Source organism: Apus apus, chromosome 2 (genome assembly GCF_020740795.1).
Source record: "Apus apus isolate bApuApu2 chromosome 2, bApuApu2.pri.cur, whole genome shotgun sequence".
NCBI classification, from domain to species: domain Eukaryota; kingdom Metazoa; phylum Chordata; class Aves; order Apodiformes; family Apodidae; genus Apus; species Apus apus.
In genome coordinates, this window is record NC_067283.1 from 127,459,692 (window position 1) to 127,603,870 (window position 144,179).

The following is a 144,179-nucleotide window of genomic DNA, read 5'->3' on the forward strand; positions in this document are numbered from 1 at the left end:
TACTTTGCTGCTGAAAATAAGCTGCAGGAAAAAGAGGAGAAAGACCTCTGCTAGGATGAGTGCTCACCTTTGAGTATCTGCTGGAGAAGGCTTGGTTCTCTGCTGTTTGACTTGAGGTGCAAGTGCAGCCTTAGAAAGTTCTGGTGCAGGGTTTTTTTTTGCAGTCTCCCATCATTTCCCACAAAACATTACAGAAGAAAAACAAGAACTTGTAGGATAATTTGGCTTTTTAACTTGTCCAAACCCATACACAATTTCATGGGACAAAGGAAAAAGCAAAGTGCTGGCCTTTGAGTTTTGTCCTTGTCAGACTACAGCTTGTATGTGCTTCTCAAAACAGGTCACAAACAACTTTTACATAGTAGAAATTGTCCAACAGTCTGAATACAGATTGCTACCAGATCTTCTTTAACGTTTCTTCATCTGTGGCAAACTGTAATCCTTAATAATATCAATCCTTGTTATTATATTGTCCTAATAATCCTTAATTACATTAGCTGATGAGGGGATTTACATTCCGTTTGTCACATCTGTAAACATACAGATCTTGACTACTTTGATCAATAAGCACTTTAGCAGGGGCTATTTCAGAAGTATCTGTTGTAGTTCTAATATACTTTCTAGCAATATGGCTCATTTGGAATCCCTGATTTCTGCCTGAACAGACAGTTCTGTGTTCTTGCCTATCAGTTGTTCCACAGAGGCTGCACGGAAATTCCAGTTGTGTGAGTTATACGAAGGGTCAATCTCATTTGTGTAATAACCAGCTGAGAAGAAGTAGTGATAAAGTATCTCGTCAGCTCGAGTGCGAGGAAGAACAGCCGTTCATGAAAGATCATGTCACTGCAATTTTGGGCTTTTGAAACTAATCTGTGAGATAGATTTTCTACCAAGTGGTGTCAAGCCACTCTGTAGCTCCAACACTTTTTAGTTCAATATAATGTGATGCTCTGTGAACGCAGGGTGAGCAGTGAGTCTTTGAGTGAATATGTACCCAATTAAAAATAAATTGACAGTCACACTTCGCAGGGAGTAATTCTATTTTAAACACCAGGTGTCACTGCAGTGTGTTCCTGATTGCATACCAAGCTCCCGTTAGCTTAAAGCTTTGCTTCTAAGCCATGCCAAAGATCAGTGGAGAACAAAGATGCTCGTACTTTCTATTCCCAAGTGTGTGCATGCAGCTACATGATTAGACAGAATCTGTGCAAATTGTTCAGTATTTCAGCCAGCCACATTGATAATGCTATGTAGTTGGCCTGAAACCTGAAGCTAGACATTGCAATAGAACTATTTTATGGCTGATAGCAACTGTTTAGAATGAAGAATAATAAAAAGGTATCTGTGATAGAGTTCTCTTGATAATAATAATGTATACATTTTTCAGAAGAACAGCCTGTATTGAGTAGTATTCAGTAAGTTATTTTATTTTAAAAATGTCTCAAATTAGGTATTTTGCAGCTTCTTGGTCCATGAACAAATGTTCAGTAAAACCCGTTTTTTTAAACTATCAGATCCTGATTTATTTTTCACATGCAATTTTCATTGTTTTTACAGTGCCCTATTTGAGCTAAAATCTTGTATCTCTGTGTATTAAAATATACTTCCAAAATTAAACATTAAGGAGCCATTACCTTGACAGTGAACAGATACTATCTGTCTGCCTCAGTCTAATTTTTCAGCCTCTCAGCTCAGCACAGTCCATGGCTGCACTGTGAATTTTCCAGGAACCCATTAATCAGTAACTACTTGATATTAAATGGGTAAAGCTGCTCTACTCTTATCTGTAATTAAAGATAATGAGGGGGAAGGTGCAACTCATGGAGAATGCAAGTCCCAGCAGGCAAGGTATCATTCAGCCTCACACTCTAGTGTACAAAGAAGCCTTTCTCCAGTGGCATGCTTAAACATTTCCTTCTGTTAGACTTACATACAGAATCTGTGTTATATATTCACCTGTGGTCTTGCTTCAGCTGCCTCTGCAATGTTTCAGGATGTTCTCAAAGTGTTTCTACAGACATTAGTCTTGCCGTTGACAGGGCAGTGCAGCAAATGGCTGGGGAACATTGCCTGGATAGCATCTTTTGCAAGGGAAAAGGAATCAAATGCCGTGGCTATTTCAGAAGATAATCCATAAGGCTGGTAATTGCACCCTTTAAAAATGCTGCAAGCAGCAAAACTTTCAAAGGCTCAAGTCTAATATTCTTACTTGCATTGAAGAGAATAGTGCTACTGTATTCATGAGAGTTTCTGCTTTAGTCTAGAGACCATTTTAAATTGGTGCTATTGTGTGTATGCTTGAATCGTGACAGGATTGTGGCTCTGGGAGGAGTAAGGTGCTATATAACACAAAGAAGACTTAATAGTACTTGTCAGATAATGAAATCAGCACAAAATGCCCAGAACAAACAAATTTCTATCAAATAATGCAGATTTTAGGACCTGCAGGAGGAAGTGACTACAAGGACTGAATAAAATATTTGTTAAGAAAACAACAAAAAGAGACAAAATTAAAACCAAAACAAAAGACAAAATTTATTTATTGTGTTTTATTCTGTCTGGCTATTGAATTTATATATAGATTTCAATCCAATTAATTTTGCCAGGCTTTTTAAAAATTAAACTAATTTCATTGCAATGTGACATTTCCATTTGACATAATTTACATGGATTTCCAATAGATTCAAAAGTTATTTGCAAATATATTAACCAAAGAAAATGGCAGAGCCTCTTTTAAAAGCTTTCAGAGAATACAGTACAGAATCTTAAGATTTTCTTTCTGCATATAAACAAGTAAATATTAGGATACTACTGTACATAAATAAAACCTGTATTTTATATTATTGACCTATGTTCTTACTTTCAGACAATTGCCTCATATGTTTATGTAGCATTTTTTTCCCCTGAAATATTTTCCATAAAACTTGTCTGTATTTACAGTAAATAACCATAATTACCTACTGTGCTTTCAGCAGCCAAAAGCTGAATTGGCTAGAAACATCAGATGAAGATTCTTGGAATAATGGTATGACTAAATGACATCAACTTGTGTATACTACTTCAAAATAGTGAGAGGAATTTAATGGCATTTATCAATTTACAAAATGCAACTTAGTGTTGGGTCTGAACTGCTCTAAGAGTTGGATAAGCCCTGCAATTACAGCCAAGCCATGAGTTATGGAACATACATTCTGCAAAACTACAGTACTTCAGTGTCTGCAGTGGTGTTAATAAAACTATATTGATTTCAAATGGGTAGCAAGCCAAATAACTCTTCATGTAGCAAACAAGCCTCAGCTAGTGCCATCTCAAAAGCCTGCATGCACTGACTCCAGGTTTATACACTACAGTAATTTCTTCCAGCTTCTCTCACTCCCTACAGATCCGAAACACATAGTATATTTAACTGTCTGCACACTAGACACAGACAGCTCTAATCCTCTTTTTTCAGAAGCTCATACTAGTTTGAGGATGTTTTGCAGTTCTGCATCAGTGACCAAAGAATCAAATGGTTGTCCATAAAACACAGTTTGTTGCTAGAACACTATGTAAAGACAACATTGCTGGAAAACCATTCCAGTAATATTTTTCCATTATAAAACAATGGATAAAATAAGTGTCTTTAATTACATATATTGATCCACTATGTTCTAAGTATGCAATGTTCCATATATATAGCAATTTTATGCTGAAGCTCCTATAGCACCCAATTCAAAGTCACTCCTACTGAGGCATGATTTTAGTAATAGCTATTAGAGATAATTATCCATATACCAGACTGTTTTTGTTGTTCCTACAGAAGTCATATCAATTCACTAACATAAAAGGAAAAAATATATTTCACTGAAATACAAACAAAAATACCTAGCACCAAACTTTTAAGCTCTGTCTTAGGGTCCAATCCTGCACCCTTGTCTCATGCAAATACTTCTATTTAAATAAAGTAATCCAGCTTTTTGGGGGGTTTTGTTTGTTTGTTTTTGCTAAAGACCATCTGTGCAAGTCCAGATCTGCACACAGTACTTACATTAGAGCATCTACATTTGTCTGTTTTGGGTCTATGATAGAAGAAAACCTGTGTATTTAGAATTTATTTATTAATTTCATTCCTGTTAATATGGAGGCTTAATAAAAGATCAGCAAACTGCATCATGCTGGGGCAGAAAGGACTTTCCCCTGCCTCTCTGAGTATAGAAAATAATGAGAATAATAAGCTATTCCATCCAGCTCCTGTGAGATTCTTGGCAACTTGTCCCTTAACTGTAACCTCTTTTACTGTAAAAACATTTCTGAACAGGTAGTCTGTGACATGGGTGAAATGCAAATGAAATTTAGCTATTTTACCTTTTACCTCTCTCTTCCTAGCTGCTGCAGTAGGCTATATCTGTCTTGCTCTGACAGTAAATGCTCTTTTCTGGGTTTGCAGGTGGATGCTTAGCACACTCGCATCTAGAAAGGCTGGTGAGATTACTGGAGAACCAGCTCACATCCCCCTTTCTTAAGCTAAAGAGGTTAGGACTGGGAAGCAAAGGGCCATTCCTAAGTAGTCATGACCACAGAACAGAGACAGGCCCTGCTAGAAATCATGAAGGTGGTACGTGTGGAAACTCGGGAACCGCCAGAGTGATCCACATCTCATTCATGACTTGTCTGCTGGTAGGATGTTCTGAGGAGACTTGTTATGATCATTCTCAAGTAGCCTCAGAGATCAAGACCAAATTCCAGCATCCTCAGACATGAGATAGAAGGTTCTTGTGCTTTTAAGTGTTTTTTACTAATATATTTAAACATTGCACCAGTTCACCTCTTACAATGCATCAGTTGAGTGCTTGCAAGCTACAGAACTTGCCTGAAGGAAAGTGAAGACCTCTGCAGAAGTCTGCAGGACAGGATGTGATTTCCTGAAAACATCTGACTTAGTCCACGCACTTAAATCTCATGGACACATTTAAAAAGTTCCATTCACAAGTGTTAGATGATGCAGCTTCTGTGCCCTCTGGACAGCTGCCATATTTAATCAAGGACAAGAGAGATACTCAGATGGTGACAGGTGAACATGGCAGGGAGGAGCAGTTCCATAAATAAGAGGGTAGCCCAAATCCAACCTTTGCTGAAAGTTGAAATACGAGAATCTCTTTGTAGACATTAGGAAGTCAAAACATCATCACTTTTTTTTTTTTTTTTAAGTGATAAGATGTGTAAAGTTTAAAATCTCTTACTTGATATTACAAAATTAAAATGACAACAGTTGGTAACATTGTCTTGTGGTGAAGGGGAGGCATTCTGACATCTCACATGAAGCCTTCTGAAGTCAAGTAATATATACTTTGTAAATACTCTTAACAAATTGTTGCATTATCATAAAGTATGAGAAATAACATAGCTGCCCTCTAAACTGAACAAAGAATCTCAATTTATCTTCTCTGTAACAAACATATGCTAATTAAAATTAGACAGTGAATTTGCAGAGACCTTGTCAGATTGTGCTGTTGTAACAATAAATGAACATTGCAAATGAAAACCAATATTTAGGAATGTGTATGGCAAGAGAGTCCCACTTACAGAAGACAAGTCACTGTGCAGTATCAGTGAGCATCCTTACCTTTACAGAAACATCTTTATTTTTTAGGCACTTTGCTATCATATTTGTAGTGACTGTCCTTCTGGCCAACTTGAAACTGAAGAGCTCCAGAACCAAAACCTCACAGTTTGAAAACGCAGAACTGTAAGTTTTATCTATAAACTGGGCACAGCAATGGGTATGTAATACAAAGAATATCCATGCATTTGCTACAGAAATTGGGATGCTGGAGTTAGCTATGGGAGCAGGTCAGACCAAATAGAGCATTAACTTGTTCTAGTTATTCTGCTTACAACACTTGAGCTGGATCATTTAGAGTCAGCTTAAATATATGTCAACATTGTGGAGACACTCTTGCTGACCTTTGGCTTACATGTAAAGTAAGTTTTGTCAATTAATCAATGGGAACCTTGTATTACAAATAAGCTTTCATCTTTCTGTTGTCTGCAGGAAACAAACAGTGACTTGTGTATGTGATACCCTAATGCACTCCTGGAAAATTATGACATAGGCAATTAATTTGTTTAATACTTTTGTTGTTTAATACTTTTTGTAAGCCCAGGATCTTTCACGCTGACCCAACCAAATGGGGTTCTCTCTCCTTCAAGAATGGGAAACCTGTGTTTTTATCTCTGTGATGTTCCATCCATAGCATTTATGTTTAGCATAATCCTCAACCTATGTTGCTAGCTCACAAGGAATTTTTTTTTTTTAAGGCTGAGATCTGCTCTGGCAATGTCTTCAGCCATGACAATCCCAAAAGAGATGCTACAAATCAACTTTGTCACCAGGGTATGAAGTCATATTATCAGCAGTTATGCTCCCTGCTTCCAGGAAGAGACCTGCCTTTGGAAGTCTTCAGCACACCACCATAGGAGCACCTTTTGGGCTGATCATCTTTGTGCTTACTCCTGTTTTGCAGTAGATTTCACACACCAAGTTACTTGTGAGGCACATAACAGCCTTATGCAGGCATGTTTCAACCAAAATAAATAATATTAGTATAAAATAACTGGTCATATGCCTAAGAGCAGAAGTCCTTCATTTGACCGTGGCCGAAATTAACGTTTGTTGCAGAAACAGATTTCTTACAGTCATATTGCAAACAAATGCATATGCACAATAGGAGAGAAATAAGTCCTTGAGGTGGGCTCTGTGATGTCTCCAATCCCGCATTGCACAGGTAAGAGTCATGTCTGTAATTGCATTCAAGCCAAGGCACTTGGCCCAAATGGCTGCATCTAACCACCTGTGGCCCAACCTAGGCTTGTTATGTGTGACGACTCCATTCTGGTTGTGTGGGATAAACACAAGACAGGGCAGCACTGCCAGCCTTTTGTAGCCAGAGTGACACAACTAATGCAAAGTTCTGGGAAGGAGACAATACTAGAGAGAGCACTCCATGTCACAGCTTTACACGTCAGCTTTCAGAAAGCACACTGAAAACATATATCCAGCATCTTATAAAAGCACCATTGAAAGGTTGAACAGAGAGCACCGCATACACAGAATTGTGATCAAGACAGCAGACAGGAGCTGTTCAAGGAGCCATGGAGAAGCACACAGCCCAGAAGAATCCCCGCAGGATGGATTCCCTGAAGGCACGATAGACAAGGGCTTAGAGCACAAGGTCCTCAGCCAGTGTTACGGTGGGGATAGTCCAGTTCCGGGTGACTCATGAGTATGAATCCCTGCACTTACTCATCCCTCACCTCTTGTATCCTGCTATATATAAGCAAGCCTGCAATTTATAATAGTAGAAAAATGGAAGCAACTAGTTTTTCACTGTTGACATGGATAAAGACCACCACCTCCCTGAATGCTCATTGTCAGAAAAGTTCAGTTCTTGAAAAGAAGCCTAATAAATCTTATTGCAAAGCTTAGTCATTGTAGCTACATTACTGGGCTTTTTAGAGGATGTTTGTGGGAGACTATTGCTATTGTAGGACTGATTGAAGTGCAGTACATTTTAATGTGTCTCCATAAAGCTGTTTCCAACTTAGACAAGTAGATGTTGGGGTTGTCCCTTTGAACTTTTGAGTTAAACAAACATGGTATGGAAAAGAGTATGGAAGTACAAGCTACTCAGTAAAAAAGGCACTGTAACTGATCTAACCATGGTAAGTAGGTACATGCTTGTGCTACAAGTATCTGTGAAGAATCTATTTCCCTCTGTGACTGGGAAAGCAATTTTGCATTTACCATGGTAGAAAGAGGTGACTGGTTTAGGTATGTAGTGAGAACTGGTTTAGCTCTGTGGTGAGGATAACTCCCATAGGAGACACAGATTCATGGAAGAGACAACCAAACTCCATTTCTGATTTCTACCAGTTACCAGAAGGAAATGAAACCAGATCTTTTCACTAGTGTACACACATTATACACACATTAAAGCTTGTCTTGGCCTTATTGGGGCTATTTGATGTGAGATCTTATTACATAGTTGGCCAGAAAATGGAGGCAAAGATATAGACTGTGAAGCTTCCCCAGAAAAGATCACCAGGTAACAAATACATCATTTTGGATGCTGATATTTTACTGATGAATATGGTGAAAGGGGAAAAACTAGAAATGAAGAAACAAGTGGAAGAGACTCCCTTTACAGTCAGATTAATCTATTTGGGGATTATGTTGGAAAAGAATTTCTATCCAATGTATTACTGAAAAGGAAGCATTGGCAACAGCCATAAAGGAACAGATCTGACTTCTGGGAAGATGGAACAAGAACAGAAGCTTGAGCCTTTGTCAAGAGATGTAATTATGTACTTAGGAACCTTGGAGTGAATTCTGAAACATTCTTCTTTAGCGAGATTGTAGGGGAGTTACTGATTCCCCTGTGTCCTTGTCTGAGAGGGTAATTCCTTTTTGCAGCATTTAAGAGTCCAATGTACAGGGGTCTCAACGGCAGGCAGACATCCTGCAAGCAGCACTCCAAAATCTGAGCTCCCAGTGTGAGGCTGTATAAGGAAGGTTAAAAATAGAAACAAACAAAAAAAAAAGAGAGGGGGAGGGATTTTACTGTGGAAAACAAAAGTCTGGGGGTCTCAAGGAGCAGCTGTCAGAACAGGGGAAAGAATGAAGAAAGGACCTGAGTCTTGGGTCCCTTATTCTGAACTCACAATCTTGATCCTGCTCTGAAAAACTGCAAAGAGAAATTTGACACCCCCCCTTCATCCTCTGCCTTGCTGATCTTGATGGGGGCACTTCTAGAGTTATGTTTGATTTCTTCTTGTGCACCTGAAAATTTTACCATCAAGAGTTCGGTGTTATTCTGGCTTTACCTCTTATCCATAAGCTGGTATTGAAATTGAATCTAGTGAACCTGACAAAACCTCACATTATTACTGTTTCTCCAAAAGACTGCAGTCATCATGTAATGAGTAAGACAATCCTTAGAGGATAACTACATCTTGAGATGTATTTGGGAACTTCAGGAGATGAATGGTATGCCTGCCACTGAGTTGCTGGAGTCAGACTGAGTACGACATATACAAACCTGCACCCCTGAGCAAGGAACAGACAGCAAGCACATAGTTAAAAACTGCAGAAATTCTCCAGACTTAGCACAACAGATCTTCTGAAACATGGTGCATCTTATCTTTGGCCTTAGAGAGTCTGATGTAGAAGAAGAAAAGAGTCAAAGGTGAACTTCATGAATTCACATTCAAGGGAACAGAAATAGAAATTCTTTTTGAGGGAAAAGCTCCAGAAAGGAAGACTGATACAAGCTTTATAAAGCACTGCAATAAAGTGGAAGCAAAGGGTTTGCTGCAGCTGTGGAAGCATGGCAGGATAGTCAAGAACAAGATGGATGTATGACTGGTCTCAAAGGAAGAGAGTTATAGATCAGTTGCGCTGCACTGTCACATGAGGTCAGGATCCATGAAGTTTGAATCACCCTGCAGGCAGAGTTTGACTACACACTTGCACTGCTCCTCAGAGCTGTACCACTTAAAGGCGAAGCCCATAAATCAGTACACTTCTTTCAGTCATGAGTTTATTTCTAATAAACCTCTGTAACCAGATCTGTTTTGCTCTTTGCAGTACCAAGTGATGTTGAATGCTGGCCAGTGATCTGAGAAGGACTGACTCCATCTGGTATAAAAAATCTCAGTACCAACTGAGCTGAAACGAAACCTATTTCAGCTACTATGGAATAAACCAACCGCAGTTTATGTACTTTTTATTTTGAATTAAAAATAGACTATTCTTCAAGCACATGCCAGATTATTATGTATGTGCATGTATTTGACTGGTACCAAGTTTGAACTGTAATATATACTTGTGTCCAAGTTATATGTGTATGTTTATATACATGGGGATATATGCACACATGTACACATAACTGTGTACAAAGGCATTTCACACAATGCCAGTTCTCTGCTATTGGATTATTCTTGGACTACTCTTGAAGAAAAGAGAAGTATCAACTCAGTACCTACTTATTTCATCCAAGCACTGTACTTTTTCTTTAATAGTAACAGAGTTATTTGGCATCTTTAAAAAGCCAGTGGCTTTCAAACTCCTTGTCAGAGCCCCAAGAAGTTCTCGGTTGCCCTCTTGCTCCTTTTACCAGAGGAACAAGGAGGACCCAGGCTAAATCCCATCATCTCTTCTGCCTCTTTTTGCCCTTTGGCAGTGTTCTTTTACAGAGACTCCATTATTTTGATTGTAAAACCAGCAAGGCATGTTCCATATCCTTGCTCAAGAAGACAAAAAAAAAGGCAATTGTTCATATACATGGAAAAAAAATTAAAGGAAAATATTTAAAGGAAAACTAAATAAAGCCCAAACAAAAATGGGATTCATCCACTCAACACAGTACATAATTTTTCTTATATAAGTCTTTAAAAAAAGATTCAACACTATTAAAGTTAGACTGAACATTACGCCAGTGCATTCATTTGCATAACTTTTTGCAACATGACAATTGCCTGGTGTGTGTTTGTGTAGGTGTATGTGTGCACGTGAGGCAGCAAAGCAAGAAGGCTAAGGGTGTCACGTGCCACTTTAAAGCCGTATTTCACAAACAATTAAGCAAAACCCCTACAAATACCAATACACGTCTCAAATATTGCAAGTCATATTCTACAGCCCTTGACGTAAAAAAAGAGAAAAAGCCAACATAATTAATTCAAGTACATTTGAAGTAGGTCCCTTGTGAAGTACTGCTGCTGGCGCTTCAGCTGCAATGGATGTGGACAGAGCTCCCCAAAAGACACAGAAGTGGGCACACCTTCCCCAGCCCTGCAAAGTAAGTCTGAGTTGAGGTACAGTGATCCATGATTTGCTCAACTTTGTGGATGCCCAAACTTGAATGATGCTTGAAAAACATTCTGAAGCAAATGACAGATAATAATATCTTCAGAAGAAAAGCTAGTTTTGAGTAAAGGCAGTCTTTTTGGTATGTAATCCTATCAGGATGACAGGCATGGCACTCCTTCCCAAATTCTGGTTGTCTGGGAGCTAACAATAAAGAAGCCTTCACGTTGTCCTGGTTGTCATTCAGACCTGACGTACCCTTTCCCATGAGCCTCCAACCACCACCCAGAATAACATGGCAGGCAGCACACCCTGGCTGAAACTTATGCTGCTTCTCCACAACTTTTGTCCTCTACTTCACTTAGTTACTCAAAAGGAGAAGCCCTTCCCTCTCCATGTTTCACGTGTTCCTTGGAAAATACTAGCGGATAAATCTGCCTGCTGGAATAGTTAAAGTCTGGTGAAATCCCTGTGGTGCTGCAAATCCCCTATGCTCTCATAGTCATTCTCTCCTGAAAGAGCAGTGTGGTTGGTGTTAGGCACAGACAAGGTCCTGTCATCTTCTTGGCTCACTGACTGGATAGCTTCATAGTCAGGCTCCAGCTCCCCGTTTGGTCTGTCTGCTGATTGAGGCACAGTGGTCGTATTTAGGGTGTTTTCAAAGTCCTTCACACTTGCATAGAGGCCACTGCAAATCGACGGGGACCTCTGAGATGCAATTTCTTGAATACAGGTGTAAGTAGAATCCACTGCCTTGATGGCCTGTCCCGGCTTACTCACCGACGAGTACATGGCTGAGATCTAGGAAGAGGAGACACACACTAAGTATTTAAGCATGGCGTAAAGCTTGTGTGCCAGTTTGTACCCCTTCTACCACAAGGATGCCTGCTGCTTATAAAAAGACAGGATCTTCTTATAAAAACCCATCCTTTCTTACAAAAAACCCACCACATTTCTTACCAAAAAACTCCCACATTTCTTACAAATAATTTATGTTCTGGCATGCATTTATAAATTGATTTTCTTTCAAAAAAGAATGCTTTATACAAGAGGTTTATAAATGTAGAAATTCTTTGAACATAAATCCCCTGCAGGCAAACTGGACATGGGACAAAAGGGAATGGCTTTGTGAGCAGGGGCTCTTGAAAGATTTGCTATGGTCCTGGAGCCAGCTTGGGCTCTGTGGGGAGACAGGGGTCAAAGGGATGATCACGTTTGGCTGCTGTAATGTAGGTGGATGCTGTCTGATCCTTGAGCTTTTAAAAATTATTATTTTTATGCTCAAGCAAGTGCACAAAGGTGACCCCTAATGAAGAAGGGAAGGAGAAGTCCATGTCCACACACAGCCCTCTGCTGAGGGCTTGCTGGGTTGGTGCCACTCGTGACTCCCTCTCCCCGTCCAAGTGTATACTACCCCTTGCACAGGGGTTCACTCTTCTCTGGTACCTAGTAACACAATTGCAACATAGCTCTTCTGTTACATTTAAAGTCCTTCCCAAACATGCAAGGACACTCTGGATTTGTATCAATCCACTTAAAACAGTAGATTGGTATAATAATGTCCATTACCATTAATTAACAGTGACTGATGCAAATGAACCACATCCCTTTATCAATTCTGTATTTTTAATTTTTTTTATTTTTTATAAAGAGAGACATCCAATTGCAGATGGCAGTACTTCTTACTTCGTAATTATTTTAGCCAACCAAACAAAAATGGTTTTTCCACTTATCCATACTTCAACCCTTTCCAGCATTAAATTACATGAACCCAGTTCAAGGATCAATTTATTCATTAATGTCTGGGTGCATTTCTCCCAGCAGAAAGCATTAGCTCACCCAGCTAAATGCCAGGCCTGTGTTTACTTTTGTGTCTGGAGAACATATTTATAAATTGGATGGGTGTATTGGAGATGATCACAAGCAACCTTATTTCTTTTTAACTTTCCTGTCTTTGTTTCAATCTTCACAATTTATTTGACTCACAGACTTTTTAAGAACAGTTTATGCTTCAGTGCTTCTATTGTGCTTCAGTTTATTTCCCAGAGCCCCAAACACTTTGCATGGACAACATGGAGCATGTTTCAAAAGGCTGCTAGTTATTATTATTCTTCAGTAGAGCTTGCCATCCAAATCAAGAAGCCACCCTAAGCCACTTTTGGCCTCCCATTATTTTCTTTCACCATTTTAACCTATTGACCTGATAGAGCCATATGCTGGAATGTATCTGATTTCAGGGATGTGGCAGTGCCAACTCTGCAGAGAAACCTCAGCTTTCATTTTCCCTGCAGACAATTTTCACCTTTCTTGGGTCCTGCTTGGTCATGCAGAGCTTATGCTAATCTCTGCCTGAAAAATGTCTCTCGTTAGTTATTGAATTTCATGCAAGAAACCTACCTCATCTTCTGTAAGAGATGGATCTTCCTCTCGAGACTTGTAAGATATCGAACTAAGCCTCTGTAAAAATGGAAGAAAAGAAGACAAAAAAAAGGCTCATTACCTCAGTGTGAAGCCTATAATAAAACCCTCCCGTTTACAATCAATACATTATATTTTATTGTCATTAGCTCACTAGTTCCATTTTACATAGCTAATATCCCTAATATCCAAAGTACATCTCTGGAGGTAACAGCCCTGAGGTTATTAGAGTTTTTTATTGTATCGGCTCTTATCCTGACCTGAAAAGGGTAAAAATTATGTAACAAAACAAACTCTGCTCTGCTGTATCCCTGCCTTTACACTTCTAATGAAGCAAGAGTCTGCAAAGGCTTTTGAACAACTAAAAGTCAGCTGCTGTGACACACTAGTTGGCCTTCCATGTGATTTTCAGATATGCTTTTAGATAACAAAAGAACAATCCTCACTGGCACCCTCCTGACGATTATTACCCATCATGCAGGGGCTCCTGGAAGTGCTGCAAGGGAGGCACCACATCCTCCTGCGCCATGAAATGCAGCAGCTGTGAGGAGGTGCACAGCTGCACTGCTGGTCAGACCAGGCATGGTGAACAGCTGCTGCAACCCACCCCTGAGACTGGGAGCTCCACCCTCAAAGCATCTGCCTGGATCCAGCTCCCACAGTAAAGTTACTAAAGGATGGAGGGCTTGGTTTGGTATCAAGTCTAACTTCAAGCATGTGAAGTGACATGTAAAAATCCAGTCACAAAATACTGAGTGAGCAGCATTTTGCTCTTATGAAAAATGTCTTAGGACCTGTATGGCAATGAAGACTCTGGCTACTTCACAGTGGCCATCCTTCCCTCTGGGGTGAGTAGGTTTTGCTGGAGTCCTGCTCCACAGGGATCCAGAAGGAGCCTTACAGCACTGTTTGAAATGGGCCTCGTTCTGGAGCTTCATGCAAACGCTCTGCCTAAAATACTTCAGACTTCTTCCAGTGCAGACCAAGGTGAAGTAGAGCTATTTTTAGCACAGTCAATCAAATAATCCAGGCACATACTAGACAAACGAGGCAATCAAAAATCCAGGCACATACTACACACAAGATTTTTTTTTTCCACAGAGGCTCATTACAACAGATTCTTTCCTACTTCCATTTTTCTTGGTATTTTTACTTCTGGTAAATACCAGGCTTCAAACCCCTGGGGCACTTCTGCTGAAGACCCTGGCCTAGAGAGCACTGCAGTCTGCCTGATTCTCTCCAGGGACCTTCCCCCACAACTAAGAACTTCCTTGTTTCTTTCTCATCTTCTGGAGAATGTGCTCTTTAACCAGTGGTTTGTTTACTCACAAAAAAACCCCACAAAAAAAACAAAACAAAAAAAAAAGGAAGAAAATGGAGAAGTTCAAATGTAGCTTAGCCCTTTATTAGATCTGTTTCACTACAGCAGCTCAGTTCAGTCTTTCTTACTTGCAGGATATTTTTTTGTGTTGAAGAATAAATTAGTATTTTCATCCTCACACACTAAAACAAGTATGTGTTTGCAAAATTCATTAGTGAATTTGCTTCCTCTCATCAGTGTATCTATAACCACTATGTATCAGGACCCCTTCTACAGATTCCTACTTGGGTACTGACAAGCACCCAGGGTGCTGGCAGTCCTGTTCTTGTTTCCCTGTGACCAAGCATTCCTTCTAAATGTGAAACCTGTGACGTGTCAATTTTGACGTCAGAATTGTCATCTTGGAAACTAAAAAAATACTTGCTCCTAAACATTTTTTACCTAGCAATATTACAAATCATGCTTGAAACCTCAACAGCAGCAACACAAACAGCATGTATCCTTATTTGCCTTCCACTTTCCTTCTGTCCTTTGACAGCACTTGACTTTTTGCTCTTTGGCTCAGATGTTGCTCCTGAGTTGGGCACCAGAACAAGATGACCATTCTCTTCTAGCACATTTTTAAGAGATGTTTTGCTCATCCTCAGGCTGCACAAGTCTGAAATCAGATGGCAGCAGGCAGATTTACACATGGAGAGCATATCTACCAGTGCTCATTCTGGAAAGACCCGGGTGAAAAAGGAGATCTGTACTTCATTTTTTTTTAATTAAAAAGGAAGAATTAAAGAAAAATCTATTCTGCCTCTCCAGTTTTATTAGAAGAGCTACACCCAAGTTTTTCCAAGTGATACTGATATTAAAGGCATCTTTTTTCCAAAAGGTTCTTTCCAAAACCTTCCAAAGGATTTGGCTGTGTCACAGCAAATAACCAATCTAGATAATTACTCTTCACCCATTTACTGCATGTCTGGCACTTTAAAGGATCCTTTATCTTTTTCATGCTGTTATATACTGCTTTCTGGCTTGATCAACCCAGTTGTCTCCCAAATGAGTGTGCATCAGGAACCAGCATGGGCTGGGGATCATCCTGGCTGCCCTCTTTCACAAGGTGAGGCTGAAAGAACCTGGACGTGGTCTGTTTTCTGTCTGTGAGCAGGGAGAAGTCTTGGTCACACAAGCAGCCTCCCTGCTTGTCCCTTCTTGATGCCCTATTACACCAAAGCTTAATTGTAGTGAGACTCACATGACTTATACCCAACCTCTTTCTTCATCAGAGTCAGAGCAGAAGGTTGAAAAGTTCGGGATATGGATGTCATGTTAAGCAGGGCAGCTAAGCAGCCTCACAAGAGAAGAAGCAAAAAGAAATATCTACAGAGTATGTCTAACTACGAGAGTTATCAATATCACATACATTTCCATAAACATCTTGGTTTTGGTTGCCACATCGGAGAAAACGAGGCATTGCTCTGCATTGTTTGAAGGAGCAAAATAGAGGGAAAAATTATCATCATCACAACAGAAGAACAATCCCACAACCCCCTCCCCACAGAACGCCAACAATAATGACATTTATATATTCCATCAATTATCATTTCCAACTCTGCTGCAGCTGTAGCTCTCAAGGACAGGACAGGCACACGCTTCGATGCATAATGCATGTACCGAGCAGCCCAGACGGGAAGGATCGGATGTTGCCGAAGCTTTAACTCAGGGTGGCTTTAGCTCTGAATAAATTTTAATTAGACAAACTCCTTTTTTCTGGCACTTAGGGGACTGCATGTGTCACTTCTTGATTAATCCTTCAAAACCTGAACCACTTTAATCAATTCCCACTCCTTGCAGTTACTGACACTGTATACACAGCGTGCTGGGGAGCTACACACCGGCAAATGCTTCTCCTTTGTATCGGTGCCTGGGAAACACAATGATTTTCTGCAAGTCTTTTCACACCTGGTAGGAAAAATGTGGCTGTTATGGAAAGCTGTTCCTCTAAAAGTTTAATTAGAAAGTACATATGGCCTGAATTTGGGAGGGGGGGTGTTGGTAAATTATTGTTGACAATCACATCTTAATTTTTTACTTAGCAAGCTCATTATTTGTAAGGTTGTGCCCTGAAGAGTCCAGATAAACAATTTTTACATTATGAGTAGTCTCCAGTTTACTAATTTTGACTCAGTTGTCCTTTCTAAGTTACATGGTTATTTAACAAGGTATTTTTCTGCCCTCTGCCTGGATTATTGAAATACCTCAAATAAGAGAACAACCAGAAACAAGTAACAATACCTCAGCTCTGCCATAATTTTCCAGGTAAACATTTACATTAAAATGTCACATTGCATATTAAGGATTTTTTTCAAATTTTCATCAATACCTAGTATTTGAGGACTCAGACACCAAAATTATATTAATCTCCTAAAACCACACTTCTTTCATTCACAATTAATAATAGGTTATCTAACCTAGTTATGAAAAATGCAAACTCAACAGTTTATGAAAACTCTGTGCAATGATCTGAAAGCATCCTTAAAATTAACTCTGGTGAAAAACTAAAAATGGGAAAATAACTTGTTGAAGATGTCATCATTCTGTTTTTCAAGGAGTTCACCACTGACCTGTCTGTAGGCTGGGAGCCAGAATAAGCTGCTGAGAAAACACAACTTTTTGCTGCGATTTCAGCAGATAGAAATTACTTTGTTTGCGTGTGACATACAGAATTTGACAATACAAAAGCCTACAGTTGCAATCTCTCTTTCTGTCCCTCTCTCCTGCAGAGAGAAAGCAGATGAGTGGCTTTAAGCAGATGCCTAACACTTGCACAGCTAAGTCAAGGTGGTGCAACAAAGGAGGCACATCTGAAGTTAGGGCACCCACCAAGAATGTCTCCCTCTCCTTTTTGCAGATTGAGGTTTCCAAAAAAAAAAGAAAAAAAAAAAAAGAGAGGATGCTGAACAAGATACAGATGCTGACAGAGATACTGGATACCTATTCTAATAGCTCCCACAAGTATGATACCATTAAGCAAAGAAGCAGAAGCCTCCTATGCAATTTCTGGATAATATTTGGGAAAAGCCTTATGAAGTGGATACTGCAAGAATCCAAAATATAGGCTCCAACAGAATGAGTACATGCCTACAATGCAAAGACTACACTGTACATTTTCATATTTCCGTATTTTACAGTCTTACATCAGTTGGAGTGTTGTTTTGTTTTGTTTTTCCCCTGGTATTTTTTTGTTATTTTACAAAAAAATAAAATCCTCTCCCACCCGTATGTTCTGTATCATTATTTGGCTGTTTGACAAGTACAAGGATTTGCAGTATTTACCTTCTCTGGTTTACTTGCTCCTTCTGTCACTTCTTCTTCTTGTGCTTCTTTTTCTTGCACATTCTCATTTTCATCAAGAAGTTTCATGGGTACTGGAGGGGGAAGCTCATCCTCTACATCAGGTGTGTTGTCAAGAGGGCTTTCTGAATTAGCACTTTGGCGACTTTTTTTATTCCGGTCAACAGATGCATATTCTGCTGATTCAATTCTGCACTCAGGAATCTGATTCTGACCTTCAGAAACAGCCAGTGATGCCTTTGATTTGCTGTTACAGCTCCCTTCCATGCTGGCTACTGCTCCAACATCTTTTATTTCCTTCACAGTTTCATACAAGCAGTCTTCAACTATGTTCTCCTGAGAGGAGCTGTCTTTCAAGACTTCGTAAGGCCCTTCCATTCCAAGACCTTGATAATTTTCTGCATTTCTGGCTGAGATGATGGTTTCCATGGTGGTATTAGGGGGAATACTGGGTAGTTCCCGGCTCTGGTGACATTTTACAGACTTCCCAAGACTATCCTGTTGATCTAGCAGATCAGAGACAGACGTCTGTACTTCTTCATAAGGTTGGATGCAGGCAGTTGTACTGTCCTCTGAGAGTACTAGAGAAAATTACAAGGAAGTATTTAAAACAAATGTGTAACTGTAAGGTGAATTCATACTCTGTTCATCACTTTGGTTTTGTGTCTCACTGGAAAGGATAAATGATCCTAATGCTCAGAAATCTCTAGTCGTCATCATGCTTTTTGTATAAGGTTTCAGTTACAGAAATTTCTGCACTCTAGTGTTAAAATATCTTTCTTACAACATCTTAAACACTCTGTGCATCACCAAGTTACATTATATAGCACTGGCAACCACAGGAGAGCAGGGGATAGGTGGGTAGGTGCAGGTGTGTATGGATGTTCAGCTGTACTTGGTTGTATTGAATGCTTACAGACTGCTCAGCAGTCTCAGATGGGCAATGCTGGTGGGAGGCCTCAAACAAAGAGCCTTTTAAAAAAGCCTTGTTTGATTTTCCTCTTTTCATTTCCCTGTCCTTTGGAATCAAAAAAAGAAAGTGCCTTCTTGCCTTCTCCCTAACCAACCCTCACCTTGTTTAACATGCTGGCCAAATTCTCATCAGCATCACACCTCGCTCAGCCCCGCCATGCTCAGCCTCCCTGCACACTAGACCAGAAGCTCCCCACTGGAAGGCTATGCCATGCTTCTCTTAGTCTCACAGCACATCATGTAGGCTGACAACCTACTAATGAGCCAGCCACATGCACGAAAGTGAAGACCAGGCTTCAGAAAGTAGTGTTAGGCAGAACATGTTATTTAAGTCCCAGAAGCGGGTCACCTGTCCCTGGAGGGTATTAGGCACTGAAATCTATGGGACTTCTCATTTTACAGTGCACGTTTGGTATTTGCCTGCATTCTGGGATGTATACATGGGCACAAACAAGCATGTTTCAGGTGTAACCTCATGTGACACCCTTTCTTTGACTAGCTTTCTTTTCTTAGAACAGTTCTTGTGGTACTCCCTCAGCCAAGTCAACCTATTCTTCCATTTCCTTTAGTGTGTTTGACATGATGACATAAAGTGTTGCTGAAGTAGTCAGTACGCTTGATTTGGTGGTTCCCATGGACATTGCTTTCTCTTGTGCTCAGGGTATGCAGACTCATGCAGTCAGCACCAGCAGGGAGCTGTATGCTGACAGCAAAACTCAGGATGGAACTGGAAGGATGAGATGGTCTGAATGGGAGATAGGAGGAGAAGAAAATAAAAACATCATTCTCCATTCACTTGGCTCCTACATACAAAGGGAGGGGAACAGGTGGAACAGGAAGAATTGTCCTGTTGCATCCTGACTAGGCCTCAAGGTGTCCTAGTTACTACCCAGAATGCCTGCAGACTTCCTGAGGAACATCAGGAACTGGCCTGGAGAAGCTGGAACACAGTTTCCCGTTCTGGTGCATGCTCTCAGGGATTTCTGTGCTATGCAGAGCACTGCCACAGGCCCCATAAAGCACTCACCCCAGCCAGCCTGGGGTGTATAATCAGAATTAATGAGAGCTCACATTTCCATGCTCCTGTGGTTATGGGTAGTGGCACAGAAGGGGCAAGCATAGATGAGGGGTTTGCATAAACACAAAGCTGGCAGGTTGGGTAAACGAAAAGAAACCAATGTTTGATAGTGTTCCTTCCATAGACCTGTCCCTGCTCAAAAGGCAAGCAGAAACAGCAAAATAAAGAACAATAAACAAGAAGAATGCCTAAAGTATAAATAAGAAATTGAAGCACACTGGTTCCTGTTATTCAGAAGGGTTGTTATGCAGAGTATAAACTGAGTAATATCAGATAGTCTGAAAACTGCACGACTTTTAGTAGCAGCTTTTACAGCTGCATGTGTGGTGACTCATGGCAAAGAGAATGCTTCCCTGCTGCAGGGCTTTGTGCATGAGTCCTTGGTGAGCCACACACCTACATATGCAACAAGCCCATGGACGGGAACAGTAATTAGCTGCAAAACCAAAGATGAAAATGCCTTTAGGTACTTGTCTCTCTGCACAGTGTGATGAGGAGGCAGGAGATGAGGAGCGCAGCCCATGGTGTCAGTGCCTAGTGTGGAGACAACAGTTGGCTCCCAGCAGCTCTGAGCTTAGACTGAGTTTATTTTTAGGAGCAGCCAAGTAAAATATTTTCCAGTAGTACTTCACTGTGAATCGTTTTCAGTGTTCAGCAAAGCAAAGACTAAGGAAAAAAAGAGAAAGCCTATTTATGTTGTGTGATTTCTAGAATGCAAAAATAAAAGTGACAGCCTTGCACAGCATGGGTGTACGATCCAAAGTTGTAGTCCCTGGAGGAGGACCTGAAATATTTCCACAGCCTCCAGGAATGAAGTTCCAAAGTACAACTGCATCTTCTGGTCACATGACAGATCCTGACTCCACAGCTGGCTAAGACTAGGGAATGCTGCAGTCTTTGCCTGATAGTCTGGTCATTCTGCAGATGTAGTTTGGTGGCCCAGAGGAGGATCTTAGCAGCTCCCCAGTGCTGGCTGGCAGGGAGGACTGGGAGACAGGGTGTAGGGCTCTACCAGAGCACCCCTGGCAGGGAGGTGGAGATGCAGCCTGAAATGCCAGCATCTCCATGGGATGGGCTACTGACTTTGCAGCATGGCAAACGTGCTTGCTGCATTTTTTAACTTGTTGGTAAGTTTTGTGTGAATTATGTCCTATGGGGAGAGGACTGACTGCCCTCCAGAGAGCTGCATGCCCAGCCACTCCAGAAGTGAAGAGAGGGAAACGCAGAATATTGGGGCAAATGGCATGACTGTGTGCTTGGAAAGCTGACAGCTAGAAACCTAAGACTTGAGGGGTCACAAAAGAGCAGCTGAGGTGGGAGCAAGGGGATGGTGCTGCTGGGGCTTCACTACTCACCCTCGCCATTGCTGAGGGCCCCGTTCTGCTCACTGCTTGGAGGGGGCTCTGTAGCTGAACTTGTGAGGGAGTGGCTGAACACCTCCTTGTCGGAAGGCTGCAAGACAAATTAGCGAAATATAACCACCACTGGATCAGAATAAAAGTTTGCATAAATAGATATGTGACGGATTTCATTCTGCTCTCGGAAGCTCTGACTCACAGGTATTGTTGGCAGGAGAGTCAAACCATGCTGACTGTACTCAAAGCTTTAGGTGCCTGTGTTTACAGATGTTAAAACAAATAAATGCAAGTATGTCCAGAGTGATCTCCTGTCCAACCTTTACAGCAAAGGACACTACCATGGCTTTAACCTATGGGAAGACAGCAGCTGACAAAGGGCATATTGTCCTTGTGCTGCAGAGTGAAAGAAAGGCAGGAGATCCGGAGTACAGTGGTGGCAGAAAAAGCACTGAGAAAATGCAGATTATTGGGGTCTACACAAGTTCTTCTCTTCTTCCTGTTCTGCCACTTTTAAAGCTTCCCTTGCTCAGTCTTCTCCAAGTTCCTGAGCTATTTTCCAATCTGTGTTTTTTTTTTTTTGCAAGGAGCATGGTACAAACCAACCACAAGACAGATGTAAGCTGCTAGAAATAAATACTTACCACATTCATCAGATTTTCATGATCTCCATTCTGATGTTTGGCCTTCTTCTCCCTTAATGAAAAAGATGTATGAACTGTTTCTACAGATTATGCCAATATACAAATGCCAATCATTAACAGACCTTACACACCTGCAGGGAACAAAACTGTGACTCACAATAAATGAAAATAGAAAAACTGAAAATTATTACAGGGTAATTATTACCGGCATGACCTCTGTGTAAGGTCACCACTGAAGTAGGGTGACAGTAAACATATTTGAAGAGGTACAAAAAATGCACACAACCCTTTTTCTCATTCAGTTTAAGATCACAATAAGGATGATAATAAAAATATTATCCTCAATTTAATAATATCTGAAATCCTCAGAGATACGCAAGATACATGTTTTGGGGACAGATTACCTAGGGAGTTCCCTACACCGTGTCAGTGAAAAGTGTTTTCCTATGAAGAATTAGCAAAGGCCAACAAAATCCAGCCTACTCCCACTCAGAATGCTAGTTATAATTAATAGTCACAGAATCAAAGAACCACATGATAATAAACATGAGCAGTTCAAGAAGGCCTACAAACTTCATCATTTTAAAATGAATCCTGCTTCACTGGGCACTTCACAGGACTCAAAGTATGGATCATGTTTCCAGTTTTTACCATTTTGGAAATACAGCTCTTATTGTGAAATACTGTAACAGACTATGAGCTTAAAAAATAATAATCCTTCTCCAAGATGAAATGGAAAAAAGGTGAGAAAAAATTGACAATATGAAATCTGTTCTTCTTCTGAAGTCTGCAATGCACCTTACTTCCAACATTAGCAATTGTTAAAATTCTACCTAACTGGGAAATAAGAAAACAGAGCTAGCAAGGCTTGACCAATGCAGAGCAGAGTTCAAGTTTATAAATACTTAATTTTCTCTCTGACCAGTCTGCCCTGGTGGAAAGCCCCTGTGGGTTGAGCTGCCCAGCTCCCCAGTGCCATCAGCACGGCTCAGCCTTGAAATGTGAAAAAACAAACTCAGTAGAAGTGCCTGTATTGGTGAATTCAAACCCTTTACAGAAAAGAAAATAAGGATAAGGTACAAGATATTCATTATTTTCACTGATTCTTACTCATTTTGGCTTGAATGGCAGGATCAATTCTCTATTCTTCAGGAATGGCCAAAGCAAAGCTGAAATACATAGCAACTGTTTGCCTCTCCTTTTTACCTATACTTTTTTGGTCCTATTATGGCCACCTAATTTTCTCAGTTTCAGGCCAGCAGTGTGATCTGCTAACAGTCAGCATCCTGCACTCCAGGGTCCAGCTGAGGAGAAAGCACCTAGCAAACAGAACAGTAGTTTTCCTTCACAGCAAAAGAGAAAAATTAATTTTAGATTTTAGAAATAACAGAACTATTCAAATTCAGGTTTCTCTGAAAACAGATTTTGTACTGTGTTTTTTTTACTTCTACACCTAAGCCCTCAGTATGTCTTGCTCAGTCGTTATTAGAGAAGCTAATCCTGCACTATTTTAATCCCTGCACTATTTGACTCAAGAACTGCTACTGCCTGCTAAGCTCCTACACCTTACCTGTTGCAGCTGGAGCAGAGGAAGATGAGGAAGGTGAGGAACAAGAGTGTTGTCACGGCTGCCAAACTTCCCCACAGGATGATGTGGACCTGTCCACTGCCTAAGAAACCACCCTCTGGCCCCATGGTACTAGCAGGAGCTGGTGTCACTTGGGGATGAAGAGGTTATTCCTTGGAGAAGGCTGGCATCTGTGCTGCATGCACCTTCTGTTTCTGCAGAAAGAAAAACACCATTAGAGGTGAGTATAAATTTTGAAGATAATGAATCTGACAGCTAAAAATCTTGCAGGAGAGATTTTCAAATCCAGATCTTACAGAAAAACAGTATCAAATACAAGCCAGCCAGCCAAGGAGATTTTCAGCTACATTTTTGGTGGTGACATAGAACAAACCTTGTCAAGTATTAATGCCAGCTGTTACCTATCTCCAATGTCAACACAAACAAAAGGAAGTACAGTATCTCTGTACTTGTATTTTGAAGAACAAGTTGCTAAATCCACTCCAAGGGACAGAGTAGTTTCTTTTGCAGTGATATTAGTTAACTTCAGTGGAAAGTGAGCTTTCAAAACCAACTACAGCTTCTGCAAAGTAAGCAAACCAAAAGGAGAGCTGCAGCAGGCGTTCACCTCCTTCCCTCTTAACATCTCCTGCCCACACATGATTCGGTGCTTAAAGTTCAGGGACAAATAAGCTGGGTCTTTCAAAGGAATACCACAAAAATGGTTCTTACAGTAGATCAGATCTAATCTTATATCTGTGTGAAACGGTTATTCTCTTAATAGTATGTCTGGAGAGTAACGGCACTGAACTTTATGTTTTTGCTTCTCTCTAGCCCAGTCTATGAAAACAACTGATGAGAAAAGTAGACAGAGCAGTTTTAAGAATTTGTATAAACACAACTTCTGCTACAGCACAGCAGCCCCTAGGGAAACATCCTGGGCAAACACTATTTACAATACTTAAGTTTTGGTATACAATATATTCTAAAATTTTCTAGCTATTTTTAATGTAATACATTGTTGACGTGACAAAAATAAAAATAAGTCTTTCATTCTGCACTGCTGAATATATCAGTTTCTCTCTAATTTAGGAAGAAGTTGTGCAAAGTCTATTTACAGGCTTTCAGCCAGATTTCAAGATTGATAAACACCAAAATTGAATACAATGGCTACGAAATGAGCAGTTACATTCTGGAAACGAAAAAGTGTCACAAACATAAGACTGAACAATGTCTAAAGCCACTAAGACTTTCTTTAATTTTATGCATATATAGCAAATTCAACTAGGTACCAATATCATATCTGTAAAAAAACACAGCATGTCAACATTTTGTTACTGAAATCTTACAAGAAAAAAGATTAATTTCCAGAAAAACGTCACTCACATCAAAGGAAATCTGGAGCATCAGCATAAGAAACTTAACTGGGTAACTCCTAAAAGTAACATTTCTGTTCCTACATAAAATGGTCACATTGGTTTCTACAATGCAGAATCAGACTTCTGGACACCTTCCACGAAACCCCATTTCTTACTGTTTTATCCACGGGGGATAAAAGTTAGTGTTTTTTGTTTGGGTATATTTTTTTTGCTGGTTAGTTTTTGGGTTTTGTTTGTTTGTTGTTGGTTTTTTTGCTTTTCAATATTAATGACATTGCAATAACTTGACATGGGAAGAACCAAACAAAAAATGGAAAGAGTTGCCAATCCTGCAAAGACAAACTTCAAAGAGTAGTTAAATATTTCTAGTTTGGTGAAGTTATAAGCCACCCAAATAATCAGTAACTTATCTAAACCCATAAATACACAGGATGGGAAGAGCAGATGTAGTACACCTTGCAAAAACACAGGTATGTCTTACTGGTGGCCTTGAGCACAAACAACAAGGAGCCACTGCCCGCAGGGGACAACCACTGTCAAGCAGTGTTGCCTCTGTGGTTATCTTGGTAGTGCTTGAAAAACTAACATTTAAAAGCAGTGGTAGACCACTCTAAAAATCAGGTACATTGCAGATATGAATCTGATACAGCCCTGCCTCATCCTTGTTTAAAAGCAAAACTGAAGTTATTTTTACACTGAGTCACAGTCACATCACTGTGAAATGGAGAGACCTTAAAAGAAGCTACATCAGATTTAGTTGGGAGAAAACTTGGTGTAATGCCCACAAAGAACTCCCTGATAAGGTGCAAGGGCACTGTGCACTGGGATGGATTCCTGTAGAGGTGATGGACTGCCAACATTTAGAAAACATTACAAAGCACATGGCACTGGCTGCCTTAACTAGCTCCAAACTTTGTTAAGTGTTTAGAATAGAAAGTATTTTTCTTTTCAACTTCATGAATTTTCAAATACATTTTCTGCCCTGTTAAAGCTTTTAAAAATTATTATTAAATGACCCTTTACCTTCTTTTTTTCCCCCACTTTTTTGCCTTTAGAAAATACTAATTTTCTTCCTTCCTTGGAAAAAAAAAAAAAAAAGATGACATGAAAACACAATGTGAAAAAAAAGAAAACTGAATAAAATCTTTTTTCAGCATTTTTTTTTATTTTCTCCCTTAGTTTTCCCAAGAAATAAAAAGATATAAGGTACATGAAAAAGAAACCTATTTTCTTTTTTTACAAATAGTGGGCAAAGCAAAATATAAGAAATAGAACAGAGATTTAAGCATATTTTTCTTTTTTCTTAAAACAGAATCACGTGTTTGTTTTTTTTTAAGCAGACACAAAGTTGTCTTGAAAGATAGAATTTAAATTATTTCTACTACTAAGTTAATGATTTTAAACTTACCCTGAAGAACAATACTATACTCCTCTCAGAAGACTAAGTAATGTACCAAAAGCTAATATAGTAGTAAAAGTTATTATTTTATTCTGCATGTATACTCTTAAAGCTGCTGGCCTTTAAATAAAGATAATATTTGAGCTAAGGAAAGCTAATGATGCATGGGGAGCATCTTTGAAGACTTCAGTACAGAGTTAGTATGTGTTAGGATGAGAAGGAGCAGATGGAGTTGAGACTGAACTTAAAAAGGAGTGAGAAGAGAGGGAGAGAGTTGTGGAAGACCTACATGTGAATCTCAGGAGCAAAGTGCAAGATTGAAGCTGGACATGAGGCATCCCACCTACCAGGCAGAAGCCAAATAAATGGAGCACAGAGAATGACCAAGGACAGAGATGTAGTCAGTCTACAGCAAAAGAGCAAGAATTCAGATACCAAAGCTTTGACTGTAAGTTCAGAGAAAGAGGTCAGAAAAGGTCAGAAAAATGCAGTGGTACTTGAACCAGGGGAGGCAGCTGCTGGAGACACCAGTTAATTGTGCAAGCAAAATACAGTCATAAACTGGAACAGACTGACGACGGATGGAGCCCTTCATGAGGGAAGCTGAGCAGGCAAGATGTGATCAGTGACCCCTCTCAGCTCCTTGACTGGCAAGAGTTTGGTGTAAGTGCCAGAGGACCTGGAAGCTGCTCAGCACATAGGACAACTGGAAGTAAATAGATAATAATAAATAAATAAATAAATAAATAAATAAAAGCATCCCTGCATTCACCTGCTGTGAACCCTTTCTTGTTAAGTGCCATCAGAGGGGCTTAATCCTACTGTTTAATGCCTCCCAAACAAGAAGGCTGAAATAGGACTCACTTGGGCTGGTGCCTTTAACACAGGAAAGCTGCTGAAATACTTGAAACTGGACAAGTGCCCACCAGCTGCCCTGCCCAGCCCTGGACAGAGACCTGGCAGAGAGACATAAAAAATACAACAGTCTGCACTGCCTCTGCTTCCACTTGATGAATGCCTGGACACTAGAACGTTAATGTGTGCTTAATATAATGGATTTTGGAGCTACTTCAGAGGATGGTTTTCAAGAGAAACTTATTTGCAATCGTAAGTGGAACAACAAGCAGCTCATTTCAAAAAGCTCTTAAGAGAGCTGACATGGTGAACTCCTGCTTTTACCACAAAAAGTTATATTGTACTGCCCTCTGGTGAATCTCCGTTCAGGGACAGGGATTTGTGGCTCTTGAGAGGGTGCTTCAGAGCTGGACACAAACCCTCCTGCTAAAGGTGAAGCTTACACGGGGTCTTTCTGCTGGGCTTGAAAAGAAGTCCTACCACCACCCCTGAAAGGCTGCCAGACTTGAATGGTTTAACCTTGCAGAGAGGCATTGCTGAGACAGAACAACAGCCAATTGCACTGTTTTGTTTGGGTTTTTGTTGGTTGTTTTTGTTTGGTTGGTTTGGTGTCTTTTTGTTTTGCTTTCTTGTGGGTTTTTTGGGGGTTTTGGTGGGGTTTTTTTTGCATGTGAAGATCACTTAAGATGAAGATTCTTTTCACTGTACCCTTTCCACAGAAATGTCCACATAATTTGCTGAAGTCTAAGAAAGGGTAATAGAGACAGGCTTGGAACACCTGGATAAGAACACTGGTTATTCCACCTCAGGCAAAATGTAAACACCAGCTTGTGTTCACATTTCAAAGCCACTGTCAGCTCAGAAAACTAATCCTTACAATATATTGAATAAAATGGCTCCTTCTTGTGGGAACTTTTTCTTGCTTTTTAGACATCAATATTTGCAATTAGTGGAACCTATATGACAAATAGCACCCACAGCCATTTCCTCAAAATTGCACTTAAATGCCCAATTATGTTTGTGGTTTCAGAAAGACAGATATTTCAATGCATGACTCGCACTTCCACGGTGAATAATGTGTTCTTTTTCCTTGCAGCTGCTGCAGGGAGAAAGTAGAACTGAGCTGGTGCAGTCTGAGTCAGTGGTGAAAGGACTGTAGGACCTGCAAGTACAAATTTGTTGTCAAACTGAAGAAAGAAACAGGTACCTGGGGTGAAGCAGTTTTGAGCATAAGATACAGGCTGCAACTGCAGGGAACACGTGCAGTGACAATTCCAACTGGTAAGGAAAAGCTTGGATTGAGACCTGAACTTCTTTGAAGCCTGGGAATGGGTAGATCCAGTACGCTTCAGGTCCAGGATCTGGCCTGGATTTTCAAAGCAAAGCTCTGCCCAATTTATGCTGAAATGTGTACAGGACCTGCTTGGCAAAGGAGCAGATGCCATGCCCCAGGGGCCTGGGAGGCCTGGGAGGAGGTGGCAGCGTGTCCTTCTACCACCACCTTCCCATGGGCTGCTGGGGTTTACAAACCACTCATTCAGGTCCTGCTGCATGCTCAGCCCATGCTTTCCACAGGGAAAAGACTGGGAAACGCCAACAGCTTCACCTCTCCACTTTTCTTAATGAATTATAGATGGAGCGTAGGCAAGGGAAGAAATTGTTTTGACAACCGAGCGACTTTGAATGTGAGAAGCCAAACACAACAGGACAGGAGCTGCTCGGGGAGGGCTGCGGGATCATGACTGGCAGTCCTGCACTGTCAGGCTGGACTCAGCTAACAGCGGCACTTCTCAGGAGCTTCATGTGCACACCTCTGTGCTCAGCTTCAGTTACAGAGCTCGTTCTAGGCCTGCTCAGTCTCATCCTGCTCCCTTCTCTACCCCTTCTGCTCCCAGTGCCTTCAGTTATCTGTTGCTAAAGTGCAAAACAGATGGGTCGGATCATCGTTTGGAAGATCCCCAACAGCGCAGCCCTGGGAGGAGAGGGGGGAGTGGGGAAGAAGGACATCATTCTTACAGGAGATTTTTATTGCTCTGGCAGCAAGCCATAGAGCTGCATTAAACCAGAAGATGGTGAAGTACAAGATACGTGGAATCACAACCTAAGACGGAGGCTGAGAAATATGAAACTGATGTTCTTTTGTCTACATCCAGCTGCAAACTCTGCCTTCCAAACACAAAACCAGAACAGAAACCTGGGCTACAGCAAACAGACAGCGGCAAAAAGTCCCGCAGGTGCGCGTAAAACCCCTGGACGTAGATCCTCTTATTTTTTGTTCCTTCAAAGCCCGAAAACAGACTTTCTCTATGAAGCTAGCACCCTACAGGAGACCTTACGAGGTCCTCTTTCCTTACTCCCTCTCCAGAAAACTCCCTCTGCAACTTCAGACCCAGCTCAGGCATCAGTGAGTACTGTGTACCTCCAAAAGCCCAAAGACTAAGCATGCCCCTTGAATGTGACATCCCCATACCACCCTAAAGAAAACACTTCAAGGAAGGTAACATATTAGCACAGCTTCTGCACCAACAAGAGCTCACACCAAACTGCACTTGATTTAGAGAAGAGGGAAGACATGGCAGATGCCCTTTACTAAATCCAGAACTGTTTCCATGTCAGGACTGTTCCCTGAGTGCATGAACACCACACTGCTGGCAGGGAAATGCCATTTGTGCTCCTGGCAGGAGCTTAAGTGTAGCATTACAGTGCACTGGGTTAAAACAAACTTAAAGCACCTTCCTTCACCCAAAGATCCCTTCTCTAAACCTCCTGATTTTAAACTGAAATTGTTTTCTGACCTTCACCATATGGTGTCATCATGCTTTAGCAGCAGAGCAACTGGAGGCACCTCCCGAGCATCACCCTTCTGTAGCTTGCCACAGCTGGAGTGTTCCTGACAGCATAACCTGATACAGGGCTACAGCCAAATTTTGCAACACCATCGGTGCTACATTTGTCCCTGTGTTGGCAAAGTAATTGGGCCAAACTTTTCACATGTATCTTCTACTGCAAGTCCTGGTTTGTAGCCTGCCTGCAGAAGTTGATGGGAGTTGTGCTCTGAACATTAGGATTACACCCATAGCAGTAAATTAAGCATGTTGGGGATAATTGTCTTGTCCTGCATCCTGCTGGCATGGCACTGCCTGAGCCCATACTGTTAAATTTTCTCATTCTCCACAGAATGGTTGTTGCACCTAAATTGTCTTGCAGGAGTGCTCCCTATTCAGAGCTAACTCCTGAGCTGTGCTCAGGATTAACTGGGGGAAAAGCAATTTGACTGCAGTCAAAATTATGCTTCAGGCTGTTCTAACCTGGTATAACCAGATCCTTCATATCTCAGACTGAGAATCTGATAACACTAAGTCCTTTTGATCTTGATTCTCCTGTGCTAGAGCTCCTTCTTTCAATGTTCAGGCACCACAGGGTGTGCACAGCTTCCTACACACTCAGCTCCTCTGACCAGCTCCTGCCTCTCTCCAGCTCTGTTTGCTGCCTGGGGCAATCACTTTCATTACATGTGACAAAAACTTTATTAAGATATCAAACCAGCAATAAGCATGTATGAGTACACAATAAAGTAGAAAGATGTTGAAATTGTATAAAAAAGAGAAAATTCAGATAATTTGCAAGCATTGCTACTTTAAAATAGATGATACTGTGGAACAGCCTGAATACACAGACATTATCCTTGCTTTACATTGGTGCTAGGTGCATAAATGTTTCTGGAAATAACAGGCAACACGTCTCCTGTCTGGTCTGATGCCCTGCTTGGCAAAACCTCTCCTAACACCACAATGCCATCAGAAGCAATCAAGATAGTGAAGTTTCTTCAAACGCACTGTAAAAAAGTTTTAAGACCAACTTATGTTACTGCTTCTGCGTCTGTGTTTCCTTGTTTCAGCTTCTAGCTGTTTATACACAGATCCAGTACTGAACTCTGCAAACTTTAGGACCAAGATCACCTTTTTCATACAGCACCTACTGCATTTTGCTTTCGGGGGTCTGGTGCACTATATCAGGACAAATCCCTTCCTGTGACAGATTAAAGCTCGTCTCGTGCAGTTGTGTTTTGAGCAGCTTGGCTTGGCAGCAACCATTTAACAAGAACAGCTGAAGACAGACATGTCTTATTCCAAGCAGTGAGGAACCGCTGCAGGAGACCAGATGTGCACATAATTAAGGCCTGGTCCTGAAAGCCTGATGCTAGAAGGAATTACTGACACGGACTACACTGCTGTTGCCAGCTGTCAGACAAGCCTTGCAGAGACTGTGCATGCCATAAGCCTTCAAAATAGTTCATGTTTCTGCTTTGTGAAGCATCAGAATAAAGAGTTTCTGATTTAATTCCCAACTGTATCTCCTTTTACAGAAGCCACAGCTGGTTTATCAAAGGATGTGTGTGCTCTATAATGCAAAAACAGATCTAGGACAAAACCAAACAGTCCCACTTTTAACCCCTTCTAAGTCTTAACATTGGCTAAAGAGAAAGCAAGTTTCTCTGAAACCATCTATCTGTGGCATTGCAGAAAAAAATTAAAAAGGCCTTTGCAGCAGTAAATGCTGATCCACAACACAATCTGCATTCACATTCCAATCCACATGAATGATCATGCCTTGTCAGATCAAGGTCAAAATATTGAAAGTTGACTTGACTTACCCTTCCATGCTTTCCTCTCTATTCTTGCCAGCGTCCCAGCAATTTCACACAAGTCTGCATTGCAGGCTGCTTCTCCTCCTCAGAAAGACATTTGGGAAATTGGGAAGGATCTGGACAGTAGTATGAGCAATTGAGTGTGAGAGTTCAAGAGCTTGCTTCAAGACAGTAGAATAGTTTTTATTAAAATGGTGGAGGACTGTAGCAAATGAACAATGTCACCAGAGAGGTTTCCTTAGCAGACCACAAAACTGGATTTTCCAAGGAAAGAGAGCAAAACTGCACGTGAAGATGATTATGTCCCAGTGAAACAGTTTGCATCCCAGGGTTAATACATATGCAGACTTACACACCTAACTTGTCACGTAGCCGGTGCATTTATTTGCCAGAATCACAAGCTCTTTCTGTGTATAAACCACACGCTTACAAATCTCTACCAAAGGCAACTTCCATTACGAATCAAGTCTTGAGCAAACAGGTTTTTAAACCAGTAACTTAAAGCTCACAAATTCACTCCACGGTGGGTAATAATGTTACTCCTGTTTCCCTACCAGCAGTACAAAACCCTACAACACCAGGAGGGAAAAGCAGAAGGCTGCAGCCACAGCTTGTGAACGCAGAGCATCGGCTGGGCTTGGAAGAAAGTGATAACGAAGCCTCTGTGAAACAGCTCCCAGGAACATCACTACATATTTTCCCCAGGCTCTAGCAGCCAAATAATGACTGTCTCAAATGCTGACGAGTGACCATGCCAAAGATTACGGCTTAATTGTAGCATATTATTCTCTTTCCCACACCCCCACAATATCCCGTCTTGCTTTCTGGCTGCAATGAGGTAATTAGGCCCTGATTACTACATACTTTGGAGCATATAGAAATGAAAGCTGTCTTTGTGTTTTTCCAGCTCTGACACAACTATTCCTGATAGCTTTGCTTTCCCTGCAACTAGATGCCATTTCATGTTAAACACAGCCTGTTTATAATTGCACTTTGCTGTTTATATATTCCTCCCATGCCAAATCCCCTCTCAGTCTTTGCAGTGCAACATTTTGAGAAACCCTTTTACAAACTCAGGTAATAATAATGAAAACAGAGAAATCCTACCAGACCCAGGAAGTGGGCACACAGGGAGGTTGCCTCTGTCATTTGACCTAAAAGACCTCTAAAATTCATGGTAATCATAGTTCTTCTTAAAGTGGTGTTTGAATCAGGCCCATGAAACACGATAGACAGTACTTTTCCAGAGGGCTATTCCAACTTCCCAAGGACCCTGAACTTATTACAAATACATAAGATTGAAAAATATGCAGCAGCAAAACACAATGCTCTGATTGTCCCCAGTGGAATGCTGCTGAGGAAGAAGCAGGACTTTTTTTTTTTTTAAAAAAAAACCAAGACTTAGAGTGGGATTCAACTTCCATATGTTTATATCTCTAAAACCAGGTTTCTATTCACTTGGACACTGTCTACAGGATTCCACCTGAGAGATGTCACCTCTGCTTTCATCAGAGGAGAAAGACAAGTGACTTCCACTGATACTTAACTTTTAGATTGCTAGAATTTTAGTACTTACAGTGAGATTAACTCCATCTAAACTGAGAAAGGTGAAGAGCTATTTCAGGCTCAAATTTTGCATTATGCACTCTAATTGAGTCGACGTGTTTTTAAATTTTCTAGCATTCGTATTTCATTAAGAATGAAATATTTGGTGCTTATATGCCAAGCCTTCTTTGTTGTATTTTACCTAGATAAGACCAAGGAAGCACATGAGAGAATCCGTGCATAAGTAACTACCTTTTAATGAAAAAGATGTCCAAGATAAAGAAGGATTCAGCAGTTTTTGAAGAGCACTTTGGCAGAGATGAAAACTGATCCCAGACATCTGGTATACTCAACCAGTGCTGCATCTATGTGATCTTCCTTTTCTCCTTCAATCTGGAAACACAACCATGTGGTCCTTGAGGGAAGGTGCTGCCTTAACTTCAGTCATCTAAAACAAAACTTAATCTGGCTGCCTGCATCCTTGCGTGGTCAGTAAAGACTGACTTCTGCCTGTGGAGAGAGGAGTACCTTCAGAGGAAAAGGAGATTAGGTATGACCTTCAAAGATGGTCATACTGAGTCTCTTACAGACCAGTGCACTGTCAGACACCTAAAATTAGGAAAGGAGATATCCATAAATCATGGACAAAAGCAGGTGAGGTTAATCTGAGGTGACCTGCTGGGAAAAGGTCTTCGGACACACTCCTTCTGAGTTGACTTCTTTGGTTGACAGATCAGAACAGAAAATGTGGCCTTCACAGGGTGGCAGCAGCACTGACAGACCAGGTCTTTTTATGGCCTCACCTTGTTGCCACCATTTCATTGCAAGTTCTCACCAAGGCTAGCGTTACCATGTTATTCTGTCCTTTCAATGGGAAGCAGAGGTGGGGCAAAGGAACACTACCTCTTGCCTGTGACAGTCCAGCACATCCTGCAGCTTCACCTCCTCACTGAGTTGCAGGCACGGCCCTGTTTGCCAGCTGGAGCAGCATGGGTTAGCGAGGCAAAATAAACCCCTTTCCTGCCCCCCACCCACACCAACGTCCTGTCACACAGTGCATTTTTACCTGCCTGCCGTCCTGCTGTGGAGAGGGAAATACAAAGCTCTGGCCTTGGTCCCTAAGGACTGAGGCAGTAGAAGCTAATCATGAGTCCTGTGGGAATGATCTATAAGCTGGGTTCCCCCCCATGCACACCCAAACCCCTCATTCCCTCCTCATGACACACAGCAAATACAATTATAAGATCTAATGAGCTGCAACTAATGTAATTCTGAAAGTCTTCAAGCTAATGAAAACCAGTTCTTCCCCTTCTCAATTTAATTGAGATGTTTGGTTCATACACTGTGGAAAAAAAACCCTCCATAAAGCTATATACGGATATTGCATTTACATATCCAGGAAATGCAGTTGCCTGTCATAGTTTTGGGCTCTTTCTCCTGACTGCTGGATATTTAATGGTAGGAAAATATCTGTGAAGAGAAACTGACTTTAGAAAATAAATACTTTCTCCTGTTGTTTCAAGGGAAATCTCCAGTCTGATCGTCACCTACTAATGACCGCTTTGCAATCTGAACTTGGTATAAACATCACATTTCCTTAACATGAATAAAACATGATGCCTAATAAAAATACACTCCTCTTGCACCTAAGCAAGCATCAGAAGACAGCATTTGGCTGGTAGCTTGCAAACTTGAATTTGTTGAATAACAAATGACTAGAAAAATATCCTCTTTTCCTCCCCTTCTTCCAGTCTGTTCTTTTTGCTGCCTGTTGGCATCAGTTTTTCAGCAATTTAAGCACGACTAATGCTACGAGACTTCTCCTGCCTCTGCCTTCCCTTGTTACTATCATTAGCAGCATTTTAGCAGGAAGTGCCACAATATGGGTAGCGCTGCAGAGGGAAGGCTAAATGTATCGTGACTCCTGCAAAAAGTATTGCTACTACTTCTGAGTTAAGAGCTGCCAAAGCATGATAGAGAAGCAATTGCTGGTAGGCAGGAGAAGTAGAGCATTGCATCCCTTCATGAAATCGATAACCAGCCTGGCTTTTCTTCTTCCAAGTTTCAGTTTTGTGCTGACCTAAATAATTACTTTTTTTCCCCAGAGAACCAGGTCCTGTTAAGGTTTTGAAGGAGAAGGAGAAGAGTAAGACTGGAATTTGATGAAAACCAATGCTGGATACAGGATAATGGCTCTTGAGGGACTGGAGAGGCAGTAAAGGCAGACCAGGTAAGAACAGTCTTACACTAGTGATGTATGATGGCAGCAAGCTCAAAACCTTTGTACGGCTGGTCAGTAGTAAACATATCTCATTCACAGAGGAAACCAGAGCATAGCCACACACATCCACCAGTCCTGAGTCCATGTCCAAGTGTACAGACACCACAAAAGCAGCTACTGCCCCCACTCTGCATGACCAGAAGGCCTCCACATCTGTTGTCTCACCTCCTTTTGGTACCTTCATCCACATTCAGAGCCTCATTCCTCCCTCCACAGCTGCCTCCTCCTTTCTGGAGGCCACGCCGGTGTTGCTGGAGCTCATCTCCATGAACTGCCAGTTCTCCACCCACCCCGAGGCTTGGTCCTTCCAGCAGAGCACTGCCACTGTTGCCACTAGCTGAGTATTTCTCACCCTGGACATTTTTGCTTTAGCACTTCTTCCCACCCTGAACTATTTTCCTATAATAATAAATCAATGAAACATAATCACACAAACTCCTTATAAAATTACCAGTACTGGTATCTACATCTATTGACTACTTTGGTTACGGTCTATTGAGATTAGAATGCCCAAGTAATGAGAAAAGGCAGGGCATGTCAGAAATACAAAGGACAGACAACAAGAAATACATGAAAACACTCTCTCAGAAAGAAACTTAAAGGATAGGAATGAAGTAATAGGACCACTTGCCTAAAATCTGATAAGTAACATTAAGTGACATACAAGACACAAACATATAGGCGATAATGAAACATCAGCTCAAGAACATACACAGCTACAACACACCCTTCTTCACCCCTGCAATTTCAACAGCTAGTCTTCTTTTACAACTTACTATTCCATCACTGCTAGAATACCCTGTTCGTATCTGATTTTAGTTCACCAAGCAGTACAGGTTTTATCTGCTTTATCTTTATTCTTTGAGAAATCTGCCATGCTCACACCTGCTGCAATACCCTCCTGAAAATGGCTCATTTTAAAGGATCACCTAACACTATATACCTCTTTGCATCCTTTTCCATCACTTAGGGAGACAGTTTTATTGTAAAGCAATCAGATTCTGCAGAAGGAAACAGTTTTTGAAGAAACCATTCACAAATCAGGCAGGTGACCATCAGGTATTGAAAGCTGAAACACTAACCAGTGAATGTGATGGTAGCAACAGTGGATTATTTTTTCCTTTTGTTGAAAGATTTTCTCGACTACGATGAACAGCTGCCTAACTGCCTGGAAAGCAGAGCTCATCCAGCTCTGAATTTACATCAAATGGATGTGCTACCTTCAGAAAAACAACCATGCCATCCTCTTAGAGAAACCTTTTGCAATTTTCAGCTGACTTGTAACACATAACCACAGACCTTAGTTCGAGGCAGCTACTAAACTACTCGCTTTGCTACGTATTTCTGTGAGTTATTCAACCAAGATGAGAAATGCCAAGACTGAGTTCAGCTGGAAGAAAGCAAAACCAACAAAGACTCATCATTCTTTTTACCCCAGTTTCACAGTCTAAGAATAGCAGAAGGGAGCTAATAGATAGTATGTGGGCAAGAATGAGAACCCAGACTGGTGAGGGAGAATTTATTCTTAGAAAATCCCTCATTTTGGAATGGTCATACAAAGGCACACATTGACCCAAATAGATCATGGTTCCAATCATTTCCTAGTGCCTGCAAACATATAAAATGCTGATGTGCACCAAAAAGGTTTGGGGCAAAGAAGCAAGCAAAATCTGCACGCAAACTGCCAAAAAAGAAAAATTACAGCAGCTGGTACACAACTGCTAATAGGCAAAGGCAGCACTGCTGGCAAGTGCGAGTGAAGGCAGGGAAAAGGGAAAAGGCAAAATGAAGATGGAAATTTCAAAAGTCATTCCAAATGGATGGAGAAAACAAGCCAGTTACCTACTGCTGTCTCAGAAATACAGCAGTTTGATTCATTTCAGGACACCCAATTTATTCTGAAGTGCCTCTGAAAGTGCCTCTACACTAATGCACACAGCATGGCCAACAAACAGGAGGAGTTGGAAGCTACTGTGCTGCAGGAAAGCTATGACATAGTGGCAATTATGAGAGCAGCCCTGTGGAAAAACATCCTGGGGTACTAGTGAATAAAAAGCTGGACATGAGCCACCAATGTGCAATTGCAGCCAGGAGGGCCAACCACATCCTGGGCTGCATCAAAAGAAGACAGGTTGAGGGCATTGAGGCTGTTCAGCCTGAAGAAGAGAAGGCTCCAGGGTGACCTCGCAATACCTGAAAGGGGCCTATAAGAAGGCTGAGGAAGACCTGTTCACAAGGGCATGTAATGATAGGACAAGGGGTGATGATTTCAAGCTAGAGAAGGCTAGACTTAGGTTGGACATTAGGAAAAAGTTCTTCAATATGGGGGTGGTGGATCACTGGAACAGGTTGCCTAGAGAGGTGGTGAAGGCCCCATCCCTGGAGACATTCAAAGTCAGGCTTGATGGGGCTCTGAGCAATCTGTTCTAGTGTGAGATGCTTCTTGTAGGAGGATTGGACTAGATGACCTTCAGAGGTCCTTTCCAACCCAAGACATTCTATGATTCTATTCCACTGTGCTGGTGCTGCCAAGTGATCAGGCCTCAGGGACACTGATTTCTCCCTGGTGTAGCTTTCTGACTTGGCTTGATTGCTCACACTGCTGTTCTGTGGCTCTGCAGATGACACTGCCATAGGAGACTATGGGTCAAAAGCGCTGCGTGTGCCACTGCCTGAGTTACAGAGCACAGCAGAGCAATAATACAGGCAGCAATTAGCATTTTCTCTTCTTTCTTCTTCTCAGCCCTTCCATAGATTCTTAGTCTTCCATCAACAAAGTCCCAGGCAGCAGTGCAGGCTCAGTGAAATGTCACATGTGTGACATGATTGGTGGGAGTCTACCATCCATCATGAGGTGCATGAGACGCCTAATTGTGTCTATATGTGAATGTGTCTGAGCCTCCTGCATTCCCAGGGGCTACCAGGCAATGGAGCCTGGCAAGGGATTCAGCTGACCACCCCAAAGGAATGCCATTTAATTGTCTAAACACTAGCAGCTAGGACCACTTGAGTTGCCAGAGGACATCCAAGCTGTCTGGGTGTCTATGCAGATGATGCAGGAACTGCAGGACATTTATGCACTTCTGTGGAGGCAGTTGGAGGCCAAGCAGCACAGCCTATAGCACTTATAACAGCATTCAATGCCCTCTTTTTAAGGAGATGAAACCTACATCTGGGTGTGGTTGGTGGACATAGCACAGGACCTATAGAAAACTCTCATGCTTCTCACAGGAAGAAATTCTGTAGTGTGAGGGTGGTGAGACGCTGGAACAGGCTGCCCCAAGAAGTTGTAGATGCCTCATCCCTGGAAGTGTTCAAGGCCAGACTGGACAGGGCTTAGAGCAACCTGGTTGAGTGGGAGGTGTCCCTGCCCAAGGAAGGTCATTGAAACTAGATGATCTTCAGGGACCCTTCCAACCCAAACCATTCTATGATTCTGTGATTCTATGAAATAGCAATTAGAGCCCAAGAACAATGTCCCAGGGAATCTCAAATTGCGTGAGCTGCTTCTAGGTGGGCAAATGAAAGGGGCCCTGATCACCACTGACTATACGAGGGCCTGGAGGTGCATTTCAGGAAACTTGCTTAGATTTAGGAGTTTTCATTTGCACTTTTACCTTGTATCAGTAATGTTGTGCTTAATCATTACACAGATCTGAGCATCATTCTCCAATCATTTCCTACACAAAGCTGAATGCTTTTAGCATTAAATCCTTCTCAGAAAGCCATAAGGATTTACGCAGGGATGAAACATTTTAGTCCAGTATCAGAAATATTGCTTCTCCAAGTAGAACAACACCAAGCATCACACTCCTTCCACCTGGCAGGACAAAAATAGAATGTCCAGATTTTCAGAAACGTTTACTACCACAGACCCTATAATGTTTTATTATCTGATGGCGCTTAGGACTCCAGGCAGGGAAGAAAATAAGCAAATAAAATCGCATGAATCCAGTCATCAGATGAATATTTAAGACCCCTCTGCTGGAGCACCAGTGTGTGGGCTCATGTGAACATTACATTAAAAGTCCCTATGCAGCTACAGAATGCATGTGTAAGCATAAGATTAACAACCAAGCATCATATTCAGGAAAAAAAAAAAAGGAACGTTCTTCTCTCTTCACAAACATTTTTTAACAAAGTGTTCATTTCCCTGTAATTTTTCCCCATTAAAATTGTATGTTACTGCAAAGAGATAAGTATGCAGGGAACTTCTGGGCCAATTCTGTTCTCAGTCTCCCTTGTATAATGACTGCAGGCAGAATGGTGTCCCCTCTGTGGAATGATGTGCAACTCTAGGTTTCTTTTCATTTAATCTAACATTAACATACACATCTACACAGTAAAATATTAAACCTGCATTACAGATAACTATTTGCCCAACTAATTTACATAAAAGAATAAATAATAAAGCCTTTTATTATCCATTTAGAGACCAGCAACATTAATAAAGCTACAAGAAAAGGCAGAAACCTTAAGAAAAATATAGAAGTATTCTTGCTGCAACAGAAAGTTTCCAGGCATTTAAAAAATTTCAAGTGAAGTCATGGACTTCTTTTATGGCAATTCTCACTTAGTCTGTAATACTGGTGTGACGCTGTGAAAATATAGCTGAAGTGGCCTGCAGTTAGTGCTAAGCATTAGTTACTATTTTGTGAAAGTAAGATGAGACTTAAATGTCACCCTCCAGCGTAGATTTGCTGAGATTGAGTCTTCCAAGAGTAAATCTATTGTATTTCAGCAAATAGATGGGATATGAATAAAGTAGGAGTTCTGCAGAGTTTAAAACAGGAACTGCCACTGTATTAACAGGCTTATGGCAATGTTACTTAGAATTATTTGTTTTGAAGTCTCAGCAGGCTTGTTCTGATGCCTATTGTGTAAAACCATCTGCCAAACAGACAGAATTGATCCCTGAGTGTGTCCTGCTTGGTTTGCAAATTTTCCTACTGTGACTAAGCACATAACTCATTACTAAAAACAGTCAGACCTGGTCTTTCCTAAGGGTAAACTAGTGTTTCTCATAATCCTTAAAAAAACCTCACACAAGAGATAAGGAATAGGTAAGGTATTTAAACAAGAGCCATTATTTGAAATGCTAACTCCCATGGTCTGAATGAACATGCAAACGTGGACTGCCAACCATCTTCACAAGATAATTATAATTCATAATTGGCACTTCTGAAGCATTTTCATAGATGTGCAAATATTGATTAATTAGCCACACCAGAAGCCTGTGGGGTAGTGAGCAAGTATACTAACCCCCTTTCACATCAGAGCAAATTGCTGGAAGGAGAAACCCTGACCCTCACCCATCGAAGGGGCTGAGAAGGTGGGGAGGTTTCCAGCCCCTGCCCCTTGCCCAGCTTGTGTTGCTCCAACTGCCAGCATGGTACCTGCTCCTCTCTTCCAGACAGCAGAGGAGCTAAGCTCTGTTTTAGCAGAGGTCTGGAACAGTGACCATGACCAAACCACAGCTCATTATCCAAAGTTCAGTTAAACAAAAGGTCTAGATATTCAAATGTCAAAATAGAGCCTGAGGATTTGATTCAAGTACATGCAGTATTTACATGAGGATGTAAGCCTCTCCTGCTGAGGAACACTCAAACAATGATGTAACGAACAAGTATGGCTTATTCCCAGAAAAAAAAAAACCTACTACAAAGGTACTTGTAAATAGTAGAAAAAGAGCCCTACTTGTATAGAGTAAGATATGGAAAATTCAGAAAAATATTATGCACTCTGTACCCACAATGAAGGGTGAGGGAAGTGCAGAAGTCCCATTTGAGCCTTCAAGAGGCTCTACCCTCATCAGGTAATAAAACACAGAAGGCAAGCGATGTCATTAGTCAAGAAGAAGGGCCTAAACTCAGAGTGAAAATCCTTGGAAGCCACAGCATCTGGAAAGTAAAATATGCCACTGCACATTTCAGTTCAGTTGCTGTGAATACCTTCAAATACTGTCTCCATTAAATCCAGCTCTTCAATTAAATCGCCCTTAGGAAAGCAATGATCGGTCATTAATGTCTCAGGTTTTCTGGTTTAAACCTGCAAACGCTAATGATGGCTTTATTCCAGAGCTTTGTTATTTATCACCACATTCAGGGGTGACAAACGGGTCTTTTCTAAATAATTGTATTATCACAAGCTTACAACATATACAATATACATACACAGTATTATTAATTTTTCTTGGGTGTAATCCTGCTTTGTCTATTGAAGCCATTTGCTATATTTTGTGTTTAATTTCAGCAACAATCTCTTTAGGGCAAAGTTTGTGTCCCTGTGGTTTTTTAAAGCCCCATTCACAGTTATAATGGCATATAAATTAAACAAATAAGGAACTGTGGGAATTTATTCTGCACTTATCAGGAATTCACAAGTGAGGATTTACATATTTTAATGGATTTCATTAAGATAATATCTTCCAGAGATCTGGTTTGCTTCTGTTTTTTAGAAATTGGGAAATGGCTTTTAATTTAACTGCAGCAACTATCTAGGTTAAAATATTGACAGGCCAAATCAAGTTAGAGTGGCAACTGGTTGAATCCAGTGTTGCTCCACTCTGAAGTTAATTTTTCGGCCTGGTTGATGTGTAACAAGCAGGTTTCCATCCCTGGTATAGAGTACTAACTTGATGGTATTTTAACTGCTGCATTAGTTATCTACTCTGAGCAAGGCTAGACAAAACAAATAGTAGGAACAGAGCAGAGCTGGATGCTCTAGTGAGCAAAACTCATCAAAAAAAGCCCAAACTAAAGGAATACAGATTAGGTAGCTCAGGCTGCAATACAATAAAGGAGCCAAAAGGGCTTCTGTGCTCAAAAGCTTTGCAATGGTAGAAGTGATGGAGAAAGTAAAAAAAAATAGATTACTAACATTTTCTAAATTGGGTACTTCTGGCCACTTGTCTCCCAAACACTGGAGCAGGGGCTGAGGGATCATGGCCACAGCCAGAAACACACTGTTGGTAGTTATAAAGGAGAGTCATAAGCCAAAGCAAGTCTATGATAAGGCTCCATATGCTACATTTTTTTTGTGCACACATTTTTTTCCTCTTCAGGAGGAATAGAGAAGAAAACCGAAAACAACAGCAATTTTTATCTCTAGATAGAGATACGTTCATGAAAACAAGTGTTCAGCCTGCCCTGAGGTTCTGAGGAGCAGCTCAAAGGACCTCAGGTGACCACAGGGCTCTAGCATGTGGAGCTGGCAAGTTAGAGAAAGCACATGGTGACTTTGGTCTGTTAAGAATAAAAGATGAGGACAGAGCAATACCGGTAAAATGTGTCTGTTACTGGAAATGCTAATTGTCCTGGCTAGCCTTCTGTCCTTAGAGCTGAGCAACTTCACAATGCCTGTAAGGTGAGGGGTCTGGTCCCTATGGCCAGAGGGTGTAATTACAGATGGACATTTCCCATCCTTCAAGATCCCAAGCCCAAGTCACCGAACTAATAATTTTTCTCATTTTCCTTTTTTGTTGTCAAAATTAAAACCTGTAAAGGGAACAGCATGGGAGGTCAAGTCTGTACACTAGGATGGAAAACGGACACATTTGCACAGAATTAATAACTTGTTCTAAAATGTCCATTCACTCTCAAAAGACATTAGCATCTAATAGCAGCTGCTCATCCTCTGATTGCAGATGAGTGTTGGAAAGAGGTACTGAAAGGCTTTATCCTAGAATTACATGTCACTGTTTTAAATGTGATGTGAGGAAATTATTTTAATTGCCCTTATCAGTCTGGAACTGAAATGGTCCTGTACTGGGTGCTGTCTTGGTAGGAGTGGTGCAAACGTCTTTCATTGCTCTGGGTGTTCTTTGAGAAGAACGTGTAAATACTTGAATGTTCAGAAAGCTTCACCACTTAATACAATGAAAGAAAATGGCTCCAATAAAATACTTTTGCAAAACATGAGCTAGTAATTATAGTTTTTGACCTCAAGATTGATATACAAATATCTGATTTCTTGCAAGTATGAGCACTACAAAAACACAAACTGTTATTTTTAGATAAATGTTACAGTTCAAATGTCATAAACTGCATTAAACACATTCACAATTGGCTCTGGAATTTAAAGGGAATAAAAGACACTGTCACAGGAAGGTTGGTGGTGATCACAGTGCTAACGACCATGTGAGAAATAAGAGATTTCTTTTTAAGCATCATTATCTTGTGGCCTTGAGTGCTAATCAAAACAATGACTATAATGCCTGCTTTAATGGGGTTTGTCTCAGTAATGCTCCTAAATGGAATAAACTACATTAAGCCCAGACAAGCTACGAAGAGAGGTAAATGGCAAAACAATACACTGAAAAGCTAAAGATTCTTTTACTCTACTATTAACTGAGTTACCACCCATGGCATCCACAGTTAACTGTGGTTTTGTACAACTGAATTGTACAACTAAAATAGAAATGTTGCTGTCCTTCTGTTTAAAACAAGAGATTAAATAAGGCCCAAATTAACCTCCAGAATGGCTGGTTTGGCAAATACTGTGCTAGAACAGCCTGCATATTTATTTTGGCCTTTAAAAAACAAAAAAGCAGCTCCCATGGAGTTTTTTCTTTAACAGAGGGAATCTGACCCTGCTGAGGTAGCTGAGCTTCCACACATCACAAGAAGGATGCCCTGGGCAGACCACAGGCCTCACACACTCCCTTACCAACCACTGCCATTTCCTACGACTCTGGTGCTGCAGGGACAGAGGCAAACTGATCTCTGTAGGCTTTGGATTGTCCTCTTAATGTTTGTGGGAACAGGCACTGAATTCAGCCCTATCATCCTCCTTGTTCCTTTGGCCTCACTCATTTTCTGATGGATCTACCTTGCTGTACCTTTCACACTGACGTGGGAGGATCCTCAGCAGCTGAGGAGGAATGCAGACTATAGGATTTTTGGCAGATCCTGCAGGAAGAGGTGCCAATTTACAGATAAAATTACAACCAATGTATAGAGGTGGTGATACTTCTATGTTCATTTAGAGGCAAGAGTGAAATGTTTCCAGGGGTTCAGTCTTTGAACAATGGATTAGGTCTTTGTTAATGTACAGAGAATGTAGGATCATGCACCTTATCTTAAGGAAATTTTCAATGAAAGTCTTTTAAAACTGAAGCTGTAGCTTAGAGAACATATAATTCATTCTGCAATTACCTGGTTCCCCCCAGTACGTTAGAGAAAAAATCCCTGTGGTTTGTATTGCTTTTGTAAAATGGTTGCTCTCCTGCTGTCAAGGGACTGTGAAAGGTCAATGGTGCTGAATATACATGATTTATAAAGTACTCCGGGATGACAGGTGCTGTGTAAAGGTAAAATATTAGAGCATACTCTCCTTAATTGGTTCACACTGAAATGGAACTGGTTGTGCCACAAGAGCAGAGGTAAGAAGCCAAGTTACTCTGATGACAGCAGATTGTCTCAGGCTACCGGCAGCCTACAACAGCGCAAGCGTAAATTCATCTCATGGACAGATTCACCCAATGCTGAAAGTTACTGTTGTTCATCTGAAATAGGTGGCATGTAGATATAAATTCAAAGACTGTGTTATATTGACTACTACGTAGGCAGAGATTACAGATTACTCTGTACCAGGATGAAAAAGTGGCTGCTGAAGCAGCTGCAGGCATGAGAGCTCCTGTCCAGCCCAGGCACCTTCTGCAGAAACTCGGCCTTACACAGGTTGGTTCTCAAGCATATGCCAGAGATGCCTGGGATGCCATGGTCCTCACGTGCTTTGCAAAGCCACCCTCAGATGGCACTTCTAAACTCAAAATAATTCATCCTGTTTTATCCCTGGCTTTGATGCCCCTGTCTACCAAGTTCCCCTTGCAGATTTGAATGTTAAGATTTGTTCACTTATAGCTATACCCAAAGAGTCTTCATAAAAAGCAGTCTCTTACTGAACTGAGCGAGAATGAGCCCAACTGGACTAAAGGTCCCATCTCCTCTCAGGGAAGCATGAATTATGCATTCACCTCACTTTTTGGGACAGATTCCAGTTTCCCTCTTTCTTCTGACTGCAACTGTCTATACTTTAACAGTGCAATGAGTACTCAGTTTGAAGTAGATTTTAAAATATTTTAACAGCTGGGGCAATGACATTGCTACTCCACTTTACCCTAAATGGAAAAAGTCCCATTTCCCCTTCCAAAGAAAGACTGAGATTGCAGATCATATTCTGAATTCTTTTCAAAACCTAGGCCAAAAGATCTCACCAGCACAGTCTGTTCCCCTTCACATTATTATTCCCACTCTCACAGATTCTTTTATCTAATTCCCTTTCTCCCTGAAGTTTACACTGTCATTCCAAACATTTTTCAACTGCACTTCTCTTCCCTACTCTTAAATTCCCTGTGTCTCACCAGCCATCTAAAATCCTTCTTCAAATGATGCTATTTTCTTTTAGAAAAACAACACTATGAATTCAGTTCTACAAAGTAATCTGTTCCTGCCTTTTCTCCTGTGCTAAATGAAGCCATTTTAGATCCTTCTTTTTTTTTTTTAATACAATACAGCAATTTAGAAGAAGTATATGAGCTTCCTTCTCACAAAGGGAAGAAAGGAAGTTCTTGCTTTTGAATGTATTTATGCATTCCCATTAAACCTGATACATCTCTCTGAGAGGTAAAGAAGAGTTGGGATATCTGCATTTGAGACAATACTTACATGAAGTTATTGCATAAAATGATTGATTTTCTAGCAGTAGTTTTATTCAAGGATAACACTGTTATTCGCATCTATACAAAACACTTTTCATCCACACAAAAAAAGGCTCTTAATTTCCTCTATACTGAAAAAAATGCTACTGGATTTTTCTTTTCACTGATCACCGACGTATTTGGCTTCTTCTGCTTTCTTAGGAAGATTTTTACTTTTAATAGATTTGCTCATGTGGCTACAACTAAATTGCTGTAGTAATGGCAGACAATGACACTCTTGGGCTATGCTATATACGATTAATCTGTACTCCAACTGAAAGCATTCATCATCTGGGAGTTACCTTTCCCGTTTGTCTCTTCCTTGTGTTTTCAGTTGTCCTTTCCTAACAAGGAGAATGTAACAAGGAGAAAGACAAAAATCAGTATGGGTTTTTAACCTAGGAAATTACATTTTTAGCTCTGAGGCCTATGTGTAGATGTAAATTTCCAGCTGTTAGAACAAAGAAATAGCAAATGCGAGGCAGATGATAATATATTACTCATTGTTGGTATACAAGTAAAAATCAACTCTAAAAAAAATCCCCCAACTGTTCCAAGTAATGAAAGCTTACTTGCTCGGGCATTTACATAGACCTATGCCTACAGAAATAAGATCTAACTAGTTTCTTGCAATCCATGGAGTCTTGTCCAATCCTCCATGTTGTTTCTTCCTCTTCTGATATTAATAATCCACAAGCTAGAACATATATCCCATGCAATAATCTCGAGATGTTTCTTCTGCTTAGCAATGCGATGAATGCCCGAAGACCATTGAGGGGCTTTACTTCTTAGCATCTACTGCACACTAAAGTCATGTGCTATCTGGAGGCATCTGGATCTTATGCTATAGCACTAATCTTCAGGACCATATTCAGCACCAAAATGAAATCCCGTATCTGGTTTCTCTGAAGTACCACTTGACCATAAGTCTTCAAGCCCTTATGAAGCCAGTGTTGGCAGAGCTAATAAGCAACCGCTCTGAGCTCTGTAAGAAATCTGCTTTCCTTTGAATCCACCAAAAACCTGAAAACCCCATGGCACATCTGCAACTGAAATCAGGTGCTTCTTGCTGTATCTATCTTTGTTGCTTCTACCATCTTCTAAGTCTTGGGAAGTTCTGAATTAACTGTCTTGGCATGGTGAACACGAGACAGGGCCAGAGGCATGGAGGAGCATGGATATTCAGAGGACACCTACAGTTCAGATTCTCCTCCAGGGTCTCCAGCCTCTCTCTAGGTTTTACCATATCATGTCTCTCCTCATCTTCTCTCTCTCATCTCACATCATCCCTCCTATGGACCTCAGATCCCCATGAATCCTGAAAGTCCTTCTTTCTAATGTTAATACAGCAGCAACTCCCAATCGCCTTGTGTCAGTCATTTGTGTTTGTAATTCCTTTCATACTAGGCAATTCATTAAGGGCTCTGTTTTGATTACCAAAATGTGTGAACACAATTTTGTACCTCATCTATACAGGGTCACTCTTATGTCAGCTCGTTTTTGACTGTGACAGTCTTTTCCCATCCTAAAGACAAAACAGTGTTTACATTTGGTTAGTTAAAATATTTACATTGCACATTCAAATGATGCTCTTTCCCAGTGACAGGGCTCTCTGTGGTATTTCCTCCTGTACCTACTATGCAGCGGAAACAGATGATTAAGATGAATATTGTGTCTCTAAACAAGCAGATTAAGGAAATAAGCAGCACAGCTATACTACACTAACACTGCTGGACTCTGTTATAGCCATGTGGGTTGTGTAATCTGCCCAGCATTGCATGGAAGCCTGTCGTTTAGACCCCCAAATAAGAAGAGCTGCACAATATCTGGTATTTCAAATAGATTCTTCATTTATTGACCATTTATGAGCTTGCTCAGTGTGTGAGGTAGACTAAAGCACGACAAGATGTAAGTCCTGGGAGAGGAGGTAAGAATGATGGTGTTTGCTGATCGTCAGTCTGCCTGCGGATAAAAGCCTTGAGCACCCCATGTCTGGAAGGGTGCAGAGACAATGGGGGCTGCTACCCAGCAGGACAAGAGGGAAGTGAAGTTAAGAAGGAAATGTGACACTAAAGCTGGCAGGGCAAGGCCACAAAGTGATAGCACTTGTGGGAACAAGAAAACACACTGGACTCTCCTGATTTAACACTTCAGAGTTGAATAAAATATTGCAAGTGATGCTGCACAGGGACCTGCTGCACCAAGAGGTACACCAGACACACAGCATGATCCTTTCCCCAAACATACTGTTTGAGGCTCGTGAGAGAGAAAGAATAAGCCTATAAAACTTCACACAACAGCCCAATTCAACATGCTTTAAGATGTATTTTCATCTTCATAGTAAACAGCTAATTTTGCTCACGTACTTGTTGCTACTGAACAACGAAGGACCACCATATGCAAATCCTTCTGAGAAGCAATCAGATGTAGAGTGAAGCCAATTCTCACACGGAAACTCCGTAGCAATGCAAAATCAGGAAGAACCTAAAAACCCTGTTTCTCAGTGGGGGCGTTCCTTACCTTACAGCTCCATCCACACAGGTCTTCATGCAGGCTCTCCCAGTGAGGAAGTGAAAACTTCTGCGCTGAAAAACACAAAGTGCAGGTTAAGAAGTCACTGCAAAGGCACTGCCTGTGCTTACATCCATCACTAACTCTGCTGCATCTTTTTGTTTACAGAAACATATACAATAGATGAAAGTTTACTGTGTAAGCAAAAGCTATCTATTTTAAATTGACCTTGCTCACTTAGTGTCATACACTCCCGGAGGAAATGGGTTGTAAAAGACACTGTATAAATGAGATGTGCAGCATTTAGCAAACAAACTTGAAGCAGGGTAATTTTATGTGTGGGAGACATATTTGCTCCACTTTATTAAATGAACAGTAAAAGAAACTTCGCATTTGTCAGTTAAAACACAGCAGTAAACATAAAGTAACAGACTCTACACCAGTGTACCCCAGTGTACTCAGAACAATAAATGACCAATTTTGATTTAAGGCAAAACTACATTCATTCACACATATTTTATTCCCTGGTAAGAGTGCCTATAGTAAAGCATCCACTGGAAAATGGTTGTGAATTGCAACTTCTTTAACTATTCTGGTTCTATTGTTTATGCTTGTGCAGACAAGCTCTGATTTGTGATTTCCACCCTTGCTGGTCCCTGGTAAGCACAAGAAAATAATTCAGATGCACAGAATCTAATCTAGGGTCTCACTTCTCTCTCTCCTGGGGGTAATGACAATAAATATCTCTAATTTGACAGATACAAAAAAAACCAACTTCACAGGTCTACATATGTTCATTACTACTCTAAAGCGTCCTTCTTTACTGTAGCCGGTGTTGTCCAAAAAGTGCCTCCCTGATGAGAAGGGCACCATTAAGATGCTGATGTCCCACTGGCAAGACATGTGGTCCAGCCTCTCCCTCCCAGCCCAGCTGCCTGGCCACAGAGCCCTCTCCTCTCTGTAGGCAAGGAGAGGCACATGGGAAAAGGCTCCGTGGAGGGAAGGAACAGGCTCATCGCCTGCCTGCGCGGTGCCCGATGTGGCCCCGAAACCCGGCGGGGCTGGCACAGTGGCACGAAGGAGATGCCACAACCCCTGGCCAGGATAAACCCAGGTCCTACATTTTGAGCAAGCAATTAGCAGCCTCAGGGGTTCCCATGGATAATGTTACTTGCTCTGGCCACCCTGGCTTGCTGGCCCTCTGTGACAGTCACCTCACAGCTACACAGCTGGCAGCTCCTGGCCCCCAGCTGGGCGGTTAGCAAAGCCCTGCCGGTTTTGGCAGAGGGATGTTCAGCATGATGGGCAGCGGCTGCCACTGTCACCAGCAGGATGTTTTCCAGAGTTTCTCCTACAAGGCAATGTGTTTATTCTTTGAAACAGTTGCTCCCTAAAGATTAAAACCCAACAGGAGCACAAAGGCAGTGTTGTGTGCTCCAGGGCTGCTACGTGCCGTCGGGCTAAACAGGAGGTATGAGCTGTGTTCTCCCGAATTACGCACAGTGCTGCTACATCAGCAGACTGGCAGAAGAGAATAAGGCCCTTCAGCGCACAAATGGCACACTCCTCTTTTTTATGTCCCCTTAGAAAAAAATCACGCCCCCTCCCCAATATCTTTCAAATGGCACTTGTGACATTAAGCACTCAAATCTGGAGTTGTGCTGGGGGGTCCCAACCACAACCCTGAAAGAGCATCAGCCTGGGCACACAACATGAATCCACAGCTCCAAGGAATGCACTTTTAAGTTCATTATCAACCCCAAACAGCAGTACAAACTCTCAAAAATACAGTTAACCACTACAACGGACAGACAGACAAGAACAGCAAAGAAACCTGAAGACATGCTCAGAAAAAATACACCTTTACAAGTGGAAAAATAATAGCAACTTAAAAACTACTAAAAATACTGAAATAGCAAGAACACAGGAAAATATCAGTGCAACAACGTAACATCTGCCTAGCACAGTCTATGCAATCTTAGTTATTACAAAGAGGCTGAAAAAATAAACGCAAGGACAATTTTTCTTTCTGCTGAGGTATGTGAAACAAATGTTAATTTTTTACCACTGTACAGGATGTTTTCTATCCAGGGAGTACCTGCAGGGGGGAGGAACTGTCTCTGGTAATAGGAAGAAGTATTTACCTTGCCTAATGGCTACATGTTAATGTATTTCTATCAGCAAAATCCATTTAATGTTGCATATACATAGTCTCTTCTGGCTGGAAAAGTAAGAAGCTGGAGAAGCAGGCTAAATGGTCTTTTCTTCTGATGGGAACACATACAGATTTTCTCATTACTGGCAACACGAACTAAGCCTACATAATGGGGAACGGACAAACTTCAATAAACCTCTGCCACAGCACAATGCCACCGTGAGGCTTTATTCTCCTGAGAAGTACAGCAGACTCACAACTTGTCCTCTGGTCGTATCACCTACATTTTAATTAGTAACTGAACAGCAGCAGTCGCTACCGTTTAAAGATAAAAACCTTACCTTTGATTAAGAAGCCCCTGTTTGCATTGTGCAGAAGACACCAAGAGAAGCTGCCAGTGTGGTCTCAGACTCCCTCCTATTTATGTAGCTCTAGGAGTTTCTTGCCCCCTGCCCTGGGCCAATTCCGTATGCACGGCGCAGATCCCCACCTTCTCCGGCTGCCAAGCCGGCCACAGCCTGGGAACAAAGCCGCCTCTGTCAGCCCGCCCAAGGAACGCTGGCACAAAGGCACATGCGGGTACAGCCCTACACTTTCTTTTTTTCCTTCTTCTTCCTCTTCTTCTTATTATTCTTGAAGTACAGGTTGATGAGAGCAGATGGGAGAAAAACACTGATGTATTTGTGATTAGGCAAAGCTCTGTTACATTCAGGAGGGGTAAGACGACGTTGGCACAGGACGGGCACCCCAGTACCTAGAGAAGAGACAAAATCCGCGCTGGTGCGAGCGCTCCCTGCCTTGCTTCGCACATTTTTGTTTCAGATCTGTGGGTGGCTGTGTGAGCAAGCAGCCGAAACAGGGGAGGAGTTACACAAAATGCAATTCATGACTTGAAGCCCTGTCTGCCTTTTTGAGAGCAGGATGGAGAGGCAAAATCACCATGCAGTGACACAGCAGTGTGCCTCACCCATCCCACCTGCCACCGCCCGCCCACCTGCACCGCTGGGGAAAGCTCCCCTCCCTGCCAAGGCTTATCCCTGGCCTGGAGCATGGACACCGTGGCTGCTCTTGCACTGCTCAGAAACCACACTCCGGAGAGCCTCTGAGCACACAGGCTGTTCGCTTCCTCCCCATAGCATTACCAGCTTAATTTTCAAGAAGGCACGATGCTTCACAATCTTAACGAGTGACTGTATGATGAGACAAGGAATGACATCCCCAGCAGACATTTACAGCTGTCACTAGGAAGGCAACAAGTCGGCAGCATCTTAAATCCCAGTTTTCTGCAAAACTCCCCTTGAAAATCTGAGAGGCAAAGCAGAAAGCCCTTTTAAAATCACATCCCTGTATTTTTCTTCTTTTGAAAGGACTATTTGATGCAACTTCAGGTTTGTTTTACTTCCTATCAGAAAACAAGTAGCCATCTGGCCTGGTTCCAGAGAAGCTGATGATTCTCCCTGCCGAAACCAGTTGGAATTTTCAGTTTAACTCAAACATTCCCAAGCTGAGCTCCGTGATAGATGGTAGCTGTTTCAGATTCCTCCACATTAATTATAATTGAGATCTTAAAACACTGCAACTGAACAGACCAGCAAGCAATGATGCATTTTCTTCTAGAAGCAAACACGAAGGGACAGGCAGCCCTGGGGTGCAACACAGTTCATTCCTGGTCCCTGATGAACCATCACAGCGTTACAGTAATTTCCCATGCAATTAGCATTAATTGGTGACTTGCTGACAATCCCCTAGGGGCCCCCTCTCACCCTTTTAAAGCAGGTCCTACCAGGTCAGGTTTGAGGATCATCAGTAGGGCCAGGCAAGCATCACTGGTGCTCCAGCCTACAGGGCCCATTTTTGCTGTGAAATCCTTGGGGAACTGGCAAGGGTCACCTCAAGTAACAATTATAGATATAGAACTTCCAGTGTAACGCATAGGAGTTTGTAACATGAGACAGCAACATAAGAAGGATATTTCTGGAGGGAATTTATAACCGATTTCAGAAAGCAACTTGTTTCAAAGCATTTCACTGCTCCAACATTATTTTCAGGAAAACTGAGAGGCAGTGTCAGTGGAGCGTAACAGTGCTGTAAGACTCTGAATCTCATACACAAAATTCATCTGTAAATTAGCAACCACCTCTTCTAATTTTTTCTTTAAAAACAGTTCTTAAGGAAACTTCTTCCTTTTATCTATTAAAATGATCAAGATATTTGCCTTAAGCATCTTGCCAAATAGACTTAAGCAGGATCAGGATTGCTTTATGCAAGCAGAGCCAGAACACTCCATGGCAACAAACAAAATCAGATGTTCCTTGACAGAACATCATAAATATCTGAAACATATTTCAGAGTAGCTTCCAGGGTCAGTGTCACAGCTGACGGATCTCAAACATGTTCTCTTTTTGCTCTGCAGAATTACATAAGTAATCTCGAAAATCCATATACTTCTGTCCTTTAAAAAATGAAGTGCTGAGGCAGTTACTTAGAGTCAAAAGGATGCCCTGCATGAGAACTGCAGGGAGATCAGCCTACATGCATCATTCAATAACTAGTAAAGGATGCAACATCTAATGATAAAATACATTAGGAAATGCTTGTTGCCAGAGGCTAGCAGAATTACTTCAACTAAAACAGGTCAAGTATAATCAAGAGCAATGTCCTACAAGCTAGCTCTATTCCTCCTCCCTTTTCTGCTTCTCCTAAGTTTTTCTTCTTTATGAATCCGTGGCCCTCATAGCATTTTCTTCCTTCACTGTGCAGCGTTTGGGAACTGCAACATAGCATCAACAGGTTGTTTAATGCAAAATGTCTAGTACATAGTATACTTTGGCTTGCAGGTAGTCAAGAACATTAAGGATGGTTACTTCTCTTGGGAATATTGGGTCTGAAGCAGAGTGCTACAGCCTGCCTGTGCCACCTAAACTCAAATGTGAAAACTAGAGTTCATAGTATTTAAATTGTTCAGCAGATGTATAGAGATTTATTTACATATATAGGGTCTATGACAGTTTATAATTTTTTTCCTTGGAGATCCTTCTCTCTCTGGATCTTTGCAATCCTACTTGATTTTTTTAAGGCTTTATTGCCTTTTTTCCCCCACATCTATGGCATGTAATGATCCAGCCATTATAATTTAGTCTCACATGAAAAATTAATACTTTCAGATTATTTTCACAATTATTTTATAAGTACAGAAGATAACCTCATTTTCACTGATGTAACTTCCAGTAATTCCATTAACTTCCAGTATCTTTGGTTGTACACCATCCATCTGAGATGTCCTTCACCCCTATCTCACACATCCCTAGCTCAGAGTATAAAACCACAAAGATACTGCTCAGTGCAGTTTAGGTGGCAAGAGAGTTTTGTCATTCAGTACAGAGATGGATTAGGAATGACAGAACAGAAAGTTTTCGAGATCTCTTTCCATAAAAACAAGCAAGAGAAAGTAGCACAGTGCAAACTCTTGCAGAGGCAATAAGGTGCAGAATATGTCTTCTGAGTTGCAGAAGATTATTAGATTTCATAGGATGCTGCTACTCTGAAAACTTACTAATTCTTTTACAACACACACACGTTCACACTCCTACTTTTCATCCACAACTAAGAGACCCAGGGATATAACATGCAGTTTGCAGAAAACACAAGGCCAAGAGTTTCTTTCTCTAGTGAAGAATGCCTAGACTTAGTCACTGACACTCTATTACCCTGATAGAAAATTAATTCTTCACAAATACAAAACAAACATCTTTAAGCAAATTATGAACATCTATGTCCGTACTGATAAGAGCTACTCTTGTAAATGATTTCTCTAAATAGGTGTTCCATCAACTATTCAAAGATAGATGTGTTCAGCCTGCATCAGGTGATAATGAAGCCTTAACCCTTGAGATCTTAGTTAAATTTGGATTAGCTGCTGATGAAAACCAATTTGATAACTATTTATTCTAGACCTCCTTTAGTTACACTTTCTCCATACAAACCTGTCACTACTATTCCTTCCTGCATTAATTTTTAAGAGTTACTTCCATGCACAGTTTTATTTGTAGCACTGCAGAGCATCAGTATGTGCACATCCTCATGTCCTTCCACCTGCCTGAGCCCAATGCTGGGCAGCACCATGTTCTGTCTACAGGAGATTGAGGGACTAACACATAATTACACTTAATGAAGCATCACTTTTTGCTCTGGTTGGGAGCTTGTCAGTTCTGGGAAGGACATGCATACTTCCTACACATGACAAAGACATGCACCCACTTGTGCACACAGATCATTTGGGCTTATGGTCTGTTCCTTGCTAAAAGCTCTTAGCTGGCTCAGGTGAAGACGTCATCTATATAAGCTACAGATGACTTACAGCCATGTGTACTTCAATTTGGCATATCTATCATGTGTCTAAAGACCTTTCTTAGACAAGTCAAAAGCCTTAAAAAGATTTAAAGTGTACCAATACAATCTAAGACTAATATATTACAAGAAAGCAAATTATTTTCTTAAATATTTTTAATGGAAGATGATTTGCAGTATTATAGTAATTATAAACTACTATAAATTCAGCAAAGTATAGTAATAAGAATACCTGAAGTAATTTGCAATTTTCTTTCTTCTCTTTCCACTTGTTAGATTAGCACTGATAATGGAACTGAAACTTTTGTCTCATCTGTTTCCAGCACTTGAACATGGCTTTTTGGTTTCCATTTGTAGTAACCAGAATGTCCAACTGTTTTTTTACCCAAACACTTGATAGATTTGGGCTTGCTTAGTGCAGACAATCTGCTATAGTCAAGACTAAATACATATGGTTTCCTAATGCTACTCATTAGGACATGGGTGGCTATAAATGTGCTTCCTTTGACTTCAGCTTGTCTTTTTGTTTTTCCCTGCAGTGCGTGCTTTTTTATTAAAAAAAGAAGAAACAAATCACTAAGTCTTCATTTTCCTCTCTTCCTAATTGTCAAATTTATCCTAAATTTATCCTATTTATAAGACCCAACTATTCTAGTCAAGAGCTAGAAGAGCTCTTTAGACCATTTAACAGAAGCAAAATCTTGTGAATGACCAGGGGTTTTCTTATTTTTTCATCTTCTCCTACATCCTCCCACTTTTCCTACTTTCCACTCCTTAACTAAATTTCAGGTCAAAGCACTTTCTTACTCATGACTTTCAAACGCTTTCAGATTTGGTAAAAAAATTGTACTAATCCATTATTCTATATTGTCATAGCTAACCAGGAGAAACTCTCCTGAACTATTTGGATATTTGGACAAGATCTGATTATCTAAATCAAATTGCTAATCCATAAATGTATAAGGGAATATAATAAAAATTTTAAAAGTCAAATCTGATTAAAGTGTGCTCAAAATAATTGGCCAGACTATAGGATACTAGTGAACAGAGGCTCTGGAAATGAAGGTGACACCATCCTAATTAGCAAAACAGCCACCGGAAGATACAAATCTATTTACGAGTCGAGGATTTCATTTTGAGATTATAAATCCAAGAGACAAAGAATGACATCCTCCTGTCATTGTTGACAAGGTGTGATAGAGCAGCTGAGAAGAAAGATACTTGTGTCACCACTTCATCACCAGTCATGGCTGCTTTGCATCCTTCCTCTGACAGATGACTTGTTTCTGCGTCCTGATCCTGTCAGACCTGTCTGAATTATCCCAGTTTTGCTGCCAGGAGTGGTGGTCCCATACTCAGCAAAAGCATAGGAGATAAAACTGTTTGTACTCAGTAAATTGCATGAGACGAAAAGTAATTATTAAGATGTAAATTCCTTTGTAGAAGCATGTATTTGCACAAATTATACAAGTCCTCTCACCAGAGCTACTGCTCCGTGGAAACTGTTAGATGCACATTTAAGTATTGAGTAAGTGATAGAGATACTGGTAGCACTTACGTATTCACAAACTATGGGATATTAAAAAAAAAAAAAAAAAAGAGAGAGAGAGGAAAAAAAACAACCCTAGAAATTTTGGTTAAGCACAGTGAATTGAGATAGCTTTTATTACTCAAAGATTCACTTCAGGAAAAATGGGATGGGATGTAGACTGTCAGCTAACAGTTCTTGGTCTCTTTGATGATCACCACTACATCCTCCACAGTGAAAACTGATTTAAAAAGCAGGAAAAACAAGGTGAACAACCTTAATTCCCTTCAAAACATAAATTTGGCTAATTATGTCAGATATTTTTAATGCAACCACGGCCGTTTGTTCTGTTCTCCTAAGTGCCCACAGGACAAAGCACAGAGCTGGCTGCCCATGCACGTGCCTGAAATTTAGCAATACTGCCCAAAGTTTTACCTACGTTACTGGTATAAAAAGGAAAAAAAAAAACAAAAAACCAACAAAAAGCCTAAAGAAGCTGCTGGCACCTCAAATTCATAGAAGCAGATGAACTACAGATCAGTAAGAGAAGGTCCTTCCAGCTTTTTTCTGCTACTGTTGTGTTGGGATTTTATGCTTTTTGCCTGGACTGCACACTACCTGTAAGAAATCAGACCTAGTTGTATATCTAATATTATTTTGTCCTTAAATATTTTGGTCTCCCTGGGCCATACTGACCATGGATGGATTAGCATATATCTGGAAGTCTCTCCCAAACTTGGTTCATCAGGCTGGACTGAAATAATTTAGGCAGTAATAATAAAAAAAATAAATCTCACAAGTGTCTGATAAAGTCAGGCTTACACGAGGGTGCTGAGAATCTGGGCCCTGCCCTGATTTTCAAGTGTACTTTCAACTCCATGGCACATCTGAAGCAAACACTTCTCAGGGTGAAGTGGCCCAGTAAGCCCAAGGTGCCCGAACACCATGGGAGCTCTCTGAAAACTTTTGTTTGTTTGTTTGTTTGTTTGTTGTTAAATTCAGCAGCTAGAAATACACCTGAACTATTTAGAGAAGTTGCAGTCCAGAAAAGCTCATCTGCACTGCAAAAAGCCACTGAAGCAGAATATTCAACCCCTTTTCCACTTGCTCCCAGCAGCAGTAACTACCGTTGGAAGTGCAAAAATTAAACCAAATAAAAATTACCAATTCCTCCCTTCTTATCTGTTCATGAAGGTTTTTCCGTGTTCACAGAGTACAGCTGTGACAGAAGCTAGTTCTAGGTTTTTTTTGCTGATGACACTAAGCTGGGAGGAGTGGCTGACACACCAGAAGGCTGTGCTGCCATTCAGAGGGACTTAGACAGGCTGGAGAGTTGGGCGGGGAGAAACATGATGAAGTTCAACAAGGGCAAGTGTAGAGTTCTGCATTTGGGGAAGAAAAACACCATGCACCAGTACAGGTTGGGGGCTGACCTGCTGGAGAGCAGTGTAGGAGAAAGGGACCTGGGAATCCTGGTAGACAGGAGGATGACCATGAGCCAGCAATGTGCCCTTGTGGCCAAGAAGGCCAACGGCATCCTGGGGTGCATTAGAAAGGGTGTGGTTAGTAGGTCAAGAGAGGTTCTCCTACCTCTTTATTCTGCATTGGTGAGGCCGCATCTGGAGTATTGTGTCCAGTTCTGGGCCCCTCAGTTCAAGAAGGACAGGGATCTGCTTGAGAGAGTCCAGCGCAGAGCTACAAAGATGATTAAGGGAGTGGAACATCTCCCTTATGAGGAGAGGCTGAGGGAGCTGGGTCTCTTTAGCTTGGAGAAGAGGAGGCTGAGGGGTGACCTCATCAGTGTTTACAAATATGTAAGGGGTGAGTGTCAGGGAGATGGAGTTAGGCTCTTCTCAGTGATGACCAGTGATAGGACAAGGGGTAATGGGTGGAAATTGGAGCATAGGAGGTTCAAGGTGAATATCCGAAAACATTTTTTTACTGTAAGAGTGACAGAGCACTGGAACAGGCTGCCCAGGGAGGTTGTGGAGTCTCCTTCACTGGAGACATTCAAAACCCACCTGGATGCGTTCTTGTGTGATGTGCTCTAGGTGACCCTGCTCTAGCAGGGGGTGTTGGACTAGATGATCCTTCGAGGTCCCTTCCAACCCCTAAGATTCTATGATTCTATGATTTTTGGTTGTGTTTTCTTTTCTGCAACTAACAACATCATTAAAACTATCTCAAGAACCCAACAATCACAGCCAGCAAGCAGAGGCTCAACCTTTGGTGTGCCTCCACTCAGCCAGACTTTGCCACTGTAAAAGCCAGGATCTGCAGTGGAGACTTTACCCTGTAATTAAGTAAGCCTCTACAGGACCACGGCTCCATAAAGCAGGCAACGCCAAACTGAAGCTGCTGAAACAGACCACCACCACCAAACCTTCACCTACTGTGATGCCTTTGTTTCACCATCCCTGGAGGTACTGAAAAGATGAGTAGATGTGGCACTTAGGGACATGGTTTAGTGGTAGACAGACTTCCTAGTGTTAAGTTTATGGTTAGACTCGATGATCTCAAAGGTCTTTTCTAAACTAAACGATTCTCTGATTCTGTGAGTTTTGCTGCTATCTGCTATTTGTGTGCCATCACCTACCATCTTCCTCCTGTGTGGGAGGCAGCAGATGGAGGAGACTGATGGACAATGAGTGCAGAGAATCACCACTCTGACCAATGCCTGGACAAGGAGGACTCCACAGAACATTTGTCTCTGTCTTTGAAAAGCAAAGTTTTATATCCCTCTGCCAGACAAAATTGAACACTATGCTTAAGGAATCCTACAAAAACTTGTGGATGATTATTTTTTTTTGATCTTTCAATGTGAACTCTGTCATTTTTACAGAAGTTGCTAAGACACCCAGTGGGTTAGCAGAACCCTATTCACCACCTCCAGACTCTGTGCTGCACAAAGTACACTGGCCAAGACAACAAACAGTATCACCTATGCCAACTTATTGAACTGGGAGAGATGCTAGAATAAAACCCTAGATCAGACATCAGAAGGGGGATTTGCTTAACCAAGCAAGCTCTGCCATAAGATGTAATTGCACACCACAGAAGATCCCATTAGCCTTCCTTTAAAAAAAACCCCCACATTTGCCCAAATCCTGAAATTCTTGTTCTGTATTTGCATTTAAACCATGGAAATTGTATGGGCTCCCGCATGTGTTTCTTCCCACTCCAAAGCAGCCAGACAGGGATGTGAGAAAAACATTTTCTGTAAAGCTTGAAGAGAGATGAACAAGCAAAGAAGCCCCCATATGCCTATCCCCCACCCAAAGTATGCCCCCCTGGGCCTTATACCCGGAGCCTGGCTTTCACAGAGCTCCCTCCCCTGAGCACAGAGCAGCCAGCAGGGCAGTGCTCCTGCCAGCACCTCCACCACAGCCAGGAAGCATTCCTGGGATGCTCCATGCCATGTTAGAGTGGAGAGCAAGCCTGGTGCTCCTCATCTCCACCGCCCTGCCATCTAGCATGGCTCCAGGAAGAGAGGGCACCCTGATTTGAAGATATTATTTACTGCAATACAGAAGGCGGCTTTGAATAAACAGGTTTTTTTTTCTACTAAAAATAACCTTCCCTAGCTTGATTTCTTCCCAACAGTTAATGCATTTCATTACAGTTTTTCTCCTTTTTAATGCACATTCCTCCCTCCTTGAGAAAGGCACAGGAGCAGCTGCAGACAGCTGTGCACATCCCCAGTGGGACCCTGACTGCTGCCTCTGAGACATCAGTGACAGCCCTGCAGGGAAGGAGAGCATCTTACTTCAGACAAGATCACCTGCTGCTGTGGGAATCTGGGCAGCCTCACAACCAACAATCCAATCAAGCCAATTCATGCAGGTCTTTTGATTTTTCTACTTGCCCGATTTTACAGAACAGAGAGAAAATAAACTCACATAAGGGCAGGTTACCTCACATGTGTAGCCTCCTAAAAACTAAACCACAAACATTAAGAATGTGAAATACCAGCCATATACAGAGCTTCTCCAAGAGATCCAAGTAGGACAGAGATGTAAGTGGGCTAGTGGATATTCCTTCAAAAATTGCAGTTCTTGTACACACTCTGAGAACTCTCTTTGCCTGTCTTTATTAAGCAGCCTTTTTTGGTGGAGTTTTGAGCAGGGGTTTTGTTTGGTTTCTTTTATTTTTTAATTTCCATTAATTCAAAATCCTAATTTAAAAAAAAAACAAACACAACAAACAAACCCAACTTATTTGTCTTGTGTTTCATGAGCTTATCATCAAGAAAAGCTCCATGCAAATATGTGAATATGTTAGGCAGTCATTTTAGAGATTTGCTCATCTACATAGGAAGCCATTCTTTGCATGAATTTAATGTTGTTGGTAAGCCCATGAAGTGCTTTGGCCTTTATGCTGCTTCTTACTGATTTAATAATAAATGCCAATACCTTGCTTTTTAAAAAGTAAAATACTCACTAGGGGCTATTTGGGGCTTTTAACAAAATTTAGCACAGGGAAGAGCATAAAAGAGTAAGTAGCTGAAGTTACTCTTCTAGATAATGTACATTTCTATCACCCAGTATAGCTGCACAAACAAACCCACTGTTAACAGACAAAAAGACAAGACTAGTTAAGGGCCAATGTTATCTGTGACCGGCCATCTGCAACTTCTGCTCAGTTGCTTCTGCTCTTCAGCCACCCCTTTGCTGCAGCTACATCCCCATCCTTTCCCTGCCAGCTGCTCCAGTCCTCTATTGCCCGCAGTGTTAGCAGTACCACTCACAGCACTGGGTATCACCTACTTGACTCATCACTGAATCAACACAACTCCCCCAGGCACACGAAAGCAACACTGTGAGAGCATCTCCCAAAACATCCAGAAAATCACTGCAGATGACCATGGCTTTGTTCTGGTTGCACATTGGTCAAGAAGTGGTTAAAGCGAATGGCAAAACCCACTGGAAATAATCTGAAAGACTGCATTCCCATCGTGTTTGTCACTTGAAATCCCATTTTTGCCTATTGCTGTGCTGCCCTCGTGAGATCATTAGACACGCTTTGGCTTTGTGCACGTGGAACAGCCCAGAAACCGATCCAGCACACAGGAGCAGCACGGCCTCACCTGCCAGGAGCCTGCAGGACCACGGCAGACCTTTATTTCTCCAGACACCCGCCTGCCCAGGATGAAGGTTTTACCACAATTATTTTAACTACATTCTGTCCCATGCAAGTGTGCAGCTAAAAAAAAAATTAAACCCTGCTCTTGACATCGTCTTTTTCAGCAAAGATGGAGTTCATAGGAACCACTTCTTCACATTTTTATTTTCAGCTTTATCATTTCAATGTGCTCAAGACCGCTTGCCATGTCTCATTCCTATTTTGGTGCTAGCCTTAAAAGAGTCATACATGTGATTGTTTTGACACAGCAACATCCTGCTATCCTCAATTCTGCCTTAACGTAAAAATGACAAGAGCAAAAGCCCAAGCCTTCCATCTTTAGACTGCAGTAAATTACAGACACTCCCAAGCGGGTAAAACTAGGGAGGAAGTTTGCTTTGTGAGCAATTGCCTTTAAAAAAGCCTGGTGAGGAGCTATTTGATGGTGTTAAACTTTTGTATCTCTTAACCACACAATTCTCTACTGAAATCGGATAATGTGAAATAAAGTACCGGAAAATGATGTGGTTTAAGATTATACACAGTCAGTTGGGCTTTCTCTAAAGAAACATTACATGGACCTTTTACAGCCTGCAAAACTGAGTTCCTAGACAACGAAGAAGCAGCACGGAGCAACTGAAGGCTCGTGCCAAAGGACAGCAGCAGGCAGGGTCCTGCACAGTGGGTCTGCATTGCAACCGTGCTCATACCCTCAGCATGTAATAGGCCAGGAGTGACAAACGGGAATGAGTGGGAAGATTAATTCCTGGTGGCTTTTACAGCTAACAGTCATACTATCGGGACAGCAACATCAGCCAAGACGTCTTCTTCCCCGTGGCTAGGTTCTTCCCTGCTCTGAACTGGGACCTTAACTCTGCAGCATCACAAGGAGGACCACCTTGCAAACACTACAGATGAGGAGGCTTCAAAGAGCTGAATGTGGAAAATACATAAGGATGCAGCACTCTCTGTGTTGCTTGAGGATATCTGATTCTGGCCATTCAACCAGCCCCTCATTTGTCCATCATCAGTGTGTCAACACCCGCAGGCCTGTGCTCCATGGAGCATTGCAAGAGGGTCAGGCAGTTGGGAAGAAAAAGATGGATCTTCTAGCCTCTGGAATGATAGAGGCTACTCAGGATAAGCAGGTTAGATGGGTATCTGTGCTAAAACAACAAGCTGTGAGATCAATGGGCTTGGTGGCTAGGCTGGATGGCCATGAGATTTGCCAGGCTGGAGCTATTTGTCCAGTAGCCTTCCAGACAGTTTAAGAAAAAGTACCCTGAAACAAGATTAAATGTCTTTCCACTGGAACAAAAGTTCAGAAAGCTCATAATAACCTTGAACCAGTTTCCTTTCCCCAGTGAGATCCAGCTTCTGTCTGGTTAATGCTCAGGAGGTCCACAAGACCAAAGCTTTCAAGTCTCTCATGGAGCCTGTATTGTAAATCTTAAAACAGTGGAATGCTGAGTTCAAATAATCTCATTCAAATAAATTTCATTCACTGAAAGGAGCAAAAATGAAAACAAAGAAGTTACACTAGTGATTCTTGCAATCACTGCCAAAAAGTGGAACCTACCATATGAGCTGAAAAATTAAAAACGTAAGAGTTGAAGAGTGTAGGAAGAAGTAGGTTAAATCAGAGCAAAGATATGTCTTACAACAGAGCTATGAAAGGAATAGTAATGAGAACTGGTAAAAACATAGGTGTACTTCAAAAAACTAAAAATAATAAAAAGTATTTAAAGCATCAAGTTTTAATTTAAACTACTTAGTTACAGGTAGGAAAAGAAAAACATCTGTAAGGAAGAAAATAAAGCAACGTGGACCTGACAAGAAATGTAACTGTGTTAAGATAAAGTCACATGAAACTGTGTACACATTAAGAAAGACTATTTTTTTTTTTTTTTTTTTAAATGATACAGCTTCCTAACTGCTTGTGGACAGCAAAGAAGAAGCCCTGATCCATACCAGGAACCTTCAGTCTTCCACTGCACAACCACAACCAGCTTTGGCTCTCCACATGTCACTGGAAACGCATCTGAGCAAACCATGCAGCTCCACATGGAGAGCAACAGTGCACCTCTGGGGCTCCAGCACCCAAAGGAAAAGATCCTTTAATTTCAGTACTGAGCTCACCTAGGGGCTTAGCACAACAATCCACACCAGCCTACAGAAATTTATGTCCCTCCTGGGTGTTGCAGCCCAGTGTGGTACCTCACGGACAGGAGGCGGCATTGCCGCCATCCCCAGGCACGGCCTCGGGACCTCAAAGGCTCTCAGGCTGTGAGGGAGGGATCACCAGAGGAGAAAAGCCAGGAAATGCAGGGAAATTGAGACAACAGTTGTGTCCTCAATGTCCCTCCACACAAGGACCTTTTAAAGCCGAATCAGCACTTTTCAATTTTTTTTATCCTCTCCACCCTAAGTGCCAACACTGTGATCCCTTCCAGGCTGAGCAGACCACTGCGACATCAATATTTGTAGAGGAGGTCCTGAAGAAAGTTCATTTATTTTTCAGCATTATTACAGTTAATTGGAAACATCTGCTACAAATATCTGCATGCCAGAAGCATCGCAATCTACTAGGCAGTCTCTGCAGGAATACCCACTCTGTCCTTTCTGGATAGGTTTTGCCAATGGCATCATTATTGTCAAAGAAAAGACACCATAAGACTAATTGACCAAATGCAGAGTTTAAACTGTCTCTGCTCGTTTTCACACAAAGTAGTAACATATGTTGTGCTGTCACAGCTGTGAAAGATATTTTCATCTCCCCATTTGGCTTTTAACTGCTTTCTTGCAGGGAAGCAGGTCAAAGAGTTTTGGGAATGCTGCTCCCTTCTGACATCCAGGAGCACTCTTAACCTAATGCAGAGCTGCAGTGAGAATATTCAAGTACATGTAATTAACATTTTACATTTGTATTGAGATTAATGTCAATATATTACATTAATGTAAGTACACTGTTTAATGTAACATGAATGTTAAAAATTTGTGTAAGTATTTACATGAATAAAGGATAATTATTTGAATGTCCAGTGGAGAAAAAAGTTCCTGTGGGGATAGCAGACAGCCTAAGTACAAAATCCCAATAAATATACTTGTTGAGACCTACTGAACATCTGGGCTGGAACTTACAAACATGGGATTTCTAAACAGGTTGTCAAAGATAATGAAAAACTTAAGCACAGTCTGGACTTTCTAAATATTATCATCCCTCTGTCTCACTCGGCTGTAATTTTCTTTTAAATAGGCTGAAATATGAGATACAGCCATTTTTAGTGGAACAAATATGTAAAAAATGTGAATAATTACAGAAAATCAGAATGTCAAATTATTTTTGTTTTAGGGAAAATGACAAAGACATTCACATTAAGGAGTAAAGTGTGGTTATATCTCTAATCTCTAATGAAGTCAGACCAAACCAGATGTCTATACTATAGAGCTTACCCATAACAGCTGGGGACATCTTACTGGCTGTACAAGGCAGCATGACGGAAAAACTTCTTTTAAAAGGTAAGGAGTAATACTCAGAACCTCCAAAATCATCTTTGAAACACATACTTTTCCCTGAGATGTCAGACTTGAAAAGTTTGCTCAGGAAGAAAAAAAGGAAACAAACAAACAACAAAAAAAAGTGTGAGATTTGGAGCCAGATTTTATTTAAAATAAATTACTATGGGTAAAATTTTCACACAGATGGTCACTATGAATTTTAATCTCAAACCAGATTAAAAACAGATTTTCCTTTTACATGAAAAGCAGAAATCAATCTTCTGTAATACAATCTTCTTAGATTGTCTCCCACCCCAAGGGAAAGAACAGCCACAAAATTATCTTTGAACAGTGTGGGAATGGACATTTCTTTGTTGACAGCATTAAGAAGCTCCAAATCATGGTGAAGGAACTTGCACACATCCATAGACAGAAAAAATGGACTGTGAAAAGCAGAAGATCACGTAATGTCTGGCTATATATTTTCATTTGGCAAAGTTATGATGCTGATAGTAGTAATACAAAAATAATGCGGCCTTTGACTGAAAGAGCAAGTATTCCCTTATTCCCTGAAACAGAATAGTTCCCACATGACATTATAACTGCAGCAATAATTAGGATGTGAACTTTTGTGCCATCTCATGTAATGAGTTTGAGGACCATCATCACTTCATCTCCCAAGTTTGTATAAGCTAGTTTGTATTTCCTCCAGCTCTCTTCAAGAAGAGGCAGTGATAAGGCCGGCAGTGACTATCACCTGCATTAAATTCAAAAAATATTAAACGAATAAACCCATGAACCTCAGTGTTCAAGTTAAAGTTCAATACTGGTTAAGTAGTATTCTTGAACCCTCACCATACAAAAAGTATACAAAAAGCATAAAAAAAGTAATACAACTGCTCTACAGTTTCAAGGCATCATCAATCAGAAAATTATACAGTGAAGTGTGTAGTCCCTGAGTACGCTCATAGGTCTTTAAGCCACAAAAATTAAAATGACTCCCTTTCCCTCATTTGGACTGTGAAGCAGCTTTCTCTCAGAGACGCAGTGGGTTTGGTGGACAGTGCCACGGATTGTTCTGTCCCCTCTGGGAAAGGCCTGACCGAACTTTTCTGGATTCACTGCAGAAATGCAGAATCTGTACTCACATGAAGGTGGGAGATGTGCCATTTCTGTTGGTATTAAACAGACCTAGATGACAGAAAGAAAGGGGAAAATCGCACATTCTTGTTTGTAGCATCAAGTCACTTTGAATTCTCACGTTTGCTGGCTTGCCATGCTGCACGTCTGACACAAAAGACAATCTTGCTCTCAAAGCAGAGTAAATCAGCAAGTAAAATTCTTGGAGTAACAACAGTGAAATCTGCTCCATACTTTGCTAAAAATGCATATTAAACTTGCTTCAGCCATGAAAACTTGATTAGCATTTAATATATTTGGAACAAATAGACATTCTTGTTATGGGTAAACACTGTAAGCATAGAAACTGGGTGAGAGTAATCTTAAGAAAAAAATGAAGCAGATGTTTCATGATATGACCCTACTAAGGATAACCATTGTGATGGCTGATCCAAAAAGCAATCTTTATGTGCCCTAAGTGGACTAAACTCCACTTTTCTCTTGCATGGCAGCAAAGGAAACATGAGCATTAGCATATGAATGGACAAAACAAATGGCTGGATTCCCTGTGAAGTCTTTACTTCTGCTTTCTCAAGACTAGGGAGAAGACAAATCATGACACATGTTCTCTCCTGAAATCCACAGAGCATTACCAACCTCAGAGGACCACATACAAGGAAGGAACACAAGCAGTGACAACAGTGGAGACGAAACAGCGTCAGTGGTGACCTAAGCATCCCAAGTGTGGTCCTGGCACAGAGGGCCTGCCACACAGCTGCCATCAGACCCCAGGTCCAGCAAATCACCTGCATGTCCTTTCATGCCCAAGCTCCCTCTTTCGGCTGTCCAAGGTCCTCCCCCAATGGTGGTACTTAAGCAGAAGCAGTGCCACCCTTTACTCAGAGCACCAATGGCACAACTACATTATCTACGGGCACCTTTAGGCAGCACGTGCCACTGGAAGGTGGCACAGCAGAGCATGAAATAGAAGGTCAACACGACCAAACTGTCAATTTAGGAGCTCCAGCCTGCCTTTGGAAAGGCAACCAGGTAAACAGGGGATGCAGCACTTACTGCACTGATTCAGCACTCGACTCTCATCTCCTGTATCTTAGCTACCTAAAACTCACTCCAACCCCAAACCTTCCAGTAACTTCTGGGATTCTTCCTGTCTAATGCCTGTCTGCATGATTTCAACCCACTTTTCCACAGGGAAACTTCAACAGGTGTTGGGGTCTCCATCCTGGGAGATATTCAAAGACCATCAGGTACTAGACAACTGCCTCCAGGTGGCTCTGCCTAAACAGATGGGTTGGATGAGATGAGACCCAGTAGTCCTTTCTCAACTCAACACTTCTGCGATTCTCTGATATTGCTGAAGTTTCCTTCACAGCAGAAGTAGTCTTCCAAGAGGGAAACCTTTGTGCTGTAGAAAGAAGATTTTCTACTTCTCTGCAGGCAGGTCAATAATTAGGTTAAGCTCATGAACAGTGATCACTAATTATCAAAACTGAAGCAGAAACTCAGCAATGTTCCCACAACAGCAAAGGACCTGAGATGAATGGATGCAGATGATGACCTCCCTTCAGGAGATGCAGGGTTTGCTGTCTCCTAAGTGCTTCCCTTTCCTGCTGCACTGCAGCTGCATGCACAGAACTTGTCTTCTTTCGCGCTGCCTGCAGCGCACAGACACGCACACCGCCGGGCGATGCTTCAGGCACGCAGGAGCAGCAAGCAATTTAATTAAAACATTCACACATAGAGAGACATTTGCACATCCCATTCCTCAAGAGAAACACCTTAAATAAATACAGGAGGATAAGACTGCAAGAAAACTCCCAAACCCCTTCTATCAACTGAAGAAACTCCATTCTAGAGCTGTTCTCTATTATTACCTTTGAAGCTCCAGAAAAAGGCTTGACGCCAACCTCAGAGGTAACCGAGGACTGTCTTCTACTGCCTGTCCTCACTTCACCCATGGTTTGTTTACTTTCTGGTGCCCGCTCTGTAATTTAACCTCAAATTTAGCTCTTTTCACTACCTGGTGTTTACTCTCTTATATATTTACCTTCCTGAAGACAGCAGTATCTCAGCCAAGGTTTTTACAGTGCCTCCTGGTACAAGATGTGATGCATCATCCTCCCAATGGTTCTGCCAGGCCCCCTCTGAGCCTGCTCCAGGTTGAACTCATCTTTCTTTTACGTGAATGTTGCACACTGTTCTCACCGTACTTTGTCAACACTTCAAAATATGTTGTTAATGCTGTCTTTCCCTACCGGAAATACCTCACCCACTATCCTCTTGGCATGCATTTATCTCACTAACAGCAGCATCATACTGGTAACTTGAGCCTAGACAGTATAGGTCCTAGAATCTCAGATCTACAATGGGCCACAGATCTAAGATCCTGGCCCTAGTTACCATAATATAGCTGTATTTATTTTTTTTCCTGGTTTTCAGGTGATGAATTCCCAGCTCTCAGACTAAATGCAGATGATTGCTCCCTGAAAGCATGACCTTGGGCTTTGCACAATTAGTTTTCATGCTATATATACTACACCAACTTGAAAAAACACCTAATCCTTTCTATATGATGTTATGATCCTTTCCTGAAATGTCAGTGACTCTTACCTCTTAGTCATCTGTAAATTCGTAAGTGCACTACTGCTTATTTGTAAGAATGATGAGGAGATATCAAACATGTCTGATTTCCTTTGAGGAACTTAATTAGCAGCCTCTCTTTGGCTCAACGTTTCCCTTTAAAGAGTAATGTTGCCATCTCCTCTTTACTAAAATCCCTACCTATTTAAAATTTCTTCTGTAAATCTCCTTTTTTCTCTTACCCTATTAATAAACCTCCATGTGGGCACCATATTCCAATTCTTCGTCAAAATCAAGATGGATTACAGCTACTGACTTTCTTCAGCAACAGAACTGAAGAAGACGAAACAGCTACCGTCGGCACAAAATATTTATTAATATTTTTTTATTCTATCCCATTTTCCACTTGCTTCCCTGACTTTTTATCTTGTTCAAAATTTCCTCTAAAATATTGCATACCCCAGAAGTTGGCCATTTAGGCTGTTATTTGCCAAAATCCACTTCCCCTGGCTCTATCTCATTATTTGAAGCGTAAATTTTGTATTCCTCATTCTCTTGTCCCATTGTTCAATAAATTAATTAGAAACTCTGCAATCTTATTTAACAATATATGTGTTTCCAGAGAGAAGCAAAAATGGTTTTAGAAGTAGAATTTGATGACATCTCACTGCTAGTCTCTGGAAAAGAAGTGCTGGATATTATATTGTCCCTGAAACTGCACTGCTGTTCTTAATGTCATACTGTACTGATTTTTTTAATAGCTAACATGGGAAACGTGGTTCCTCTTTACAGAGGCCTCCCAAATGAAACCTAAAATCAAATACCTCCCCATCACTTAATTTAAAAGGTTAAAAAGGCCAATATTCTCTTGATCACCAAAGGACTTCTCGAGTTCTCAATAACGAATTTAACTCTCTCATCTGGAGTAAATGTGTGTAATGCAAATGGCATTCAGAAACTCAACTGCACTTTGGAATTAAACCCACTTTTTACAACCGCTATTTTAAACATCATCAGAGTCTGGAAATGAAACAAAGCCCTGTCTCATTGACATATGCCTGCATTAACATGAACTTCAACAAATGAGTTTAAGCGGTTTCGGCCACCAGCTGTGGAACTCTGCTGTATGTTCTGCTGTAGGCCAGCCCAGAGCCTTATTAGCAGCACTGCAAACACTGCTAATACTATGAACAAAGATGTAATTACAAGCATGTATGTATGCAGATAGATTTGAAGAAAAGTGAGAACTAACGTGCATCCCCAACTGATACCTTTATTAACTCATTCTCAGGAGCGGTATCGTATACAGTGTTAATGTGAGGTTAATGTATACCCCACACTGTGACCTTTCATGCTGAATTTAATTGCATCCCTACCAAGGCTACAGAAAAATGATAAGATGCACACGGATTGATTTTCTTCTTTGCAGACCACAAGAGCTCATTTCAGCAGAACCTTGCCATTAAATTTACGGCACATCTGAAAAAAGAGTCTTAACTTATATACACCCTAATCTAATTTTTTGAAACTGTTATGTCAAAGACTCTCCATCATAAGCCACAACATCTCCTTTTACCTCTTCTGGAAACCCTCTGTACTGCACACAGCATAATCCTTCCATTGCTAGCCTGCTTAAAACATGTGTGTGACGCTGTCAGAGCCCTACTGCCAAGCTTTAAAAAGCACTTTTAGGCATTCTGCCCTGTAATCTTTGGGGACTTCAGTAACTACAAGTCAGGAGAAAATCAAAGGAAAAAGAAAAGACAGGTCATCATGAATCTAAACGCAATGTAAGCTCACAACAGCCATTTCTACTGTACGTGCACAACACAGTTAGCTTCTGCAAGAATTTTACTGTCTCTTCTTAAATAAAGCTGGGATGAGTGTCTTTGTGAACATACCAGTGCACAGTTAACTATATGAACTGGGAAATTTTGCTATAATATTTTATACACTATGATTGCTGGATAAAATATGATATGCCTCATTATAGATGGTTTTATTCTAAGCTTTAGTTTATTTTCTTTGATGCCAACTTAAGATTTTTTGCTAATTTTTCATCGGCCTTTTAAATGAATACATTTATGCTATTTTCAGGTATTCCATAGCGACACTGCACTTTCCACTAAAAATACCCACAAGGAACTTTGAGACACATGTTTGTTTAAAGCGGGTGAAAGTAACAGCCAACCACGGTGGGGTTTCAGGTTTTTTTACAGAGTTGATGGCAGGCATATTCTGTTATTAATGTACAAGGTTTTTAGCTGTTAGAGTCATCATCACATTCAGAACAACTCTTCTACATTAAAATACTGAAGAACACTGAGAACAGCTGAACCACCACTTGGATCAGTTACATTTAGAGGAACAGAAACTTGGATGAGCCCCAAATTATGGTAGACCTAACATCTCATTTGCCAGCAAATAATTTGTATCAGAAATGACTTTAAATGACAATACTAAAATTAAATTTGTCCCATGTTTAGCATGCACATTAAAAATAAATCCCTCAATGCCATTCACTGAGGCTCAGATGGGGATTGACAAAACGACCATGTGGTTGGTCACAGCCCACCCCTCATCAATATCCCTGTCTTAGATAATCTGCAATGGCTGTGGAGTCAAGGCTGAATCTACTTGCTCAAAAATTCACCTTTGTAGCTATGCTCTTTCCTTGAGACTCTGATGTGCCAAGGTACTGGGAATGCCATTGGGAGCTTCAGAAAACAGAACTCTGGGTAAACTGGGATAGTCTGACTTATGAGAGTTTTTGTTGCTTTACCCAGACTCTATTATTCCCAGCAAGCCTGCACCCGAAGCAGTGCTGGAACCTCCTGAAGCCTTCAATCAACTGGACAGCCCTCCAGAAAGAAATAACAGTGGCAGCAGCAGGCTGTGGTGGACCTTTACAGAGCTTTAAGCAAGGAGTCAGTGCTGTAACAAAGTAACCTCACAAGAGCCCATTGTGAACCTAAATTCACAATTTCCCATTTAATTCATTAGAATGGAAGCTCAGAGTGAACAACTCCACTAAGACAAAGATAGAGTTAGCCTCATCACACATGCAGCAGCATATGCCTCTTTCAACATGCCCTGCAAAACAGATACTGAATGGAGAATAGATGATTTTTAACTTCCTATTCTGTCTACTGGTAAAGAAGAAGTCTCAAAACTCTCCATATCTTCATGTAAATTACTCTATTGCAAAGATAAATATCAAAGTCGTGTGCGATGCTAGATAAGTAGCTAAAAAGGCTTAAAAGAACAAGAAAAAAAAAACCAACACCTACAAAATCTCCAAAGACAAAAAATAAACAGCAGTTTATTTGTGTTCCCAGGAAAGCCTAAAGCCAAACATTAGCATTTTCTTTTGGAGGCAACTTTCTGCATATTGAGAGCCGGCTTAAATAAACAGTTGTCTTTTCTTCTTAGAATACTGGAGCAGCCTGCAAATGTTTTTCTCCTTTGAGAAAATAAACATGAAAACCAACACAGGAAGAACTCCATGCAGAAGAAATAAAAAACCCCTTACTATAATTATAAATAAGATTTTGGCCAGGCAGAAATGCATACGAAATGCTGTCAGGTGGAAGTGTCTGCCAGCCATCCTTCAAGAGCAACAATCACAGAAATCCATCCCTGTTGTCATCTTGCTGATCTCCTTTCCCCAGCCTTCATGAATTGTATATGGTGTTTCATTCTTATTCCCATACTTCTCTCTTAATCTTGCCTTAGCCCATCCCCTGGCCCCCCAGGGCTCTTCTTTTGTATCCCAAAAACCGCAGTTGAGGATTTGCTGGTATCCAACATGAGAAGTTCAGGGGCTTCAGTCAGCTTTGGGCTGCAGTAATTTTTTCTACTTAGGCCTGAAGGGAAAGTACCTTTCCTTCCTTGCTAGATAATGAACAGTCCTCTGCCAGTAGGCAAACAAATTATCTTTTGTTGTTTGTAAAGACACTCAAATAACATTCTTGTTTACCTTTATAAACGTCTTTGTCCTGTCCCTGGTCTGGCTCAGGGAACTGAGCCAAAGGTATTGCAGGGTGAACAGGAGCAAGATTCTGAACACAGGAGAGCAGCCCCAGAAACATGCAAAGGAAAACATGGTAACAGTCACTGAAGTCTGAGTTTGGGCTAAGACAGCAGCAGCAAAATGGATCTCAATAAATATCTTCGGTGAGCAATTTCATTTGACTCATCAACTCAGCAAAACCATGGTTTTCTGCCTCCAGGGAAGGGTGCAACATGTACTCATTAATGACTGTTTGTACAAATCAACACTGCTGCTGCTTTTATTCCCACCCTTACATGAGGTATTTCATGATCAAAGTATTGAAATCAACACTGCCAAAGCAACATTATTTGAGCAGTCAAGTTAAGCACATGCATGTTTCAAGTATCAGATCTTAATGAGGTTTTTTGGCATGAATACAACAAGCATTTCAGCACAAATATAACTCTGCCCAAGCAAAGTGAAGGGCTTTGCTCACGTAATTAGCATCTACAGGAACAACTATTTATAGGAATCGAACAAATCATTAAATATTTATTAGATTATTTCATAAATACACTAATTAGTTCTGAAAAGAATCATAGAATCATAGAATCCTAGGGGTTGGAAGGGACCTCGAAAGATCATCTAGTCCAACCCCCCTGCCAGAGCAGGGTCACCTAGAGTACATCACACAGGAAGGCATCCAGGCAGGTTTTGAATGTCTCCAGCGAAGGAGACTCCACAACCTCTCTGGGCAGCCTGTTCCAGTGCTCTGTCACTCTTACAGTAAAAAAATTTTTCCTGATATTCATCTTAAACCTCCTATGCTCCAACTTGTATCCATTACTCCTTGTCCTATCACTGGTCTTCACTGAAAAAAGCTTAACTCCATCGTCTTGACACTCACCCTTTACATATTTGTAAACATTGATGAGGTCACCCCTCAGTCTCCTTTTCTCCAAACTAAAGAGACCCAGCTCCCTCAGCCTTTCCTCATAAGGGAGATGTTCCACTCCCTTAATCATCCTTGTGGCTCTGCGCTGGACTCTTTCAAGCACTTCTCTGTCCTTCTTGAACTGAGGGGCCCAGAACTGGACACAATATTCCAGATGTGGCCTCACCAATGCAGAATAGAGGGGGAGGAGAACCTCTCTTGACCTACTAACCACACCCTTTCTAATACACCCCAGGATGCCATTGGCCTTCTTAGCCACAAGGGCACACTGCTGACTCATGGTCATCCTCCTGTCTACCAGGACCCCCAGGTCCCTTTCACCTACACTGCTCTCCAGCAGGTCAGCCCCCAACCTGTACTGGTGCATGGCGTTTTTCTTCCCCAAATGCAAAACTCTACACTTGCTCTTGTTAAACTTCATCAGGTTTTTCCCCGCCCAAGTCTCCAGCCTGTCTAAGTCTCTCTGAATGGCAGCACAGCCTTCTGGTGTGTCAGCCACTCCTCCCAGCTTGGTGGCATCACCAAACTTGCTGAGGGTACATTCTGTGCCCTCATCCAGGTCGTTGATGAAGATGTTGAACAACACCGGTCCCAGTACCGACCCCTGAGGGACTCCACTAGTCACAGGCCTCCAACTAGATTCTGCCCCATTGACTACAACTCTCTGACTTCTTCCTTTCAACCAGTTCTTGATCCACCTCACTGCCTGATCATCAAACCCATACTTGATCAACTTATCTACAAGGATGCTGTGGGAGACGGTGTCAAATGCTTTACTGAAATCAAGATAGACCACATCTACCGCTCTACCATCATCTATCCACCTAGTAATTTCCTCATAGAAGGCTATGAGGTTAGTCAAACATGACTTACCCTTGGTAAAACCATGTTGACTGCTCTTGATGACCCCCATCTCCTTGATATGCCTAGAGATAGTGCCAAGGACAAGTTGTTCCATTACCTTTCCAGGGATGGAGGTGAGGCTGACCGGTCTATAGTTACCCAGGTCCTCCTTCTTGCCCTTCTTGTAGACTGGAGTGACATTTGCTATCCTCCAGTCCTCAGGCACCTCTCCAGTTACCCATGACTTACCGAAGATGATGGAGAGTGGACTAGCAATGACCTCCGCCAGCTCCCTCAGCACCCTTGGATGCATTTCATCCGGACCCATCGATTTATGGATGTCCAGATTATGCAACTGATCCCTAACCCAATCCTCATCTACTATGTCCTCACCTATCTTGACTACTTCTGGGGTTATATGAATCTGGGGCTCATGGGAAAAGCCTGCAGAAGTAAAGACAGAGGCAAAGAAGGCATTCAGCACCTCTGCCTTCTTCATATCCTCTGTCACCAGGGCACCCACCTCATTCAGCAGTGGGCCTATATTGCCTCTGGTATTAGCTTTGTTGGCTATGTATTTGAAAAAGCCCTTTCTACTGTCCTTAACCCGACTTGCAAGGTTAAGTTCCAAGGAGGCCTTAGCTTTCCTAGTTGCCTCCCTACATTCCCTGACAACATTCCTATATTCCTCCCAAGTGACCAGTCCCTCCTTCCATGATCTATAGATTTTCCTCTTCCACTTGAGTTTCCCCAGCAGTTCCTTTTTTAACCACGCTGGTCTCCTAGCTCCCTTACTAGATTTTCTACCCATTGGGACACACTGATGCTGTGCTTGCAAGAAGTGGTCCTTGAATATTGTCCAGCTATCTTGAGCCCCTTTACCTTCTAGCACTCTGTCCCATGGGACTTCCCTTAACAATTGGTTGAGGAGGCCGAAGTTTGCTCTGTAGAAGTCCAGGGTTCTGGTCCTGCTGGAAATTCTGTTCCTCCCACACAGGATCCTGAACTCCACCATCTCATGGTCGCTGCAGCCAAGGTTGCCATTGACCAACACTGCTTCAATAAGGCCCTCCTTGTTGGTGAGCACAAGATCTAGCAGCGCTCCTCTTCTAGTCGGCTCATCCACCATTTGCATTAAGAAGTTGTCATCAATGCATTGGAGGAACCTCCTAGACTGTGAAAGGCTGGCTGTATAAGTCTTCCAGCAGATATCGGGGTAGTTAAAATCTCCCATGAGGACCAAGGACTGCAGTTGTGAGGCTGCTTTCAGCTGCCTGTAGAAAGCCTCATCAACTTCCTCATCTTGATCAGGAGGTCTGTAGTAGACCCCCACAACTGTGTCACCCATACTACCCTGTCCTTTAATTCTTACCCACAGAATTTCAACTCGCCCCTCATCAGCCCCTGTACAAAACTCAATACATTCTAGTTGCTCTCTCACATAAAGAGCAACTCCACCACCTCGCTTCACCGACCGATCTTTCCTAAAAAGCACATAGCCATCCATGGCCACATTCCAGTCGTGTGAGCTGTCCCACCATGTCTCTGTTATTGCTACCAGATCATAACCCTTAGACCGCACACAGACCTCTAACTCTTCCTGTTTATTCCCCATGCTGCGTGCATTGGTGTACAGGCATTTCAGGAAGCAAGTAGAGCACATCGGTGGGACTAAATCCTCCTTAGCCCATCCTCCTACAGGCCCTGGTATGTTCCTCTTGGGCTTGTCCCTAACAGACCCAGTTTTCTCCCCTTCCCCCTTCACATCTAGTTTAAAGCTCTCTCAATGAGCCCTGCTAAGTCCTGCCCCAAAAGCCTTTTCCCCCTCTGGGACAGGTGCATCCCACCCGCCACCATCAGGCCAGGTGTCTCATAGAGCAGCCCATGATCAAAAAAGCCAAAGCCCTGCCTTTGGCACCAGTCTCTTAGCCATTCGTTCATCATTAAACTCTTCCTGCTTATCTCTCCACCCATTCTTGCAGGAGGTATGGAGGCAAACACGACTTGTGCTCCAGACCCCCTAACTAGCTGTCCCAGGGCCCTGAAGTCTCTCTTTATTGCCCTTACATTTCTTGTAGTAATTTCGTCACTGCCAACCTGAAAAATCAGCAGTGGGTAGTAATCAGATGGATTTACCATACTAGAGAGTTTCCTTTTAACATCTCTAATGCGAGCCCCAGGGAGGCAGCAGACCTCCCTGTGGGATGGGTCAGGTCTACAGATGGGCCCCTCTGTTCCCCTCAGAAGGGAGTCACCCACCACAACTACCCTCCTTTCCTTCTTAGTTGAAGAAGTCCTAAGTCGTGGAGCTGAGCGACAAGTCATAGGCGGTTCACTAGACAAATCTGTCACTCCAGCTTCATTTTCCTTTCCCTGAAGTTCCAAGACCTCGTACCTATTCTTCAAGGGCAATTCGGAGGATGGACGGAGTTGGGAGGGTTTTTTCTTGCCTCTCCGAGGACGGACCTCCCTCCATTCCTCCATGTTCCTAAAGTTCTCTCCTTCTGTCTGAGAACAGGAGGGGAGGGGATCCATCACTTGTTCTAGCATCTCTTCCTCCTGCCCTTGCCTCAGGGTTTGACTCCACCAATCTATTTCATTCTCACATTCTCTGATAATTCTCAGTCTTTCAACCTCCCCTGTCAGTCTAACCACCTGCCTAAGGAGATCACTGATTTGCTCACACCGCACACACGCGGTGCCACTGGCTCCCTCTGGCACCAGTGCCAGGCTCAGGCACTCGCTGCAGCCAGAGACCTGCACGGCTGCGTGCCTGCTCAGAACCTCCGTCTGAGTTCCCATATCCTTCTTCAATACAGTTTTAGGGCGTGTTGCCACCATGCTAGAGAAATTTACTGGTGTTCTCTGCTTCCTGCCTCCACTCACGCCGCTCTCCCCCTGCCCTCGCGCTCCCTGCCCTCGCGCTACTTCACTTCCTGTGATGGCCGCTGCCGCTCTGCGCTCTCCCCGCTGCCGCGTGCTCTGAGGGAGCTGCCGAGATGGCCGCTTTTAAACCTTGCCGCGGTTCTCCACTGCTTTCTTAAACTGTATGACCAATATGTAATATGTTACCCTTTGCTTACCAGTTTTCACTGAAACAAAACCTGTGAATCTGACACAACTTCATTAAAACCAGCAGATTGCTGGTCAAATCTTTGCAGGTGGTACGTGAAACTCCATATAACCAAAAGAAAAGCAGTGTACTGCCATTCTAGTCCATAAGATTGCAAACAAACTCACATATTTAACTTGGTCAGCACAACCTCAGCTGTTCCATGTGCATCAGCACACAACTTAGAGAACATAAAGCCTGCTAACTTGTTGGGTCCTTCTGAAAACAAGAACACATCCACTGCTCACACAGGTTAGTTTCAATTACCAAAGATGGCTCTAAATTTACCAAATTCGGGCTGAAACTAAAGGTGACCGAAATGTTTTGCAGTCATTTGTCACTTCCTAAGAAAGCTGATGTTAAAAATATATCCCAGATGTGGGTTAAGATTTCCAGATGAATAGAGAGAGCTGGAGAAAGTAGATGTTCCTGACTAAAAGCTGCTGACTGGCTGCATTACACAGAATTTGCCCAGGATGTGTCAGACAAGAGACCTGTGACTTGTTTCTTGGTGCTACAGCAAAGTGCCTGGCCAAAATATACTTGGCTGCTCTGGGGTGAATTTTTCTCCAACTTGTTTCATTAAAATTTCTAAAGTCCCAGTTTTACTTCTGCATGAAAAAAAAAATATAAAAATAAATCAATCAAGTTTTTAAATCTAGCATTTTGCACCAAAATAAATTTGGGAGCTTGACAAGTCACAGACACAAGCAAGCAGGCTTCCAGTTCATCTCCTGAACTATCAACGCACAACAGAAGCTTAACATGAAATTTGCATAACATTAAATATAAAAGTTTCTGCCATATCTCAGATTGCTTTTTTTCTTTTTCTGTGCATTTGTCACATTCAGAACCACTTTAAACTTACTTATCAATAAACTACACCAGGAACAAGGCAACCGACGTGGTAAAACCAAACCTAAAAACCTAACACAAAAAGTCCCTAATATACACAGCAGAAACAGCCAATAACTACAAAAGCACTATGGAAAGAATACAGACAATAAACTGAAGCTATGTGAATATTTATTTTCAAGACAACTCCTGAAATTATTATATCAATTTGGATTTGTTTTTCTCTCATCACTTTTCCATCTTGTCAGAAAGTAGTGCAAAAACACTGCAATCAATTCTCTCTTGCTAGTCTGGATTAATAGAGTTATGTTAATTGAAGCCAAAATTCACAAAAATACTCCTTAGTATTCTTCTGTATGACTTTTACTGAGGATGAAGTTCTAAACACACAGATAAAGTAAAAATACACTAGGGTTTTTTTTTCAGAGAAAATTTCCCTTCTAGCACACTTTCAGCAGATGTCACAGTAAAGTCTGATTGCTTCCAGTGGCTTTGATCTTGCTATCATGTGGTGGCTCCTGATTGAAACAAGTGACCTCAGGAGGACTGGGAAGGAACCGGGATCACTGAGGGCAGAAAGGGTCTCCTAACATCAGACACGCTTTTTCATACTCTATTTACTTTCAGGCTGCATTGTGTGAAGAATCAAATCTCTGCAGCTCCAGCTAATGGGATGGGAGTTATCAGCCCCTCAAAGGTTCATGCTTCTTGGCTTGCAGACAGGACCACAGGATACCTGCTCCTGCCAAAACCCTCTTGGTTCTGGTGGGGAATGCTGAACTTCACCTTGGCTCTGCAAGAACACCCAACAGCAAAATAGCAGAAAGGCAACTAGCCAGCATATTGCTTTCAGATGGGGAGAAAATTAGAAGAAAAAGCCTTAGCCAACATATGTTCATTTTGTGGTATCTGCCATTTCTTTCAACAGCACGAACTAAGCCCAAATGAGCATCAAGTGATGAATGAGCACCTTTCCTGGCTAAGGGCTGAGTTTAGATCACGGGATAGAAGCTAACAAGAAAAATAATTGAAAATTAAGCACCTGTTGACATTTACCAATATGCACTGACCTTTCCAGTACCATTCCATTTGGTTTTGCAGCACAATCACATTGTTTCAGCTCTAACTATTGATAAGATCTTCATTACCTGAATCCTATCAAAATCTTCACACTTTCAGTGAGAGCAGAGAAAACATTACTGGAAAAGGACTGTCTGAAAAAGGTGTCAAATCAGTGACACCAGAGAGCTCCCACTTTGCTGCTGGGACTAATTGCTCACACCACCACACTGTAACCTACTCAGGTAAACACAGCACAGAGATTGGCAACTAACATGAAGACAACTCCTGATGACAATGACAGCAGTACACAGCTAAATAGCACCAAATGCAATATTCAAGGACAGATTATAGAAAATTAATCTTATAATCACAAGCATACCTGCAAACCAGAAATAATTTCATGATATGAGAGAAGAGTCAAAGATAATTTATCACTCAGAAACAAAACCCCATATTCTCCCTTGCTTAACTCCTCTTACAAGGTTGTAATTATTAGTTTTATTTCTAGCAAACCTACAGATTTGCTCTCCTTCACTTCCCCTCCTCCATTTACATTTGCTGAATATGCAAAGGTAATACATTTTATTGAAGAAATAAGGAAGATCTGCATTAAGTCACGTCTGCTCCAGAACCCTGTTGACTCCCCACCAGCTGGAATCTATTATTTGATTAAAAGTGCTGTTGTGCCAGCTGCCATGCAGCACGTTTCACTACCCTGATTCCTGATGGAATTAAATCCATACTAAAATGTAGCCTAGCATGAATCAGCCTCCTCTCAATATTAATGTATACCTGGAAAATAAAAGCATTAAAAAAAGAATCCCGCCCTCCTAGACCTGGCCAACCCAATCTTTAATGCAGAAGGTGCTCAGTGGGGAAGAACACACAATTTCACAGCTTATGAGTAGTAATTTCATAAAGCTATGTCTTAATTACATGCTCAGGTTTGTTTTTAAGATTGATGTCTCTTGCCATAAAAGCAAACCAAACTCCTCTTCCCAATAAAAGATGGTTGTTGAGTTTAAGCTGATCTTCCTGAGGCTCTACAGCAGGACCTAGACAGGCTGGACTGATGGGCCTAGGCCAATTGTTTGAGGTTCAACAAGTCCAAGTGCTGGGCCCTGCACTTGGGTCACAACAACCCCATGCACTGGCACAGGCTTGGGGATGAATGGCTGAAAAGCTGCACAGCAGAACAGGACCTGGGGGTGTTCACTGACAGCCAGCTGATGAGCCAGCAGTGTGCCCAGGTGGCCAAGAAGGCCAACAGCGTCCTGGCTTGTATCAGAAATAGTGTGGCCAGCAGGAGTAGGGAAGTGTACTCAGCGCTGGTGAGGCTGCACCTTGAGTACTGTGTCCAGTTCTGGGCCCCCGCTGCAAGAAAGACATCGAGGAGCTGGAGTGAGTCCAGAGACAGGCAATGAAGCTGGTGAAGGGTGAAGAACACTACTCTTACGAGGAGAGGCTGAGGGAACTGGAATTGCTCCGTCCAGAGAAAAGGAGGCAGAGGGGAGACTTACCACTCTCTACAGCTACCTAAAAGGAGGTTGTAGTGAGGTGGGGGTTGGTCTCTTCTTCCAGGTAACAAGCGACAGGACAAGAGGAAATGGGCTCAAGTTGTGCCAGGGGAAGTTTAGATTAAATATTAGAAAAAAATTCTTCACTGAGAGGGTAATTAAACAATGGAATAAGCTGCCCAGGCAAGTGGTTGAGTTGTTTAAGAGACATATAGATATGGTGCTTAGGAACATGGACTTGGTAGAGTTAGGCTAATGGTTGATTGAGTTAGGTTATGGTTGGACTCAATTATCTTAATGGTCTTTTCCAACCAGAATGATTCTGTGATTCTATGTCATTAAAAACTCTTGTATCTTACTGATTTGGTGATTTACTAGTGAAGGGTAATTAGTAAGGAATGTGCCCAGAGCAAAAAATAATTTATAGTTAAGTCTGTTTCTGCTCATTTAGTTAGAATGAGAGACTGTGTCAGGCAAAAAGCCCATTCAATTTCAGGAGGATTTCTGCCTGTTGTGGACTGCAGGAATATATGCCAAGAATATATGCTGTGAATAAGCACTGAAAACATTGCTCAGCTTCTTGCAGTGCAAGAACATTAAAAGCTTTAAGGCAAACATTTGCAAAGGCATGCTTAAAAGGCATCCAAATAGAAACAGTGATGGCATATTGATAGATAGGACTGATTTTTCTCATTTGCTTTTTCAGTTATTTCAAAGCACATTGCAGACTACAGCTTCACTAGCTCTGAAAAAAGTCCATTGGTAGATCAGAAGAAAGCTTGTATTCAGTGGGATGTTTGCAGCTTTCTTTGTTCAATGGATGGCCATAAAGTTAAAAGGTTTTGATGGCTTCAGACAAAATAAATTCTCTTAATATACTGACACAAGAACATGCAGAGATAAGGCTGAAAGCCCAAGCTCATATCCATTCCTGGTGGTGTTGAGGGACAGCGTGCTGAATACTTCCTTTAGAAGAACTAAGTATTATGTCAATATTTCACTGATTAAACTGATTAACAATAGTAAATATAAAGCCCCAAGCAGCAGTTAAGTTATGCCATGTACAGAAAAACTGGAAGGGAATACTTCAGGTTTTAGTCACAGCACTGAACATCATTGAGGCATCAAGTCACTACTGAGCCACGCTGCTATGGTTTGATGAACGGATGATCTGAGCGCGGCAGAGAGTAGCCCAGTGTCTGCACTACAGAAAGTGACACTGCAATGGGCTGCTTTGCTGACTGTGTCTGCAAGGAGTCCCAGGGGTACTGAAGTCCTCTTCAACCCTGAACATGAATGTCCAGTTCAGACTGTGCAGAAACAAAAATTAACTTTGCTGCATCATACAGATCTTCCTTTCAAACATGTTTTAATACAGTTTGGAAAAACTTGACCTAATACTTTGGATTTTGTGTTTTAAAATTATTTCCATTCCAAGATCTACTGTATGACTTCCCCAATAAGCAAGAAATGGATTATCTCATGTATTTTTAGACTGAGCTTTGCAAATTTTACCTTTTCACTCTACAACCTCTTTTACACCAGTACAAAGTGTTGTAGTGTAGCCCCATCTATGTTTGTCCAAGCACCAACTAGAAATGTACTACACATGCACATACTGACAAACATCCTGCAAATACAGAATACATGTAAATAATGTTTATGTACTTCTCCTATTCATTAACTTTTTTGGCAGTAGATGCTAGCAACCACAATCTATCATCATCAAATGAGACAACCTACCATAGATGCACACCTCTTGTCTATCATGCAGAATGGAGATACTCTCCTTGCCAAAGATGCAAAGTACCTGGACTTCCAACAGGACCTGCATTACTGAGAGAAAGCAGCAGCTCATCTAAAGGCATCACAAAGATGATTTACACCACTGAAAAGGAAGTTTAATTTCTCCTTGGTACATGCTATTTGTCTCAAAATTGTCACATTTAAAATCGTGATGTTCCTATGCACCAAAAAGATCCCATACATGGAGATTTTGTGTGATTTCAGGGACGGGACAGCATTGAATCCTGTATAATAGGAGTACAACACCCAGATATGCCATTAAAAAAAGATTAAATGGTAATCACAATATTATTATGCCAAATGGTAGCTAAAACTTTATCTCACTCCATACTGGCAGGTATTGTGTGTAGGCCCTATATTTCAATAAAAGGAAACATGCTTTTAACAGCAGACTGGAGAGTTTTTATGAGATATGCGATCTACAGGAAGACTATTGTCCCACAATAAACATTTGTTGACTAAATATGGTATTTCAATTAACATAACCCTTATTGAAATATAAAAGATACTAAAGTTTAACTTAAATTCTAAGAAAACTATTGAGTAGTCAGAACAGTAAGGTATTTCATGTAAAAAAAAACAAACCCTCAACATCTATATTGCAATAGTAGTGGTGTAAAAATCCTCCATACATGAACCCACCCACATCTTCACAGGCTGATGCTCTGGCTGCAGAAGGGTGTGGAGCTCCCAGCTCTGCCACACACACGGCTCTCTGCCATCAAGACACACACTGCCCCAGAAACACAGCTTCTAATGCCTGTGGTCCTGCCTCGGCAGTCCAGGCACAAGTCATGCCCTCATGTGAAAGCTGATAGTCTACACAGAAAGGTTATATGAACACATATAATAATATGTGGGGAGGGCTCTAATAATACAGATTTTCTGAGTATTGTCAGGCCACAGGACTGTGTTGCCTTTGTTCCATCATCTGGAAGGCATAAAGTCACCATAGCAGAAGACCCAAAGGAAGGGTTATGATTAAAATGGTGGCAGAAGTTCTGGCATAGTACTCCTATAGATGCTTGGGAAAACACTAAGCAAAAGTTCCATCCATACTCAAACCTCCCATCTCCCAAGCTCCTCACTTGCAGCAGTGCTGAATATACATCTGCAAATGGAAGCACTGGGAAGATCTGATATTAAATACTAAGGAATGCCACAAGCCCTTAAGAAAAAATGTACCCATATTTCAGCTCAGACATTCAAAATTAATAGCAGTATTTTAAGAATATTTCTTATTATGGACATATGCCTTTATTCTGAACCTTTGCCATATGATAACATTCATTTTCCTCACATGGTGCTGTGAAAAAGCCCATGGAAGTTGTGAAGCACTGACCCATCACAGTCATTTTCCCTTCCTTGCATTATGGTAGCATCTAGGAGACCCAGGCACCAGACTCTCTGCAGGTGCACCAGAGGCTGCGCTCAGAGAAAAAAGAAATTATTCTTGCCTCTGAGAGTCACATTTAGACATTAAAAAAAAGGCAGTAAGTGGATATGGATGGTTGACAAGGAAGCAGGAGGAAACAAAGAGACAGCATCAGTCTGGCAGTGGCTGGAACACATTGCTAATCTACTTTTTTTTTTTCTTCCCCCCAGGGATTAAGGCAGAGGAGATTTTAAGAAGGGATTTAAAAGGAGACAATGAGGTTAAGTGTGTTGATGTCTGCCTACACTACAGCTCATCCTGAACTTCAGCAGTAGCAACAAATAAAGCCCACAGATGCTGGTTTGGATATATGGCAAGTCAATGATGAAGGTGATACCGCATGTGAACTGGAGATGTGTGGGCAGACGAGCCAGAAGCCCTCTGGATAGGAAATCAGGCTGCTTCTTACTACCATGATAAGAGAGAGACACCAATATTACATAAATGCTCACAAGAAAACAAATTTTCTTTTAACAGCAGGTTTGAACAAGGTAAAAGCTATACAAGCTACATGTGGACCATGCCTGACAGTGCTCCATGACTGCAAGCATCCCTAGGGCTGGCTCTTAGTCTACAGACATCTCTGGTGGAAGAAGTATGACTTATTCAACATCCTTCACAGTTAATTTTTTAAGCCCAGGACATCATTAGCCAAGCTGATTGTTGAAAGAGTTATTATCTTCTAACGACTCCTAAGACATCTGTATGCAACAGTTGGAAATTACTGTGTTCCACAATTAATTTGGTCTTTCATAAATTGATCTACCTGCTATTTAATTCTCTTAGAAAATATTTCAGATACTATTTTTCTGTCGCCTTGTTACCTCAGTTATTTTACAAAATGAAGAGAGCAGGGCATCTAGGGTTCATCTGAACTCAGCAACAAACCTTGGTCTTAAAACACACTTGCCCTTCAGCGGATGACAGTTTCAACAGCAGTGCTGCCTTCTATCCAACTAACCCTTGAGGTGGACTAGTATCTGCCAGCCTCTTCCTAAGCTCCAGAAAATACCTGTTTCTCTGGTGAGGTAAGGTACTTCACCAAAGACACGTTGACATCATATAAATTATTGTTTAGAGGAAAAAAAAAAAAAAAGGTAAAACCAGAAAAAAGCAGCAGACAATCTTCCCATACGTGACCTTTTTAAGAGTGGTTTCTAAATCAACTACTTTTCATCAGTAGTTCAGCAAAGCATCAAAGAAAGCAGTTTTAGGAACACAACACCATGACAAAATTAAAGAAACTCTTTTTGCTGTACTGTATTCAGATAAACCTTAACAATTAAATGCCTATTAAAAATACAACTTACTTTTCCATTTTTTGCCTCGTGCTCTTCACTATGTCCTTTAAAAGCTAATAAGGATCAACACTCAAAGGAAAGCCAGTAGGTAATATAATAGTTTGCAAATCATATTTCCAAACAGCCGTAGGATGGAGGAGCACACTGAGGCCCAGCTTCCCCTGGCTGGAGGGAGACCTTGGGTGTCCAGCTCTGGTGCAGACAGCCTCTGCCCCACTGTCCTGAAGAGCACTCCAGGCTGGTGAAGCAGAAAATCTATGTATTCATGTTTTAGTGCTTTATCTAGGGTTGGGTATTCTTCTGCTGTCAAAAGCCAAGAGTTATGTTCCTGACAACAGTAATGACAGAACTAAATTAAGAAAATAGAGTTCAGAGAGGCAGAGAGATTGAGTTGAGCTTTGGATGAACAAATCTCATTAACTGGCTGGCTAGCAGCTATCTAAATAGATTAAAATAATTATTATTACAGCCATAGTTTAACAGTTTGGAAAAGTGACATTTAAAGTCACTATTTAACATTCAGACATCCTTAACACTATGCATTAAATTTGTTATTAAAAACCTACTTGTAAAGACATGGTAACTCTTGCAAGTTAACAGAAGCATTCAGAAGTACTGGTGAGAACAAATCAAAAAGGATCCATTTTTGAGAAATGAAATATTTTCATTACTTCATTTTCGCATCAGGTAGCAACCATAAAAAAATGTGCAACATGTACCACAGGCCACAAAAATGTCATTTTTGCAACACTTTCCTCAGATTGAGTCCAATGAAATTAGATTCTCAAATCCATGAGAGACAGGCATGTGAAAAAAATGCAGTGCTTCCCAAATGCCACCTTCATATGTCAGAACACTAAATCTGAAAGTTCACATTTGATTTCCTAGAATACACCAATAAAGTATTCCATTTTTCCCTTCTTTTTAAAGACATACCACTTCCTTCTGAAAAAAAAATATGTCTGCATGCTTCAAGCATTCTTACTTATTCTGGATAGAAGGATTATGCTGTCCCAGTTGAGTGACTTAAAACTGCATTTATTGTGATGTTTTGTGATGGAAGAGGTCAAAGCCTTCCCTGGGGAAAACAATGATAAGGTGTTCTGCAGGCCAGTTTAAGGAATTTGTGTTAACTTCTTAGCTTCATGAGGATAATGTGTGCCTTGGTTTCACTGTAAATAACATGGCCTTCTTCTTAACAAAGAGAAAAACAGTAACTTCCATGTCTAAGGAGGAGAAAGTAATTATTTTCTTACACCCCCCCCCCCCAATATGCAAGGCAAATTTTGAAATTCCCAACCTCATATGTCAAAGAACAAGTCAAGTACTAGAAAGTCAAGAAATGCCAGTACAGATTTAGTTCACCTCCCTTGTATTCATACATTAAGATGAAATATTTAATAATATTTAATTACATGATGATGTGCTATTTTTTCAACTGCGTTACCTGTGTTTTAAATAGCAAGGAAAAAATTCCACAGTGGCCTGATTCAACAAGATATTCAGATGTCTATCTCATGTAAAATACAATACTGCAATAATTGAGGTTATTTATCTCACTGAGAGAAGTGTAAGGTCAGATAAAAATTTCCCTAACATTATTTGTGAGTTCTAATTTTCTTTTTCAGTAGACAAAATATTTTAGGAAATAAAATATATCTTCCACCAGCAAATACTGCTTGATAGTATGCTGTGATCTGGTTTTGAATGAACAAAATCAGAACAAATCTCTTTTTGCCTCATTTTTTTTTCAAACAGGTCTATCACAATGACTAGCTTATCAAAATATTTCAACAGACATTCTAAAAATACCAGCTATTTATTACCTTAACCTACCGTACAGACACCCATCTAACACTCAATTAGAGTAAGTGGTTATGAATCATGCACATTTCAGGAATATCTGGCTCTCACAACGATGTTTGGGTTTTAAGTCATTATTGATAAAAATATCTTACTTCCAATAGGAATCTACATACAAATGTGCAAATTAGGGCTAGAGCAGCAAGCCTGCTTTATGGCTGAGACGTGTCTGGCCTGGGCTAGCTGCCTTCTATGCCTACTCCCACCTTGGATCGGATAATTGGAGTGAAGATGAATGAAAATTTCAACCTGCAATTTTAATAGTAACTATTTGTTATTTAAATTTCCTTTTCCACACTGAATGATTGCAAGAAGGTGTGCACAGAATTAAAAGCCTGCTCTTTAGCATCAGCACATTGATTTCTTGGGGTCCTTGCAAAGCTTTTCACATTGTTTCTGGACTACAGCTCTACACCCCTCTAACTGCCTGTCAGACATAATTTCTGCTTTATGAATAAATAATATGATGCCCAGGGGAAACATTGGGCTAAGACAAAAAAATCAATATGTGTCTAGCATGTGTTAGGCTGTTGTTCAGCTGAAGTCTGCCTCAAATATGTGGAGCAATTTTGATAACAAAACAAATTCTCTCTAAACTGAGTTTAAAGGAGGGTTATTAAGCAAGCACTACCATTATGCCACTCTGTATCCTATTTGAACAACAGTAAAACTATCCTCCTAAAATGTGACCAGATATTCTCACTGCAAAGAATTTGGCAACTACCTCTCTACAAATTTCAAAAATTCATGTTACAGAAACATGGTAGCAATTGATTTTTTACTCTGTTCCTCTTGGAGTAGTTTTGGTACAGGTCTGCATAGTAAAACTGTTATTATTTTTTTTTTGCAGAGGGTCTGGGATCAAAAGTGAAACAAAAGCAGGGTAAATTAATCATTCATGCAGCTCCGTAATCGCCTTAGTCACTCCTGCACTGTAAGCCTATTTTTGTAGTCAGCCCAGTTCATGGCTCAGACACTCACCACTGTAGCCCTGCAGATGCAAACCTGCCACAGGAGTATTAGAATTGCTCCACTTCTGCAGGACAAGTCTGGACAAAACAACCTTAACTCCTGTCATGAGCCCCTGCTGACGGCATGTCACCCCATTTCCCCACTCACCAAGGCCAAAGTCTCATGGATCCTCACCTTTTCAAAAATGACACCTCCCCATGTTCCTTGCAAATATCAGCGCCACACTGGAACCCCACAAGAAGATGGCTGGAAGTGGGGCCAAGCTGCCAGTACTTGCTGCCAGCAGCCCTCGCAACAGCCACGGTCATCCACGCTGCAGCACAGCCACACAAACAGCAGAGGAGGAAGAAAATGAAGAGGTAAAGGCAAGACACTAAGCTGTAGCCAGACCCGAGAATGACCTCTGAGATCACTGACCTCAAGTCCCCAACATCCAGCCCAGGACACTGCTCTCAAAGGGGTTTTTTTCTGCCCCCCTGCTGTTACACAGACCTTTTAGTGCAGATCCCCCCTCAGGAACATGCTGACAAGGCAGCTCCTCCTGTTACATTCAGCATAATGAAAAGCACAAATTTAATGCATTTATGACCCTTTCAGATTGAGGAGCTGAAGCTGAGTGCCCTTGCCTGGGGGTGCTTACTCCTGCAGGAGGACAAGCCATCTGGAAGAGCAATCTCAAGACAGCAGAGGGAAAACATGATGTCTGGAGGAAAGAAACCTGCAGACATGCAGAAGCTACCACTGACAGCAGCAGAGATGAGACGTCTTGAGGGTCACGCTAGCCAACGTGGTGGAGCCCATTAGCATCAACAGGTAGAAAATGCTTTTACCAACTCAAAGAAAGTGAAACGCTAAAGACAAGGAGATGGAGCTCTCCAAAAAAATAAATGAACAAAAAAAAAACCCCAAAAAAAACCAAAAAACCCACCCAACAAAAAAACCACAAACAAACAAACCCTCAAAACCTCTACAAGCAAAACAAAGAAAGCTCAGGCTAAAGCTTGTATGTTTTTCTGTTTATGATGAAAATATACAAACCCCAACCCCTGGGCACAGAAGTGAACTGTTCACATGTTCACAGGCAGGATGGAAATTGAAAGCAGAGCAGCTATTCCTGAGCGACTTCCAACACAGGCAAGCTGTCAATTTTAAGCACCAAAGCTTAGTGGCACTGAAGCCACTATGAGAGATGTGCCTCCTCATCCTTTCCTGGGCCTTTCTGGCAGCCAGCATGGATAGGCTCCTGATGGTGCTCCACCAGTGCTCATGAGAGCTCAGATGTCACCAAGCCCTCTCCTACCAGCACCTGGCTCACCAACTTATACATTTTCCTTCAGCCATTCACCTCATGCTTCCACCATGCCAATATCAGGCCAGAAAATCCAGAGCAGAGACAAAGGGAACACGGCAGACCACTGCAAAGCCCAGCAGTGGCCACCACACGTCAAAGCAGGCCTATATGCCCTTTGCAAGATGCAGGTTTGCAGAGGAGGATCTGAAACTACCTTAGCTCTTCTGCTATAGAGACCTACCCAAGTGAGCCCTGTCCTGCTCTTCAAGCCTCACAGGTCCCTCACCACACAACACCTATCACAGGAAACCACCATTCCTCCACTTCTAGGAAAATGACTACACAAACATGTATTTCTGCCAGCCCTCAGGTGACAGGAGCACTTGACCTTGGACACTTGACTCACACTTTCTTTTGCTTTTTATGCCATTTTAATTAGTAACTATGCTTCCTAAAACTGACACTGGCTGTAACCTCTCAACCTCAACATGGCAGAGCCATATGAAATACCCAGACCCACTTGCGCATGCAGTGTCTTGAGATGTGGTTCCACACTGAGACCCTCAGCAGCCAAACTGGCTGAAAGAAGTCCTCAGTTTACCCACCTCCTTTACCACTGGCCACACTTGGCTTCCCCACCTCTATCTTAAGGTACTTCTTTCGGTCACTCTCTAAGCCGTACCATACCATGGAGGGGTTGTTTTTTACACAGTCAAAAAAAACCCCACACTGCTAGGCTAAAGTTTGACACTACTCCTCCACCAACACAGCTGCTTGAAAGGATCCTGTCCCCACCTTCCAACCTCACTCAACTCCAAACAGCTGATTCTGCATTCTACTATGAATAGGATCAGAGAAGTACATCAAGATTTTTAGAAGACCGTAGAACCTCGATAAAACAATCTTCTTTTCCCAGCTCTAAGATTCCCAACTTTTTTTTAACTGGAAGGATGATCTGTTGTACCTACAGCTGTGCTCAGATGACACTGTGTCTAATGTTGATGGACAATTATATGGCATGATAACCCACTCACAACTTCTAATTTCCTGTGCAAGAGTTCAGGTTATCCAGCTCCTTTAGACATGCATCAGAGTCACCAACATATTTTTACTGGAAACAGAATTTGCAAAATTATGAGCTAGTTGACAGGGAAGAGAGACAAACCTCCCTCACCTTTCAGAGGTGTTAGATGTCCAGATCCGAATATCTTCTGCAGAGAATGAGCGTTGAGAACAAAAACACTTCATCTTTGAAAGACTTAAAGACAACTATCACAGCACTCTGGTTTTCACAAGGTAAGACTCCACCATGAGTGGTATTAAATTGATTTTACATTCATTTGAACTCTAAGGTGTCTGGTCAAGTTCCTGGATTTCTGTGTTAATTTTAAAGACAAAAACTACCAAGAAGCCACGTTTCTTTGAATCATATGTCAGTTTTATTAATCCCAAATTTTCAGCCCGTGAGAAGTTCATTGAAGCATCTCTGTACTACGTACAGAAAACAAAGAGTCTGGGAGAGATCTGCAGTATATCCACACAAACTTGTACAACCAGTCACTTTAGCTCAGGAAGCACCTGGTCAGGTAAGTTGTGGTAACCGAGTATGTTACCAGAGATGCACTCTCCATTCCTGCAAAGGAAAAGTTAAGCCTGAGCAAACCAACTTTCCTTCAGGCCCCCCAGCAGGGGCCAAGATACTTGGAATAAAAAAGTAACTGCAGTGTTTGAAAGTTCGCCATCTGTCAGCTATTCAGAGATGTTAATTATTCAAGTGGCAACCCAATATAAATTTGATGTTCATCAAACCTCATCAGACCTTCAGGAAATGAATGCAAGCAACACCAGCCTACATACTGACAACTGGATCTCCTGGGTTTCCATGCTAAGCTACCAGATACGCTTCGCAGACTGCACACCCAGACTAACTTCCTAACCACAGGATTCTTTTCTGTACCCTCCGCTGTGGGATAGCTTTGTAACTTGAATAAGAAATATGAACCCCCAGCTGTCTTATTTTGTTTTTTAGTTTCTATCCATACCCATGGAGTCCTCATTAGCTATGCTTTCAAAACAGGCTTTGAAATGAGCAAATGTGATGTATAGATCTGCAGCAAACACGACAGCAGAAACAGCTTTTAAGAACTTGGCAAAGTGACCAAAGACGATGATTTCCAATGAGACAGTCACCACTCTGCTACACCAAAACTCATCCACCAACCAAAAATCCCATCACCTGGGGCAGGAAAGCTTGTCCTAGTTCTGCAGAGCACATGGTGCCACTCACACAGCTGCAGTAAGACGAACAGCTAGAAGTCTGGGATGTTGAGGAGTAAGGAAAGACTTTCTGAATGACCGTATGCAAACCCTTATCTGTCTGATTTTATCTTTCAGCTGGGACTGGAACTGCTGCTTTTTAAGACATGAAAACAATTGCATTTTCAAAATATAGCAAGTCTTTACTTTTTACACACACTGGCAATCTCATACAGCACATCATGAAGCTGTGAGCAACACCTTCAGGAAAAGCTACTTGCAATGTTCCTGCAACCCAGTTTAATTGCTTAGCACTGGTACCTTCATAAATTACAGGGGTCTTCAGAAAACTGAAGTAAAGCCAAGCTGATCACCACAGGAAACATAAAGTAGTTGCATAAATAATTACCATGGAGTCCTTATGGAGCTTGACGTTCAAGTGGTATACAGTATTGACAAACGGTTCCTCCTAGGAAAAAATAAAAAGAAAAATTCACAATTCTGAAATCAATTATGCCACATCACAAGAATATAGTTGACATTATCCTCTATTTCTTCAAATTTAAAATAACATCCTGAGAAAAGTACTTCAGAAAATGTTTCCTTCCCATATTTAAAATATTCAAGAGTAACTAAGTTTTTCAATCCTTTTTGTTATTTTTGTCTGTTTACTATCTTCTGACTTTCAAAAATCTGATAAAGAATTTAGGCCATGAATTAGGACATTTTTAATCTCTCACCTATGCCAATAATAACGAATCTCAAAGACCAAATAAAAAGTAAAGGCTCCTGTATGAAAATTTAGGATAGTTTACACTCGTGCATTGACAGTATCTTCAGAGAGATTTCTGCAAATGCTTGGGTTTTATGAGCAGAAATTTATTGTTACTTAGTAATGGTATTGGTTTAGTATTTAAGGAAAGAGCATCCAAGTCAGTGATGAGAGATTTACTAGGAATAGAGAGAGATAAAGAGGCTGCCAACTTGCCATTAGCACCAGCCTTGCAACATGTTCTTTCAGTTATGGGATAAGAGTGGCCATGTGGTTGCAATCAACCCTGCAAGGCCTGCATAGTAAAAATGTCGAACTTCTCAAACTGATTTCTTTCCACTGCCTACTTGAAAAATTAAACTCACTTGGTTTGTAAACTGACTCATGTAGAGGAGGTACCTTCCTTTCCCTGGATGTTTATTTCAGATTTAAAGGGTCTTAACTTTGTAGGGAACTAGCTTGCTATAGAATTGTAAGACCAGTTAAACCAAACTTAGAGCAATAAATAAATTATATTGTACAGTGCTAACCAGTGAGATTAGGAAATGCAATTAACAACAAAGTAAGTAGAAACAGATATGAAATAGACTATTTCTGAAAGAAGATGCCTTTTCTTCTACACCATTAATTTTCAGAAGAGACTCAAATCTCTAAAGCAGCTTAAGAAATCAGAGCTACTTTCAGCCTATCTGCTTGTTCAGACCACAGAAGGATACACTGATTCAATTATTCTCCTTTGACATAAACCCAAATTAAAATCAGTACAAGCACATATTACAACTCAAACTTTTCACACAAAGACACCAATAATTTATTTTTTGTAAGCATTAACCAGTTGCCTTGCTCATTCAGCCCCCCACCCCTCCCCTTACTGGTGTAGTCTACTAAAAATAAAGCAGTGCAAGCTCCCGGAGAACTGTTGCTTAGCTACATTCTCAATTATCACAATGCTGGCCTTACTCATTCAGTGTCAAGGTCAAAGTAATTGTTTCTTTACTTTAATGAAGTATCCTGTTTATAAAAATCTTATCTGTTTCCTACTTGCTAAAATATTGCACATTTCAGTCAATCACTGCTGGCTTGTCCTCCAGAGAGACAAAGTGTGAGAACATAACCAGTAGTGTTAATTTTTGCCCATAACAGAGAGCTTTTTTCCCCAACTCCACCCAGAATGCCAACTGCCTCACACTGACACACAGGCAACCAATTATACCAGCATGTTTTTCCTTCTTTGCTGTATCCAGGCAAGTATGGCAGAAATGCAGTACTTGTAGATCTACTCTTATTCTTCCCCCCATCCAAAGTGGCAGCTTTTAATTAGCATGTACCTCCAATCAGCATTACAGGAAAGCTAAAGCAAGGAAGGAATTGCCCCATCAGTTTTAAACATGACAATTATTTTGGTTCCTCTTTGCCTTCGAGGGCAGGTGTTCAGCTGCAAAGACTGCAATTCTCCCCCAGCTTGTCCGGGCTGCTGAATATTTCATAACCCCTGAGAAACACAGCTGTAATCAACTTGCAAATAATGAAATGGGCAGTGATAATAGAGGAGAGGTAAAGTGCACCATTAGAAACCATCAGTGCTTTGACTGCTGCTGCAGTCTTGCTGTAACAATTTATCAGGTTATTGGATAAAATAAATATTGCTATCAACTATGGAATCAAAATGAAAGTTATGCCAAAAAAATCAGAAAGCATCTCAGGTGGCCAACATGAACAGCAAAGAGAAAAAACAACAGAAAGAGAGCCAAAGGAATCTCATTCAAGATTGAAACTCCATTAAATGTTTTAATCACACGCCAATTGCACAAAGCCATGTTAGGGTATTAAGATAAAACTAAGTTTACAAAAGTTACTTAAGGCAGGAAACTTTAATAAATATTAAATAAAACAAAGAAAATATTTGAGAAGCCATAGACATGTTCATTTTAATCAAAGCTTGTAGAGTAACCCAGCTGCTGTCCTAACTTTGAAAGAGGATCTTGAGGTTTGACATTTCGAACCTCAGATGTTTACAGTGCAAGCATTGAAAGGCAGTGAAGGACCAACAGTGAGATTACTGAAATGGCATTTCCTGAAGATATTACATGAGCTATGACTAACAACTGCATGCTGAAAACCTGGATCGAGCAAGAAGTTAAATGAAGAAGGTAGTGATCAGATGGATAGAAAGATGTACCTGTGAACTTCACAGGGAAGCTCCACAGGAAATAATTCTTCGTCTCACTTCTGAAACCTCACCCAAAACCTGACTCCTCCTGATCTGCTGCAGGTTTCTGAGGAACAAAGCACTGACTGCTTGAAAAACATCAGTTAATGTCACAGATGATACTTCAGTATTTATGTGGTAAAAGGGGCCAGTTCATACATAACAACCCATATGGATGAAAAGTGAGACTCTCCACATGACACTGCAGTGTAGAAAAGGGTAGAGACTGTCTTCCTCGGCACACATTTCCCCAGGTACCAGAGGAAATACTACTGAACCACAAATCCCAAGGTTGCACAGTCCTTTTTCATCCTCCCTCCAAGCAAGGACAGACAATTAGAGCTGCCTTCTGATGGATACGCAGAGGTAACGTGCCAAAGCCATAGGCAATTCACGGAAGGCTGATGCTGGCTCTATTATTTAACTCCTGACACTCACAAGAATAAGCTGATTGTTATTCCTAGAAATTAAAGGAAGGTCTAGACACAGGGCTGATGGCAGGTTCACATGCAACACCACATTTCAAAAAGAAGTCCTGACAGAAGTGTGAAGTTGCTCAATGGGATACTGCAAACACATGGGCTTAAGAAAGAAACTACCTTCAGGTAAGACTTTAATTAATGTTAGGCAGTCAGCTTTCACTTGTTTCAAAAAATAGTTCATAGAAACTCCAAGAATCCAAGCAGATTGTAAAAGAAATATTAATGAAGTTGATACACATAACCTTTCCCTTTGGTCCCTTTGTACTTGCTATGTTCTCTACACAGATACTCTGTGTTTTTCTTTCTTTCCTCACTCCAGTAACAGACACAGAAGGTGGATGGGTTTAATATTGCCAAATAAAATCCGGTGTACACATGGTCAGTGAAGCAGGGGGAAATGAGCTCTATCACCTGTCACTCTGAAAGAAAGTGGTGTCTCAGGATGATACTGCAATGGAGTAATTCCCATGCTTTGATAATAAAATGACTTCTCTTAATGCTATCTTCCATCTGCTGGAGAAGAGATCACACAGATAGACCTTCAGCCAAAAATTCACTTAATCTATCAGAAAACTCAGACATAACTGAGATGCACTCACTCATATTCTCCTGCTCTCACTCCTGCAAATACTCAACGATAAATTACTCAGACAAACTCAGATTTAGACTTCAAATGTCACAAGCAAATCTTATGCAGCTCATTTTTCCTTTCACGAAAGAATTATTAACTCACTGGGGATCATGTCTTCCTTTCATTATTTGGAAAAAAGCACAATATGACAGGCAGACTTTGTACAATGTAAGGTGGAACTGCTTTCCAAGTTTACCCAATAAAAATCCAAATATCTACTTCAGTAGTTGTAAATTTTCTGCAGTATTGCCAAATGTCTTCTGGATATCAGCATCCCAGTCTGATCATTCTACAAAAGGGGAAGCCTATGATGATATAGGCTCCTGTAATTTGTAAGGTATCTTTTTCATTTATTTTACATAGAACTAGTCTTGGAGCAAGAATGATTAGGAAATATACGGACATACAAACAAACACACAGAGTCAAGGGACTCATCAAGGGACTCAAACAACACCCAGCTCGAAAGTGGGATCCTCACTCCTCAACTCTTACAAACCAGCAAGGCAGGTAGCAGTTCACTGCTCATTTATCTCCTTCTCCTTGGACAACTGACTCTACTGGGAGCCTTGTAAAATCTGTAGCATCATATTAGGTCTTCCCAAGACAACATATTTGCCAACATGTTGAGAAAAAGAACTTTGAAAACCGTTACCCCGAGGGTAAGTACAAGACGTGAGACTGGCACCAGTGCCTTAGCACAGCTGTCTGGCACTTCCCCTTTATCAGAACCCTTTTCAACTGTTAAAAAATGCAGCCTCAATTTACATATATTTTGGGGTACCTCCATTAAAAAAATGCACATTTCTGAAAATAAAGTGAAAGAAGAGTACTTTTCACTACCCAAGTTAAAAGGTCTTGACACCCTTTTTCTTCGAGAAGCTCAAGTAACTCTACTCTTTGAAGCATGGACTTGCCAAGACCTAGGAAAAAGCTTTATGTCAGAGAGATGCTTTTTACTGCCTTCTGAATTAGGAAAGGCATAACTTTGTGAAAACAGGGACAAGATTAAGGAAACAGAAGAGTAAGGAAATGTGGGGAAATCTGGGACTGAGAGATACGTGGGGAAGATGATGGATAAGAACAGGCAAGGAAATTTGGATGGGGGAAAAGGAGGATTATGGAGATGAGAGAGTAGGGAGGAAGGAGTGTGAGAGAGTCACTCAATCTAGGGAAAAGCTAAGGAGAAAAGAATGTGTGAAAAAGGAGAGTGAAATCAGGAGCTACACGGACAAGAACAGAGTGAGCTGAGCCCCACCCAACATGCAGCTGGTCCAAGGGGAGACTAGTACTGCTTTGGCAGAGACAGGGGGACACAGAGTTAAGGAGGCTCAATGGGAGGCTGGCAACAAGGAGTGAAGCAAATGACACGAAAGTAATATAAGTCCTTTTGGACAAAAAGAGAACACTAATAGATTGCTAAGATAGGAAGAGTGTCTGTGGAGTGAAATACACCTACGGGAGCTGTAAAAGTGAGGAAAAGAGGCTTTGGAAAAGTCAAGCAATGTAGAAGGATAGAAGTCAACATGCCTAGTCAAAAGCAGAAGGTCAGAAGAGATTCTTTTGGCATAACCACACACAAGATAAAATATATATTATATTCCACTCCAGAGCCAAGTCCATGAAGGACTGCAGATATGCAATCACTGTAAAGTATACACTTTTGGGACAACTGGCCTAGAATGTATCTTCTGCTTTACCTCATTTCTCAGGTCTGCTACCTCCAGCAGCTCAAAGCAGTAGAGTAGTATAACGGACCGATACTACAGGTTAGTTCTCTCAAAATACAAAATGATAAGGTTCTGTGCCTCTTAATTATGGGATACCAGTTTACATGAGCTGTGGATTTTGTTCAGACTGTCTTCTTTAAACATGCCAGTGGCTCAAGGGTCTGCCATAGGGAGTCCTTACTCCCTGTGGAAAACCAGACTGGCCTGCCCCATAACCTCTTCACATCCAGCATCTGCACAGAAACTGTGAAGAGTCAGCTACAGCTCTGCAGGGTGCTGACTTGTCCCATCCTTGCATTGTCTCCAGCACAAGCAGTGCTCTCCAGATACAACCATGGGGGTGGAATAAATGACCCTCAGCTTCTGCTGGACATGATAGGGACTCATCTGGCTAACTGCATGAGAGGTAAACGAGATGGGTGGCCAAGTCTTTTTGGTGCTTCTGACTGAGGAAGAGAAAACACCTGCCTAAGTAAACAAAGATCTGAAACCTGCCAGAAATGTTCAGGCACTCCTGTCACTATAGCCCTCCCCAGGTTTCCAGAGGCTGCCAAGCAAAGCAGGGGGAGTGAGGGGTGTGCTCCCTTTGTAGCCCACCATCCAGATGCTGTTCCTGCAGAAACCACACTGCAAGGGAAGTTGAGAGACAAGAAGGGAGGGGACACCTGCCCCAGTCTCACACAGTGTATACTCAGATCCTAGTCCTTCTGAGTCCACTAATCCAAGTGTGCCCTTAATTATTTCCATGGTAACTGCTAGGTACACAACCACCCTCCTTATGCTGTATTCTCTCTCTGCATTTTAATTCATGGAACTGGAGTGCAGAGCCTAGGGAAAATGACTGTGAGATTTATTACTTTATTGAAAAAGCTGCAGAACTGATACTGCTGATGGCTGCTGCGAGAGTTATAGATGCATCAGGGTAAAATACTGCACTGAAAACCTTTCCCATGACCCAGTACGGAAGTAGCTTTTAAAACAACCCAGCAATAGACTTACATGTCAACAGCAGCCTCTTAGCTACTAGAAAAAAGTGTGTGGGAGATTTCACCACTGCCTGATGCAGTTGTTCCAATAACGTCTAATTTCATAGAATCAGCTAGAGCAAGTTCAGGAGAAGATCTGGGCTGGGGGAGAGGTAGGAAAGCCAAAATAGTAAGCAGCAGTCACCTAATACCATAAAGCTGATTTCCTGATGTTCCACCTACTCATGAATTGGTAGTTCTATGTCCAAATCATCCTTAAAGCCTCAGGCAATACTTCACAGAATCACAGAAACATGTGGTTGGAAAGGACCTGTGAGACCACCGATTCCAACCATCAGCACGAAAAACCCCAACAACCAACCAAACACAAGCAACCACACACACTCTCCACCAAAAAAACACCCACAAATAACCCCACAACCTGACCACTAGAGCGTGCCCTGAAGTGCCACATCTGCATGTTTCTTCAATACCTCCAAGGATGGTGACTCAGCTACCTCCCTGGGCAGGCTGTTTCAGTGCCTGACCACTCTTTCAGTGGTCCTCACCTTAGCTCGAGAAGTCCAACTGTTACAGACACTGGAACATATGATACAAGAAGGTATCCATCATGAGTTTACTCCATGCATCTTGAAAGAAATGCAGAACTTGAGCCTCACCTCTTACTCCTAGCACTGACCAGTACAGAACACACATTGTTTACAAAAGCTTTCTCCTGTAATTTTCCCATGTCCTGCAGAGTACTCTCCAACAAAGTGTGATCTGGTTCACAGCTCTTGAGCCAAAGATGAGGTGAGGTTACTGTCTTGTATCTCCACAGAGCTTTCTGTAGCAATATCCCAGTAAACTCACACCACTCCTTGCCTTGGGGCTGCACCACTGACTTCTAAAACAATGAAATAAATATCAAAAGTTCTAGCAATGCTAGGGAGCATTTTATATTAACTAAAGATTACATGGTTTCCTGTAGGTTCAGGAATATTGTTGCTGCAGTTTCTATCTCTTTTTTTTTTTTTCCTTCTCCATCTGATCTGCTACCTCAGACTGCTTCTATACAGTCCCAGTGCAATGGTATTAAGTATGAAAGACTAAAGGTCTCCATGCTCCTCTGTAGTAATCTCCCATACTGACTGCATTTTATAAGAAAAAAAAAATACTGGAAAGAACTCTCTTCCTTGCAGAGGGATTACTGAGCTGCAAATTGTTCCATTAAAAGTGAGATATAGCAAGATACAACAACTAAATTGGCTAGCAGCACAACAGCCAAAGCAGTCTCTTCCCCATTAGTTTAGATCCAACTGCAAGGCACTGAGCGTATGCGATGTATTTAAGAGTATTACCCAAGCATAGTTTTCTTTACCTTCCTCCTAATGGCCCCGCACTGACCAGCACTAAACTGCCCGTGGAACAGAGCACACACGAGAGGATCATTGCATGCTACCATCTCAGCAGGCTTGCTTTTAATCAGGCAGCACAGCTCAGAGACAATTCAAAAAAGCCGTCTTGCTAAGAAAATACCCTGCATCTCAGGCACAGAGAGTTTGCTTCAGGAAATCTGCAGACAAAGCTGAAAAATGTAGCAATTTAAAAGGAGCAAAACTGGACAGTAAGAACATTTACCTTTTATGTGAAAATTATTCATGAGACACGTCTACAAAGTGTCAGACAACAGCAAAGCAGTTCATCTACCATGGACAACCCAGCACTCTCAAGACACCAACAGCTATTTGAGTACTCCTAAAGTAAATTCAGCTTCATCTTAATTATTTTCTGTATTGAAAGACCAGAGACATATTCCTGCTTGTTTATGCAATGGCAAGAGAGCATAGTATTGCATGTTTTATTACACTACCAAAGCAGAATCTCCTTCAGACACCGCTAGTGTATAATTTCTGTCTTTCTAAAAGCTGGAAGGTAATAATTAAAATGTTGGATCTGGCAAGTTCATATTATCTATCTGGTAATTACAGAAGGATGGAGAAGCCTTCAAAAAATGTCCTCCAACTTTTGCCTTTACTACACACCTGATCAAAATACTATCACCATTACCTAAATTACCTAAATAAGCCATCATTCAGAACACTTCAACATCAGTACAAAAACCATTAAATAACTATTAGAAGCCTTACCAACTATATTTTATCCTCCTTTTCAACTTCAAAAATATAAAACTATGCAATGACAACCCGAATGCAGGAAAACATATTAGTGACAGTGGTGACAAGCTAGGCTACGTGGTAATTTGTTGGGCATTGCTCACCCAAATGAACACTACAATACAGCTCTAGTTCTTCAAAATATGTCTATCATTAGTCAACGCTATTCATACTGTGGCAGTGTCAACATGCTAAATACACACCAGAAGATCATCCCATCCCCCAGAGACTGCTGTAGAAAAAGACAGAAAGAGACAAGGGAGTGGGTTAGGGCATACACATGCATACATACAAAAAGCAATAGGGACAACTGGCCTGTGTCTCATTATCTCATTTATTCATGCTTCAGGTAAAGAGGAGACAAGGCTGTGCCAGAAGACTGGGGAAGCCAGGACAAGACAGCTAGGAAAGGAGCTGCAAGAATAGAAAGATAAGTCCAACAGAGCTCAGAACGTGCAACCAGGGAAGAGAGAATGAATGAAGAGGTTCAGCCAACAAGGTTGGTAACATTACGGCAAAAAAAACCCAACAAATGCAGAGATAAAACTGCTGGGAGCAAATGGTGCAGGAAAGGTCTGAGATGCTCTGGCTGCTCTGCTCTTGGGCAGCGGCTTCACACACTCCAGCACCTCACAGACCCCCAGCCAGCCCTGCATTGTAGCCTAAATGACACCGACCAACACAGGGCTCCTTATCTCTCTGGCTTACTCACCATTTTAATTACGCTGGTCGTGCGGGCCCTGGGCGGGCTGTCCCTGCAGGGGCTGGCTGCCTGGCTCAGGGCTATTGTGGATAACTGGGGAGTCCCTGGAGGGTCCCCTTCAGCCCCTGGCTCTCGCCCCAGCCCTGCCCTGGGCTGCAGCACTGTCGACCTGCATCCCAACTCATGCCTGTTGTTTTTTTACATAGAAGCCTTAGGATAAGGTAGAATCACAAAGGCTGCAGTAAAAGCACTTGAGGACATGCACCCTGCTCCTTGCTAATTCCCAAAACTATAGCAACAAATAGATTCAATTACCGAGGTAGACACTAGCCCAATTCAAGGGGATTGGTACATGTGTTATAACAAGATGCCTGAGCCGCAGCCCAATTGCATTTACATGAAGAAATCATTTTATGCAAATCTCTTATCCAGGAGTGAGGGCTGTGCAGAAGAGGAGAAGCACCACAGTATGGAGATCCACGATGGGCGGCAGATGGGCAATTTAAGGCAAATCATACAGTTCAGTTATACAAGACATATAACCTGGGGAGAAAGTGTGTAGCTTCAAAGTCATAAATAATTTATAAATTATACAGCCTTCTCATGAAATATCCAAAAGGCCAAGCACCCATTTTTCTCATGATTTTTCTCCACTTTCACAAATCAGAGAGAAGCTGAAGAGCAGTATCTTAACAAAAACAAGATAGCTTTGAGGGAGGATGGGCTTAGATGGCAGAGCTTTGTTGCAGGCTCGCAGGCCAGAGGGCAGGAACTGAAGGCAGGACTGCTGTGCCCACTCCCTGCTGGGAGTGCAGCAGCAGAAGGCAATAGAAGGGAGCTGGAGAGGGCTGAAGAGCAAAACTGTGCCTCTAGGAGCTCACACACCCCTAGGTCTGACACTCCCAGCCTGTTCAAAATCAGCACTTTCTTTCCATCAAAAATGCCAGGTTTCTGTAAGAGAAATCCAGTGCTCAGATTCTCAAATCACAGCAGTGGCATCCACGTGCACGGTGGGCTGTAATCTGTCAGCAGCGCACGCAGTCTCTTTAGACGGCTGGCTATGCTCTGAACAACACACCATGGCACCTCCATGTCCCATTCTCCAGCTTCATTCAGCACATCTGTTGGGACACCTCAGCAGCCTAACCCCTTCCCATCTTCATTACCCAATGCAGCAACTGCCTAAATTACGCTGTAATGACCAACCCAGACAGCTTCTCATTTTCCTGATATCCTGCCTCATGACCCTGCATGCCCACCAGTGCTCTTACAGCTATCCATCCACCTTTTGATAGATATGCACACAGTTAATTTACTTTCATGTTGCAGACTCTTTCTCTTCAAAGTCCCTTTCAGACCGTCAGGCTCAGTTTGCATTTGATTCAACCCCGTCTGGCTGGGGTCTTTTGTTGGAATCCTTAGGGGCAGATGCCCATAAGCTCGAGGGTATCTCTGTAGCCCGAGTAACTCCTAACATTTGTGCTTTCAGTAGACCAGCACTTCTGCTTGCTTACATACAGATGCCTTATGTGACTTTTACAACGTGTTTAAGCAGACTCCCATGCCAAGGCTGAGGATATAAATTTTCTCCCTCCTGACTTTTTTCTGTTTTCAGTTGGTCTGTTGTTGTTCAGGTATTTGAAAGATACTTCAGTGTCTAAAAAGTCCTAAAAGTTAAAAGACAGACGTGTACACTCGCAATTCAGACCTTTTCTGAAACTCTTAAGAGGTTTTGGTGTGCATATTCTTTGTATTACAAATGGTAAATTTGCCTAAATGCAACTGGAGTGTCATTCTTGAGTTCACAGCTCAGACCACACATGTAGCATAAGGCAAATAAAAAATTATTGCAATGGAATAGCAGAAGATTATTTTAAATGTATTTAGTTTTGAGGCTATCTGAAGAAATGAAAGGTCTTCAGTTTTCTGATTACATTTGCTTATATGTTTAAAATATCTGAACACATAGACTGTTTATGATGCGTTTAATTTTACAGAATAGAATGGTCAAGGTTGGAAGGGACCTTAAAAATCAAGTTCCAACCTCCCTGCCATGAGCAGGGATACCTCACTAGACGAGGTTGCACAAAGCCTCATCCAACCTGGCCTTGAACACCTCCAAGGAGGGGGCACCGACAACCTCCCTAGGCAACCTATTCCTGTGCCTTACTACCCTCATGGTGAAGCATTTCCTCCTGATGTCTAACCTAAATGTCCCCTCTTTCAGTTTAAAACCATTACTCCTTCTCCTTTCACCACCCTCTCTGATGAAAAGCCCCTCCCCAGCTTTCCTGTAGCCCCCTGCAGGCACTGGAAGGCTGCTATAAGGTCTCCCTGGAGCCCTCTCTTCCCCAGGCTGAACAGCCTTTCAGCTCTCTCAGCCTGTCTTCATAGCAGAGGTGCTCCTTTGATCAGCTTGGTGGCCTTTCTCTGGACCCTCTCCAACAGCTCTATGTCTTTCCTGTGCTGCGGGCACCAGAACTGTACACAGTATTCCAGGTGGGGTCTCACCAGAGCAGAGTAGAGGGGCAGAATCACCTCCCTGGCCCTGCTGGCCACACTTCTTTTGATGCAGCCCAGGATGTATTTGGCTCTCTGGACTCCGACGCACACTGGCAGCTAATGTTGAACTTCTCATCTACTGCCACCCCCACACATCCAAGTCCTTTTTCTCAGGACTGCTCTCTAGCCATTATGTTGTACATAAAATAAACAACAGAAAAAAAACCTTGATTAATTTTCTTATTCGCTACAGATACTAGCATTGCTGCAATAAAAAGTCTGAAATACCAGAATATTTCTTTTCAGTTTTAGGAGTGTTGCATTTTTTGCATGGGCAAAACTAAAAAGAAATATACATCTAGTATAATAAAGAGCAAATGTACTACCAAGTATCACTTGAGCCCTGCTGTAACCTCTCTGCACCAGAGGCCTGCATGTATAATCCCTCTGAACCTACAATGGGGTACAAACATGCAAACTCCAAAGTGAAAAGAAACCTACATTTTCAGTCATGAATATTCTCAGTAGCTATTGTTCATGTACCATTGGGCCTATCAAGCTATACAACCTTTTGGTTAACAATGAGTTTTGCTTCTGAAACTTCCTAAATATTTTTAATTTAAATGTCCTGTGAAATCCAAGCATTTTTCTTCCCACACTGGAGATTTTAGGTACCAAAACCAAAGAAAAAAATCTCTTTTTTCTAGGAAAGAATATCTCTCTTGGTTAAACTTGTTTCTACCTAAGTCTACGTCTACTTCCCAGGTCAGATTTTAAAAGAACACATTTTCACCCATTCTGCAGCTCACTAAGATCTGAGCCACTCTGTCACACTGCAGCTGTTTCTCTTTTGAAGCCTCTGATACTGCAACTATACTCAAACCTTAAACAGTACCTAATCTCTCCTGCATGTCTGTAACTGGGGAGGATCTGTGTAAAGGCTTGGATTTCACCCTTTCCTAAAATGGGGACTCTCCTTCTCCTTTGGGAAAATCAAACAATTTAGGTTAAGACTGTGCCTCTTCCACCTCAAAAAACTTTATCCCTGACCTGGGAAGCCTCTCCAATGATTGCACTGGAGCCACAGTATTTACACTGAGAAGGCAGCACCAGTATGTCAAAGATCAGGCTCATTATGAATTTTAAAAATTATTAATAGGAACTAAATTTATATGAAAAACTCTTCAGTCTTTATTTTGCAAACAGAGGGTCAGGGGATAAAAACAAACTGTACATCAACAAAGAATAACTCTACTGTTGCTGCACTACGGATAAATATTAAAGCCGTGCTTCTAATTAACATAAAATTAACTTGCTAGCCAAATGAGAAAGCTAAGGTCACTGATAACAGCTCCACTGCTTCCACATGCACAAAAAGCAGCACATTTGGTGGGGTCTGTTTCCAGGCAGCTGTTAACTCTTCAGGATGAGGAAAGCTGCCCTTGCACACGGTACCAGTATGGCTTCCAACAAAAGCCCGCTCTGTAGGCTGGTGCTGATAAAAGTCACCTCGACTGTTATTATGTGGAGGCACATGGGACATCACGCTAGCTAAAACTGGCTTGGAGATGGAGGTAGTAAGAACTGGGCTTTAAAGGAAATTAAATACTTAGAAAAATCAAGACAAAATGCTAGCACATTAAGTGTTATTTGTACAACACTTACAGGCTCAAGTCACTGTAAAGAATGAGATCTTTTCCTTTTTTTTTTTTTTTTTTCCCCAGATACCTGGTTAGAACAGAGCTGAAATACCTGCTCTTGTGCACATATTCTGCAGAGACAAGAGACAATGACAGAAACTGCAACCCCAGTGTACAATCCAGGGAACATATAAGTGATTTCCTATTTTAAAAACAGAAAGTGAAAAAGTGGGAGTGAAATGAGAAACAGACATAAGGTACCAAGAATATGTTGCTATTCTTTTTTCAGTGAGATGGAAAGTATTTTTCAGATTTTTAAAAACAAACCAAAGAACTGTTATTTTAGAGCAGGCTCTCTTAAAAATTGTCTGTCTGGAAAGAAGATGGCACAGAGGTGGTCCTATCACTCATCCAGCACAGCTGCTTTAGAGTGTAGTTGGTGCCATCACAGAGTGGTTGAGGTGGGAAGTGACCTCTCATGGTCATCTAGGCCATGCCCCCTGCTCAGCCCTACAGCCACTTGCCCATGGCCATGTCCAGACAGCTCTTGGGTATCTCCAAGGATGGAGACTTCATCGCCTCTCTAGGCAACCCATGCTCGTGCTTGGTCACCCTCATAGTGAAAAAGTGTTTCCCAATGTTCAGAGGGAACCTCTCATGTTTCAGTTTTTGCTCATTGCCTCTGGTCTTGTCACTGGGTAACAATCCAAAGAGCCTGGCTCCTTCCTCTTTGCACCCTCCCTTCAGGTATTTACATACATTTATGAGACTCTCCCTGAGCCTTCTCCAGGCTGAACAGTCCCAGACTCCTCAGACTCCCCTTATACAGAAGGTACTCCAGTCCTTTAATCATCCTCACGACCCTTTGCAGAACTCCCTCTGGTGTGTCTATGTCTCTCCTGTACTGGGGATCCCAGAATTGGACCCAGCACTCCAGGTGTGGCCTCCCCACTGCTGACCAGAGGGGCAGGATCACCTCCTTCCACCTGCTGGCAATATTTATTTTAATACAGCTCAGATCACCATTCACCTTCTTTGCCACAAGGGCACACTGCAAGCTTATGTTTAACTTGGTAACCATCAGGACCCCCAGGTCCTTTCCTGCAAAGCTGCCTTCCAGCCTGTCAGTCCTCAGCATGTATCAATGCCTGGAGTTGTTCCTCCCAAGGGTCAGGACTCCGCACTTCCCCTTGCTCCTGGTACCTACCACTCACAGGTTCAATTTTTGGATGTGGAATAACTCCTAGCAGCTCTCTGTAGAACAGCAGCAGGTGACATCCCCTGGACACGGCACTTAGCAGCTGGGGCCAGCCACAGGTACAGCTGCCTCACCACAAGCCAGACTCTTGCCAGTATGTAAATAGCTGCAGATCCTCAATCCCATGTTGGCTACATCCTCCACTTTGCAAGCTACACTGTATCCGCATCCCTTCATTTAAAGCTTAATACTCACCAAATTGCCAGATTATACTTTTGGAAGTTAGTCCTTTTCTGTATCAAGCACCCAGCACTGCCAGGGCTGAGGGACAAAAATTCACTGGAGACGATCATACAGGAGAGTGAGGAAAAGGCAAGCTGAAGTTTGCAGGACATGCCTTCAGCCACAACACTCTGCTACTGCTGAACAGAAACACCAGCTGCAGGAAGAGAAAGCAGCACTGCGCTTCTCCCTGCCACCAAAACCTCACTCTTCAGCATGCAACAGACTTTACAGCACTATTTTTTTGCAAGAGTTTGCTCTCATCTGCACAAAAGCAGGCTGATACACACCACAGGCACTGGAGAGTTAATAAAATCAGGCACAGCTAGGTGTTTGAAAGGTATAACTCTCTCAGCCCTGGTAATTTGTCTACAGCAATCTTCACACTTGTTTTTTTCTGAATTCAATCTTTCCAAGTACCAGCTGCTGATGAACTGCGTGGAGCACCATTTTTATTAAATGATGAACAGTAACATTGCAGAGTTACACTTCAGAAAACTGATTACTACCTACTGACAGACAGTTAAGCACAGAAATTCCTGAGAGTTTGGGGTTTTTTTTCAATTGCTGTAGACTCCAGTGAAAAGAAGCCTTTTCTATTTAAAGATACTGCTTTTTTGAAGCATCAGAGTAACCAGTCACACAGGCTAATACTTAATATAGAATATACAACTGCTCTGTAGAGCAGGGCACACATTGTACAAGGTGGAACACAGAAATTCCCAAGACTTAGAAATTCCTCTTCCTAGGGAATTACAGTCTTGCAATGTATAACTTGTGCCTACCTCAGAAAACCAAGAGCAAACAAGTTTTCTTGGTTACTGCACTTCCTGAATAAAATATTATTTACCCCTGATTAAAACTGACAATACGTGCTAATTTTACCACTGTCCAAGAACTAACATTTCAGTAATTCCCACAGCTGGAAGAAGCAAAGAGTGACAAAAATCAGCCACGGGTTTCCCAGTTCCCAGACTCTAAATGCTGAGGGCCAAACCTCCAGGGCTTTGGTTTCCTGGGGTAGCTACAACCAGCTCCTTGGGCTACCTGACTCTGCATGGAGCTATGTCTCATGACTCCAGCACTCCAGGCTCCATGGGCCACAGCTGGAGATAAAACCACAGCTTGTCTGTATCCAGAAAACCCCTAAGAGAAGACTCCTGCTGCTCCATGGTATGATACCTGCCCTACCACGCCAACATCTCTGCAGGTGCTGGAAACCAGGACATGGCCAGGCAGGTCTGTCAAGGCCACCCCACTGGAGTCTGGGGGTCCCATCACTTGTTTCACAGACCAGGCTTCCCTCTCTAGGCCAGCTATGGGTGTTGATGTGCCTGCTGGGAACCAACCACAGCATGCTGTTAGTTCACACTATGCCTGAGTACTGAATACATGGGAAACACATAAATGCTGAATTACTGGCTATTTGCCTGCTTTGCAAGTAAACAATTTAGCTAATTTCCTCATAATAATGACCTCTCATTTTGGTGGGAAATGAATCCTCTGCTTCTGAGCTAGTTTTCCTCCAGTACTTTCTGAGGGCTAGTTTTTAATCTAAACTGCCAAAGCGGACGATCATTGAAATCACCTGGAAACCAGCAACCATCAGCTCACCATAACTGGTCAGACCCCACAGCATGACACACTCTATTAACCAGACACAGATTCCCTACCATTTACCTGACTGTTAACCCAAATTAATTCCTGGTGTATGTGCTTTCCAGAAATTAGATGGATTTGTTGGGTAAAACTAAAGATGGAGTCATAGCTGAGTTAAGGGCTTCAGGGTTCACTCAAGCAAATTCAAATACGTAATTTATACTGAAATGTAGATGAAGAGTATGAAATTATTTTTCATTCTTAACATGAAGATTTAATAGCAATTCTTGCTTTCTCTTTAATTAATATAATTGAATGGAACAACAATTTAAAAGATTTGACAGACTGTCCACCAAGATACCCTGGAAAACTGAACCACTGTACCATACCTCTACATAACCAGCATAAAACCATTTCCCAATGCAGTAGCAAATTTCACACACTGAATTGCCAGGAATATTTTTCCAAAATTCAGCTACAACGGCAACACTAGAAGGTGACTACATGCATGCATCCCATTTGACTTCCAAGGACATAGTTAAGAGATAAAACAAAAAGGAAAGACAATCACATTAAAAAAAAAAAAAGAAAAAAATATTTGCAGTACAGATTAGTTATAGGTGGTCTACAGGTAACTATCCACATGCATAATGTCACATGCTACTACTCCCTTAAGTGATGAATTAATCCACACAGGAAAGCTCTGTGACAAGTCACATCATAAGAGCCATGAAATGGAGGTCACTGTGCCAGCTAGCAAAGGACACATTAGAAAGGGGGGGGGGGGGAAAGAAGAAAATGCTCTTTATACATTCCACTTCACTACGAACGTGAGGAATTTATTTCACTAATCCATGGCTGGCAGTGTCAGAGCTACTCGGAGCTGCAGAGATGGAGAGAAATATCCAATTTTCAAATCCCCTCCAGCTACACAAAGGTAAGAAGGAAGAGCACTTCTGCCACCACTGAGCTGTTAATTGCACCACTGCTTGAATTAGGCCAATACTATTTCTGAAAATGCTAAATTAGAGGCAGGCACATATCACAAACTGCTTCCTCCTATAAGCAGGACAATTAAGATTGTGCCAAAACACACCTTTTACAATGTGCTCAGCTGTAGTTTATTTTGCTTGCTCAGTAGCAACGTTATATTCCTACATAAGGAAATGTGAGAGGGAGGAACTGCAGAAGCAACCTTGCCTATCCAAATATGAGCTTACTCAGACTACGTAAGCATTAGGTCACAATTTACTGCTCTGGGGGAAAAATCAGTTTCCTTTCTTACAAACTGTACTAAAAAATAAGGCAATATTTGACAGTTCCTCAGAGTGTGAGAAAGATACAAATAGCTAGTTTAGCCTTTATATAATTTCTTCTTTTTCCTTAGGCAAGCAAATCTATAAAGCCTCTCATCTAACGTGTGGGATTAATAAATGATGAAGCTACAAACAAGAGAGCCCCAACCTTCCATCATGTGCGCTCAATTATTTTGCATTTAATAAGAGTAAAGGAAAATGAAATTAATTTAATCTTTGTAATTGTCAAATTAAATGACAGAACCTTGCCAATTATAACAGACCAAAACAATACATTTACCTTTACCAAATCACTGTTAAAAGTGTAAATTTTATTCTGAGTAGGATTTTTTGTGATATATTAGCTTCCATTCCTGGAAAAGCACCTACCAAACACTGCAGCAGAGGCCACGGAGACCCAGGCTCTGGATCAGAGCTACTTTTAAACTAAGCTATATGACAGCATTTCAAAATAAAGTAATATTATATTTCTGAGTGTGCTTGATGAATATTCCTTACTAAAGTCAGTGTGAAGCCACAGGTTTTCTTACAGTTTCCAGGCTCCAACAGTCTGAATGTTGGTCCATGCATTCTACTAGATGGAAAAGTAGCTACTATTAAAGAAACTTCTACATGCAATCAATGCAATTTCTTCAGCAATTTCTTCCTTCATCTCCCTTATGCTTCAGTCTCCTGAACCAAGATCCCCGAGTGGCAGTAGGTAAGAGAGCATGATGTAGGCAACAGTCCTGCTCAGCTGCCCACACCCCCAAATCTGCATCCCTTTTCCACTGCTCTTCCTCACTCTTGCTCCTATTGCACATCTGACCTCTTGATTAACTCTCCCCCATCATGGCAGTCCCTAGAAGAGAACTTCAGGTCATATTTCTCTGTGTACCTCTTCTACTTTGAAATTATCTTGATTGGACGTGAGTAGCAAGGGCTACCAGCAGCACCCCAGCTAAGGTTTCTCTACAGCCCTGTAGGGTGACAGTGACCCTTTCACACACCTCTGGGAACAGTCTGCCTGCTCAACCAAAGATTTTCCTCTGCCATTTTTTGTGGCCACATCCCAGTGGTGGATCACGTGGCAACAAGCATATCCAGGTCTTTCCCTCCTTCAGTCATTTCCAATAACGAGTCTCTAATCCCTTTGGCTTCAGCTGCAAAATTCGCATTGATTGATAATGGATTTTCCACTGATGTAGAATCAGGCACTTCAACTACACCACTACGAATTAACAGAAGAGAGCTCTGTTAATCCTTTATAAGCAAGCTTAATCTTTTGGTTTATAGAAAGAGGAATGAAGGCCCCCTTTTCTCCAGTATCAGGCAGAACTTGACTACTACTTTGGAAAACTGTTCTTATTTTATTTGACTGAAACCAGTATCTTTTTTAGAAGACACAAATCACACATCTGCCAGGTAAAATAGGAAGAGTTTGAGCTATGAATCCTGAAGCTGAAAGCTGGGATCAGCACTCTGGGACTTAGAGGTACTCCACAGATAGTGCTGTCATCTGGAAACAGCAGGCTGACAAAGCCTTTATAGCATTCACCTTTCAATTAAACAAGAGTAACATCCGAAACCTCACATTAAAATAGCTGTATGATTTGTTGGGGTTCTCACTCAATGATGTGATTTGAACATTTCCTGTACATCAGCAATAGTTATAGCTATTTAACTACAAGTATTAGCACCTTTAAAGACTGTTACAGAACTTGGCTAATAACTCTAAAGCTATCAAGCCCTCAGAAAGATGAACTGATCTTACATTGAGACACTTTTTCCATTAAAATGAGATTCTGTTTGATGAAGTCAAATACACTTTATTAAGTCAGTGAGTAGCAGAACAGCTTTTTTTTGCAGGACAGGAAATCCATTACTACACTTCAATGTCTAGTGAATAAGAGTTCAATCACACAAACCTTTGCTCAAATGAGAAACCATTGCTCACAGACTTGTCCCATTGCAGTCAACAGGCTGAGCAAAAATACTTAGCAGCAGTAAAATCTTGAAAGACATAGCCCAGATATCACAGTTGCAATTGGTACTGCACGTCAAACAGCCCTTAATTGGACGTCCTATCCCACCATGCACCCACTAGATGCAAAATTTTCATTGATTTAATAATTCATCCTAAGAACCACTTCTATGCTAGGATGAAAAGAAGTCTTCAACACAGCAGCTAAATGGTTCCTGTAAAACACTGGAATGCCACATATCTCCAAAGGACAGTAAGATGCTTCTCTTTTGTCATGCATTTCACTGCCACTGTTTAGTTGGATGACCTTCTGAAAAAAGCAGCAGAGGCTGATACAGACCTTCATTAAAGCAGTTCCTCCACCTCCTCTACATCTGTGAGAACAACAAGTGCAGGAGGGAAGAGGTGAGCAATCCACAGAGTAACGAAAAGATGTTCTTCAGAGAGTTATCACTTATTTATGAGTAAATCCCCAGATTAACACATCCAAAGCTGAACAGTTTTTAGTATATTTCACTTCTGTACAACTGGCACAACACAGCCAGCCATGAGTTAAATCGGATGTCTGAGTATTCAAGGTGTCAAATAGCGAGTTGAATCTGGACGTCAGTAAATCCTTGTTATGTCTTTTTGAAGTACAACAGCCTGCTAGATTTAAAGCTCCTTCACAAAATTCCTCCAAAGCTCACAGAAATCCTTCTTTATAGCATTGCCCATTCATCAAGATCTCAGCAAAGCAAAAGCTCATACTGAAGTTCTGTAATTACACTGACATAGTTGTCTAAATAGTCTAATATTCCAACTCTTAGAAGTATACTGCTCAGCTTTGAATGGAATTGTATTCCACAACGGAACAAAATGGACCTGAACTTTTCCTGTTAAGAATAGACCAGCTTATGGTCATCTTCTCCAAAGCAGGGTTTATCCTTTTCAAAACAAAGCACTCGTCGTTAAAAGTAAAATTGTTTTACAACTGTACATTTTCAAAGAGAAGATCGAAAGACTTTCTGTGATACAGGAAATACAAACGTTACACATTGGTCTTCTCGACAAAGCAAGCACCTTGAAACTAAATGGTTGTATTTGCTAGGCACACTTTCCCTAAATTGTTAATCTGTTTGCAAATGTTGTCACAAAAAACAGTCATCCTGAATGTTTTGAAATGAAAACAAGCTCATTGTCTGCAATAAATGTACAAATCTGCAGAACTGTTCTTTGAGCTCCTCCTTCCCACAGCTTCCAACCAAGATGCTGCCAAAATCAACACCACCACTGCAGTCATAATTCAATGATTATGTCTATAGCAACTGTCACAATGGTCCCAAGGCCATCTTTAACACCCAACTCAAGCACTCTGTGAACCCAGGAACAAGGCTGGGGCACCACCAGGACATGCCCTGCAGAGGAAGCCCCCCAGGCAGGTTAGCTTTGGGCCAAGTGGTAGCACAGCATGCCCAGGCCACCCCTAAGATGGGCTGCCCTGCCATCCCAAGCCTGGAGGGGTTCTCTGGGTGCTGCCTGGGCTCAGCAACAGGGAACAGAGCCAAGCGGTAGCCCACGGGGGAGCAGACAGCAGCCTCTGTGGATTCATCTGCCCCCCAAAGCCTCATCAGCTAGCTGCCTTCAAAATGGACAAGTTTGGCAAGAATTTAATCAAGTAAGATGGTTTAAAGCACATGTAGAACAAGCTCTTCCTGGGGAAGAGCAGTCTCTGGTGTGTTCTCTGCCCCTTGCCATTTAGGCCAATACCTCCACACCTCTAGGACTACCCTCCACTCCCATCCTAGCCTGGCTAGACTGAATTTCTCCAGCACCAAAAAAAGAGCCACTTAGAAATCAGTTTTAAATTTGTTTGCATTACTTTGGAGGGTTTGTTATGTACTTGGATGAAAGGAACCCATTAAGTACATCTATATTTACTTCACTACAGTGTGGCTCTTGAAGTTAGATGAAAAGATTTACTCTGGCCATGTTTGTTTATTCATCAGCATCAGCTAAGATAAGTTTTCAAAGGCTCATCCTCATCACATTTACATGAAAGCACACAGATTTTTTTCAAGGGTCGTATCACATTCTGCGAGCTGGAAAAGGACAAAAGAAACTTTTGTAAGAATTACGAAATCAAGGATCGGCACAAGAACATCTCCTACCATTTCCAGTTATTTAGGGGGGGTGGGGTGAAACCTGAAGTCATTCTTCCTCCCCCCTGCAGACTTATGAACAGCCAGAAACCATAAATGGATGACCAGCTACCATGCCCCCAGCCCAGATATCGGCAACTGGCACACTACTTAACCAGGGACACCAGAAGTGAAATGTTAACCCTCGCACTTCCGGTGTGGTTTAAGCAAATGTAGTCTCCCAAGTTTCTAATAATTCTTTTTGCACTTTGACAAGAAGAAATTTTTTTTTTTCATAGTGGTACTGAAGAAGAGCTTTTCATATCTGCTAGCAAAGCATTACATAGTAATATAGCCCATCACTGACAAATCCTAGCTGTACAAGTCCTAGTTATCACTGACAGGAAACCAAACATGACTTGGTACTTGCATGTCTTTAATATCAAAATTTTTCCCCAAGTTATGTAAACATTTAAATGACATTTATGGACTGTATCTTCCTTCATGAATTTACACTTTCCCACGGAAGACTTCCAGAGTGATTAACAATGCTGATCTTTATCCTTCACACTGACTATTCATTCATCCTTTCTAAACGAATACTGCTTACATATGACCCAAGAGGGCTGTAACAAGGCAGTATTTATCTGCCCTAATAATCTACCATTGCTGCTTTAATTAAAACTTGGTTATATCACAGCCACCAAGCAAAGGAATGCCTCTCACCATCTTCACCTAACAGCTGTGCTTGGTGCACCTTTGCTGGAGCAACTTTTGGAGGTCCAACCACCTGCAGCTTGCTCTCTCCAGTCCAGGTAACTGTGGGCACAACACTGTAAAAAGACCCTTCACCACAGAAGACAGGCAGAACGAAACTGCAGAGGATTTTGCAGCACGGGGCCTCAAGTGAGTCACTGAGCACCTGTGGGTTGGTATTTACCCCTGTTCCTGAGCAAGGCAGTCCTGCCTGCATAGCACACAGGGGTTTTGGCAGGTGAGAGCTAGGGGAACGTGAGCTGGACATAGCACACGTGCCCATGGCAAACCTATGTGCAGAGAAGCTGCAGCACAGAATAGCAATTCAGAGCATGAGGGATACCAGGATGGGGATGGGAGAACAGCAACCAAGGACATCGCAACTCCCCTCAGTAAATCTGCAGCTGAATCTTCAGGCTTCAGCTTCCCCATTTACACAGCAGAATCTTACAGGGCCTCCAACAGCCCACACAAATGCACAGTGATTTCATAGCCTTACAGAGTTTATTACTAGCAGTACTACACAAATGAGTGTGCACTGCCCACCCTTTCCATGTTTCCACCCATGCAAGTCGGTTCTGATGATACAAATGTTTAGAAACACATCATTTTCCCAAGGAAGAAGCTGTCCTGAACTTCTACCCTCACCAGAACACAAATTTTTTTGCATCATTATGTACAACACAAGCCCTGTAACTGACAGCATCCTTGGGATGCAGACATGGGCTGCGAGCAGCGAGGGCTGGCTGCCTGCAAGCTACAGGCTGCACCAGGGCCTCAGAACCCTGTCCTGTTCCAGCCACTGAACTCTACAGCACTTTACTATCATCATCAATGAGCTGATAAATCGATCTAACTCCTTTGTGTGCTAATGAAGTTCACAGTGCCCCAGTGAAGAGTATTCCTTAACCAAACGCCACTGCACAGCCAGCAAGGAAAACTCAATTGCATTTCTTGTGGATTTCTCAGAATAGAGCTTCCTAAAATAATAATTAGCTGTAGGTTATTGAGCATTTCTTATTTAGGACTTGAAATCCAGAAGCCCTATAACTTTAATAGCAGGATAAATGTAGAGCTTAAGTTATCTGGTAGCAGTCATTTGTATACAATACATGATCTAAAACCACATCAAGCCTGGTGGAAGAGGCTTATGAGGACAGTGCCCTAAAATGCAATGGATTACCTGTTTGCTTTCCTCATTGACCTTTCGTAAAATAAACTAAGCAAAAGATAGGTGAGCTAAAGGTCCCACAACCTTTGCTCATGTAAGCAGTGTGCTGCCTTCAGAAAAGCTTCTCATTCAGAAGTTGCAGATCCCCATTGCTGATCTGAATATTGATTTTATGCTAAATAAACCCTGTGCTGAAATACTGTTTAAGTACTGAAATACTGTGCTGAAATAAAGGTAAAATTGCTTTTGTACTTCAGGCCTGTAAGATGTTGTGTATACTGTATTCACAACTGTTTTTCCATGAGAGTAAAAGGTACTCACTCCTTACATGAGATGCCTCATACGCTGCAGAATCTGGCCCTTGTTAAATAAGCTAATACCTGAGTTAATCACTTTTCTAGTAAGGGAAGACACGTTTGCTATAACAAAGCACGTCACATACAGGTACATTTATCAGGGCAAAACTTTAAAAGATACATAAAAAACATAAGAAACCCTGAAATTTGCAATTTCTGCTTCTGTATTCTCTAAGAGAAACCAACACAATAAAAAGTACTTCCATTTACCTACTGGTTATCTTCAGCAGTGCTTGCCTCTGCAAATTCTGTTAACACACTGCTGTGATCATCATTCAACTGCAACGCAGACTTCCAGAGAACTAAGGCAGATTTGCTTCTGGTTTCACACGGCACACTTTTTTTTTTTTAAGTTTAATTTAATAAAATAAGTACTCTGGATAAAAGTTAACTGAGCACAGCTGCTATGAAAAGAGGAAAATATTTTCTGCCAAAATTTTATCTTTGCTCCTCTCTTTTTCTGCCTTTGCTGCCTAATGGCTCAGCATTATTTCAAAGGCCATTCCTTTCACAAATGTAAATCAACTCAGGTATTCAGCACCACAAATGATGTATTACTCTCCTTAAAACCAAATCTCTGAGGGACAGATTAGAAAGAAAGGTTAAAGAGCTCTATCATTCAAAGCATTATAGTTCAGACACCTATAAATCATTGCGTTTGTCTATCTGGATAACTGGGTCCATTAGCCTATGTACCATCCAGGCTACGCAACTTTCTGGTGTGACCGTCTGCCAGGTCCCTGCCGCCCCCCTTGCAAGCGCTAAGGGAACTGAACGCTCCAAGCAGCACACGGCAAAGGACACGCCAGGATTAATTAATTGGTGCTTGCGGTTCCCTCCGCACCGCTCTGAGCGGCAGCCCCTGCCTCCCCCGGTGAGCCCATCCTCTAAAAGAGTTTCCAAGAGCAAGAGCAGATGCCACTGTGAAACAAACTGGAGTCTGTCACCACGTTAACAGGATTTGAATGAAAATGCAGTTGCGGGGCTGACTCCCCGGAGCCGGGAGGCGCGGAGAACCCCGCGGGCGCGGGGCCCGGGGCAGACGCGCAAGCAGCCCGGCCGGGTCCTGCCCCCCCGGGCGCTGCACCTGTGACCGCTCCCGGCCGAACGACCCCCCAAATGGCCGCCGAGCCCGCAGCGGGGACCGCGGCCGGGCAGGGGCAGCCCCGCGGTGCGCGCCGCAACGAGCCCCGCGGCCGCCCCGCCGCTCGCCTCCCGCAGCCGCGCAAGCGACCCGCGCGCTCCGCGGCAGCGCACAGGCGCACGGCCCCCTTCCCCCCCCGCCCCGCCACCCGCAGAATAAAAATAAAAATGAAGAAAAAAACCAAAACACACATAAAAAGGAGACGCCACCACCCAACGGACACGGCAACTTCGTGCACCGCCCCCAACTCACCGGAGGCGCGGGCCCCGCGGAGAGGCGCGCCCGGGGATGCCGCTGCCCGCGGAGCGCAGCCCGCAGGGGCCGGGCAGCGGCGCGGGGAGGGAGGGAGGAGCAGCAGCAAGTCGCGGCGCGCCTCTCCGCCCTCCCCCTTCCTCCGCCCTCGCTCCCTCCCTCCCCCTCCGCCGCCCTGCGGGGGTTGGTTGGCGGAGGGGACGGAGCGCGGCCGCGGAGCGCGCGCGGGCGGGCGCGGGGCAGTGCGCATGTCCCCGCGGCCGGTGCCGGGAGGGCAGCGCTGCGGCGGCGGGGCGGGCGGGCAGCGCGGGGAGCCGCGCACCGCAGCCCTTGCGGGGAGCCGCGCACCGCAGCCCTTGCGCAGCCCCGCGCACCGCAGCCCTTGCGCAACCCCGCGCACCGCAGCCCTTGCGCAACCCCGCGCACCGCAGCGCGCCTCTGCGGAGGCTGCCGGGGCACGGCCGCGCATCCCCGTGCCTCGCGGAGGCGGGGCGGGGGGACCGGGGACATGCCCGGCTCCCCACCGTGCCGCGCTGCCGCCCGCCCTGGGGCGCGTTCCGGCGGGGGCCGGGGCCGCCGGGGTTTGTCGGGGCCGCCTTCCCCGGCTGCTGGACACGGGTGTCCTGTCTCCAGGGTGCTCCGGTGGCCAGTCGGGAAGAAGAGGAAAAAAGGATGAATGAAGGTGTCCTGGTATTTTTTTCCCCCCCGTTAAGTGAGCGTGACTAACAAGGACGGGTATGAGCTGAAAAGAGATCTCTTGCATAGTTACTGGTGGCTTTTTCATGTGGCACCAAGGTCTTGAAGTGAAAGAAGTACATTTTACACGATGGAGGGAAGTGCAGGGACTCCGAGTGAAAAACATGCACAGTAAAGGCAGCAAAGGCCGCAAAGGCAAAATGTTGAACTTAGACTTGTGGGGATTTTTTTAGGGAAATTGCACAATTACCGTAAGTTTCCACCCAGATGTAAGAACTGACCTAACTCACAGTAAGTTTCTTACTTCCTGAGAACAAGTGCAAACCCTGTATTCCATCCTGCAGTCACATACGTGGCTGGCTCCAGGTTTGAGCCTGAATCTGCGTTTGGTGCTTAGCAAGCAAAGATGTTCTTATGCAGCAGAGTGTTGGGTTTGTTTGGTTTTCATAATCCAAGTGCAGCAGCACCATCAAGCATTTTCACATTCACCTAAGATTATAGCTCAGTTTATTATCTCCATCCAGTGAATCCTCAGAGCTGATCCCTTCTTCACATCTTCCAGTATTGCCAGCTGTTGGGTTCCTCTGTTGATTTGCTTGCTTTCTCTTTCCTCCCAAGCCTTCTTTAAGCTCGTTGTCCAAAAACTTCTGTCCTCACTGAGAGACATAGTCCATGTTTAGCAGAGTCCAGCCAATCTCAGTTTGTCCACATGACCCCTGCAACAAAATATGTATTATTCCACCATGTAGCCTGCCAGCTCTTGTAATACCCAGCTGATGATTGTCATTTTACCAATCTGGTGTTGTTTTTTTCCTCTAATATGCCACTACACTGGCACATTGTAGCTGATCTAATGATGTTTTTTTCAGACTTTGTTCTGTGGTTTCCTTTGCCTTTCCTTCTTGCAGCGAGTTTCCATCAAATTCTCCCACTAGTAACAGCCAGGCTTTGTGAAACCCCTGACATCTGCATCCACATCCCACATGGTGACTCTGCAATGAACCCAACTGTCTGAATGACTTTAACTCTTTCCCCTCCAGTTGCGGTGATTTCTCGTCATTGTAGTCAATGAAGATTTGCCACACGGAGTCGTTAATCAGCACTTTTGTTCTACCTCTGTCCTCCCTCATTCTAGACCTGGGAGGCCATCATAAGAAGCTGGTGCCTTCATAGAGTTTTCAGTTTAAATTATTAAATCACATTGTGATCCACAGGAAATTTGGGAGGCTAACACTAGTGTGTAGGTCCAAAAAGACTGGGAACCAATGTTCTAGCAGCTACTGCCCTTCAGCCGTATCTTTTGGCACAGTTTGATGCCATCAGCAAAATGCAGTTTTCCTTGAGTGTTCACAAAGGATGCCAGATCATGGAAACCCCTGGGAACTTTTCATCTCTTCAAATCTAGTGCAGACCTTCCCAGTCCTCCAGATACTTAGCTTATTTGGATATAATTAGTTGAAAAACCTTCCAAAAAACATAAGTGCAATCAAAACCATATAGTTGCTTTTGAACAAGAGTCACTACATACAGTATGAAAAGGGTATTACCATAATAATTTATATCCTTATCTTAAGCTATACTCCTGTTCAAATGTAAACAACGATGAAGGCAGCTCCAAAAGAAAGGGGCAGGTCCCCTTTGCCGCTTCCTTTCTTATCTCCCAGCTCCTCTCTCTCCTTTGCTCTCCAACTCAAATGCCATTTGGTTTAATTTATCTTCCTCTGTATTTGGGAAGAATATGCTATGTCTCTCTTTTAAACAGTAATCAAGGAAAGTGAAGTTTCCTCATTAACTAACCTTTATTTGCAGCCCTATTCATCACACAGGCAGATATCAGGAAGGAAAGGACAGATGCAGAGAATGAAGGAATGGAGGCAACCTATGATCTCTTGACAAAAAATCAGCCATGGAGTCAAAATGGAGGGCTAGGTGGGGGGCTTAAAGCCAATGGATAGCTGGCAGAGATGGAGGGAAAGGAAGTGGATAGGCAAGAGGCAAAGATTAAGTCCTTCAAAAAGGCTAGCAAAAATCAAGCACTCTTAGACCTGATTAATTTTGCACTCCAAGAGTGAAAGTATTCCCTCCTGTCATTTCTGTGACAGTTGCTCCCAAAGGCCCCATTGCTGCTCGAGCTTCATTATCTGAGGCATTGGGCTGATATGTAAATGAAGTGGTCCCTGCCACAAGGGCCTTACAGTTGAGTCAAAATGCAACAAAAGAATGTAAAAAAATAGCATAAGGAACCAGGAGAAGAAGGACAGATGAAACCTTGCAGTCTACGTTATGTGACATCAGTTATAATATGCAAATAACATTATAAGAATGTAGTAGTGACCCACCCTCCATCTCAGGCACTTACATTGTTGTGGGGTTTTTTTCCCATTTAAGAACCAGGAAAATCAAACACCTGAGTTAAGCTTTCACCCAAGAGGCTGTTGGTGGTGGTAGCTGGCAGTGCTGGGCAGCAGGCTAATGCAGTAACAGCTGAAGAGAAAGGCACATGAGCTGCTGGAGGTCACAGAGGTTTTGGGAGAGCAGCAGCAAGGTGCAGCTGGACACATACAAGCTTTGCTCTGCCCGTGGCTGGAATAGCCTATCACTGTCCCTTGTTCAGCCTGGGAGCTCTTTTTCATCTGGATCAGTTCCCAGCCCAGCTCCTGGTGAAGGCATACAGAGACCCTGGCCTCCTGGCTGGTGTGGGAAGTAGTGGTGGGTAAGAGAGAGGGCCAGTGGGCTTGAAGGAGCTGCCGGAGGCTTAGGCTCCACATGCACTGCATTGGCCTCAGCGGTGCTTGTGTAAAGTAGGTGGTTTTACTAAACTGTATTTCCAGATGTCTAAAATGCATTTAGGTGCTCAAATTTAGACACCTTAGGTTTCAGTTTTGTAGGATAGTATGCAATAAGTCAGGAGTTCACCTCCACCAAAATGAGGAGACCTTGTTTCCAGCTGTGCAATCCCATCATTTCTCTTTTGTCAGCTCTGCTACCTGTGGATGAATTAAGCCCTTTGCCCACCAGTGCTCTTCACCAACCAAGCAGAATCGTGTCCCTGGAGGAAGCAGCTGCCTAGTTTTCTGGAGGGGAGGTCAGTGAGTCGAATCATGTCTCAAGCAAGTCAAATAAGCTCCAGAGCCACCACAAGTGAGGAGGCAGGGTCTTGGCCTGGGAAGAGGTATGGGCCGGAGGAGAAAGAAGAGGATAAGGAACAAGACTTCCCCCTTATGGCGAGAGCAAGCCATGGGATATGCTTAGGTGGTCCTAGATGCAGCTTTAGAGGTAAATTTATGCTTGTCATCCCAGGAATGCACAAACTCTGTGGGAGCAGGCAGCTCTGCAGTTTGTTGCAGTCCCTAAATTCACTTCTATTTTATATAATATATAGCGTGGCCCTAGTTCCACCTATCTTATTCATGTAGAAATGCTCATTAAAGAAGTTTTAGTAAGTAATTGGGGAAAAATCTAAATTCTCACCCTGCGGGGTTGTGCGGTTTGGGGAAACTGAAGTGTCTTTTGAAGGTATGTTGCGGTGCATTCCCTAATTATCATTTGTGTATAGTACAAGCAAACCTATTATAAGGAGAATGCAGCATCAAACTACACAAGTGTACATTTCCCACGGGTGACCAACACAAAGAAGTACTGTGGGTTTAAGCCAGTCCTTCCGGTGTCCCTCACGTATGCTGCTTTGTGTGATTTAATGTGCTTTATCTACCTTGCAACAGGGGAGTTGCTCATCCTCCCTCAGCTCTACCTGTCTTTGCCTACAGAAAAAGTGGTGTTGAACAGGCTGACGCGTTTCTTTCTTCATGACAGCCCTGCCTCATTCCTGGCCTCTCATCAACCCACCCCATCTAGTGTGGACTTTGTCCTCACTTAACGGAGTATTTTATGAAATTGCTCTGAGCTGCCCACAGAGATTACAATTACCCCTCTATACTTACATTGTTGGCCTGGTTTTCAAAAGGTCTGGGCAGTCCTGACTCTTTAAGGAGCAAAAGGACCTGAGGGTACCATCATCTCTGGAAATCAAGCCATTAGGTATAGGAAGGGGAATTCACGGGAGGCATGGGGGCTGGTAGGAAAGAATCTCTTCCATTCAGGGAGCACATCAGTAAGAAGCAGCTACTGCCAGGGGGACAGATTAAATAATCTAATAGAATTTTCTTACAGGCCAAACAAATCCTGTGAAAGCCTGGATGGCTACATGCTGCATCTCTGAAATCAATGACAAATCATGTTATGGTTGAGGCGCCTAAAATAGTTCTGTCAAAGAATGGCTCCTAGCGTGGCCGATTTATCTGAGATGGTCATTGTTAGTTCTGTCTCCTGGTTCACAATGAGGCCTTGCAGGCAAGGAAGCTACCTTCCCACAAAGCACTGGGCCTAGGTTTTCTCCGAAGTAGAGAAATTTATTGAATGGACAAAGTAATTCCTTGTGACACCACCGTGGAAGAAGCCCAATTCCATGCTTCTCAACAAGGAGGAGAGGGAGAAGGCCGAAGAAGCTGCTGTATCAGCTGAGCAGCACCTGGACCCATTATAAGCCTTAGCAAGTGATACATCTTCCCCACCATGGGGTGGGCTCCAGGACACCTGCTGTGGCTTCTGACTCAGTTTGCTGGCCTTGGAGGGCCTTGACAGGACTGCAATTACTCGTCAGCAGCACATCTACAAAGGAGCACAGTGAGGTCTGCAATGCATCTGCCCAGCACATTTCCACACATACCTTTCCACCCAGGAATCTTGTTGTCCTCAGACATGAGGTTTTTTAGGCTCATCAGTTCTGGTGATACAATCCAGCAATTTATTTTTAGAGGGAGTGAGCAGGTGTCCATGGCAGGATTTGAGCTGACAGTGCTTCAGTATTGCTTTTCAGGAGAACATGTTTGTTCTTTATATCTCCATTAATTACCGGAAAAGATTTTTTTTTTTTTTTGCTTTACTGGAAAAGATGGTTATTTTAACCGCTTTATTTAGTTGTTTTTTTTTACTCTAGCTTTGGGAATGGCCTGAACAAGACAAAAGAAAACACACCCTTCAACTGACTTTTGTCTCTCAGACTTCCAACATGCTGGTTGGAAACTGGAGAAGTGGTACTAAAGATTCATTTGCAGCATTGATTCTAGATGATGGTTAGGAAAGAGAACAAAAATAATGTATTAAAACTAATGACCATAACTGATTGAGAAATACTTTGGTTGAGAAAATCACATAAAAATCAGGTTTTTCCTATGAGTATTAGAAATCTGGTATGAATTACTCAGTCAGAAAACTGGTTGCTAGTATTAAAAATAATTAGAATCTACATTCACAGTTACAAATGGCTTTCTTTTTTTTTTCTTTTTTTTTCCCTCTTTTTTTTTTTTTCCTTTTTCATAACTGCCTTAAATAAAATCTTTAAGACTGCTGTGATATAATCCCCTGTCAATATTTTTAAACTGCCATTCAAGAACATGTAGTGTTCATTTTCTAGGAGAAGCCTTATAGTTAGTGAGTTTGACACAAACCTATCTGAATGTAATTACTAGTTAGCAGACTGGCTTTTAATGGCAGTCACAAGCATCATGCTTGAAGCTACAAATTACTTAGCCTATCTGAGCTCCCACTCTTTGTATTAAATGTGTGATAACCACACGATTTCAGTTTGCTGCAGCAAAGCTCAGGACACATTGCTGGCTTTTGTGAATAAAGCACCATTCTCCCATTGCTAAATATGAAGAGACATGCTGCTGCATCATGTCTAGAGAAGCTGAAGTGATTTTTAAAAACACACCAAAAAACCTTGTCAAGAAATCCAAGCCATTACCACGGAGGAGCCCATTATGAATGTCTAGCCTGACCACAGAGCAAGCATTTGGAAGTAAATCAAAACCTGCCTGAGGAACTGAGTAAAAAAGATTTTCCAAATTCACTAATGCTCATTTAAATTAATAGCCCACCTGCCAAGTGTAACAAAACTGAATGTATTGTGGCCATTAAAGCTCAGAAGTAGCTTTCTGCCAAAAAATAATAATAATAAAAGACAAATTATTGAGAGGAAAATAAGTACCACTGCCATTCTGTCACACACTGAAGTAAAAGGTTGATTCTTGTGAAGGTTAGAAAAATGTATTTCCCTTTAGGCTAAGAATGATTAATTACTACTCACAGGGCAGAAAAAAAATAAAATACAGAAAGCAGGAAGGAGAAAGGTAGAAGTCCTAGTCCAGAGCAACAGCTGTGATGGCACAGGAGGTGAATTACATTTCTCAAGGTGAAAATTATCCTGCTCTGGGATCAGGAATGCAGCCCATTCCCACTCAAACAGCAAAGTACAGGGTCTGTCTTGCTGGTTCATGGTCTAAGCAAGGGAGGGCTCAGGTCTTGGGGCATAAGAGGAGTCCAGGTAAATGCTCAATTTGAATGACAAACGCTTCACCAATGTATGACTTCTTTTCACAGCTGACTGCATTTAGGAAGAGGTTTAAAGGATTACAGCCTGAAGCAGCTGACCTTTCTCACCCACCCTGCCAGGAAGCTGGAGGTCAAATGAAAGGTTCAGACCTACATGGCACGCCAAATGCTGTGCCTGGGGTCAGGCTTGTGGCTGTCCACCCTAAAAGAAGTGCTATCACAAGGGCAACAGGTGGGGACAGTGACCACTGGGCATCAGCTCCTCTGAAAGCTGCAGCACCCCAGGGAGATGAGCCAAGCCAGTGCACAGCTGGGGCACCAAGCAGCCCAGCTTCCATACAGTCTCTCCTACCTTTTACTTCTGTCATAGTTTTTCTTTCAAGCTTTTCTCTGGATGGCTTTGAGTTGTCAAGCAGTCAGAAGAGAAGACTGGAAGATCTGAAAAAACACCCAGATCCTGTGAACCTCAATAATAATTTTTATGACTCCTCTCTCTGTTGGCATCTTACACATAATAAAAAAGGAGTTTAAAAATAACCTTGAAGTTCACTTTTAACACAGGCATCATAATTAATTAAAACTGCAGAAATTACTTTTGAGCTCAGTGCATACTTCAGGTGCCCCAAGACAGGGATGTATTTCAAATAAAAAGCAAACACAATCCATTACATAAAGAAAAATTACAGGCAGAGTCAAATTTAAGCAAGTATTTATTTGAAATGCAAAAAATGTAATATATGTCTTTTAAAATAAGTTAGATGAAAGATTTTTTTACTTTCTTTTCTCACCTTTTAAAATATTCTGGAAGGAAACATGCCTCAGGCAAATTCAGGAACTATTTCCTTTTTGAAAAAAGGTCTTTCTGTTTCAAAAGCTATCTGCTCAGTTATATAGCTAAATCTAATTCAAATTCAGGGAGAGTACAACTTTTGATTTAGTACAGCGTTAATGTTAGGAAAGACATATAATCCTCAATTTTCTAAAGTCTCTTCAAACTACTGGCAGATACTACCCTATATCACTATGCAACGTTCACTCTCCAAAATGCTTGCTACATACAAGAAAATAAGCCAAATTAATACCTTGGTTGGAAGCATTAGCTCACTTCCCAGGGGTGTGTTAGAGGGGGTCAGTTGTCCCATGTTGTGATAGGATAAGAGGAAACAGGGTCAAGTTGTGCCAGGGGAGGTTCAGGCTGCATATTAGGAAAAATTTCTTCACAGAAAGAGTGGTGAGGCATTGGAACAGGCTGCCCAGGGAGGTGGTGGAGGCACCGTCCTTGGAGGTGTTAAAAAAACAGGTAGACGTGGTGTTTCGGGAGATGGTTTAGTGGTCAAGGGTGGCAGACAGGTTGGACTTGATGATTCTATGATTCTGTGTTGGCTGGAACAATTCTGGGATGCCAACCCTTTTTTGACATCTTCGGACACTGTTTTCTTGCAGGTCTGTGGGCTGCATAGCCTGCTCTTGCCTTGGTGACATTGCATGCTCCAGAGTGAGTGATCCTCTGGGGTAAATCAGTGGGGAGTTAAGTGAGTGTTTCAGTAAAAGCTGAGCTCCCTGTCGCTAACTTATATGGTAGGGTAGCAGAGGGAAAACCCTTCCTGCTCATAAAACCAGCTGATCTGAATGGCATCTGCCATGGTTATCTTCCTCCTTCTTGTCTGCCTAACACTTTTTGTATGCTGGCAGATGAATTCCCATGCACTGCTAGCCTGGACAGGGCCTGGGAATGATGGGGAAAATGCCACAGGGGCAGCAATCCTTCCCTCCTACACATAGTTTATGGTCCTAACCACAGGAACAGGGATACCAAGGCATAGGCTTTCCATTTGGCTGCAGCAAGCCATTGCAGTGCAGAAACACTGGGCTGCACTGGTGCCACCACTGTGTGACTTACCATGGCATTTATATCATTTATCATCCAATGATATTTATAAAAATGCAGATTACTTTAAATATTGTTCTCAATTCCTTGAACTGGTGATCAGATCTAAAAGAGCAGATGAATAAACAACATGCAGTTCCCTACATCTGCTTCAAGCTGCAGTGTGACAGCTAGTTTGCCAACTTGTGTCCTTTTTTCCTTCCCCAGCTCCCTTTTCTTCCCTTCCCCACTGGCTATACTGTGTAACTGTACACAGACATATTAGTGTAATTACTGGGCAAGACAAATCAATGTGGTTTTTGAACTAACTGCCTGGATGTTCATGCCCTCTTTTCTGAGGCAGCCCTTGTACAGCCGGCACAGGGAAGCAGAAACATGCTCTCTAATAACCTCACCAAATCCTCAAAAGGACTAAAGTGATGCAGGAGATAATTTTACTATCATAGAGGTAATGATTCAGCAGTGACAAGGTCTGTCTGAGCTTCTATAAAATAACATACTTCAGGAATTCCTAACACAGCTACAGAAAATGTTGTTCCACTTTTTATTTAGGCTGATATTATAAAATCAGAAGCAAATCCTTGAAGAGCTGAAAATAATAATCTGGTTGGGTTTAATTTATGAGAAGTCATTTGTGTGTTTGAGAGAGCAATTAAGGATATGCTCTGTATAAGCTCACACTGCTGGCATCAGAGACAGGTATTCCTTTGTCTTTGTTTCAGGGTGAAAAGTCCATGTGTATAGAGTTGGTGCCATGTCTCCAGACCTGGTGCTCATCTATTGTGTGCACAGCTCGAGGAGCACAAGTGCAACAGAGGCAGAAGGTGTTGAACGTGCCTGTCCTGGGCTTTCGCCACCACCCTCTTGGGCTGGTAAATATTCCAACACTGCCTTCCTGAGAAACTGGCTTAGCAGGGAGTGAGGGCTATGGAGAAAGCTGGTGTTATTTTAGCCTCAAGAATTAGTATGTTCAACTGAGATAGACCATGATGTGTGCAGCATGTAGCTGGTGCAATTCTACATACACAGAAGCCTGGTTTTAGTAAAGCTCCTATTTTGCATGAAGAAAGACAAAAAAGAGGGGAAACGGGGGGGCCCACACACCCCCAGAGTCTTCCAGTGACTTTCTTACAAAAAGAAGAGCAGAAGAGGGAGATCATCAAAGATTATAACATCTCTGGGGATGCAGAGACTGTTCTTTCAGACCAATTCCTGTAAGGCATTTTAGCAGGGACCTTCCATATCAGCTCACTCCTTGGGTGTGCTCATTACAAAAACTTGTCATTTTCCCAACTTTAAGGTTGCAAATTCCATGTTGTGACTCACCTTCGTATTATTTGCCATTTCACAAAGATGCTATATCCCAGTAACACATTCCAATTTCATGGTGCTGAAACACCAGAAGGATTTGGAATGACTACCCAAGCCACCTGAAAAGTAGGTCAGTGGCTACACATTTTGAAAAGAACTGCAATGCTGCAGCAGAAAATGAGTTAATCCCGATGTATATGATGAATATACCCCCTAATCTCGCTGCAGGGATCAGTCTGAACATAAATATATCTTCACTAATCTTTTGTCAACTGATTTTTTCTAAAGAAAAAGGCCTTGTGATGTTTTCTTTTTCATTGAAGTACCATGGGGCAAAATCTGTTGTGTCTGTCTGTTCAAACAGAGGCATATAAATCCAGATTTAGCCTGTAAACTCTTGGGATGGGAGAATAAATTTAATGGAAACAGCAGAACACATAATAAAACTTACTGTGAATTATTTTATGTCTAGAATTCCTCCTCCAAATGTAAATCTGCAATTATCTATATTCAGATAAAGGACAGACTTCTCCTAGTGTTGGTTCATATAATGAAATTAATAGATTTATGTCTATGCAGCTACACAAAGTCACTGTTAAAACCCTGCAGGAAAGCCCTGGCATATTCTAACTTACTGTGTTTACCCAGATTCGTTCTTCCCTGCTGTATTTAATGTCAGCCTTGGTTTGTTGCTCTTAAATAGCTATTTTTGAAATTCTGAATTCTCTTTATAGCTGGCAGGCAGAAAGCGTAGGCTGGAGGCAGAGATGGGTAGGGGAAAGGAGGGAAGGAGGCAGAGCAAATCTCAAGTACATCAGAATGAATGTAAACATTACATTACACCATGTAACATGTAAAACAATTAAAACAATGTTAAAGCCCTTCTGGACAGAGCAGACATTCGGGACAGAGCAAGGACAAATGGGCTAACTAAAGCTTACACATATTGCATGGAGGCACTCTCAGAACAGCTCCCATTGAGTTATAAACCTCTGGACTAATATGAGAAAAAAAAGACAAATTCTGTGTCAATAATTAAAAGTAGAACATCCAGATAACTGTAGGTTGTCTGAGATGGGGACTGATGATGGGAGACCAGGGATTGCACATAGAATTTAGGTGGCCTCCTAAGTGATGGTTGAACATGAGCTCCTGGTGGGACATGTGGCTTCAGAGGACTGTCAAGAGGGCTTGAAGAAGTGGGAGATGGACAGGAAGAAACTTGTCTGTGACAGACCCATTATTCAAATATCATCCAGGCTTAGAAGGCTGCCTGTCAGAGAGGCTATGGAAAAATGGTGGCAGCAGCAACCAGTGCTGTTGCTGGTGTTGTTGGGGTGATTAGCAGAGCAGGCAGTGGTGAGGGCAGCAATGGTCTGGAAGACCTAGAAGGTTTAGTCCTGATGAGGAAAAGACGTACTAGCCAGGAGGAGCTTCTTCGCTGATCAGGAAACTGCTGAGGGGTAGAAGTATGAGCAAGGGGGCCAAGGCTGTTCTCCAGAGTTTTTCTTCTGGTGAGAGAGATACAAATATCTATTTAAAAAATCTAATTAGCTTGTAAATGAGGAAATTCTGAAATGATCTGTTACAGGCTATAAATAACACGGCTTAGAAAACAAAGTCCTAACAAAGATTCAGTAAATGGAAGATGGAGCTGGCTAAGTTCAAGCTAAAAATAAAATGTAGATCTTGACCAGTGAAACAGCTTGTGACAGGATGTGGTTAGTTTCTTTCTCTTGTTAAATCATTACATCAGGACTGGATTTCTTTCTTAAAAAACAAATGTTCTTATTCAGTCAGCAGAGGGACGTTCAGCAGTGCATTCCCTGGGTGAAGGCTAAAATTGTAGGGAGTTACACTAAAGCCTGCAATGATGCACTCTGGACTTAAAATCTGTGATTCTAGAAGAACTGCCCTAGAGCAATATGTGATTAGAAGGGTTGAAAATGTGTGTTAATTAACACTGAAAAGCTAATCAAAGTGGGTTGGTAAACCAGGCAACCATAAAGGACAAACTATATAAACAACTTAAGTTTCAGTGCTAGGAAATTATGTAGAAAAGTGTTTCCAGAGAGTAACCTTTCTGCTTTGGAACAGTCTCGTGTAGAATGATTAATTTATTGTAGGCTTTTGGTGGCTAATGCATGCTTAAATGTTCCTCACTTGTGCATAGGTACATAAATTATGAAAGGTCTATGTAGCATAGGACTGTGTCAGGTTACAGAATTGCCATTGGGCTATTTATTTTGAGCATAAGAGTCTCACACTGAAAGCAGAAATGGGACTTGGGTCCACCTTTTGCACAGCAAGTTTATTTCTGAGTGGAGGGTGTCAGCTTCTGTGAGACACAGCTGAATGGCTCCAGCATTGTCCAACTGAGAAAGGCTGCAGATGAACTTGCTGTAGGAAAGTAAGCCTTAGAAGCATGTAGATGCTTCTGAAATTATCTTGGGATTCCACCTCTAGTGTCTTAATGCATCTAGTTAATTGTCAAGTGCCAAGTCTAAATTAATCAATTAAATGAGAATCATTATAAACTGTCTCACCCATTGTCACAGAGGCAAAGGCTCCTTTCAACTCTAATAAATTGAATTAAATTGGCTCAAACCCTGCAACCATAGACAGATTGGCTTTGTGTAGAGAGGCATTAGTTTGATTGACACCTGTCTGGTTGACCAGGAATGGTTACCAGAATGAATAGCATCAGACAAAGGGGTTTTGTGTGTTATGGGAAAGATTTTCTATATGCATTCACACCATCAACTGGTGGATGCAGCACCTGGAAGAAAGCATCCAACCAGTTATGTAGCATTGCTGGCTTTAGGTTAGAATATAGTCTTATGGACCTCTGAGCATGTGGCTAAATATATGTAAATGTTATTGCTGTTGCTCTTTCATCCATCTTCATGAGAGGTATCAAGCAGGAAAAAACTTGTATTTGCTCAGAACAGAGGTTTTTTCCCCTTTTCTTCCCGGTTAGCAAACGCTTCAGTGACCACCAACACCTACATTTGACATTTGTCACCAGGAAGCAGATCTAGCTGATCTTCACTTTGTGTGTTTTTAAAAAATGTCTTTTTTACCGTAACAGCTGCCTGCTCACCAGACCTTCCTGCTTTTTATCAGTTTCATCAGATCACTGTCTACACACGTAAGCCTCTACACAGCATCCCTGGTAATTCACCTTTGCTAAACCTCATCTGCATCGAATATGTCCTCAGCAACCACTGCAGACTTGCATTCAGTATGAGGAAGCTGCATTGCCACACCAGCTGCCACGTGATTGTGTTCTGGCAGCAGAGCCTTGCATGTGAAATAAGTAGTGAGGTGGGAGAGATGCAGGATTGGTGCTGACAGTTTAACTTCACATCTGGTCCAAGTCAAGGTGGTTTTACTTGGGCCATTGAGCATTCTTGCACCTGAAGCTCTGGCACGTGGGTTTTCGAGAGGAACAGGAAAAGCTTGAAAGGAGATGTGCACAATTTAAAAATCTATTCAACTATTTTAGAGGTGCCCTTTGCTAACATGTTGTTTAGTTGAATTACACAGCTGTGGCTACTTCAAAATACAGTTAAACAGGCTGCAATTTGGCAAACATTTAAAACTGAGAATAAATAGCAAGGGAAGTAGATGACTATGGTTGTATGCAAATCAATATCCTAACTGTATAAGAAAGGCTTAATGTTCTGAATTGCTTTTATGAATTTAGGTACGAAATAATTCAAAGCAATAGTAATCCAGGAATGGATTACTGAAGAGGAATATACCAGTAATTTCATCATGTGAATGTAACTGTCACCTAAATGCATTTAGTGTTGGGTTTTCTGGGCTAGTTCTTGTAGGATACCTCGTTTGGAGGAACGTTCAGTCACATTTGACTGCAGCATTGCCTTCTGGGCTCTGTTAATAGAATCCCTGGTCAGAAGTAGTGATGTCTTCCTTCCTTTTACTGCTTGTGGTGCAATTCTCACAGCACAGACACAGGCAGGTGTAACCACAGACAAACACCTGCAGTGAGGCCACAGCAGCAGCCTGCACCACGGTTTCCTGAGGATGGTGGCAGGTGGGGGTGACGGCTGATGATCTTGCACTTGGGAACACGGTGCTTTGTGGTTTTTCTCAGCACTCTAAAGATGAGGGCTCTTTCTAATCTGTTTCTCTTTCTCCTCTCACCATTTGGGCTCAGCAGACTTGAGCAATGTGCCTTCTCCATACTCTATGGGCTGTCATGTCAGGCAGTAAGAGTGATTTGTACAGCAAAGCAGTCAGTGCTGGAGCCCCAGTGTCCGTCCCATATAAGGAAGCTGCATTTTTACAGGGTTTGCCAGGTGATTATGTTACAGCACCTGAAGTTTGCATCTTTCAGGGAGTATTTCTGGACCAGGACCCATCCAGTTTGATGGCCTGAATGCCTGTCTGTGGTTGGAGGACATTAACTGTCCTCTGGTTTAGTTTCATTTGAAGTTAATCTCATGCCTTCCAGGATGACAACCAGACCAGCTGGCTGAGTGCGATCAGCAGATGCCCTTCTGAACTGTAATGGTAATGCTGATGAGTAGACAGTGCCAAGTACTGTTAGATAAAATACCAGTCTTTCTAGTAGAGTTGTGAAGAAGGTTATTTTTAAAAGACTGAAAGAAAGTTAATCATTGTCAGAGTCTCAAAGATCTATAGTTATGGAGATTAAGAGGGTATGTCATTTGATCTACTGATGAAAATGGAGGTAAGTCTAGCAAGTGTAATACCACAATCTACAGCTCCTGGTGCTGTTTCTTATAGGATGGGACTTTGCAGGGATCTACCTCCCTCTTGCTTAGAAAAAGAGAGCAGCGAAAAAGCATTTCCTGCTTTTTACAGAGTTGGGATAGAATCCACTGAGCCAGGATTAATTGCTGTCCTAAAATCTTCTGGCAGAGATGGAAGCAGAACACTGTGACCCCAACCTGAGCCTGGTTCTTAAGATACTATGACTTGCATGAGGTGTGCTCAAAGTCCTAAGCTACCACTCCCACAACAGAAATCCTCTCCAACACATCATTGCTGTCACACCCTGAGAGCACCCTGTCACACCCAGCTGAATAAGGAAATTACATAAATCAGACCCAGACTGAATGCAGTCGTGTGTATTCCAGTATCACTCTGATGGTGGGGTGTGTCTATTAGGGCCATAGAGGTCTTAAGAAGGTGGAGTGGCTGCAGTCAGAACAGTTCAGAAGCTGGAAAAGTTGTTCTGAGAAGTGACCATTCATAGTTCAGTGAGACATCCAGGTGACCAGGTCAATGCTTAGCTGCCAGCTTTGACAACTATTTCATTGCTCATGCAAAAGACTCAAAGGAAATCACAGGTAGGGAATTCATGCTGATGGCACTTCTGGGCCTGTGAAGGAAATTACACAAGAGGTCATCAAAATGAATTTGTCATAGCTTTTCTAAAGAATAGAATCAGTGGATGCACAAAAAAGTTTAATATATTAAGAGGAGTGAACACTCCTTTGGGGAAGGCAAATAATGTCTCCAAAATGTACCAGAGCATGAGAAGAAGTCAGCAAGCATTTGGACAACTCACACTTGATGTATTCCACTTGGACTTTCAAAAGCTTTTTGAAAGAGCTTTTCAGCATAAGCTCCTAAAAACAAAGCTATTATGGGATGAAAAACGTTGGTTCTCACCTGGGTAAGAGGCTGTTTTAAAGATAACAAGCAAAGCACAGGAATGAAGGAATTGTTTTTCCAGAAGGGAGAGGTCACTCTGGGGAGATAGAGCCCTGAAGACATATCTGTGAGAGCTTGTGCTGTTCAAGATATTAATAACTGATCTGAGATGAATGATGAATTGCAAGGTCTTGTTGTGCGATGATCCCAAGGTATTAATGTAGGAAAGGAAAAGGCCAACTCTGAATAGAATACAGAATTAATAAGCTGGGTAATGAAACAGAAGATGAAATTCAAAGTAAGTAAATGTAAAGTGATGAACATGGGGAAAAACAATTCTGTGTACACAACAATGGGTTATGAATGATTTGGACCATAAAGGAATGGGATTTTAGAATAAATAATTCTTAAGAGATGTCAGCTCAGTACACAGTAGCAATCAAAAAAGCAAGTCTAATGCTAGGAATTCCTAGGGAAAGGAATAAAGAACAAATCAGAAATTATTATTATGCAGAATATTAATCCAGGTGTTGAATGCTGTGAGCAGGTCTGGTCTCTCTATCTCAATATGTATAAAGTAGAACCAAAAAAGTTGGACACAGGGTGAAAGGGAAGATAAAAAGAAGAGAGAGGGAGAAAGAAGAGAGGGAAGGAGGGAAGGAAGGGAAGGAGTGAAGGAGGGAGGAGGGAAGAGAGGAAGAGAGGAAGCGAGGAAGGGAGAAAGGGTAAATGAACTGAGGGGAAACGTAATGGTGTCATGAGCAACACAGAGAAAGTGAATAGGCCGTGATCATTCGCTATCTCTATATAAGAAGTAAGAGATGCTATTAGCAGACAGCAAATTAAAAACTAACAAAAGGAAGTATTTTTCACCCAGAGTACTGTTTAAGCTTTTAAATGTTTTGTTATGGATATGTGGGATGCTAAAAATGTACATGGGTTAAAAAGCAACTGGGATAAATCAATGGAAGAATAATCTACTGAAGGCTATTAACTACATGCTGTGTATTAAGTACCTACCATTAATGCATTTAATAGCCTATTAAATACCACCTCCAACTAAGGAAGTCCCTGAGCTGCAACACACTAGAAGCTGGGAGAGACACTCAGAGAAATATCATTATGTTCTTGTCCATCTCTCATGCCCTTCCTTTGGCATTTACTATTGGTCCTTGATGGAGAGAAGAAACTGGGTTACACAGGCCTTTGATTTGTCTCAATATGGTCTCTCATGTTGAGGGTGATGTTTGGAAGATGCTACCTTCGAGGCTGAAAGATGACAAACCCAACAAAGACAGCAGTGTCTTGGGTCCAACCTATACCATTTTGAATGTGTAGGACATGTGTGCCATGACAAGGGTGTGTATTTTACTATCTCTGTGTTAGGAATTCTTTTTTGGAGGGGAAATAGCTCACAGAGAACTATCATGGTGTCATTTTTTCTCAGACTAAGCCATGGATAGAAACACTGGAAGATGAGCTTTTCTTATTACATTAGCAAAGGCATGGCTCTCCCACAGATGAAATTGTGTTAAGAACTTATTAATTAATTTTTCACATATTAGGTTTGTGCCTGCAAGGATGAAAGAATAGCTCCCAACAGTGCCACCATCAATACATGAAGCAATGATTTTTTTAAAAAATTATTTATTCTCTATATCTAGCATGCTCTACACATTGCTATTCAATACTACATTCCAGCTGTTATTCATAAATTGCTTCAGCTATATTCCTTTCTTTAATGCTAGAAGCACATTCCTTAACAAAAGCTGGCTGTCAAACCGTGTATTCCATTTTTAATCAATTAATTTTATGTGTACATCTAGACCTGCAAGAAATATAAGTGGAATAATTGTCTGCTGGAGCAGAGTTTATGCTTAACACCAAAAGTAATTAAAACTACATGGGTACAGTTTTGACAGTGCACTTTATCTTCAGGAGTTATTTTCCTATCACACCCTCAGAGGGCAATTTGATAGCTGTGTAAACAATTAATCACCTGTGAACAAACAATGAAAGTTTTCTCAACAGTCCAGAGATTTCATTTCCTTAGCAAGCCTATTGGTACATAGTAACAGCAGCATTAGTACCAGTGCCACAGACATTGTGTGGTTTGTAGAGGAGCACAGGAATTTGGCTTCCTTTGCTCTCCAGAAAACTCCAGTTTGCTCTCCTCTGGCCATCTAATCGAGAAGCAGAAGTGGTGAGTTATACCATGTAACACAGGTTGCTACCAGGCACCCTCGTTACAAACACGTTTTTAATCCATCAGTCCATCAGATATTTGTTGACGTGAGTGCTTGAAGCAGCTGATACACAGCATCTGCCTTGGGACAAAGATGCATGTGCACTTGGCTGGGATTCACCAAAGGAGCTAGGTGGAGTTCTGCTCCTCCTTGTCCTCCTGGCAGACCTTGTCTCAGGTCACATGCTGTGCTACTAATCCTGCAGCGTGGTAGCAACCTCCTCCATGTCCTCATCTGGCCCTGAATGCTGGAGGTTTTAAAAAAAAAGATTTAAAAAAACCCACAAAAAGCAGTGCCCCTTTTCTGCTGTTACACATGCATGTTGTTTGCTCCCCAGAAGGGCTTCACTCAAGACAGCACATAGTGAGAAAGATGGGAAGAAGACAAGCTACTCAAACAAACTGAATACTAAATGCAGAGCAGAGTTCTGTTTATGGCATCCTGAAGATTCGTGCTTGTAGGATCAACATACTCATGTCTTATATCTCCGTGGAGGTTGGAAAGACAACAAATGCACTAAAAGTCAATGTGTATGAGTCAGGCCATCAATGTGCTGTGGATGGAGGTGGTGTTGCATGTCCTGTGACACAGCTGCAGCATTCTGTGCTGGTCGTGGAGGAATTTCAGAATGCAATAAATCTGCCAGTGATGTAAAGCTGTATGTGGGAATCTGATCCTCTGCAGAACTTGGACAAATGTTTAGGGGTCCTCCTGCTGTGGTAAGAGAAGTGTCTAGTATTGTAGCCAGAGCACAGAGGCTTTGGTCCTGGGTTGTCTAAGCTTGATCAAAACTTGTCCTGCCTTTGGGATAGCAAATCCCAATTCCCTCCCCAGTTTCTTCCATTCCTGCTACTGTCAGAGAAGTACTGCTTAGAGTAAGGTAGGGAACAGGCCCCTGGACAGGCTGGGAGAAACGGAGCCTTAATGACAGAGAAAGAGACCTTGAAGAGAGCTGCTTACAAATTCACCTTTATCCTTGAAGGTAGATACTGGAAACTGTGGAGTGCTGAGAGGGCAAAGATTGGAGAGCTTTATTTTGCTTAGAAAAATGTACTTGAGCAGAGATAAGTATAAATGCAGTCTTTTTCATGGGAATGTAATTATCAAATATAATTAATACCTTTTCAAAATCAGAAATTCACAAAACTGTATTGCACCTTTTTTTTTTTCTTCTTTTTTTTTTTTTTTTTAACTGGATGTCAAAGTACTTGCATCTAAATAAATGACTGATCCTCTGAATTCCTGGATGCTCAGGAATAGACCACGGACTTCCACTTGTAAAAGTTCTGACTAATTGTATACTGCGGATAGTTTAAAACACAAAGCCATGCACAAATCTGCTGAAGCAGAATTTGTTAACAGGGATATTTTTGCTGCTACAGCAGCAGTTAGCAGGAGTTGAGTGAGCTTAACCCTGTCTGGCAGTGTTTCTGTGAACAGGGACTGCAATGCAGACATACTCTGAAGGAACAGGAAAAGAAGGAGCTGCTGCGGATGATGAAGAGGAGTTAGGGTGTAACCCACAAGTCAGAGATTTGCTGTGACACCAGCCAATTGCTTACAAGTCAGCATTTTCTGAGGTGTCTCCCCGACATGTTCCTCATTTTTCAGCACTGCAGACAGCTGGATATTTTGTCCCTTTCTGAGCTAGACAGCAGCAGAGGGGCTCTGGCTGGGTACAGCTTGTCCCTGCTGGGTGCATCTAATCCAGCCTGGAGAGGGGCCAAGCAGAAGTGATAGCTGAAGGAACAGAGAGCTAGGGTGGGAAGAGTGCCACGAGTTGAGAAGGCAGGTTTCTGTGTCTGGCCAGATCTCTGCAGCTTTCACTGGTGTTTTATTAATTGTCTGTGTAAAGGGGTGCCCTGTATGGAAAAGCTTGAAGGATACCTGGGGTGGTTGTAGTCCAGCTTGAGAAGATGCTCAAACTGTTTAAAGTGCCTGCCTTGTAAACCAGCATAAAGGAGCAAAACAGAATAGCAAAGCAAAGCCCTTCTTCCCCATCCCTGCTGATGAGGGCACAGAGGTCAGAAAATAACTGCCTAAAACAAGGGTTTTTATAGGAATGAATGCAAGTATTTCTATTGTTAAAATTCAAATGTGCACAAATATGAGATGAGGACTTTCTCTAGCTGAGAAGGCATTTGTGTCTTTTAGGGCAGAAACCCCAGAGATTTGTTTAGAATAATAAAACAGAAAAGCAAAGAAGACTCAGAAATCAATTATTTCTTTATGAGGACTTGTTAATTAATTCTTAATTAAGATGCGGTGTAAAAAGAGTTTGTTCTGCACCCGCATCATTTTTTTACTGAAGGCTAATTTCAGAATGGCAGAGCAAAACCATTTATACAGTCACAGTTTTATAACTCCTACATGTAACATATCTTGACTGACAAGATCACTGTACCTTATACAAACAATATGAGACCGGTTGTTCACCATTTCTTGGAAGATGAAACTTCCTTTTCTTTAAAGAGAACCATTCTGAGTAGAAAAAGAAAGGCTCATTGTAATTTAGAAATAAAAGCCAGATAGTTTCTGCATGGATCATTGTATTTAGATGCAAATGTAGCCTTTGGGTCAGGGTCCATTAGATGCACAGTGACATGCTTCTGAAAGGATACTGCTGATTTCTGCAATATTCAAGTTATATAATATGAATTTAAAAGACAATCCCACAACACTGAGGTAGTATTGTGATTTTACAGGCATTTAAACTCGCTGCTGGATGTCTTCTTTTTAATCCAGTTTGTGTACTCCACTGAGTCCCAGAATGGACATATCTACAGTATAGTTGAGTAGTAGGGGTGTACTGTTCACTTTGTGTAGATGTCTTTGATTCATAGCAGAAATTAATTCCTGAGTTATTTGGAATTGTAAAGCTCAGTCTCTTTGCCAGTTAATTGCTACACTAGCTTATGCTTCACACCATATGGAAACACCCTTTTAAATATGCAAAGAAAAAAAAGCTAAAAATAAATCACAGCTGCTGATAGATGGGGGTCTAAAGATACAGCCAAGGCAGGAAAAAAAAAGAAGAAGGAACCGTCTTGGTTTAAATACAGCTAAACCACTTTTAATAGTGAGAAGTTGTTTTTCTGTTCTCCAAATTCTGTTCTCCATACTATTCGTTAATAGTAATGAGAACAGAGAAATTTTGTTTATAAGACACTGAGATAATACCAGTAATTACAACATGCAGTCTCATAGCTGTAATATTTTCAAACTCCTGGTTACTTTAATGATTGCTGTAATGGTTTGTATTTTGCTTATAAGGACCAATTGTATCAACATGTTTTGTACTGGTATGTTCAGTTTAAGCCCAAACCACAGCCTTAACTTAGAACAACACAGAGCTCTGCAGGTGGAAATGAGTTTTATCTCTGCAGCAGTAATTGTTCCTGGCCAGTAATGGCAGCTTGACCTCATCCACACAACAAGATCAAGTGAATATATTGAGTCCTGACACATTATCTCTGATTTCCTACAACCAGCAAAGTACAAATCTGAGAAATGGTTCACTATGTTGTGCATGTTATCAAGAACAGTTCTACAATGGAAATCTCTCATTTATTGCAAAGTCCCAGTTAGTCTGCATAATGCCTGCCTAATCCAAAAGCACTTTTTTTCCTGGGCCATATTTATGGATACACACAGCACAGGAGTGTCAGTGAGCAAGGGGAGAGGGAAACCTTTGCGCTCCCACCTTTCATCTCAAACTGCTGAAAAATGGCAATATTTTTCTCATTGAGGGGTGTAAATCAGCATAACCTCTGTTTCACTTGTGGCCTTCAACATGACTTTCCATCCCTCTTTCTAAGAATGGAAAATAGGGGCTAGGCCCTACCCACTCCTTCCCATGGCCAGCAGCAGGGCTGGCTCAGCCCAGTGCCTGCCATCCGGTTGCTCCCCAGCTGCAAGGAGAGGGAAGGGGTGAGGGTGCAGGGCTGGGGGCAGAGAGAGGGGTGGCACAGCCGCTGGTGACAGCAGGGTGGGCATGTGTAGTCGTGCATGGACTGCAAAGGCAGCCTCAGTCATGATGACAGGTGGGATGGTGTGAGCTGATGTGGCAGAAACGGTCTCACCAGAAAAAAAAATGTTTAATTCTGATCATTTCCCTGGTCCATCTGGCCACCTAGTCCACCCGGACCTTTGGTGACACTGCTGAGCGGTTGCCAGGGCTAAGATTGAGAGGGAGAAGAGGGAACTGTTTGCAACAGCCTTGCCTCAGAGGGAATGGTTTAGGACCCCATATCTTCAGTCATTCTGCTCTTCCCCATTCTCTTTCTTCAGATCCAGCTAATTCTGCTGGGTAACAGAAAGCAATCCCACGTAGGAAGAAAAAGAGCTGTTGCAGAGAGAATAGTTTCTGGAAACTATCTTAGCAGGTAAAGAGGGGCAGCAGCAAGGTCCAGATTAATAAAAAATGCATGCAAGTTTGTCATGGAGACAACCTGGCAACAACAGAGCAGAATCCCACATAAATACCTGCTCCTGCTCTCCCTTAAGTTGGTAACAAAATTTATATTACTAGCTGCCTCCACCTCATGTACCACCAATAGAAATGTTACATCTTCAAGTTTTACACCAGTTCAACATTTTTTATGTGTTTGGAGCAGTCTTCAAAGTAGAATTGCCTGGTTCCATCAGAAAGCAGTGACTGACTGGACTCACCCCCACCTCTGACAGGCTGTAATTAGCAAGGCCAAGCTAGAGAAGCAGCTGAGATGCAGACATGAAAGCCTCACCTGCAAGAAATGTCAGGTATATACTGAAATTATAAAAGATTGCTGGTTACTAGAGTCCTTCAGGATGCATGTCTGTTTGTCAGATGAGGAAGCTGAAGCAGGAGTGCATGAAAAAAACTTACTGTGCTCAGTGTCAGACTGGCATGTCATAGTGAAGAGCAGGATAAGGTGCTTGGGCATTTGGGGTATTTTGTCTCTTGGGAACAGACATCTACAACTAAAATTGGCTGCCTCCTACTTTCACTGCTTCAAACCTTTCATATATTCAGCCAAATTGCAATGAATTAGTTTCCAAAGCAGTCTCTGTCTTGTCTAACTCCTTGCCTAGCAAATACTTGTCTCATCTCTTTGCAGTGGGGAGTTAAATTAGTTTGGAGTATTGCATCCCCCATTGCAGAAGCTGATCCCATGTCACCCCATGTCACTTCACTCTTCACTCCCTTGCCAACTGATGTCATGAAACAGGGCTGCAGGCAAGTGCCGTCCTGGAGATGGGAACTGAGGCAGACAGTTCCAAAAGTGCTGACAAAATCTTCTACCCCAGCTATTTCCCTGTTCTAACCGCGAACTTCTCTCTTGGACAAAATATGCAAATCACTAATTGTTGAAAAGCAGAAAATTCACTTTGGGCTCACCCTGTAGGTGCCAGGAGTGCACACACAGCCAGGACAGCTTTTCACAGGGTCCCTCACTGGTGCAATCCTCGTACCTGAGCTGAGATGCTCAGCCCTCAGCGTGGCATGACTTCCCTCCTTGCCCCAGACCTGTCTCAATACAGATGTGTCTGGTGATCCCTGAGCTGCGTGACCATCACTAGCCATGCCATGTCTTGCTCTCCTCACTGGGGACGGGGTTCAGCTCCCCATCAGTGCAACACTGCCCAGCTGCTTGGGCTGTCACCCACACCCCTCTGCTCCTGGGCAGGCCATTCCTGCTCTTCCTCTGCAGGATCACTGTGGCCACTGCCCTCGGGAAAGGCCTGTGTCACTACCAATTTCAGAGGGTTTCAATAAATGTGCCCCTGATTCTGCTGGTAGAGCTCTTCACATCCTTCCCAGCCAGAACTGGCATCAGCTGCCAACTGTGATGGTTGCTCATTTCAGATCTCTACTAGTACCAGAAAATGAATGACAAAAGCCTTGCTCTGGCAGGCATCAAGCAGAGCTAGAAAGCATATGTGCAGCTTGTTCCAGAGACTCTTCCACAACTACAGCACATGGTTTTATTCTGTCTTTAAGGATTTTCTTCATCCAAGGCACTGTGCAAGCCCTGACAAATGAGTCACTCCTCAACAAACAATTTGTATCAATTAATGATACTTCGTACTGACAAGCCTCAGGGCTTTGCTAGCTTTTTAATTATACCTTCAGACATTCGGTCTTCTCTTACAGGGAAAGATGACCACTGGGACAGGTGTTTTTCTCATTTGCTTTTATTGTAATGATTCCACCCAATGCTGGCATGAGCCTGACTGCCAGCAGAGTCTCCTTCCATCTACCATGTAGGATATTCCCTGGTCTGTGTAGCCAAATTAGCCAATCAGATAGCAATTTTCTCTATTGCTGACCATAACCAACCTTTGTGTCCGAACTGGTGCTACCGTAATGCAGGACTGATTAGATGTTAGATTTTGGGGGTCATATACTGGTGTTCCTACTCCTGTGGTGCACATCATACTCAGTGTAGTTTGTGTGTTATTTCTTAACCCTCTGACATGGCAAACTAATGTACTATGGTTATGTGTTCCCCTCTCTGCTGTCCCTTTCTGCCACTGCAAGCCCTGACCTTAACAATACCGGGCAGTAAATTGAAAATTTTCTTCTCAGTTAAGCAAATACGGATGCATATGAAGGATATGAAACTTGCGAAAAGATACTTTAAGGGTAGCAGCAGCTGGGGCAGGCTGTGACATGAAGTCCATCCAGGAGAGCTCATAGAGACAGCTGATGTAGGCTGCAGCCTCTCTGGATACTTTCTGTGCTCCCCAGGTCGCAGTCACAAGGACATTCCAAAGCACAGTCTGCTGCTGCTTCATCGCAGGGCAAAAGGACTCAGTGGAAACATGGATTGCCAGGCCCTGTTCCCTGCCCTCACAGGCAGACATGTCATGCTGTTCTTTGGAACTTAACAAGCATAGCCTAAAATTTTATTCCTGTATGTCATCCTTGCTCTGCTTGAATAGCTGCTCCAGAGAGGACTGGTTGAGAAAAGAGGAACATCTTTTAGCTCCCAGCCAACCTGTATTTGTATCTGTGATGAAAATGTTGGTTTGCGCCAAAGTTGTCTTTTCTCTGAGGTGTTCCTGCTTCACCTCTATTACGTAATTATAGGCAACAAGTATATTCTCCCTCCTACTCTCCCTGTTATTAGGATGACCAAGTTAAGGGCTGCCAGCCTTCCCTCCTGAAAGAGACTGCCCATTCCCCTGCCCCCTCCTGCCTGTTTCACCTACCCTGATGACTAGTGACCTGTCCAGTAGGCATGGCTCTTTACAGAGCCCCATCCCTGCAAACACCTCCTGCAACCTTGTTTGCATTTTATGTGATTGCTTCCCTTGGTGGTTCCTAGTCATTCTCCAGTCAGCTGTCAAACACATGACTTCCTCTCTGGCCAGCAACGATAAGGTTCTTGCTGTCACAAGGTTTTTGTTATTTCTAAATATATAGTCTTTCATTTTATTGAAATTCATCCTGTCTCTGCTACTGCAATACTGAAGTTCATCTGCTAACTCCAAGCCTTCTCTCTTTTCATGTTACCACCCACCTTTATGGCATTGACAAATCTCACCAACACC

The 144,179-nt window shown here is 42.0% G+C and overlaps 1 protein-coding gene across 8 annotated transcripts; it reads right to left on the reverse strand.

Annotated features, from left to right (window-relative positions):
- Positions 1-2,510: 2,510 nt before the first annotated feature.
- Positions 2,511-118,542, reverse strand: PAG1 (phosphoprotein membrane anchor with glycosphingolipid microdomains 1). 8 transcript variants are annotated; one of them, XM_051612548.1, is made up of 10 exons: positions 118,455-118,542; positions 92,898-92,957; positions 48,867-48,931; positions 46,649-46,690; positions 23,544-23,755; positions 21,974-22,025; positions 21,330-21,426; positions 17,907-18,505; positions 13,241-13,300; positions 2,511-11,644 (listed from the first exon to the last, which is right to left on the reverse strand). In XM_051612548.1, the coding sequence occupies exons 5-10, from the start codon at positions 23,666-23,668 to the stop codon at positions 11,294-11,296; spliced, it is 1,284 nt and encodes a 427-aa protein (XP_051468508.1). In that variant the 5' UTR covers positions 23,669-23,755; positions 46,649-46,690; positions 48,867-48,931; positions 92,898-92,957; positions 118,455-118,542; the 3' UTR covers positions 2,511-11,293. The 8 variants fall into 8 exon arrangements, with proteins under 8 accessions (XP_051468508.1, XP_051468506.1, XP_051468509.1 ...); XM_051612546.1 differs by lacking the exon at positions 46,649-46,690 and adding an exon at positions 66,655-66,697; XM_051612549.1 differs by lacking the exon at positions 46,649-46,690 and having other exon boundaries at positions 48,867-48,926.
- Between the last annotated feature and the right edge of the window lie 25,637 nt (positions 118,543-144,179).

Excerpts from the sequence above, each read along its gene's own strand:
- PAG1 (XM_051612549.1), bottom strand. The coding sequence starts at position 23,668 with ATGGGGCCAGAGGGTGGTTTCTTAGGCAGTGGACAGGTCCACATCATC. Across the intron at positions 21,427-21,973 it reads ATGAAAATCTGATGAATGTG|CCTTCCGACAAGGAGGTGTT; the intron begins GTAAGTATTTAT and ends TTTGTCTTGCAG. Across the intron at positions 13,301-17,906 it reads GAGCAAGTAAACCAGAGAAG|AGGCTTAGTTCGATATCTTA; the intron begins GTAAATACTGCA and ends CCATTTTTACAG.